Here is a 144179-nt window from a genome sequence, read left to right as displayed (position 1 = left end):
AGATGACAAACTTCTCCGTTCCTTCATGTGCCAAATACGCCACAATGGACTTCGGTATCTATTCTTTCCTATCTAATATGCTTTTAAGGAGGCTCTGAGACTAACAGATAGCATGAAGGAAGGGTGCACAAATCTGCTTAAGATTAAAAGTGCTTTGGTAATTGCAAAGTATGGCCTTTAGATGTGCTCTAATGTTTTCTCTGAAAGGCTCAAGAAGTAAACTTGCATGAGTTCATGTGGATCGATGGTAAATATGTTGCTCTGACTGACTCTCCCTAGTGTCTTCTTTCCATGTAGTAGTTTGATTTATGTGGTTTAGTTTTGTCATTTTGCTGGGTAAATCAATGGTTATCAAAGACAAACTGACAAAACACAAAAAGAATAGAATGGGAAAGCCGCAAAGTCATAATTCAGATATATTTATTTAAACTAATAAAGATCACTGTTTGGCAAACTGCTTTCCTCAGGATGAAACAGTTTGGCCCACAACCCATATTTTGAGAGCATCTGCCTGAAATCTGCATGAAGCTATCTGTAACAAAGACACTGTCTCCCAAGTAAATTCACAGCAATGAGCATATGAATGTATTACAGCCAACATGTTAGCAAATCTCAGCTTAATGAAACAGAATGCAATCATTTGCAAACAAACTGTGTTTACCGACAGCAGTTTTACAAACTGTTCCTGACTCCATGTAGTAATATCCTTTATTCAATCATGTATTCACAAAGCGGTGAACCTCGCCCCATCATTGCTCGTGAACGACTGAGCCTTTCAAGGATGACCCTTTCATACCCAATCATGATCAAGTCCCTTCCATTATCAGGGGAGTCGGGAACATCAACAAGGCTGACATCTTATCGTTACTTCCAGACACCCAGAAGCTGCTCACATCAGTGTGAAGGACAGTGAGGCCCTCTCAGGCCAACTAACCACGTCAATGCACAAATTAAACATTCCTTCATATCCATAAATTTCTCCCACAAAAATGGAAGTTTCCTGCAAAACTAGCTGTATCGGTCATTTTGAGCAAAGTCATATAATTTCTGGATTGAACATTTTGACAGTGAAAGTTTTATTGAGACAGAAACAATGCCAACAATCAATTTCAAAAATGGATCTTCAGTAGAAGAAATAAATAACAGTTTTCATGATGAATGACCAAAACCAAAACGCCCATGTGACTGACTAATAGCATCCCCTCGTGTTTCTGAAGATGATTTACCCAATTAATTGTGAAGGAATCCTGCTTGTGGAGTAGTCACTGTCAAGCATCCAAAAGTGTTTAAAGTCACTTCACATCTCCTTGGAGGCTGTTGTTCATTAAAATAATAGCTCAAAACTCAAACAGCCTATTTATCAGAGACCGCGGTGGATGGCAGTATGGACAAATTGAGGTGTAATTATAGCGTTGGGTTGCAAGAGACTTTTCATCATCACAGAAAGCCCTTCTCGCAAATTATTCAGGGAGGAGAGGTGGAGAGAGGTTTCACTTGCTGATGCCAGGAAAACAAGCGCTGAGCTTTTTCGGCATCAAAACTCTGTGGAGTGGGAGCCATTTGTAAACAGGGTCCCTGGAGACGGTCATATTTGGAAAGAGAGGGAGAGCAAGAATCACGGGGCAGAGTGATGAACATGCAAGCATCAGATAAGCATCCTGAATCACCACGCTGGAGACATCTTCCTTAGAGAAACCCTGCTGGCTTCTAATCACGCCTCAAACGCCGTCATAGTCGATCCAACTTCAGTTAAATTATCAAGAGGGTTGAAAATGACAAGAAATGTAAAATGGTTTTGAATGACCAATAAAAGTTGACAATAAATGCTCTTTGTTTGCAAGGTTTAACTATGATACAGGACTTTTCAGGCTGTCTTGTCTCTTGTCTCACACGTGGCTGTTTAAAGCTGCACTAAGTGATATCTTAATGTTGACAATGGATCAGATTAAAGCATGTAATGTTCACGGGGGTCACTTTTCGACATTCTGCAGTTCCTCTCAGTTCTACAGTGCATTATTTTAGCATTTTTCAACTCTTTGTTTTAGCTTTACGACCTGCAACTTTAACGTTTTGATTCAGTCTCACCACTCTCATCATTTCCAGCTTCAACACGCAGTTGTTTTTCAGTTCTCATAAACCCACTGTACACCTGCCCAGCACCAAATGGCAGACAGACAAGGTTAGCAACTAGCCAGTGAACATGGTGGCCCATTTAGCAGCTAAAGAGACAGATATTTCCATCAGAAGTGTTGTGCATGGTCGTGCTAAAACATGAACGTACTCATGCTTTTGGTCAGCGGTAAACTATCCGTTTGCTTCTCCTGAACATGAGTGTGACAGTGCAGGACAGGCTGACAAAGAGTAAGACAACAAGCTGCAAAACAGCATTTTGTAAAGAACTGGTTACTTTCGTTTCCCAATAAGTAGACAGACGTATCTTTCTGAATACACTGTAGGAGATCTTCAGCCCATTTGATGTAATGATATGTAATAATATGTCAGTGTTGTGTTTATATATTGTTCTCCAATTAAAAAAAAAAAAAATCCATTAAGGCTGCTTTAACTTGTACCCTGAAATACCAGGAAACACTAGTATCATGTAGTGATACCTAATGCAACACATAATACCAAATAAATCCTACTTTTATGAAGTTAATCATATTGTGTTTGTTGACGCTGTGTAAGCATTGATTTAACTCTGATTCTCTCTCTCTGCAGTAATAATTGGAGGAGGTAGTGTGTGTTGTTGTTGCATTAGATTGCATTATATTGAATGGTGTTTACAGTTTTTGTTTTGTAATTCTTACCTTGACCAGTATTTTTAATTATTTTCTACAAAGATGCGGTCTTGAATCCTGCATTGTTCTGCATGAAGAAACCTTGATTGTAAAACAGGAAATCAGCTCTATTTTTCACACTTAATGTATCCTCATTGCAATTTGGCTTTTCTGAAGCATAAAAAAAATAGGATACAGTAGAAACAGGGGCCTATATATTTTATGAGATCTCCATATTTAGGCTGAAGCTATTCCCTAAAGGGAAGGGAGATGTAGGTGAGGGAGAACATCTTAAGAACAGGACAACAAACTAGGAGTTAGTTAAGTGTGAGTGTTTATGCATGCCTGTGCATGTTGTACTCGCATGTTGTGTGGGTTTAGCTCTGTGTTCGCAGGCCTGTGTTGGGTGAGGGAATCTCAAGAACAAGAGCTTATGAAGTTTCAAAAAAAGAGATGAATACAAATAGAAACACTGGGTGGAGGAGTGGAGACAGGGGTTGTTAGATAGAGAGGGAGGAGCCTCTGCGTCCCTGAGGATTACAGAAGATACGGACCTGAATAACTCACAAAGACCCTATAGAGCTTTAATTATTGATTACCGATGAGCTTTCACTGCCAAAGCCAACATGTGCTCCATGAAGAATCAGCTGAGAGGATATTATAAAGCAATGGATCTGAAGCACAGTACCAAGAAATTCAAAGACCAAACCTGTTCCTGAGAACTTTTCTACAGAACCAGATCTGAAGAGACGCAGAACACTGAAGTCTTAAAGCCAACCTCCATGTAATCCACAAAAGGAAGCTGTGAAAAAGAGGCTGTAGATAGTACAGTATCACTGCTCGGGTCGGTTTGGCTGCAACAAGCGTTTTCCTCAGGGATGGATTACAGCTTGCTGCCACAGTAGAGTGGAGGGTGAACTGATATAGTGGTTGAATTCTAAAGCACTACTAGTTCTGGAGCAAAATATAGTGATATGGTCGACTGTATAAAACATGAACGAAGTCTCAGCCACGAGTTTCTGAGTTTTCTTCTGCCATTGTGAAGCTCGATGACAATGGATGTGGCTGTCGCCATCTTGGCAGTGCCTGACTGTGCTAAACTCCCAGCTATTCCAAAAATAGACAAAGAGGTGGAGCGTGGATGGAGCTGAGGCGGGGCAAATGAAGCCTGGTTGCTGATTACCGGCTAGTTGTCACTCAAAGCAGACGTGTCCATAATTCTGCATAATTTTAAGCCTTAATATAATTTAAACAAGTGAGTTACATCTCCTGTACTGTTCTTTGGGGGTCTATGGGAACTGACTCCCATTTGGAGCCAAACTCAAGAGGCCGTTTGAGGAACTGCAGCTTTTAGCACTTCTCCGTTGGCTTCAAGGATTTTCTGATGCTGGTTTCTGTTGAGACATTGGTGACTGTTTCTCAGTCCTGCCTCTCATTAGCCTACTGGTTCTGTCACACTGCATCGTGGTGGATGATTACTAACACTTAATTTCATTTGTCTAATTGCAAGCTAATTCTCACGCGCTGCAGATGGAGGCTGAAAGGCATCGCAGTGACCCCAAGGTAACTCAACCTCTCCATTTTATTCTGCGCACAAGTTTAACTCAGCCCCACTGACTTCATTTCACAGTTCATCTCCCTTCCAGCCACATCCACTCACACATGTGAACACATCACACACACGCACAGTCTCTCACACACACACACACACACACACACACACACACACACACACACACACACACACACACACACACACACACACACACACACACAAACATTCATATCGACATGGACTCATGCACACAGGCGAGTCCAGTTGCAGTTTAAGACATTTCCAGAGAATGTTTGAATCACAGACAATCAACCTACACAAATTAGGCTGCCACGCATGGAAGAGTAAAGCTTGATGCGTGCATTATTACATTAAACAGCTGTGAGTGTATTTTCCTTGCTGATATTTTCGTCTTAGACAAGGATTGTTCTGCATTTTTCTTTTTCAATTGAAATGAAACAGTAACCGCTGGACAAGTGATATTTCATCTGCTTCATTTCATGGTGTACAAGGGAAATTCATGACACAATGTCAAACGTAGATTCATTTGGCGTGGTGGTTCAAAATGAGTGAAATCTACAAATTGGGAAACCCATAATGCTCTGTAAATCCCATCCCATCTGCTAGAGAGCTCAGAGTAGCAGCCACTTGGACTCTGTCTCTGTGTCCTCATGATGCTGAGTGGCCTCACAACACAGTGCTCATGTTCAGCCTGACCTCAGCATGGCCAAATCAGACTAGATGGCACTTTACAGCATGGAGCCACTCAGAGCCTGGCCCGGGACATAAAAAACACTGAGTGGGAGTACAGGAACTGAGTGCACAGCTATAAGCAGCTTCCACAGTTATAGTGGTCAGTATTAATGTGTGCTAATGTCTCCTCATTGACATGCCTGACAATGTCTCTTATGTTATATTAAGACATTTAACATGAAAATTTCATTACTGTGAAAAAATCTAATAAGAAATTGATCAATAATTTATTAATTGTAGTAAGTAGTGTCATTACATTTGTGTATCTATGAAAATTGTGTGTAAAATGATGGATCTTGAATGTTTCCATTAGAGGCAGCGATGCAGCCTGCAGCCACATGGCGTCTGAAAGTTTGAATACTTCACTCAGTGTAAACGTCATACAGCTTCACTGAAGATCTGCAACAAGAACATACAGAACACACAGTGTATGTGACACACAATGTGAAGTAAGAGAATTCTTTTCCTCCTTAAAGCCATTTAAATGTACTCTGACAGGTTTCGGACTACTAGTTGTGCTATGGAGAAATATTTTTATGAGAGGGGCCCCATATTGTTTCTATTGTGTGGCACACAAGTAGCCCATGCATGGCAAGCACAACTTAGATTCTGTTGTTGGTTTGATGGCAAAAACAGATTGACATTTGGTGGTGGTAATGGACTAACAATGTACCGACAAGGTCTGTGAATAAGATTGTTTGCCCATAAACATGGATGTACACAATGCATAATTTAGAATATTTAAAAAAACAGCTTTACAAATGTTTTTTTTAGAAAGAAAGTAGACCCCAAGGACACATGCACACAATGTGTTTTTGTAATAAAAAAAAGAAATAAAATTGTTTGTTAATAAGAAAATTCCACAGGGCACCTTTAAAATAATAGTTTGACATCTTGGGAGTTGCACTTATTTGCTTTCCTTCTGGAGCGAGATGTGAAGATTGATACAACTCTCCCATCAGTACAACACAAAGAGCCAAAAGCTTGGAAACATGAGGGAAACAACCAGTGTGGCTCTGCCCAAAGGTCAAAATTATGCCTAAACACACACATCTAAAGCGCACCAATTAACATGATCTCTACATACAAAGAAAATTGATTTTATGGGGTCTTATGTGCCATAATTACATCTTGGTGAACACGAGTCTTGTTATCGCACTGAGGTTGCTAGGCAACCGATATACTGGGCAATGAATGAACTGATGATCATCTAAAGCCACAAATTGTTGTTTCTTCCTGTTTTGAACATTTGGGCTGAGTCAGGCTAGCTGTTTCCCCCTGCTTTCAGTCTTTATGCTAAGATAAGTTAATTACCTGCTGGCTCTAGATCCCTATTGAACGCACAGATATGAGAATAGTATTGATCACTCGTCTAATGCTCAGGAAGAAAAAGCAAATAAGCATATTTTCCAAATAATACAAACTGCTCCTGAAAGGGGATATAAAAGGCAGAAACTGTACGTTGAGGAATTAAGTCGACTCTTAACTGCATGTTCCCAGTGTTATGACTCAGCAAAGTTTCTGACAATGGAAAGGAAGGTCCTCCCGGTGATGACTAATCGCTGAAAGCACACTGAAGATTAAACAGGTGAAGTGATTATGCATCATAGGTACAGAGATCAGTACAAAGGCTCATACTGTCGACCTCTAAGTCTGTTCATGGTTTAAGGGTGGTGGGGCGAGCTTTAGAGGGAGTCATATGGTGCCTGCGGTGTGTGTCCTTCAGGCAGTTTGTGTGTGTGTGTGTATATATATATGTGTGTGTGACACCATCTGTGGCCTGGTCAACAGCCCAGTTCTTCTGCCAATGGCTCCCTTAGAGGAAGATAGTTTGGGGGCATGTTGAGACTCATTGTTGATCCCCCGCTCAACACACACACAAATACACAGACACACGCAGGCACACAGATCATATAAAGGTTTTTTAATGCATTCTGAAGTGCCGCATTCATGCACACATTATCAGCATGCATGCTTTTCAAATCAACGCGCAGAGAGTCTGCAAGCCGCTTCAGCGCCGTAAACTTTTGAAGGCATAGCTGTTTAAGAAGCTCCTGTGAGCATCTCATTGTTCTATTTAACGTTTACCTTCCATTTTTCTTCCACTCTTCTGCCCTCTCTCTGTTACATGCCACCAATTCCTGAAGCAAGACGGAAGTGTCAGAGTTTCGCCCAACTGTTCTCTGAGATCAAAGAGATGAATATGAGCTTTTAAAGGGGCTCAGTCCCTTCAATCCCATTTCAGTGATCCAGTTTTCCTGACAGCTTTGAGGCTGAGGAAGTGTTTTGCTGAGGAACAGGCACAGAAATCGCTCTAATGCTGTGTCGGCTCATAAATAGCAAAGAGCTATAAATGTATCTTTTTACTGTTGGGGGGGGCATTTACAGTTTTTCATTATGGATGTTAGAGAGAGCACAAATATCATAGTGTTATGATGTGGCTGAGGTTTTGAAAATGAGAGAAGTCCCTGCCTTGTGTGGAGTCTGCTACAGTATGGTAATGGCCATCTGTTGGTAGTGCAGCAGTGCAGTAAACTACCTCTGATAGTCCGACAAGATGAGACACGCACACACTAATGCGCACAAACCTAAAGCTTCACACACGCAAACCTAAACCTTCAAACACAGTCTACAAGGATGACCTCTCTGTAGTCGCAGCCATGCGAGTGTGTGTTTGTGTGGTTTCCATGGCTTGTCTATAACGCTTTGGGGTGAGTCAGACAGGGGACAGATGAGGATTGAGCTTCAGCAGGAGGATGAGGAGGCTTGTGAATTCACATTGTTGACACTGTAAACACCAGGTACTGCAAGTCAGGCCTGCACAGGACACCCTGTCTCTCTGAAATGATGTCAATACTTTTACCAATTTGCAACAACATGTATGTTTTGAATCAAACTTAATGCTGTTGCAGTTATGTCTTTAGTCACGCTCTACGGATGGAATTATCGTGTCTCGGTCAATTTGTTGGTTGGTTGCTCCACCGCTTTGGTGCTGGCTGACATATCTGAGCAGCTATAAAATGGCTTGCCATTAAATTTTGTACAGACGTGTGCTTCCAAAAAAGATCAGACCCACTGACTTTGGTGCTCTCCCGACTTTTAAGGGGGCACCAAAGGGCTGCTAACTCTGAACAGATCACGTGACCGACAATAATGTGACTTTAAACAGCCAATGAAAACACAATCATTAAAAAAAAAACAGGAATATACTGCGTTCTACTTAATATACATCAGTGAAATTACAGATTTTTCTTTTTCTTTTTTTTTTTGCCATTCTTCTCAAATGCTGCATATAAACGTAACTTTACATGATTTTAAATCACATTTACTTTATTTTGCGTCACCAATGTGTAGGGACCACTGCATTACAAACTGTTTCATCAGATGCCGCCTGTGATATTCATGGATGCAGTGTACAGTATGTACAGAGTACTACTCGTATATACAGTATGCGAGCATAAAAGGGAAAGGCAGGGATAGAAAGAAGGGCAAACTCCTGCGTCAGCTGATCCAAAACACTCGAGGTCAATTGGAAGCCTCTCACATCTCTATCTGTAGCCTCCGATGGGAGGGACGGGTGCTGGCTTTGTTCTGATTCACTTCTTCGGCTTTTGTACCGTGAAGTCCGTATAGACAGATTCCTATTATTACCCCTTTGATGGAGCGTGGCACTTGCCAGAATGCTGTGAAAGGTTTTGCCTCACAGTGTGATGTGACACGCATGTCGTGGGATGAGATGACAGAAAAGAAAAAAAAGAAAACGCTGTGCATGCAGGTACAAACAGGCACACAACTTGTATCCAGGCAACAAGTGCACACTCAGAGATACACACAAATATATCACAGATGAAAAAATATCAAGCTGGTTTGGGTTCAAATAAGTTCTCAGTTAAGATTACCTAACCCTAACCCATGTAAGGTAGAGGAGTAAACTACCATCATGGCTTCTGTTGAAGTTATGAAGCTAGGCTACTGTCTGTTTACTGGTTTGTATGTTGTCCTCTTATACATATAGAGATTAATACTAGCTGCATTTTTTTTCCTTTGGCCACTTGGGGTGTGAACAAATCAGTGACGTATCTTCACCTTTTGAGTTGATATGGCAAATGTGTTCGCAAAAAGTTGCTTTTTGCACATGCAGCAGTTACAGAGTACCTGTCCAATATTCACTGTCTTCTAGTTCTGTTTTTGGTCTCCACTAACTCCTGAGAGAAATATCCAGTGCCACTGACGTGAAGAGCTGGAAAGCCCTCACAGTTCCTGGCGTAGTGATGACTCTCTGTAGGTTCATCACTATCAGCGCCCCCTTTTACATTATTACATTATCATTTGATGGATTGTTATTATAAAAATCTTGATTAATGTTTTGCCAGTGCAGAGGTGCAGCACGAGGATCGAGGCATCTGTTTAAACTGACATCTGTATTTCTATTCGTACATATTTGAATGACTTTTGACTCACTGTGTCATTACAGACAGGGAGGAAAGCGTGTTGTAATTCTTACATACACAAAGAGAGGCCGAGGGGTTAAAGTTGTATTTTATAGTTGATATTATACAGTTGATATTACTAAGCATATCTGGAGCATTTTCAAACTTCACTTTCTGCACTTATGCAGTTTCTGAGGATGAGTGGCTCCTCTCATATTAAATGCCACCAGATGACTGCTTCCACAGGCTAAAAACCTCTCAGTGAACTTGTGTTGTTACAGTCTGTTCCCCATACAATACTGTTTGCCTCATTCACAAAGTGTCTATAACAACAACACGCTCAGTCAACTCCTCATGGCTCAATTGCTTCTAAGCACATTAAAACTGAACAAGAGTGAGAGAAACAAGAAATGCGGGGAAAAAGTAAAAAGACAAGTCCACCAGGGCAGCAGAAGAAATGGAAACAAGTGTGAGTCTAATTTCCCATGGTGCACTACTTCACTGTGCTGTGCTGGTTGTGGTGTTGACTGATGAAGCCAGACGCTGGCTTACCTGTGATGGCTTTTTCACCAAGGTACTGAACACACTGAGTCACATACACACATGCACACACACGCACGCACACACAAACAAACATACAGACAGACACACATGAGACCTGTCAACCCTCCTGTTTTTCCCAGGATTCTCTTGTACTTTTCCCTTCTCTCTTGCTGTCCAACAGTTTAAATATTTTCCAGTAAATCTGCTGTATTTTCGTGTTCCCTTGTCTGAATGTAAAGTGCAGGGCAGCAGAAAATTTCCTGTATTTTCAAATCCCATTTATGGCAGGTATGACACACATGCACACACACGCACGCAGGCGCACACACGCGCACACACACATACACCATCTTTCATTATCTGTCCACTGGATCCCAGTTACCTATTAACTATTACCCTTACTGAGCTCCTCTTCTACCAGGAGTGTATCATGATGGTCTTATTGGTAAATTTAGCCATTAAGCAACAAGAACATAAATGCCAAAGTCATCCATGTGTGTTTAGATTAGCCTCTGAATAATGTGAAAATGATTGCAGTTATATGGTATGCATATTTACCACTAAGCCACTGGACACAGAAATGTGTAATTACCAGCAGATTCAAAACATTAAAAAATGAACTCCACAGAACTGAATTGGTCACGTTTAGTTTTGATGAACAGTGATCGTAGCTGCATAGAGTTTATCATGAAATTTGTTATTTTTGTCATATATGAAATGAAAGTTTTCCAATCTTCCCCCCAAAATCCCCCCATATATAATAACACAGTAAGGTCCAATTAGTAAATCTACCGAACATGATGCTGAGGGGACAGCTACATCCATCACTGCTGACTGGTAACTAATAATCCTAGGCCTTGATGATCACCTCTTAAGATTTAAATACACATTGTTACAAACAGTTAAGCAGGAACACATGAATGATTTTAGGGTCTGTGTTCTCATCACTTTTGTAATTTGGCCAACACTCAGTTTTCACTGTGGACATTTTGACTTATCAAAGCAGGAAGAGCAGAGGTAGAATTAATAATGTTAGTCACCTACTATAACTACAGATTCTATGAGTATAGACATAGCGCTCTAAGAGCTGTTTCTGTTGGGTCTACTCATGCATGCATGTACATTTGTGAGGATTTTCTTTGCTGCCACTGTACACTGTACTGTCCATTTCCAATATATAACACCATCAGGACCTCAGCTCTGCTACCAAAAGCCACTATTTTCTTCTGCCAATGCAGTAGGAGCAGGGGGCCTAAGTCTTAGCGGGCTACGCCTGTACTCATAGAGTTAAGATATGTCTATTTCATATAGGCATCTCCATCTGCTATGAGCTGTCAAGATTGGGTTAAGGGCAAAGCTGATGGAGTCAATGGCCACTGTGACACCAAGGTCCACAAGCAGATAACATGAACCATTACACAACCCTGTAAACGCGAAGGGTAATAAGGCAGGGAGGCACCGGCTGTGCCATCCTACACACCATGTTAGCCCTGTGCGGAAAAAAGGGGCCAAGTAATATTACACTCTGTTCACTCAGTACTGCAGCTGCAGAAGGGTGGGACGTTGATTACGTACCATAATAGTCCCCATGCAGCCCACTCATCTGAGATGATGAGATTAGAGGCGCACTGTTTGGCATGTGTGTAAAAGCGCCAGATCTGACAACACATCATTTGCCGTCTAGCACATTCAAAACTGAAATAAAGGGACACATTGCACAGATAGAAATGCAGGATGAGGATAAGGCTCTTGTGGAGTGGGCCTGGATTTAACGTTGCTCTGCTCTTGTCCTCTCTGATATAGAGGCAGGATGGTGAGACCGACAGCACACATACTGAAGCTCACTCATTGTCTTAACTCATGTCAGGGCTGGGAGGAGCCCTGTTTGTGAATAAAACTCCTCATTACGTCTCGTGGCAGGACACGGGAGAACGCCTTCTTCCCCAGAAGCTCATGACATGATCATTTCTGAGACATGGAGAAATGTGGGGCGGGAGACTGGCAAACTGGAGCATGTACCCTCTTGAAATTAACCTTGACATTCGTGTATTCATGGGTAGCAGGCTTTGCCACGCTGAGCAGTGGTCTGTAAGTGGGTCTGCACACACGTCTGTGGACTGTCTGCTGGCATCACTTGCAGCCAGCTCATAACCTTCTTCGCCGTTTAGCCCCATGTGACATCCATATGATATCTAGCCTTAATCAACACTAACTCACCCTGAAGAGTGACAGGTGGGGTATAATTCTTAACTGAATACCCCTCGTCTGACCGCTTCCTTTCCAAGCATGTCAGAGAATCTACAGCGAAACTGAAACTGGCCCGTTTGTCCATTGTGGGCTACTGTAGAAACAAAATGATTCGTATTTTCAGGTGATTATACACTAATGAAAACATACATGAGTACTTTAATCTATTTATGCCAATAGAGCCCCTGAAACTAACTCACTGGTCCTTTAAAGGATTTTCCTTTTATGTATCTTCTGGTGTCTGCTTCTTACAAAACCAGACAGATGGTCATTCATCTCAGCAAAAGAAAAACATCAACTGAGATGATATTCGAAGTGCTCAGACAAACTGTATGAATCTGACAGCATATTTTGGAATAAGCAGTCAAAGGAAGACCTGAAATAAATTGAAGGTGTCCTTATAGCGAGCACAAGTCCTCTCATAGTAAATATTTCCTACTTCTCTCAGCTCTGACAAGTGCAATTATGCATACATAATGACTGGTGTTACGCAACTAAATGGGTTACTGGTACATTAATAATTTGTATTTGATACTCAGCCACCACCCTCTGAGTTTTCATTTTCGCCTTTGTTTCAGTCTCATCTCGCAACTTTTTGCAGACTGTTGTTTTTCCACATTGATGGATATGGCAGACTGACTGTGGCCAGTAAAAAAATGCTTTGAGCCTCATTTATCAGGAACCGGTTGTGAGTTGGATGTTTTGTTAAGGAGCTTATTTTCTTTTTTTTATTTGAATGATCAATCCCTTTAAAGAATACTTTGACATTTTGGGAAATGTGCTTACTTGCTTTCTTTCCAAGAGGTGGATGAGGAGATCAATACCACTTTTACTTTGTCACTGTTTTGCTTAGCATAAATACTGCAAACAGCAACAAAGTTCACCTTTAAAGCTCACTAATTAAAATGTTATCCATATTTTGTTTAAAGTGTAAAAATGAATTATTTCTTGGCCACGTGCACTGACTTTGTGGAGTCTTAACACTGAGACAAGACTCTCACTTGTCTTGTCATCAGGAGTTTGGAGAAGACAAGGGTGTTTACTGAGAACAGTGATTGGGATAACATCCTCCCCTTATTACTACAGAGGAGCATGACAAGGACAGTGTGTGCGTGTGTGTGTGTGTGTGTGTGTGTGTGTGTGTGTGTGTGTGTGTGTGTGTGTGTCATACATGTTCAGACATGCAAGACATGAAAATGACTGACAACTGCTGAAAACTTGATTGAAATATCTAAAATTAACCTTAATCAATGCAAAAAAATGGGACTCAATGTGCATTTTTGTCAAAAGACTGACACTGAAAAAGGTGTCAAAATTAGCATCAGTCGTAGTGCCGGAGTGGTGTCAATCCTCTCATCCTGATCTCTGCATTAAAGCAAATAAGTTCATAAGTTTCCCAAAACGCTGAACTATTCCTTCAAAGAGAACTTCAGAGCTGCTCCGCTTCCTTGTACTTTGTGGGTTATGTACACATGTAGACTGTTTTGCAGGTAGACACCAAACGTCTGCGTGTATTTGTGTGTGTATTTGTCTCTATTTGGCCACTAATGAGATGTCCAACTGCGGCAGCCATCTTTAAAAGGTGCTTCCTTTATCATGTAGATGTGAGGGAGACTAAAAATACATGTGTCAGCGAGACAGTTGAGGAAACTGCACACACACACACACACACACACACACACACACACACACACACACACACACACACACACACACACACACACACACACACACATTGCTTCAACTAGATTTTGATTGTGTGATGTGGGCAAACAGGAGCTGTCCCTCTCCCTTCGCAGTATGTAATTAGCAGTGCCATCTGTATGTATGAGACTCAGAGGTGAGGACAGCACAGGAGGAGCACGCCTTTCCATCCTCATTTACACTCAAATCATTACTACAGCCTATTCATCGCCTTTTTTCATGCTCTTTTCCCTGGAAAATGCTCTCCCAGATTAAGCCATCAACTCCAAACTGCTCTATTTCCTCTGCAGTGGTGGTGCCACCTCTATGTCCTCTTTGTGTGGGATTCAACCTCTCAAACGTCAATTCACAGCTGCCGTTGCTTCACTGTGCCACATTCTACGCTCCTCAGCCGCTCAGCCCCATCCATCACATTTTCATGCATCCGCTGATTTCACATCTTTCTCCATCTGAGTCCTGTTGTCTGTCATTCTGTCTCTCTCTATCTGTCTTTTGGTGTCTCTGTTACTCTCCGTCTGTGCCTCCCTCTCTTTGGGCTCCAGGCAGAAGTGTTGGACTCTCAGAGGAGAAGTACAGGTTTAAATGACGGGCTTGTTAACGGGGTCACTGATAATTCCGCTAATTAGCTGCCATATCACCTTGAGCTGTGGTCCCAGCAGCTACATGAGAGAGAGAGACAATGAGTGAGTGAGAGCAAGAGGAAGAACAGAAACAAACCCTCCGATTCTGGGAGCACCTAAAAATAAGCAAGCATCAGTCACCTCATCTAGCTTTTAAAAACAGGAGCAGACGTCTCATAAAAGTCAGGAAAGACGAATAAAACATTCAGCACTGGAAGTCATTATATCATTAACCATAATTTCAAGTTTAGCAAAATGTTAACTGTGTCTGTAATGAGAAAACTGCCAGCAATGTTTCCTTTTAAAGTTGTCCCTGAGAATGTAATGAATCAATTTAATCACCTGTTAAAAATAGCCCAAATAAGCGGATTGTAATTTGCTTTAAAAAGTCAAATTAGTGTTACTTTCAAAAACGTTCCACCCATATTTCACTTTCTGTAATAGATTTTAATGCTGCACCGAATACTAACACCCAATCCTGCACCAGGCTGCTAATAATATTGATATAGTTATTTGTGTGTGAGCGCTGACAATTAGCATGGGTCGCTAAAAAAACCAATGGAGCTTGTCTTTTGCCGGAGGGCAAAATCATCACGTAATTAACCTGTTAAAAATCAATACACAGCAGACTGTATGCAAAATGAGAGGCCATGTCCCTTATTAGCAGCAGATTTCAAAGTGGATCCTTTTGTTGTGCTATTGGCTGCTCGGGGAGTCACCAGACCTCCTATTGGTCCCAGCTACTTGTTAATGAGCCTCAGATGTCCACTTCACTCAGTGGGATTATCGTGGTGTTTAATATTGATATCAGCTGTACTAATTACCACCTATTAATTATGGAATAAATAATTGAAAGCAAAAACTATACTCCAGTTAGTGTAATTAAAGAAGACTAATTAATGCATTAATTGATTTTATGTTAATTTAATTTTCCATGAAATGAAAAGAATCTTGGGAGAATGACACAGAGTGGAGCACAGGCCCTTGGACAAGGTCGATATGATTTGGCACGATCAGAAATATTCCCTGGAATGGCAGAACAGTTCAACTCTGCACTAACGACGCAAGGCAAAGTTACAGAGTGTGGTTTGATTAAAGAGTGATGAAGAAGTTCATGTCAGCCACGGCTGATCTAAAGACACACTCATATGGATACTCAACAAGCATACTAGTTTTTTAGTTTTGACTTGTACTTTTTCCTAATTGGGGAGCATGCTAAAACCGGATGCAGGAACGAGTGGAATGGAGGCATATATCTGAGGGCTAGATGAGCCTTTGTTCTAAAGAGAGAGAGGGAGAGAGAGAGAGGGAGAGAGAGAAGGAAGATGAAAAACCATCTTCGTCTGGGATCTGGGTCAGAGCTCTGTGTTGCGGCGCTCAGTGTCTCTCTGTGCTGCTCACTGTACCGACTGTATCTTTCTCTGGGTAGGCTACGAGCTGGAATTACCTGGCAAAGCATCACATGGATCAAGTACCCACATACTCACAGTCTACTGTAACACACAAACAGCAATCAGTATTAAAATACTCTCTCACACACTGACACGCGCACACACTCGGCCGCGGTCATGAAATGCTGCGCTACGGAGCCGATGAGGCGAGAAGCCACATCAGGTTAGGAGATGGTGAGCAGGCCAGCTGAGGCAGACTGTTCCTGCTGTGAAAATCTACTCCCCCCCCCAACTTGCCTGATCTGTTTCCCCTAAAATACCACGAGAGAGATTGTCAGAGTCAGCAGCAACACTGATTTCTTCTCTCCCACAAGTTTCACCTCCCAACCAGACTCAGAATGAATGAGCTCTATTAGATTAGCAGCACGGTGAGCTAGCCAAACCCCTTCTCCGAACTGCGCCGTGGTTTCACATTACGGTGAAGCGTGTCTTCGTACGACTTTGCCTTTGCAGGTCACTGCCCCCGTATTTGCGGGCGCGGGACTAAAACGCACACACGCTTAATTCCCTGACATATGCTGGCACATAAACACATGCAAACACTCCAGACACATACACAAAAGCAGCCACTGCGGCATAATAGAAGCAACAGAGGCGTTTGATTGGCATTAGCCTGGCGACTGTAGATCTAATTTTCTCGGCTTGCTGGAGAGGAACAGCAATGGAGAATGCAGCAAATCAGCCTGTCAGTCAAAGTGGCAACCTGCCCCTGCTCGGGCGCAGTTAGTGAGCGTTCTCCGCTGCAGAGCTACAGCGGGAAAAACAGCAGCACAACAGGTACATCAGACGTGTTGTTCAAGCAGAAAGGATTAATCCCCAAGTCGTTATCGCTAATATATTGTTATAATTGAGCCAATCACACGCAGCAATTATAATGACTTCAGGAAGACAGCAATATTTGGTGAATAGGAACAAACAAGCAGGCGTTTATTCTTTCCATTTCAACACGCGGGTATTCAGTGTGTCTGGGCTTCACTCCTTTTTCTAAAATGTAATAAATAAACTACATTATTACCAGACGCGTTTGAAGATATGAAATTATACCGTTTCGAATAAAAGTTTGTGTGTTTTATGTTTTTTCCAGAGAAACAAAACAACATATAATATTAAATATATCTTGAAATAAAATGACATCTTCTCCCTCGTTGATGAACACACCAATGTGTTTCAACTGATGAGCTTAACTCAGGCAGATTGGAGCAGAGAAACTTTGCTCCTGCAGCAGATGAACGTGAAGAGAGCCTTCCAGTGTCGAGCTCCGCACATGCATCGCTCTGCACAGTGAAGCTCAAGCATCCATGCTATTAACCTGACTGTTGCTGTAAATAGCAACAATGTGTTTTTCTGGCTTTCCCTGTGGCAGGAGGTTATCATGGGGCTTTAAGTTCGAATGGATTGTGGGTTAAGATTGCCAATTGAATCGTAATCTAACAGAACCTTCAGGGGGTTAAACAAGGTGTATCTGATCAATTTAGCTGCTTATAGAGGAGGACTTAGCAAGGAAGAGGTGACGCTGTGGGGCCTGAAGCAGTCAGAATAAGATCTTGGTGTAAGGCGTCTGCTATATCTGTGCGTCGCTGGCGGGAAGGAGGTAGGTGTCATATACGCTGTTATCAGTTGGACTGCTCCTCGTATCTCTGATATCTTTGTTTTATCATGGGTATAAAAAAAATGGCCCGAGGGTAAGAATGGCCGTCTAACTGCCTTCTTCTTTTCCCCTCGTTCTCGTTTCCTTTCTCCGGGTTGTCACAGCGAAGAGACAAAAAAAAAAGAAAGCCACTCCACAGCGACAGCCCACACAGATTCTAATCTTTTCTCATTTTTCCGGTCCTGTTTAAAGAGCCTTTGTCACAGGTGACCACAGGTGAAGGACATCAGCTTCTCCGCTCCATCTCGCCTTGTTCTTTTTCTTCTTCTCTTTTATTAACCGATGAAAAGGTGAGGATGGGCTCTGCGGCGGCCTGGGTTGTAGGAGAAGACCCCGCGGTGGCTTTAAAAATCTCATTTAAAATCTAATTTTGTGTTGTCAGCTTTAGGAGGAGCCAAAATAACTCAAGACTTTATTCACAACAAAAGCAATACAAGGGCATCTCTTTAGGTCTGAATGGTGGGTGCTGAGCTGAGGCCCACAGGAAAGGCAGCGCATGGACGGAGGTGAGCAGGACCGATTGAAGGTGAATGAACATCCAGTGGGATTTGGACTGATGCAAATACTTCGCCTAAACAAGCCTCTCTCTCTCTCTCTCCTTTGTGTTTTACTGAAGCTTGTGGCTGAAAGTAGCATTTCCCTTTGCACGTGCAGACATCTCGTTGACTTCTGCTTTCATTAACCTCTCAGTGTGTTCCATTGGAGAGAGGGGGAATGTGCTACAATAATATCCCGGTGACGACACGTGGGTCAGGACCCCTCTGATCCTGAGAGGGGAGAATATCTCATTAAGAGAGGAAGCCTCTGGGACACTAAAGCAATTTGGCTTGCCCTCTGTTCTCAGGAACCAATTAAAACATTAGCCTAAACTATCACCGTGCTCACAGATGTTGATACGCAGCCATGACAGTTGTGTGCAAAACACTGAAAAGTTAGAGCTGCATCAGTGACTCCCAAGGCTGAAATAGTAATCAGAGAAGGTTACAAATAGGCTGCATGACGTAAATTAAAACTGAGAGAAAATGAGAAATGCGCTGTAGTTACACGACATATGTGACGTTTAAACGGCTTGTGTGTCCATGCACTGCGTGTATTCTTGTACCAGAGCCTCAAAGGTGGAAGCTTTTCACGTCCTTTTTATGAGCATGAATCCAGCGAATAGACCTCAATTCATACTCTAAAAGTTGCTCCCTCACTGCTTTCTCCTACTCCATTTTCCATCCCACAATTTGATTCCAGTCTATTAAACTGTGCTTCCAGGCCAGCTGCAAAAGTCTCAACAGCTTCATTCTGTGCTAATGAAGCGCAGCCTGTCCATAACCAAATCTCAGCCTATGAAATCTGGGGATAACGCTGGTCTGTGTGGAGACGGGTCGTCAATCTTCCCCCTCAATCTCTAACTCAATTCAGCAATTACATGCAAATAATCCACAGATTCCAATCGCTCTGACACATTACTTGGGGAGAAAGAAGAAAGTTCAAATGGGGACCATCCACAGATTAACATCTTCCAAATGATCAAAAAAAATCAAGCGGAACAACCGAATTGATAAAAGCATATTTTATCTGTCAGCCATTTCTTTTTCATTTCAGCTTGAATTTTTCTGGATTCCAAATATTTACTTTGTCCTCTTTCATTTTTCTCATTCGTGACATTAATTCTAATATTAACTGTGCTTTGTGGCCAAGAATTAGAAAAAAAATGTGCACAGAAAGTCTTTTGACATAATCTCTCCAGTCACGGCAAAGAAAGATCAGATGCTCCTCATTACCAGATGTCTCTAAAAGCCTGATCACTCATGAATCGTCCTCTCGGGGTGATTATGCATCGTTGCTGTGCCTTTCACAAGCTATAATCAGAGGTAAATGTGCATTTCCATTGAAAACAATGAGGGAATGCAGCGTCCTTGATTCAACTACTCAACCACATGAACGTTCTTTTCTTATGTCAAAACAATATTTACAACCGTTCAAAAAAAACGCTGACAGAGCGAAAACATTTAAGCATCACCTCTGACCACGGGTTCCCTCCCAGTTGCTGTGATTGACGGGAGATGAATGCAGATATGCTGAGTCCACAGGGCACGTCCCTGAACAATGTCACTGTGAGGTCATGTGATGACAGTCTAGAGTAGTGGGTCATCACCCCGTGACCCCTGAGCTGAATAAACAGAGGAGATTCAGAACGAAGTCCTGCAACTCGCTAGACTGAATGACAGACAGAGGCTGGAGCCGCTGGGTTGTCCCTACACTCATGACTGGCCATGAGAGCAGCAAAATAAGCACACTCCACTGTTACTGAACATTAAACACTTCATCAAACACACGAATGCAGCCAAAGGCTACAGAGTTGAGCTACTTCTCAGTTTTTATCAGCATAGTGCATTATTTGCAAATAGATGATGCCCCATTATCCATGCAGTTAAAGGCTGATCATCGCTCTGGAGGTCAGTGGTCCAATCACCCTCGACCTCATGGGAGAGTGTTAGTTGGACGCAGGCCAGTGCTTAGAGATGGGCTGGCATTTCACCCGTAGCACCTAACATCATTGCCAAAAGCATGCCGTAGTCCAAGGCCCTTAACAGCTACAGATCAGTGCTCCAGACACAGTGGTTTTTGGCTGACCCAGAGTACTGTGACCCCGCAGAGGAAGATATGGAGCCAGTCAATGCAAGTGTGTGTGTGTGTGTGTGTGGGGGGGGGGGGGGGGGGGGGGGGGGGATGCAGTTGTCTGTCTTAGAGGGGCTTGTGGTGATAAAAACAAAATTTGTCACTGCAAAAATGGATTTCTTTTTTCCATCTAAATTCCTTTTACATACAAAAATCTGTTGTGGAGCAAAGGGGAAAGCATTCAACATTTTATCACAGAACAAATACACTGAATGAGTTCTCTTGATACTGTAATATATTGTTTTACCACAAAATGTAAGCATATACAATAACTATTATTTCGGGGAGAAAAACAGTATTAAACAAGACTAAAACTCAGCCATGCTAGCAGCTAGCTAACAGTGGCGCATTGAGCTAAAATGCTAACATTAGCATGCTAACATGCTCATAACGACAATGTTTGCATGCTGATGTATAGAAAGTATCATGTTTACTATGTTAACCATTTCAGTTTAGCATGTTAGCATGCTAACATTTGCTAATGAGCTTACCATGAATATCTGTACCAAATGTCATCCAGTTGTTGTTTTATGGTTGTTTTATTTCAGTCCAGCAAGCCTCGCCAAAAATGAACACACATTTGCACACATTTAAAATGATCTCAGTTTGCTTTTTAGTAATTTTGATTGCCTGCTCAATGATTTCCATGCAGAGAGAATGGCTCTCAACATGAAAGACAACAGTAAAAACACAATTGATCTTAATCAGGGAATCTGTTGTGTAACGGATACAGGCACACGTGACAACACGCACATGCAGACTGAAAAAAACCCCACACAAACATACATATTCACAGACCCTGAGACACTCACACACACAAACACGCACGCACACACACACAATACGATCCCTCTTGGCAATCTATGACCCAAATCCTCTATGAACCCCTCCCTCTTGGCTCCTCCAATTCTGTTTTCTCTCAGTCTGTCTTTCTGGCAAGGGATTGGGACCTCATACATACACGTACGACTTCTTTTTTTTTCCCAGTCAGTTTCAATTTTACATGAACAGAGACACAAGCACACACGTCTCTCAACAAACAATGAACATTTTCTACACCTCTCCGAGGAGAAATCTCTATTGTTGCAACTGAGAGAGTGTCTGAGTTTCCACATGTAAGAAAGATCTATGTTTGAGCTGTGAAGAAAACACAGCACCATCCTTCCTTAAGGCCCTGACTGATCCTAATAGTATTAGATAAAGACTGTTCTTACCTGACCTCCAGTCAGTCAGTAATGTGATTCCTCTGAGTCAACGGCTACGTCCCCGTGCGAACAAAGAACAGGTGTCCAGGAGGGAGAGAGGCTGCTGGGGCTATAGAGGGTTAAATGCTGGCTCTGACCCCCACTGATCACCCTGCTGAGTCTATAATGCCACCCACAGACCGAGGGCACGGGGAGACACACATGGCTCCAGATTGAGAATATAAACTAGGTGAGACTTCTCTGGGTTGCAGGGAAAACGGAGGGAAAGGATTTCAAAGAGAGTCCTCTAAGAGTTGCCATATGCTCAATAAGCCCTTTAACGCCTGCACTCTTTACCATAAGCCGCCACTTAGATGATAGTCACAGAATGAACAGACACCTCTATCCGTCAATACCTTCCTCCTTTTGACCGCTTTGAGTGCCTGCACAGACTGTATTTCTAATGCATCCTTAAGCATTTGAAAGCAAAATCCATTGCTTATTTTTTCTATTTGAAATGAAAATGCTTGCTTACTCTGTTGAGTATGTACCAGTGGTAGAGGAAGCACTGTCAGTAAAACTACCATTAAAACAATGCAAAAATAATACACGTAAAACTCCTGTATTCAAAATCTCCCTCAAGTAAAAGCACAAAACTATTCTAAGCATACAGAACTATCAAAGGCAAAAGAAGCAGATCTGCAGAAAAGTGACTCCTCTGACTCTTATTTAGGACACTATTAGATTATTAATAGTGATACAGCTGCTGTCGCTGGTCGAGGTGGAGTTTGTTTTATCTAGCTTGTATACAGTTAGCTTCGGGGTTGGGCCCCCTCCAAAGGATAAAGCAGCGGGATGGTGAGATGTTAATGAGGGTAAAAAGAATAAAAATCAAAATTCTGCTGCAGGAATTCATATTCATTTTTTGGACTTTTCTCTCATTTTTGCTGAATTGTGGCACACTGGATAATTCAACCCATTATTTACATAAGACTTTCTGAGACGTTTAGAGTCCAATAAGTAAAGTACAGTACATATGCTCCATCACTGGTATGTATTGTACTATGTGTGCCTGCTCCAAACTCCACACAGCAAAAAGGTCACACAGGCATGTGACGGCCGGACCAGCAGCATGGCTCTAATCAGCCGCTCAGGCTCTCTGGAAATGACACCATTACATTGCAACTCTCTGATGAAGTAAGGAGTGTGGAGATAATACACTCTTGCACACTATTGCGGGGTTACTAATATCCACTCTGGACTGGCAGTGATGAATGAGATTCCTGGGATATGTGGAGGAGTATTGAGCGCGAGGTAAGAGAGTAAAGGATGCAGAGAATGGAAGAAGGCAGTTGGGTGATTAAGCAAAGGTTGCATGAATGGCCCCTCTGATAGTTGTTTCAAATGCGTATTGTTTCACTGGCGCTCTACAGTGTTTGAATGTGGGGTCTTATTATTCTCATGGCAGATATCCAGACACTCCAGGAGAGGGAGGGTATTCTTATGCAGACATTGTTTCACCAGGCAATCTTTTCATGCTTTGCTCTACTATTAAGTTTTCTTTGTGGTTTAAACAAAGCTGTTTTTTTTGTTTTGTTTTGTTTTTTTTTTATCCACTCAGTGGCAATCAATATTTTATCACTCATGTGATTTAAACTCATGAAAACCTGCACAGGCTAGACTACTGAGAGCGGAAACACCTTCGTTTTGTGTTATGATCAAGGCCACAAAGTAATATGGCACAACATAAACAGATCAATTATTTACACAACAATCCAGTGGTGGAGAGTAACTAAGCACATTTACTCTAATGTGGCATTCAAGTACAACATTGGACTTTATACTCCACTGCTTTTGTTTGACAGGTTATAGATATAAAAGTTTTATGTAGACATACAAGAAGCTTCTGCTCCACTGAAGAGACGAGAAATGGCAGCAAAAGAAAACTTCAGGTATGTGTAGAGACGGAAACGTTCCTCAAATTAATTAACAGAACAAACAGAAATGTTATATTGTTGTTTTTGCAGACATTTCTAAGCATTATCTCTGATACTTGAAGTACTTCCATTTGTTCCACTTGTAATGGAATATGTTTACATTGTTGTTTTGGCACGTTTACTTCAGTAAAGAATCTGAGGACGTCATGCACCACTGCCTCCAGCCCGGGTTTAAGCAGTTTAAGGAACTCATCGGTGATGAAGGCAGACAAGGCAGAGCAGGAGGGAAGAGGAGCAGGAAGAAGTGAGCAGACACCTCACTCACTGTGCATCCTCACTTAACATTACACCTTCAATACGTTGCAAGCATCACCTGCTATCCTCTACACGAAACACTCGTTATCACACACAAAGGGCTGCAACTGACTTTTTCCTATGAGTCATTCAGTCAATAACATGTCAAAATCAGAAGCTCCCAGTGACCATGGTGACATCTCCTGATTGTTTGTTTCCATTTACAATCATAAAAAATAGGGAAAGCCGCACAATTCACATTTTAGAAGTTTCAATCAGGGATTCTTTAACATTTTTGCTTGACGAATGACTTCTTCCCCATCAAAACTGTTTTCCTTTCAGCTGTACAATAAAACACCTTATTGTTCATTTCAAACAGTACACAGCAGGTTTTCATTGAGGCTCTGGGAGAAATAAATCAAAGTACCTTCCGAATACCTTCAGCGAGTGAGTAATACACAGTACAGTAGGACGGAAAATTAAAGGAATTTGTCTTTCAAGGCCCAAATGTCAGTGCATTACAAAGACGACAGAACATGGTGTGTGAAGTGCTGCATATTTCAGACTTGCGCCTGGCACACTTCTGACTGTTTAAAGTAATGCTCTTCTCAATTTGACCTCATGGCTATTCTAAGGATGCGAGAGCACCTTCTCAGATCTATAAATGGGTGTCTCATAATGAGTATGATGACACCAAGCAGAAATACTCCTCTGTTTCATCAGGGAACTCACACAATCTGATATATTCTATTCTTCTGTGGCAGATCCACTATAGGAATGCCCTTTGTTCAAAAGGACTGTTAAATCACCTTTGGAAAAACTCCAAATTGGCGTGGGAAAGTCAGCCTCTGGGCGGTCCATGGCAGAGAAATAGATTTCTAAAACCACGTTACTCTGAAATGTTGCATCTTTCAGATTTGGAGGATGTTGCATCATTCTTGGTTTCGCGGTTGAAGAGGCAGGTCCTGTGTGTGTACCTGAATGCCACCTGGCAATGCTCTATAGTTAAACCTGACCTGTAACCTCACTGGAGGGAGAAAGGCCAAGACCCCAATGAGGGAAAAGAAGCTGTATTTTGTTGTCTGATGCATGATGACAGTGTTGTGAGATGTATTCAGATGATACAACAATGTTAAAATTTCATGCAAAGGTCCTGCACTCAAAGTGCTGAGAAGTTGGTTTTCGATTAATCTGCTCATTATTCTCTTGATCGGTGAATTATTTGATGTGAAAAAGCCTCCCCTGTGATTTACAATTAATAACATTTAAAACAAATATATTCTAAAATGACAAAAAAGGCTCACTTTAAGAGATAGAGCGTTCACTGCAAAGCCCCCCCAGGGTCCTGTGCTAATTATGAAAAGAATAAGCAACAGTTATTGATGGACTTTGCTTTGGTGCATGAGCATCAGAGAGTGTTTTATTTTCAATACTTCAGCCTGTGCGTGGAGGGAGGTTACGATGATTAATATTGCCTCTGCATGAGCCTGAGTGATGGAGCTTGGGAAACAGAGAGACAAGGACAGGACATGAATGCTCCACTGCACGTCGGCCCTGGTTAACCCTGCAGCCACACAGGTTGTGACAGAGAGCGAATATAAATGGGCTAACCGGCCCTTCCAGTGCATTGTTGTGCAGGTTTTCCTCTTCTTCTGTCAGACACTGTATGTTGCACCAGAACTGATATGCACTTATATTGAAGGGGTTTTGATGGTTCATTTATAGAGTACACAAAGCAGCATCCACAGTTTTAAAGCACATAAAAAACTGAATGGCATTGAGAAAGTGAAGAGGAGGAGTTTTTTTTTTAGGATAAACAATGACACTGCAGGATCTGCTTTGGCTTCTTCCTCTGTAGACACAGCATCACCTTATTGCTGCCACCCACAGTTACACCACCACTTCAATAAATCACTGCACTGGTAATACTAATAATGAAAACATAGCCACATGCAGTGGGAAAGTCACTGAATACATCTGTGGATACAGGTATAAAGTTCAGTTTTGCAGTATTTTTATGGATTCAGGTGGAAAAAATAGTAATAATGATAGATTCACCTTTATCATCTGCAACATTAAAATGATACTTCATCAAGTATAATCTAGTAATTTAATATATATATTTCTTAAATGTGTCAAAAGGCATCAGAATGACTTTTGCTGTTGGTACTTTAAGCACATTTTGATGCTAAAATTCATGAATGACTACTGTCCACAGGCAGAAAATAGTGACATTGGACTAAACCTCTCCACCTGCCACCAATCTAAACAAACATATGTCCAGTAACCTTCTTCACTGAGCTTAAACTACTCCCATCGCAAGTGCAAATAAAGCACACGAAAGCATTCAGTCCCAGAAATCGGATGTTTTCATCAATAAATTACAAAACAAATGAACTGCAATTAATTATTTATTAATTATTAACTTTAGCTGCTGCTGGCACTCATTGCTACGCCACTCGACTATCTGCGAACAAAGTGTAAAACAAGCGCATGCTACATGAAAGCGAATCAAAGAGAATGTTAAACACTGCCGACAAGCACCACATTTTTTGCAGTATTTCTGCATTATTGATTTTTCTTAATGACTACTATTTACGTGATTTACACTGTGAACTAGTGTTCAATGGAACAATGGGGAATGCAATGTAAAAAAAATGCTAATCCTACACATTGTGGCTTGAAGTTTAATAAAGCTGAAGAGTGATTAACAAAGTTTTTGAATATCAGGGTGTCATTGTTTTCATTATAAAGTAGTTTAATAGTTATTATTTGGTGCTCTAACTGTGTTTGTGTATGTGTTTACCACATGCCTTACATGCATTTTTGGAACTACGTATTTCGTTTCAAACTGGATTGTGCTTTATACCTTTAAACCTGCAATAAGCTGTTTTTTTGGCCACTTGGGGGCAGCAGAAACAAGTTGTGGACACAGCACTGACATATCATCACCTTTTAAGCTGATATAGCAACTCTCTTTTAGCTCTGTTTTTGGTCTTCACCACCTCCTGAGGGATATATCTGACTCTTTAGCAGATAAATGCTTCACTATGTCCACTAGCTAGTCCCTAATTTTGTCTGTCTTTGGTGCTGGTTGTGTACAGTTTTCCTTGAAAAAGCTGCCTGCTGCAGCCAAAAATGACACTATGAGAGCAGTGAATGTGAACCAAAACAGTACGGTTGTGGGCAGGACAGCTAAACAATGAACTGTAAGAATAAGAGGCACAAAAGAAGTACTGCTTATTATAGTATGAAAGCGGTATGAAGCTCTGTAAAGCTGAGGAGATCTGCACATTTGGGTGATAAAACCCTGCAGGTTCATCTATGAGTGACCTTTTCTACATTGTCACATTGTCTTCGCATTGTCTTCACATTGTCAATTCATGTATTGTTCTCACAAATATACCGACTATACCCACTTTAACTTCCTAACAAAGACAGACTACCCAGAACTGTTGATGTCAACAACATGGAAATAGACACTGAGAGAAAGGACACAAGCTGGAATATCTTTCAGCAGACAATAAAGTGCATGCAGGTCTGCTCATATGTCACAAGTCATCTGCTCCTGCAGGCCTCCATCATCCAGTCCTTACGCGTCTTTCTTTCTCTCAACCTGTTCTTCCTAATGCATTCTCTTCTTCGTTCGACATTCCTCCCTCAGTGTCTCTCCATCTCTCGCATTGCAGTCGTTTGTTTCTGGCTGTCTTTGATCATGAGCTGAGGAGGACAGTAATCTACTGGAAGCCAAGTGTTTATATCTAGGACAGCTGAGAATTGGGTCACACGTGATTTCTGCTGCCCTAGGCCCGCATGGGCGCTACCTCAAACTTTCCCAATTGTCTCTCTCTACTGTGCCCAAGTTTGTCAACAATGATTCGGCAGAATGGATGCAAGTGTGCAGCCAAGTGTCAAGGTGAGACCATGATAAAAGACAGATGTCCTGCATAATACTCTGTACTTAAATGCTATTTAAATCAATAGATTGGCGGCAGGCCAACTTCAAAGGAGATTACAGTGATTTACAGAGTAACTCTACCTTGAAATTATGCTAAAATCCTCTCTCTTAGTATATTCAAAAGATGCAACAGAGGAGTGAGGGAGCTACAAAGTGTGTGACACTGGGGATCAGGGGAGACTCGCTGAGTGATCGCTGCTCAGTGTGGCATGGATAGCAATGTGCATGACCATGGGTCTGGTAGTCACAGCTACCATGACTACCACTGGAAAGACAGGGAGCTTTGAAAGCCACTTGAAGCACATTTATGGCCCTTTTAGTGAGTCACTGTGTGGGTACCTGTGATGTAGCTCAGCTGGTGGCTCTATTACAAGAGGGTCTCAGTAACGTGTATCTCTCAGAACATAGCCATAGCCGCAGTGTTTATCACAGCTAACATTAGTAGCTGTCAGCCCTAATAATCTTGTTAAGCTTTGAATACAGCACAGTTATCAGCGTGCCCATGTGTTGCATTTACTGCCACTGCAGAGGAATAAATCTCATTCATGTAAGATGTCATCTCTCCGTTGGCACTTGCCAACAATAATAGCAGCTATGTATGACAGGGACAAACAGGGGCCACGGTCGGCCATTGTTCTGTTATTTACACTCAGGCCTGCAGCTGCTACAACAGCCAAGGGTCATCGTACAATATGGACCCCAGAGTCTTGCCTCTTTATATCCAAGCACACACACAGATACTTATTTTTGAGCGGTTTTTATTGACAATGTTGTTGGAATCCCCTGACATCTCCAATAGCGCCACCATGAGGGTGACACTTGAGGGTGCTTTTCAGTGAAATGTCTCAACAGCTTTTGGATGGACTACTGTGAAATTTGCTTCAGATATCCCTGCCTCCTCAGGGTGAATTATAATATCTTATATCACCCCGTTATTTTTCATATAGCGACACCATCAGTGCAAATTTATTCCCTCCCATACTTCCGTTTACCTGCAAAACTAATTCCCATCAGCCTCAGCTGTACTTGGCATGTCATGTTAAATGTAAATGACGATGCTTGACATCTGCCTGTTACCAATGTCATTGTGAGTTACGTGAGCATGCTGATGTTAGCATGTAGCTCAAAGCACTGCTGAACCAAGTACGGCCTCACAAAGCTGCTCGCATGCTGTAGACTCTTTAACACACACTTCACAGTGTCAAACACCTTTTAAGTGGGCCAGTTTGATGTTGTACAGTTGCCTCACTCAGACTTGACAATTTGCCTTTTCAAAGTAACCAGAAAATACTCCAAAAAAAAAAAAAAAAAAAAAAAAAACGTATTGCTGAGTGTCATCAAAGACCACACTGAAGAGTTGCCATTACCTTGTTTTGTCATATTTATGTAATAAAACACTGCTTTGAAATTTGCCTGCAGACACAAAGCAGCAGGGTGCCGAGCTGGCGTCTTTGAAAAGGTAATACCGCTGCTGATCGGTAATGCGCACAGACACAGGGAGGCTCGGATGGAGTAAAATTTGGGAACCAAAGTTAAAATGTCACAATAAAATGTTTCTGTCTGTGCGGTGACACATTATGCTGCTCTTTGCTCACTCCATCAGACAGACAACCGACGCCGAGCAGCGCGATGACCAGGCCGACGGTATGGAGATGTCAGAGAGGACCGAGGCACGTGTGCTCCCGCAGATGTGCCGGTAATTATGGGGGAATGAATAGCGATGTTTTAAGAGGAAATCAGGGGCAATTACAGTGATTCAAAGGAATGGAGCCGGGCCCTGAACACACACCTTCTAATTACCAGGCAAGATCTCGGATCTCACAGCGGGCACGGCAGATTTGGCATGTTTGCATAATCAAACAAAGGCTTCTGTATGATGTTTATCTTTCAATATTTAAAGGTCTTGATTCTGCTCGTGCTTGATAGTGCATTTGCTCTGTGATGTGTTTGCTTCTGCTGCCGTTGTTGTCGCCGCTAATGACTTTGAAGGAGCTCGGTGATATATTTAGCTGCTAATCAGACAAAATTAATCTAAAGTCGTTTGGAAGTTTTGTTGCCTTCAAATAGCTCATGGGAATGCGTTAGATCGGAGTGTGTGTGAGTGGGTATCCACAAGAGGCCAAAACAGGGATATAATTTCATTTGATTGCCACACTCATCAAGCCCAAATGAAGATTAATGAACACATGATGGAGGATTGAAAATAATAATATTCCCGTTGTCTTTAGGCCTCTAATTTGTTTGAGAACATGCTGTCACGCTACAGAGAGCTTATTGGCATTTGCTAATGGACTGCTCATTGTAATGGAGATGAGGAGGGGGCCATCTGCATTCGCTAGTAAGGCCACAAGCTATGAAGAGTAAGAATAGAAAGCGGTGTGGCAATGCATGTGCTTTATATGTGTTGTCCGAGGCAACTGTGATGAAGAGAAACTTAAACATAAGAGTGTGTGTGAGCACGAATGAGTTAGTGCATGAGGATGGGGGTGGCCAATTCCCTAAATAACTTGTTCATTGATCGCAGCAAGTAGATGCAGTATTGATAGTGTTGTTCGCCCAAAGGACCCAGATCCACTAATAATTAATTGCGATAGAATAAGGAGGCAGGGCGTCTACACTGCATTGCAGCTCTACACAGAACGTTGGAGATACAGTATATAATATGTTCAACCCTAAACTGTGAATACATGTCGAGAGAGTAACGCTGCCTGGTTTGATCAGCAGAATGAGGAGCTGTTTTGAAGGTGTGTCTCGGCCATGTTGCAAAATGTTCTGACTGATTATGTCTGGAAAATGTTGTATAATATATGCCAGGAGCATTTAAAGCGTGATAAAGCTTTTCCATGACTATACTCCCTGGAAAAGAATGCTCCCGCTGGCAACAGGCAGAAAACAGGCAAAGCGGGAGACATACTGGCAGAATACAGTACAAAATGGACTTCACTGCATCAAAGCAGTGTGAGCTGTGTGCATTAGAGGGTGACACAGGAGTGGATTTTCACTCCTGTTCCATCCCAATCCCATGACAGAGTAAAAAGAAATTCCCATCCAATCCCAATCCTCCGCCAAAGCAGAGACTTTGATTTGATGTTCTCTCCATCACATAACGCCACTGAGGCCTGGTGTCCAAACCAACAATAAAGTCCATTTTTATAGACAGACTGTGCAGCCAGCGCACACCACCGATTATCAATTATAAATATAGAACAGCCTCAATCGAATTAACCGGAGAAGAGACAAATTCAGACAACTCAACACAAATGACGAACAATAAATAAAAGGCTATGGACACCGCGGCGGGTGCAACAAGCAGCATCAGGATGCAGAAATGAAATCATTTCAACAGCAGAATAAAACATCAGCCCAGCAGGTGACACAGGGATGCATGGACAATAAGAAGCCCTCAGCAGCTTCAGCCACAGACGCTTTTACACGTGTAGCACGCGCGCGCGCGCGCGCACACACACACACACACACACACACACACACACACACACACACACACACACTGCTGGTGTGGTTGTTGATGTCTCTGTAGCTGTGACCACTCACCTGTCCGAACGTCAGTTTCTGGGCCGTGTGCACCGCGAGGCCTCAACAAGCTGCTCTTGGTTCAACTTCTTTACTTGACCATCCTCAGTTCATATTATAACCAGTCCTCCCAGTGTCTGTCCCACTGTAACCAGTCCTCTCAGCCTCTCTGTCCCACCGCTGGAGAATGCACGTGAGTATTTTAGCATTTAGCCGAATCCAGCGTTCACCTGGCGGACCCAACATCTTGGGTGCGTTTGATTTGTGTCACTTAGCGTGCTTGCCGGGTAGTGCATTAAATGTGATTTATTAAAAGTTATGGGCGACCTTTATTAACTTGCTATGGTACAATAATGACTCGCAGAGCAACGAGCATGATGTTGTTTGAATGTTTTATGTTTATTCATATTACAACTGGATATTTATACATAAAACACGACCAGACTATTGTTATTGTCATTCCCATCCCGCCCGCCCGCCCCTGGTTACTTTTTTGCTCTCCTGTTCCGTCCCAGTCACGTGATCTGTCTGAGCCTCACGTGCGACACCCCAAGGTGAACGTCACTTTAATTTAAGTACATGACCATAGCTATTGACTGACAGAAAATTAATTTGGGAGCTATATTCATCATCATCATCATCATCATCATCATCATCATCATCATCATCATATTATATTCATCATTTAAGACATTTTTCATTGAAAAGCATTTCATGGTTCCAGCTGAACCAATGTGACAATTTGTTGTTTTTCCTTTTAATAAATCTAATAATTGACATTCATTTTTTATACGTTTCTAGTGTTGGTTAGACAAAACAAGCATTGTGCAGAAGTCACTTTGGGCTCTGAGTAACTGTGACAACATTTGTCACTATTTTCAGAATTTTTACAAACCCAACAATCAATTGAGAAAATATCAATAATATAATCCATAATGAAAATAATCATTACTTGTAGTCTTATGCAAACTAGTTAAAAATCAGCTCCACCTCAACCATCTCCATTAGTAAAATCCTGCTACATGAATGCACGACTAATAATAATCTTGTGATATAATATGTATAATAGTATAACAGTCATAGGGAAAGTTCCTTTACTTTTTACTTATACTTCCATACTTTTACTTAGGTTATATTTTCTGTGCAGGACTTGCACTTACTCAGTGTGGTATTAGTACTTTTAATTAAGTAAAGGATCTGAATACTTCTTCCACCATAACATAACATAACAAGAGTAAATTCTTTTAATTTAATGTTATATAAGCATCATTTGTAGGAGAAATGATTGTGTGTTGACTCACATCCAAACAATCATCTCTGGTACAAAAATAAGAAACACAACTTTAAAAAAAGTCCTACTGTACAGCTTCATCTTCATCTTCATCAGTCATATTCATAATATGAAAACACGGCTTCCATAGTCTCAAGCCTCCGGACGCGTTCCACAGCAGCTTGTACAGTGTACAGCTTGCTTGTTCTGCACCCACACAGAGTGATAGGTGATCTATACTGTAGATAGAGAGCACGCTGGAACAGAATATTCACTTCAGCATGACATCCCTGATATCACAACTTCTCTGTGCATGCACGTGCGTGCGTGTGTGTGTGTGTGTGTGTACAAAGACTGAGCACACAAAGACTGAATATACTAATCAGTCAATGCTGCTGGAGCAAGTGCCTCACAATACTCTATCTACAATGCATGTGTATTCATTAGATGGAAATCTCCAGCATTTACTAATGATGTCCCTCCTTAGACAAAGCACTTCCCTATTCAAGAGGGCTAATCTAACACCCTGAAGTCAGCCGCAGAGGTAAAGTTTTGTATGGCAGGCCACAATCATTGTCTCCTTCCTCTCATCTATTAAGAGCGAGTGACGTTCAGTGTTTGTAAGCGGAGCAACTCAATATCCCCATGCTTGTGCATATGAGTTATTAATAACAGTGCTCTCGATGCTCGAGCTCTCCGCTCTCGCCGGCTGACACTGCAATGTCTTATTCCAAGCAACGCTGTCCAAATTGAAAGCACGGAGATGCCTGAGGTTTATGAGTTCTGTCGCAGTCAGGGTTAGGAAATCACGTCCAACACGCAGCTCAGATGAAATGTGTGATTCGAAAGGAAGGAGACGACATCCCTGTTATTTCCTGAGTCATCAAGGATCCGCTCTAATACCCTCTGTCTGTCCTTCATCTCATCTCTCCTTTCACTTCTTCTCTCCTTTCACTCCCACTGTGGGTTTAAAAATTTAAGCCTAACCCAATTGCTTTTTTATTAACTTTTCAGCATAAAGTAAGTTGGGAACGTAGCGTGCAGAGCCTACAGTGTGTTGTGTGATGGAGCGGCGTACAGTACAGCGTCTAGCAGTTATTTTCATCCCATCCAAGCCAAAGGTTCGCACAGGTGGGCTTACTCATACGCACATTCGCATTTATGCACAAACAGCAAGAATTATGCTGCTACCTTAACCGTCGCTGGGGGATAATGTGTGGGTGGAACCTCTGGGCAATTTCTGATCCCTCACACCACCCGAGACAGAGAGAGAGAGAGGGTGAGAGAACGAAAAACAAGAGCGAGACAGTGAAAAGAGAGTTGTGTGTGTGTGGGTGCATGTGTGTAAGAGAGAAGAAGGTTATGGGAAAAAAAAATGTCAGCCACTCACAGCTTGCATGACCTTTGGAAATTCAGCTCTGTTATAATGTAGACTCACTGCCTATAGATGAGAATAACATTAATTAAACCTCCGTAGAAGTCTATTTTTGAGTTCAGGATTGTGGAGGAGATGGAGAGGAGGATCTTTGCGGAGACAGAGATCATGTCAGTGCAACAGGAGTAGCCATGAATTTACAACGGGAAAATTAGATGTGTGCGAAACAATGTTAAGACACAGAGCGGTGAGACAAAGGATATATTATTGTTAGGAGGGTTTGACATGGTGTTTGGTATCACAATGGTGGTTTAAAGTCTAAGAATGACTCTTTTTCATCTCTATTTGACATTTGTATTGATGTGATCTCCAGTTTTATTTGCCAGGGTGCTGATTCCTCAAACACTGACATTGCGTAGCACAACAAAAGGAGGGCTCCTCATCTCAGCTGCTGCAGTTCAATCAGCCAAATCACATGAAACACATTTATTATATGAATAAAAAGTGTGGGCCGGCCAGCACTCTGCAACAAAGCGCCGTACACTACAGAGAATACACTGTCCGTGCTGTGAATTCATGTTTTAAAAAATTCACCTAATGTGCAGCAGCAAGATGATACATGTCAACTTCAGCATACTGGAGCAGACAATCAGTGCCAGCAGTGATGAGCTGCAGATCAGAACATGGATTAGAGCTTAGATGTGCAATGCAAGCAGCTAGATGAAATTGAAAACTAGAGTACAGTGAAGCAACTGCCACAAAAACTCATTGCTTTGTGTTGAAAAACATACTTCTTGAATGCTGCTGAAGCATGTTGAAGCTGTTGAAGATTTGAAGGTGACTATCTATCCTCTGTGTGGCTGAAATCTTGGTGAAGTCCTCATGAGGCCAATATTACAGGGAAATCATTATGTGCGCAAGACAACAGTCATGTTTTCATTAATGAGGCCACGAATTACTCTGCCAGTGAGCCAACTGATAACCAGTGTTGTGCAACATACTTGAAAAACATTGTCAATTACTCATTACTTATTAGTTGTTGATTATTTCACAGAAGTAATTAGTTAAACGTCACATTATTTTCCATAACTCAGCCGAGCGCTCTCAAAGGTGACCTCCAAAGCTTCCATGCACACACATCTTCAGTATATTTAATATCAAAAGAAAGAGAGAACAAGACATTGTGGTTTAACAAGCAGTCTGCTAACTAACTACAGCGAGCTCCACTGACTGTCTTCAGACTGAAGCTGCAGTGTTAACACGCCCTCCAACTCTGAACAAAAGTTTGTCTGCTCTCAAGCTTCACTGAGAAAGTCCATGTCATTTTAATTATGTAGCCTCTGCTTTTAGAACTTTAATGGGTCTCTGCATGCATTCTGCATTGTTATATACCTCTATATCCTTTGTAATTGTGACATATGATAACACTAATTGAGTTTTCTTGCATAGTCCCCCTATTGTCACATATTGCTCCATTGTCTTAATCCCTGTGCAGTACTCCATGTGCATATCTTCACGTCTTGAACACTACCTCCCCTGGTTTGAGCCCAAAGTGGAAATTGCTACATGCCCTGATTTATATTTCATCTTTCAGGAACAAAACTGAGTCACAATTGAAAATGTGTGATGAGCCACCGTCAGTGAACCAACACACATTTCCTAACCATGAGCTACTGCTTCACACCATCACATTTAATGTTTCTGCAGACGTTTGTGCCTCAGCACTGGTGATGTGTGATCAACCTGAGGACAGAACAACAGCATACATCAAAGCTACTAGCTTTGTCAGTAACAAGATATTGATTTGGGTCTTTGCCCAATGGAATGATGATATGTCTCCGCTTATTTTGGCCACCTGACAAGATTTTTTTTTTTTTTCTACTCCAATCTTGCGCTCTCTCTTTAGTCCAATCCATGCTAGACATCCCGTCTGTCATCTCTCATCCATTTCAGAGTGACTCTTCCGGTGTGAAGGGGGACCCAAGAGAGTGGCAGGGGCAACTGAGACATGGCATGGAGATAAGGGTTGTAACGTTCAACAGACAGTGTCTGTCTCCAAACCCCTCGGCCAGATGGCCACTGTCTGCCAGGGAGATGGCCAGTCCCCCAGATTCACACGGGCGATATCATACACACATGAACACACATTGAAAAAATATGCCACAATAATATAATGCTACTGTATTAAATATGTTAACCAAAAAGAGGTGTACACATACTTTATTGTTTCAGTGTCCGCAGATTGGAGTTGCCATGTCTGCCAAAGGTAATGAAAGCTCTGAAAGGCATAAAAATGTTTAGGCCATATGTGTTTTCTGTGGCACATATGCGGTTTTGTTGTCCATCTCACCGTTGGCAAACACTGGCTGTAACATGGCAGCCATGGAGCACCAGGCCAGGAAACTGTGAAACTGAGTTGGTGTTTGATGATATTTGCCCAAGACCCCCTTCTTTTCCAGAGGGGAGATCTAACCTTCTTAAGCTCCCCAGATCCACACACAGATGGACTCATCTTTCCTCCACCTCCCTCTCTCTCACTATGCTCCCAGGCGGAGCCATTCATCCTGCCCCAGGGAACATATGTGCTGCTTCTAGGAGGAAGTGCAAAATCTCATACAAGGGCCAGCTTTGAGATCTAGCATATTTATTGTTTTTGCTGGACCGTCTGTTTTGATGGACAGGCTTGGATGCAATGCCTACTGGTCAGTCTGTTTCCCTGTTCCTCCTCTCCAGCCACATTTCTGTTTTCCGAGGCCCTTCAGTGTTATTCTCCACTTAACCGCCAGATACCTTCAGACTTTCTTTGCTTTCATCACCTTGCTGTCCCAGCCAAACACACAGCTGTTCTCACTTTGCTCATCTGCCCTGCAGTTGCCTGGACTTCCCCATCCACCTCCTCATCTGCACCTCATTTCATCATCAGCTATTCACCTTATATACTGATGTACTTCCTTCCAGATTGCTACTACCTTGCACCCACCATCCATGACATCTATGTAACATTGGTCTTCTGTGGTGCCACAGTTAAAGTACATGCACAATCTTACACCCCAAACTGAAGAATTAAGCTGCTTTCTAGACAATTTAACCAGAAAATGTATGACCTCCAACTAGAAAAAGTACAATGCAATGCCACTCAAGTTGGAGTTCCTACTTGTAAACTCATCCATCTATCCCGGCCTCTGGAAGAAGGAGTTGTCTGACATCACACAACAATGGCAGAAACCAAGGAAATGCACATTGTAAATATTAAACACAGAGAAAAGACTACGAACGGCTACGGTACTGTCTGAAAGCAGATGAGACAACGCTGTTCAGCTTTGGTGAACATTATTCAAGTTGTTGGCCATTTCAGTTCGCTGCTGGAAGCCAATTACCTCATGCAATATTCCTTTCACTTTTACAACAGCTGAGGATGATTGAATGCAATTTTCATCCAGGTAATGGGCTATTGAATGCACCCACCTCTGCCACTCTGTGACCAGCTTGTCTTTTAATTTTTTTAAAGAATAAAGAGTGGAATATGTAAGATTACTGTCAGGTATTTGCAAAGGTAATACAGTAAGACAGTGTCAATGACATTGTGCCTTGTTCTTTCTCTGGAAAATTTCCTAATGCAGCTAAAATAGATGGTCTTATGTCAAGAATTTCATAGCCCTCAATAAACTATGATGGGGTTTTTTTTGTCTTCACTCCAGCAGCAGCAGTAATATTATATTCAATCTGCAGTTTGTAAACCAACAGAGTAAGTGCTGATCATATTACCACGCTAATTCTATGGCCAATAATTATATTCAGTTAGTGAAAAATGCTGGCAGACGGCCAAAGAAATCAATGGATAACAGGATGTCAGTCAGTCAGTGTCCATCAATTGAGAGGAGAAAAATTAGACACTTCAGCATCACTGTTAAATGTCCCACATTTGTACATCAATACATTACATTTGTTCCATTAAAGTGAGCAGTTGTCATTATAATCCCAACACAACACAACAGTTACTTTAATCAACCATTTTAATTTTGATCATTCATGAGCAGGACATGTTTTGGACTCTCAGACCAGGTGACCCATCACGGTCATTCTGAACAGGGCACTCTGGCACCTGTGCCTGAGGTTCATGACAGTCTGCAAATTTGTTTCACTAAAAGTGAAAATGTTAAAAATGTGTCATTAATGAACTGCTGAGAGTTTTACATCAATAAGGAGATTTTTAGAACTCTGCAGTTGCCTTCTGTGAAAATGAGGCACAGCCCTCCCATCCAACCAATCCGGGGAAAGAATATCCTGAGAAATGAGTCAGAACAAAAACTGAACCTTAATTTCACTGATTTTTAATCTAACTGTAACTACGTGCTTCTGAGCTAAAGCCTCAAAGTGGCTTTTAAAGTTCTATTGTGGTATAGAAAAAGAATTGACTCAGCCAAGTCCTACACGGATAAATGTGAATTTCTGTTGCTTTTTATTGCAACAGCTATTCACTTGGTAATCACAGTGGAATTCATGTTTCTATAGAGCTTATGCAACAGCAATTGTACTGATCCTCACAAATATGACATTGAAAGCATTTTCAAACTCTGAAAAGCCACAGAAATGAGGACTCTTGACATTATTCTTTAAATCTCATAGGTAATGATGTTAACAAACAGAGTATTAACAGACTCTGACAGTTTTTTTTTTAATCAAGATAATTTCAGCCATCACAATGTACATTTTCCTTTGTGTCTGTGACAAATATGATGATATTTACAGTACCTCAACCATAGTTGATACATATTATAAGTGATCCCCAAGGAGGTTGACAAATGAGGCTCATTCAACAATTTGCAAACAAACTGTGTTTACCAACGGTGGTTTCACAGAGCATTTTAAAGCCCATGTTGTAATTTCCTTTATACAGTCATGTGTTCACAAAGTGTTGACCCTCTCTCCATCGTTGCTTGTGAACGACTGAGCCTTTCCAGAATGCCCCTTTCATACCCAATCATGATACTATCACCTGTTACCAATGAACCTGTTTACCTGTGGAACGATCCAAACAGGTGTTTTTGTAGCATTCCACTTCTTTCCCAGTCTTTAGCTGATCCTGACCCAAATTGTTTGAAACGTGTTGCTGCATCAAATTCAGAAGAAGCATAAATGTACAAAAATCAATTAAGTTGATGAGGTCAACATTGCTGTACTGCTTTCAGTTGAGTATATGTCAAAAAGGATTAGCGAGTTTCTGTTTGATTTATGACTCAGTGCCCAACACGCATATATACATACACATATGTATATGTACACACCCACACACATATATATATGTATGGTGTATGTGACAGCAGCAGGGAAGAAGGACCTGCAGTATCTTTCCTTCAAATATTATCCCCTTTCTCCCACCACCTCCACTGGGTCAAGGGTGTTTCCAGAATATTGCTAGCCTTCTTAACCAGTCTGTTAAGTCTCTTCCTGACAGCAGTCGAGATGCCACAGAAGATGGCAGGAACCACCATTGACAGTGTTTGCACCTGTCAAGCTCTACATATATACATCTATCTATCCACACACACACACACACACACACACACACACACACACACACACACACACACACACACACACACACGTATATATAACCTTAATGATATCTACGTATAGGTTTATTCTAGGTATATGGTGGTTTGACATATGTGACTAATGTTCTGAATCATGAGAGACATCTGCAGATTTACAAAGAAGATGGGGGGGGGGGGCTAAAACATTTTTCAAATGAGCGGAATGTAGAACAGCCCAGCATCTGACTTCAGATCACTGCTGCCACAATAAAAAATACCAGAAACCAAAGGTAATTAATTTGCTTTCATTGGCCTGCAGTGTTGCTGCGTGTCGGAGATGCTTGAAGGAAAACTTGATATTGTGTTTAGGTATTAGGTGCAGGATTGGTAGATTAGTAACAAGACAAACACTAAGTCTGAACCAGGGGCGGGCCTGGGGTGAGCACAGATCATACCAAGTCATCATGGTTCATGACTGAGTATGATACTAAGAGGGAGCATGGAAAATTACCACACAGCAAATTAACTCGGTAGAGTGTGATTAAAAATAATTTTGTGAAACTAATTTGCACTTACTGTAGCATTAAATTAAGGTTGCATTGGAACAGTTGGTTCAATTTTCAGAGGACCATCAGGACTTTTGAAAATTTAATGAGGATCTAAATTGCCTCTTTCTCTCCCATCCACATCATGTATTTGTGACAACCCAGTGCTGTGTCTGTATCTGTTAAAGACCAAAAAGCTGTACAGCAACACACACAAGCGCAGGTGGATCTGGTAGATAAATTTAGGAAATACTTCAGGTTCATAGCTGCTGGTTTCAGTGGCCCTAATTCCGTCTGAAACATCAGGTTTTCCTTCCAAATTTGGACGGCCCGTAGGACAGCGGACCAAATTATGTGGGGATCAAGATGAATGCATCTGATGGAATGAATGGAAAAAGAAGTCAGTAAAAATGCTACGATGTCACTCTGCTCATCAGTCTTGTGATGTCAAGAGGCAGAGGTCACAGGTCAGTCAAGGGTTAAACGGATGACCTTTAAACTCTTGACTCCAGTTACAACCACAGAGGGCAAGGATAATTTATATCCTAATATCAGTTTGTTTAGAAATTAAATGACTGCATCATCTATCCCACTCTGGAATTAAAGGGGACTGAAAATCAGATCAAATGTAATAGTCACCATGGATATGCATGCAAGAGGCCATGAAAAATGGCCCTTGGCAGTTTAATTCTCAGTCAAGTTTTTTGGGGATGAAATACTGTAAGTGACGTTCAGTTTTGGTGTTCAACCAGTGAGCCTGGCACTTATTGTGTATGCGTGCTACCTTTCCCACATGTGGCTGACACAGAGATTGGCCTACTTGAAAAGAGAAGAGCGGATCTTTATGAGTTCCTCATGATAAAGCAGGGAGACATTAGGGTGACGGGTGTTCTAACCCGTCCTCCTCATTGTCACTGTGTGGAAGAGAAATGTTTGAAGATGACAGCAGAGAGAGCAAGCAGAATATAATCATCCTTTACTGCCGCCTGGCCTCCATCCAGCGGAGCGGCTCTCTTCTTGTCCTCTGCAGACATCCGTGGTCTGTCTGACATGACAGAATAAGAGGCCATGACTGACTTTGATTTGTTGGAGGTGACATAGGTGCCCGTTTGCTAGCCCGGGTACTGCCTCAGTCCATAAATACAGAAGTGCAAAGAATTTACCCGTGATTATACCCCGTGGGTTTGGGCTTGATACAGCCTAGTTCAGACCTCTGAATCGTCACCCACGTCTCAGTTTTGTGTAGCTATTCAAATAGGACTGTCTGTCTGTAGCCAATTGATGTCTGTTTTCATTGGTTGAAAAATGCTTGACCAATCAGAGTTCAGCAGGGAGCAAAGAAAGGGGATGTCATCCACCTATATAGTATGGAAAATTCAAGATTGATGCAAAAATGGTGACAAACTTGAATGAATTAATGCACATGTACAAGCTGCTGTGAGTCGATACTAATAAAATTTAAAGCGTCAAACATTTCATCAATGTGAAAAAACTGCAAGATTTTTTTGATACATTTTGGGGGCAGAAAAAACAAAGCTGTGAACACTGTAATAATACATTAACACCTTAAAAGTTGATACTGCACACATATTTGGCTTTATGTTACATACTCTACATTGGGTAACACTGACATTCATACATGCATTCATTGTGAGCAAACCCGAGACACTTTAAATTCTGTAGAGCTGAGGGGAATCTGATGATAATCTGCTGGTCCATTACTACAGATGACTCCTTCCACATAAAAGTTGTCATTTGATCTGGTGTTAATACAAAAATATTGATTGTAGCAGACTTTAACCACGTCAACTGTTACCACCAACATAATTCTGGGTATTTGGTTTTTTACTTCCTTTTTTATGTTGAAATTTTACCTTATGTTTCACATTTTTCTTTACTTCCTGTATTTTTCCCCCATGTGATTGTCCAGTTTTTTTTATGCCACATTAGTTCTCCCTCCCCAGTGTATTTAGTGTATTTTCTCTGCTTTTAACCCATCCCAGCAAGCCCTTCCTCCGTGGCAGACCAGGAGTGGTGGGCTGCCAGCCGACAGTGGCACCCGGCGACCCAGTTCCTTTTGTCACCATTGGTCAGGTGGTGATCTTCTTGCATGTTTTTAGTGGGGTTTTTTAATGGAGGATACCCCAGGTGAACACGGGGAGAACATGCAAACTTCACACAGAAAGGCCCCTTTCCTCGAGCAACGGGCACCGAAGGCATGGTGGAGGACATGCCCCCCAGCGCCCTCAGCGCCCCAGGCAGGAATCGAACCTGGGACCTTCTTGCTGTGAGGTGACAGTGTTACAGCTTACCACTGTTCCACTGTGCCACCATTTTTAGGTGAATGATGTCAAAAAGTCCAAGGTGAGAGCAGAAAAATCCAGAATTTAAAAGACTGATCTCAGTTCAGTGCTTTGTCCTCTGTTAGTAATAGCTGAAAATCTTGCAGCAGGATCAGAAAGAGCTGATCCCAGTTCTGCGGTTGTGGGTAACCTTGTACCTACAGTGAGTGAGCCACAGGAGGGCATGTTTCTGCCTCAGGCTGGACACCTGTAGTTGAAAAGGCTGTCTTAAAGCGATGGATATGAAAGGCCTGAGCATCGATGAAAAAGTGTGTAAGTAACTGTGTCAGAGAGAGCAGACTGCAAGAGGGGAAGGTGAATTTTCAGCATTTTTTTTGTGGAGTTTGCATAGTTCACCTGATACCAGACAGGCAGCTCATGCTATACCATATTTTGTGAATGTTCAAGGACAAACTATTTCATTTTCTTTCTTTGATATGTCAGATTTTGAAAAATATATAACCTTCGTCTTGATAGTCTATGTTTATTGCACAACATTTCTGCATATTATGTCACTGATGTGACATAATGTGAATTGTGCACAAATGTGAGCACCCTTGTTTTTTTTTACCTGTTATGGCTTTCACTCATATCATCATGAAAGGTAACATTGTGATGTATTTAATGATGTTAAGTCTAATTTATTTAGTGTAGTGAAAGGAACTGGTCACAATTAAAAATTAGGCAGAGCAAAATCCTCTCAGATATACAGTACTTTTCTCTAGGGCTGGGAATGCGAAGGCCATGTAAAAACTGCGTTCATGTCAAGGACACTGAATGAGGCTGCTTCGGCAAAAATAGAGTCCAGTCAATTTTTGCTACAATAAAGTGCATCATAAATCATCCAGTAACACGAGTTAGCCAATTAAATATGTGCTTCCACCTTGTAATCATCAAGAAGTCGTAGGCTACTGTATAAAATGATTGCTGCCAGTTGTAAAATCTTGATAAGCCTTGAAATTCATCAGTATATCACTTGGACTCACAATGGACTTCCTAATCGCATTTTGTCTTATTGTACCTGCAGCAACTTGCCCACACTAATAAAGACTCTTGTTCTTCTTTCAATAAAACTGGTTAGCTATTGATCACTTTAAAGGTCACTCCTGATTTGTTCTTCTCAGGGGTTTGTGTATCTATCAAGTGTTATCAAAAAGGTGTTCCCCAAGGTTCAATCCTTGGACAATTTTTATTGTCTGTATCCATCAATAATCAACTGTTTGTTTTTGTAATTTGCATGCAGATGACACAATAAAATCACAATCACGACATTCTCGTCAATGTGACATCTAAGGAACACCTTGAGGGAATTTCATTACCTCTGACACAAAGGACATTTGGTCAGATACTGAATTGGTGAAAATAATCTTTAGTGTCCACTTTGAAACTATGGCGTGTGTGTGTGTGTGTGTGTGTGTGTGTGTGTGTGTGTGTGTGTGTGTGTGTGTGTGTGTGTGTGTGTGTGTGTGTGTGTGTGTGTGTGTGTGTTACCAGTTTTTTTGTTTTGTTTTGTTTTTTCATTCCTGCTCATGCACTGTTCATGCAGTGCATCTCAAGGGGCTTTGTCTGCATGCTCTTTTTAAGTCTGATACCAGCTCTGATTAGTGAGAATTAAAATTTCCAGCAAACAATATCTATGATAAATTGTTCATTATCAAAATATTACATTATGTTATATCAGATTATTATATTATAAAATTCTGACCAAATAATTCACTAACATGTTTTGTATCCTATGAATCTTTGAAAGAACATTAACTATTTATTGTAGTAGCATTTTAATGTCACCCCATAAGGAAAAGTAGCACAAACAATTATTTTGCAGTATATAGTGCCTTTAGCCAAAGTATTTTGCAGTTTTGCAGTTTGCCTCTTATTCACCCATTCACACACTAATGACAGCAAGCTACCATGGGCCTAACCATCAGGAGCAACTTTGGATTTGCAAATTTCAACATTTGGACTGAAGAGGAACTGGGGATTAAACCACTAACACTGCAATTAGTGGGTGATCCACTCTACCTGCTGAGCCCTATAAAGTAAACAAAACACATAACAGTGTTCTGCTGTTCTTTTCTCATCAGTTTGGTTTTGAAAGCTACCACCTTTTGTTTACTGCACCGGGGTCATCGTGGCCACAGGAAGTCCTGTGAGACACACTGTGGTCACTCCCCAGGCCTCAGAGCTACAGGCCTGGCTGATCTCAGCTTGTACTCCTTCTCTCCTCTGTGACTAAGTCTCTTCCACCCAAAGTTAATTTTTAATGACACACTTTGTTATGTGGGTCCATAGGGGGCCCTTAGTGGCTGTGCTTTAATAAAGAGAGTCTCACTGCTTGCTCCCTTCTGAGAAGACTTCATTAAAACTGGTGACAGGAAAAAAAAAAAAAGGTCTTTGAAGTCCCAGATTTGAGCCTATCTAAACTTTATATTTCTCTGTCCATCTGTCTGTCTGGTGTTTTATGAGTTTATTTTCATTTTTACATCAATGGTCGCAATAAACAAATAAGATATATTGAAGGACAGATGATGTGACCCTCCAAGGGCCACTTCATAACTGTAGTGGAGTGAGTTTGTGTGTGTTATGTGGGTCCATGGAGGGTTGGGATATAGAGACACGGTACACATACACCATCATTCTTCATCAATAATCCTTCATCGACATTTTATGAATATCCACTTCATCAGACCCACCATCTATATGTCTCAGTGACCAAATCAGTTCAAGCTAATCTGTGTAGAAAAGGTTTGATATGCTATGATAAAAATACAGGGTTTTTTCACTTGTCAAAATACCTTAATGCTTAATTAAGTAAATTCTTTATATGTTTATCAATATATAGTCCCTATTTTTAGGCAAAGGGTTTTTGACACTACCAATACGACTACAAGTCAGCAGGCAATGCTGCAGCTCCCTGCAGCTCTCAGCCACATTCAGCTCGTTGTTGTTTGCTTGTCAGTGTCATTTATTAAAATTTGGATGAAGCCTTAGATGGGTTTCACAAATCTCTGTAGTCTGGTCTAGGAGGCCAGTCTTAGTTTGGTCCAGCTAATTTTACATTTGTACAAAAATAGACTGATTAATTTTGTTACCAAGCCCCTCAGTGCCATTTCAGAATGTGTTTCCATGGTGACAATTAATAACACCTGACAAAGAAGAAAACATCGAGTTTTGAAGTTGAGCACTGATAAAGGGAAAGAGCTGCTATGCACTCCAGTAAACTGGAGTCTGCAAATGTTGGCAATCACCTCTGTTCAGCATATGAAAGCATGTGTGAATTTGGAAGTTGTTCGATCTCAACATACTATTCTGAAATTGGTTATGGCTCAGGTTTTAGTAAAACCACAGTACCAGCATATCACCATTAGTTTGCAAGTCAAGTGTGGTTTTGGATGATTTGCATGTGAAAAGACAACTAGCCATCTATTTAGATGGACTGGGCTGAAAATCAGATACTACAAAATATACTGGACATATTTCCTGGCAGAAAATAAAATAAAATAATAATAAAAAAATAAAAATAGGTTTACAACTGAGATGCCACCATGGCTTCTTTACTTCTGCCTGTAACCCATCTTAAGCTGCCAGAAAAATCCATCAGAACTGTTTACCGAACGGTTGAATGCCTTCAGAAACCTTCTAAACCCACAACTTTCTGACATCAGGTTAGATGGGCTGCATCTGACCATTTCTTTCTGAATGATCCGACATTTACATCCACTTTACACTGCGATTGGCTCGATGTGTGGAGGTGGTCAGACAGCATGTTGTTCAACCTTTAGCCTATAAGGAAAAGCCGGATTAAGTCTTGTTAATGCTATACAGATTTCCATTGTGTTGGTTGGCACTTAAATGATGCAACTCCACATTTACTACTTTTTATATTTAGATGTGAGATCTTTTAATTCCACCTTAGTGTCTATGATGATTGTCTCTAGAGAATCTAACCACTCTATGACTATAGTCGAGACTCTAAATAGCACATTACATGAACACTGAATGAACCCTCCAGGACCTGTAGGAAATCCATTGTGTGCTGCTATGGAAACAAGTGGCCTTCAATCTCGGTGAGGATTGGACAGAGGGGGCGAGGTGTCATCACTGTTTTAAATGAAGTGGATGGGCAAAGTGCCAAATGAAAGACAAACTGGCCTCAGCATCACAGCCACAGCCAACCAGTCTGACTGTGTTTATCTGCCAGCACAAAACCCTGTCTGACACCTTTTTCTTCCAAATCAGTGTAATCTACTGTTAAACTAGCGGTGCTGAATGTGGTTGGGTCATATAAACTGTAGATAAAATAAGATTCATCTCCAGTAGCTCACAATATTAGATACAGGTTGCAGTACCTGTTCTAATGATGTAGAGAGAACTTTGAAGTTGAGTGGAGCTGCTGGTAATTGTTCTCTATTGCTGTGAAGACTTGTACTTCTTTTCCCTGCCAAAATGAACACCTGGCTCTTGGCTTGTTGCCATAATAACCAAAAGGGGGGAAAAAAGACTGCAGCTGTGCTATAGTTGTATTTAGCCCCTAAATTAATAAATATCTTCTGAAGGCTACAACTGCATTTAATTGCTCAAATTGATTAGACAGTTTATCGGATATGTCTCCTTCCTCTTCTCCCATCTGTGAAAAGATATAATTTTCTTTTCCCACACTTCTCCATCGAGAAAATGATTACAGAACCGAGTGATGAGAAAACTCAATGAATGCTATTAGTAAGCTGAGGGAGATACTGCCATTATTTCAGGATCGGACAACTGAGTGGTCTGAGTGAACGACAGTACATGGAACCAGTTAATGTTGGTAAGAAGGTTGCATGTTGGAGCATACCTCATTATACCCTAGCCTTTGGTAGACTCTATAATCTCATGTAAATCTCGTGCATGGCTAACAAGGGAAGCACAGTGTAATTACAACAGAGTAAAAGCAACAGAGGATATTTTAGGTGGTGATTAGAGAACAATGCCATATTTCTACAATGGTTTGGAGAAACTGTACATACCATTTGAAGGAAAATAAAAAAAATACCAGCCTTAATTGAAAGCTGGGGAAGCACCTTCTGACACACACACTAAGTTCAACATTCAACATTTCTTAACATTACATTTGTGTGTTGTGCATATACACATCTGTACCTGCAAAGAGTTAGAAAAAAAATCATGCTTTTGGAATCTCTGAAACTGCCGTACTTCAGCGGGAAAATATCAAACAGGGAAATTCCAGCCAATGCAAGGAAAGACAGATTCTTCTTTAGTATCTTCTACGCTCCACAGCGGGAATTCCACAGGATGTAGATTCTTGGTGTACATCTTTCTGCCTGCTGGACGAACACATGCCTAAGAACAATTTCCAGTCCACTTTTGAGCCTCATTTTAAGAATCAAAGAATAAAACTGAAGAAAAAGGTAATTTCTCAGTGATTTTCCAGTCAGGAGCTTCTCAAAGGATGAAGTCTCACTTTCTAAGAATTTTTTAACAATAGCAAAAACATGGATGCATTTATGCAGTCATGCTAAATAATTTATTTCATAGATATTATGCATAAGGCTTTTTGATTTTTAATTATTGATCTGATAGAAGGTCGCCCTGCTGGTGCAGCTCATTGATTTATATAAGTGAGTTTTGTAGCAGATAAGATCAGTAGTGGGTAATGACTTAACAGGCGGACATCTGACTGATACTTGCAGTGGCAGTGTTCTTTGCGCTCTCCATTTGTTTCATGTGATTTTGCACTCCCTCCCCACAGGAGGGGAAGAGCTGATTGCAGTGTTCTCCCTGTCTTTTTCAATAAGCCCGGCACTGTCGACTCCCCTTCGACTCAAACTCACGTGTGGAGTGACTGTCAAACCGCCAAGGCCCATTCACTCCAGCACACACCACATCAAAACTCCCCGTGCTCTGTCTGCACCACAGCTCCTCCCCAGCTCACTCTCGGCTCACAGTCACGTTCTGCAGCTTTGAACTTGAATTCAGCTCACCTCCAGTCTCTACCCCACAGTCCCTTTCCACTCCCCTATCCCCACTCTCCTCCCAAGCTTATAACCTGCCCCCCTCCCCCTCCCTCCCTACAGCTCCACTCGGGGCTACATGATAACACACTTTGGAGGGAACCGCTTTCCCCCAGAGCAGCCCAAACTGTGAGCATATTCGCTCCATCATAACAGCACTGTAGCAAAACTGCTGTCACGCTGAGTTTGCCATGCTAATGTGGCTCTAGGCGCCACAACCCTTTCCTTAAACTGGTACTGTGATGGAGGTGTTTGGAGTGTTTCATGGGTGCTGGAGGGAAGGAGGGTTGTTTGGAGAGGTTAAATAGTACAATGCATGGCTTCTGGGGCATGGCTGTGAATGTATGGAGGACTGGGTGAAGCTATGAAGATAGTTCACATCAAGGGAGCAGTTGCTCTTATAGCTGAGAGCAGTTTAATTCCCAGCAAGGTAAACACTACTGGATGAATGGCAAAATGTGAGAACACTTGAGCTAACCCCTCCTACTCTGCCCCATCTACTCCATGAGAGGGGTGAGAGAAGAGGCTTCAAAGGGTTCAATTGACACCTAGCAATGCTTTGAACTATGCCCTTGGACTGTCATACGGAAAGACAGACAATCCCTTTAATCACCCACTTAAAAACATCATGTATAAAGACAGATGTACTCAGATAGTACCAATATGTACGCACGTACACATGCACACGTGCGTGCAACCCCCCTCCCCCCACACACACTCAAGGGGGTTTTCATTACTTGTGGGGACATTACATAGACTTACAATAATTTCCTGGAGACTTACATTTACCCTAACTATAACCACTATTTGCCTATTCCTAACCCTAAACATAACCCGTTACCCTATCCTCAGTCTTTACCTTAAAATGTAATGATTTAAATTGTGGGGACCTGTATTTTGTCCCCACATGTGACTGTGTAAACAGATTTTTGTCCGCACAATGTGAGTAATACATGGACACACACACACACACACACACACACACACACACACACACACACACACACACACACACACACACACACACACATACGCGCACATTAGGTTTTCATCACTCATTTCATGGAGACTTACCCTAACCATAACCACTACTTGCCTAACCCTTACCCTAACCCAAGACGTACATACACACACATGCACATCCTCTGCTGCTGCTACAGCGAGGGACTGATGGGAGTAACAAGGATCTTACCTTCCTCCAAATGAGCAATAACTTCCTACTGGCAACATGTTGCACTCGTCGGCAAAATCATTGCAACACCAAGGAGGGCTATCAGCCAATTACCATTACCACATTTTCCAGGTTACAGGCTCCCATTTATTGAAAGGCACATGTGGGACACATGAAACTGATTCCTCATGTGTCTATTTGCTTCACCTTTGATGTTTCATAAAACTCAGAGATGGCCCTGTATGTGTCTAATGGATGGTAGCAGCTGTGTTCAGTGAAGGTAACAAAATCTGCTTACCACCATCTCTCAGGCTTACTCATAAACATGTTATATCTCATTTGTTTAACTATGCCTATTTCTTGCAGTAACTTCCTGGAGTTTCTGCTGGTTGCCTTGCTACCTCGCAATGATGACAAGACCCCAGCAAGTCATGTAACCATGGCTAAGAAATGCACATAATATTTATTGTAATCAACAGTAAAACCACACATTTTTGCACTTTCTGTTTGCTCATTTTGTTTCCTGGAGTCTCAGACACCACTCTCAGAACAAATCCCATAATTTCATAAAATAATTGCCCATCTCGTCCTATTTATTTCTCATTCCTCTCTTTCTATGGCTGCTCACAAACCTTTTTACCCTACCATTGCAGTTCTCTGTGCCCTTGTGTAATCTCAAAACATTTAACCAATCAGTTAAACTTTCTGAAGCCACGCCCAAACCAATCGCATAGTTTGATTTCAGTCAGCAGAGACTGATCGAAAAAAGGGCTTAAAGCATAATTAAATCCATTTATTTGACAAGTGCAACCAGTTCTCATTTCCAGATGGTCAGATACCGACAACGTTGTCACGCTTCTCAGCATCTCTAACGGACAAACAAGCTACCATTTAGGGTTTTTATCAGACAACTGCCAGAAAGCCTCAGTTACATTTAAGTTTAGGTTAGCTTTAGGTACCAAAACTACTTGGTTAGGTTTAGGAAACAATCACGGTTCAGGTTGTAGGAATATGCCCCAACGCAGTCTACACGAGTGGTGGTGAAAGAACAACAGCTGAAGATCTGGATGGATGTGATGAGTTCGGTGGAGGGACCCACTGGAGAGCTGCTCCTGATCAAGACTGGTGTTGGGTCGCATTAATGTGACAGTGAAATGACAGCTGACGGCTGTAGAACAAGGAGCAGGTTTAAGGTTTGACAGCAACAAGATGACTGGCTCACAGAGAATACAGCAAAATCTGTTTGGCTAAAGTGAAAAGTCTGCGCCCTCAGTCAGCTAATTGATTTGGAAAGTGGGATAGGAAAAGAATAAAATCCAGATCATTCAAGTACGAAGATTTCTGAGTTTTTATTAATTTTCTACAAAACTTATATGTTAAAAACACATTCAGTGTACTTCAGTGGGCCACTTTGTTCCTCCTCCTCAGCAACTTCATAGGCCTCAACCTCCTCAAATCTTCAATTTCATCTGCTCACCCACATCAGCTCTTCTGCATCATCACTCAGCTACTGAAACTTTTGATCCAGACCTATTGTTTATGCCAATAGCCTTTTTCTGCAAATAACTAGATTTACATCCTTGGTTGATCTCCTCTTGCTGAACTGTAGATCTGTGTTCTTACATTTTGCACTCTGGGACCAAGTTCATTGTGTCCTTCTTCTATCTGTATGTTGACATGTTGAGATTCTTGCTTCTCACTGTTTGCGTGATGTACTGTACAAGTAAAACCAGAAGCAGGTCAGGAGTGAAATCAACCATCAGGTTGTTGGTGTGATGGAAAATAGATAATTGCTAATTCATGTTGCTGATGAATAAGTGATTGGCTGCAGTGCTGGGGGCCAGGCTTAAAGGCACGGGGCATATGGGGAATGAGGAGGGGCACAGATGCTCCTCGGGGCCAGAGGGCTGATAGGCAAACTTAAGAGGGACATAGAAAGGGGAGAGGAGACACTAGGGCAAGCATGAGAGAGGAAGATAAAATATGAGGCAAAGGCAGAGAGAAAAGAGAGACATGCTTACCCAACCTCAAAAGCCAATTCTGGTCCCACGGTGAAGAACTAACCCCCTAACTCAGCCCCCGAACCCAGCGTCTGAAGTGCCAGTTCACCGCAGGGGCCTGAAGAGACGCCGCGTTAAGTAGTCTGCCTCTGAGCACCAGGTCCTGTCCTACTCTGACCTCCAACAAAAGCAAACAGCTCAAAGAGAACAACTTCTGCACGCCTGCAAGTGACAAGACACACTGGCCTCATCGGAGTGAAATAGAGAGCCCACAAAAAAATACAGACACTGCAGATATTTATATTGAAAGTCCCATATACCCCTTTAAAATGCCTTAAAAAAATATCACTGTTCATAATCACACACATGCAGCAGGCATGCCCACACACTCACACATATGCACGCACACACAAATGTACACATTCTGCAGAGCAACCCCTGGAGCATTGAGAGGATCTCAGCTCCATCTACTGGTGGTGTTGTGAACAAGCCGCTCCAGTGTGGCTGAGGGGAAATAAACACCAACTCAGTTCCCTGAAATCATTTCTCCACCGTCTTTGCCAAGGCTCCCCTTCTTTTTTCACCTCCTTACAGCCAAGAAACTAATCTGACATGATTAGTTACAGTTTGCCAGTGCAGCAGTACGGTATCTTTTATCATCCATAAAGACCTCCTTTTAAACCAAAGGAGGCGGAAGGTATTTTCAGGTTAGATATGATCCAAAATTTGATATTAGTCATTTTTCATGGTGGTGCCTGTTCAGAAAAAACATGACTGAACAAAGTGAATTCTCCCAATATGAGTCATACTTTTTGTGTGAAAAGAGTAGTAAGCTTAGACCTGCAAGAACTAACTTTTTTTTGTGTGAGCATAGCATGACATATTGGCCATTGAGCTCTTAAGTTGAAATGGAAAACATGTTAAAAAGTCACATATTATACATCCAACAGTTATGGAGCAATATTATCATTCATTTGGGGTCATGTTTGTGTCCATCTAACAAATGTAAGTCCATTAATCACTCTTTTAGCTCTGTTTTTGGTCTCTACCAGTTCCTGTAAAAGTCTGCTAAATGCTCCACTATGTTCACCAGCTAGTCTCTAACTGAGTCTGTCTCCTGTTTGATGCTGAGCAGGTAGTGTACAGTGGGTTATTGGAGCTATTTTTCTGAAAACAGGTGGCTGCTGGGGCCAAAAATAATGTGCAGTGATTGAACCAAAACAGTAAATCTGAGGGGCCACAGAGCTAAACAATGAACTGAAGCTTGCTACAAAGCTCTGTAAAGCCCATATTCAGGTGATAATTATCTGCAGGTTCATCACTACGAGTGACCCCCTTTCAGATTGTCTAATTGTTTTCACAGTGTTATTTTACTTTGTTATTATAAACATTGCTATTATAACCTCTTTAAGTCCTGCTTTAAGTTTTGATTTCCTACATTTTAGAGGGTACTAAAGGGGCAAATGATTTGGGATTGCAGATTCCATATCCTGATCTTCAGTATAAGTCAAGCCTCAAAAACATTGGATTCTGCATTTCCCATCATGTTTCATTAGAGCCTCCCTGCCTGGTAAATAGAGAGCTAAAGTAAAACTCAGAACCTCTGGGTTCATTTCCACAAGTGAGACAATCTAATTCGAAATAGCCAATAATGCTAACAAAGATGAGGCCTACAGATGTATAAATATGGACGAAACCAAGCTACAGTCTTTTGTATGTTCACAAAGCACAAAGTTAACCTTTTTCAACTTTGTTAAAATCACTGGGTTTTCAGCTTTTCATAGTAAGTGGACGTCTTAGAACATACTTCATTTTTTCACACAGACAGGAGGCCAGCCCAGATGTGACATCATGACTTTGGCTCTCTGTACTCTTTTATACTTTATGGTCCCAGTTTGCAACCCAGGCTTTCTAATAAAAAATGTGCCATCTTGAAGGTAACCCTGATGACATCATCAAGGATTTTATTTTCAATGGCAAAATGGTACTCTCTGTGATAAGTAAATTGAATTTGATGTTAAAATTGGCATAGTGCCCCTTTAATATGAATAAACAGATCAGTCAGAAATAGAAATGGACATCACAGTGTATTCTCTTGGATCGAGTCAATCATCTCTGTGGTTAGGATAATTAGTGGCTTGATCCCACAACGCATTGATGATACCAGAGAACAGGTTATTAAAGTAGATCTTCAACTGGTATCTGAGGTTCTATGAAATAATTATTGGCTTGTAGGAGCTTAATGTTGTAAATGCACGTCAGACAAACTAGAGCTGCAGTCAATGGGGGAGGCTTTAAGCTAGTATCTCAATAATTTTGACAACACTATGTAGATGTAGCACCATTTCTAGTTAGATTCTGCTGGCAGTGTGCTTTTCCTATTCTTATCACTGCCGACAGCAGAACAGCAGAATAATATAATCTATTGTGTAGCTACTTGTTAAATGCCGCCCCCCCCAACAGCAAGAGCTTGTGGGCCATTTCCTTCGATTAAGTTTTTAGTTGATGTAGAAAAAATATTGCGTGACACTGAATATTTCAATGCAGTGGTTTCAGATAACATTCACGGAATATTTACACAGGTAAAGTGGGGACAAGATAGCTGTCTCTCTGAATCAGCATACAGCATTCTGCATATGTGTGCATGCGTTAAGGTTCTCCCATCATCCCACAATTACAGACAAATACATCAATTTGTTATCAATGGCAACAGCTGCTCAAGGACTGATTGTAAAATGGTAATACGCCGCAAGGACCTGCAGACAACAATGACAAGACAAATCTTCCTCGTAGGAGCATCTTTTTTAGAAACCACAGCGTGGTCCCTCACAGTCACTATCTCCACCTAGATCAGAAAATGTATTGCTGCTGTACAAAGAGTAAAGCAGCACACCGCTCCTCTTTATTCTACATGATGTACAGAGCGACAAAACAACACGCTCTAATAATGCTGTCCGTGCAAGACATGTGTTTTTTGTCGAGGAAGTTAGAACGATTGTGTGCATATGAGAGTCAGTCTTTTCCTGCTCTGATGAAGGGAACATAATGCACTGGTGGAGGAGAGATTTCCTTGATAACGTCGCACTCCAGCATCACACACAAACACACACACACACACACACACACAGTTACAGAGGGAGGAAGTGAGGGGCTAATAGCTTCTCTGAGGATGAGATCCAACCTAATTTGCACCATGCAAATTCCCTGTGGTGACTGCACCTACAAGACAACCATATTAATGTTCAGCATGCGTCTGTGATCTCGTGGAAAAATTAACGCTTTAATGCACGTTGCTCTCAGGAACAGAAAGAGGCTTCACTGTGTGTATAAAGAAAAAGAAATAAAAATGAAAAAGCAAAGGAGAGGGATGTGATTCAGTGTAACTAATCTCTTTGATATCCACACTGTGACGTTCAGTCCCAGGCAGCGAAACGCTCGTATTATTCTTTTCGTCTTTTATTTACTACCTGCGGGACATCCTCACTTACCCTCTTGCTGCTTTGCTCCGAGTCAAACACCGTCTCCCTCCCCCTCTCCCTCCCTCTGCTCCTCTCTTGCGTTCTCCTCATTCTTTCATTCCCCGTCTTATCATCCCCATGTGTGTTATCTCACTTAGCTCATGCATTCACAAGTGATGACTTATTTACATAAAGTATATAGTGCTGGATTCAGGGTGGGGTGAAGAGGTAGCCTTGAGAGCACTGGCTTGTAAGATTTTCATGATTATGATAACCAGTAATTATACATTGATGGAAGTAATGTCCTTTTGAGAAATGAACTATGAGGATATTTTTAGTTTATGACTAATAAATGGGTTGCTGCCACTACATTATGTCAGGAAAACTTGTTTAATATTTATTGCTCTTTCTATATTTTATTAAATCTTAAGGTTAGTGATTAAAAAATTGGAATGCTTTGTTTTCTGCACAAGCTAAAGGAGTCATAAGATGAAGGATTAAAATGTGTGTTGTAAAATCATTAGGTATTCATTAATTACGGATGTGTAATCTAAAAATGAATTGACAATGTAAACATTTTAACCAATTCACCCTTTTTTAAATCGGTTTCTTGTTTGGGGTGTGTTGCAGAGGCTCAGTTTGCTTTTTATTCAAATAAATCAGACTCTCACAGGTTAGTTTTGTAGCTCCCCTCATTTCAGGTATAGAGAAATATTCGATTGCATTTACCTGTCATAATCTTGTGCGGCTGAAAGTTTAATGTCATGCTGTTTTCGGCCCAGACTTTGAGGTAAAAGACGGCTTTCAACCTCAGTGCAAATCCAGCTTCTGGGGAAATAAATCATCTTGAACCACAACAGATTTACCACTGTGCACAACGCTATAGATGTGATAGATATAGATCTGAGACAAGGATATCTTCTGGCTATGTTCCTATTGACTAGAAAAAGTTGTCAAGTGAAAACATTCAGGGTTTTATATCATTTTGCACAGTGACAGCAGTGTGGATATTGCTGACTGGAATATTAAAGCTATTTTGTTTGCCTTGCAGTCCAGTTATCCACCAAGTGGTCAACAGTACGCAGGAACACACAGAAACGCAGGCACATGAACATTTCTTCAAATGAACTGGGAGAACTTTTGTTTACAGCTTATGGTCGTCTGCTTTTTTCAATAAATGAAAAGGATAGTTTGAATGTTTTACACCATCACGTTTTAGAAATAAGACTTTACTGAAGGTCAGAAAACAATGCCACCACAGTGTTTATTTAGTGACTGTTCTGGAGCATTTGATCACATCACATCATCTTAATGAGCAGATGTAGTCTGACCAAGTGTTGTGGAATTGTAGATATCCAAATTGGCATTTTTCTGAGCACCTTTCATCCCTGTTGGCTAAAAGCATCTGAGGTTCACTCTTGACCTTGGAAAGAGCAGCTGAGAAAACACCTGAGAGGTGTTTCATAAAGCTGGATTACCATTTTATTTCAGTAAATCAGAATTATTTTGGGAAAATTTGGTTTCATAAAGGAGCCTTGAATAGCCTGACGTACGTTACCATGGAAACTTATCTAGCCCCTTCTCACCAAGGTTAGTTTCAGGCTTAGCTTCACTGCAGGCTGAACCGGTCTTACAATCAATCTGCCAGACTGAAACAAAGTGTTTCTGCAAGGTTCCTCCCTGCAGGTTCCTCTTTATTGCTGCTAGTGTACAAAGCAAGTAGCAAACTTTCACTTTATTTCTTTGCATCTTTTCAGCACATATGATACAAAGAAATTCCAATTTTTCCACACTGGGACTTGAACCCTGAAGGATATGATCACAATCAGAACAAACTGAGCTGACACTGGAGTTCATCTATATTTGAGTCAAGCCCTGGCCTTACAGCTGATCTTCAGCACAACTTTTTGTCAAAAGTTCTATTTTGCTCTGTTCTGTTCATGTCTGCGACGATATTTCATTCTCAGTGTTATGCATTTCATACGAGCTTGTCTGTGGCCTTGAACTTTTCTGTTTTCTTCACTTTGAACTGATGTGATCAGTGCTAGATGCTTTGAGTCTGTGTCAAAGTCAGTTGCTGAGCCTGACTTGATAGACCAGTTCGGCTCATTCAGGACAGACTTTTCAGAATAAGCTGTGAAACAGTCCTCACAAGCTCCTATGGACAACGAAGGTTAATATTGAAGAGGAAATGTGATGCTGAAAGCATATTCTTTGTGATGACCCAGCTCTCCATTTATTTGTTAAAAATATCAATATAAACTAACACCAGTCCACCATTGACAAACGCAGTATGTCCAATCTATGCTGCTAGAATTCACTTCAGAGGACGTGAACAGAGGTCTGTAACAATGGAGTGAATCAGATGTGTGTAAATGTCAACTCTCTGCTGTTGACAAACAGTCGATAAAGGCAGACATTTGAGGCATTTGGTCTTGTCAAGTCCTAAGTTTAATTCAATAATATTCGCATTAAATTCATGAGCAATTGGTATCGATAGCTACTGACAGCCTGACAGTTGGCTTGCACAGAGTCTTCTGTAGATTTGTTGCTTCTGAGGCATATCAAGTTTTTTCCTTTTTGGTCAGCGTGTTTTCAGTACAATTTGTTAGTTTGTTGATTTGATAGTGTGCGTGTATCAGACTGCCTCAGTACAGTACATTTTGTCTACTTCTACACAATTTTCACAATAGAAAAAATACACAAATGCCTCTTTATTAATGTTTTACTGAGCAAATGAAGTGAACTGAACGAAGTCCATGGGATTGTTTGCAAAGTGATATTTGATTAAAATCCTACGATTTCTTAAATGTTAACATATGAAGATAGAAATAAAGTAATAGTTAAAGTGCTATAAATTGTAACGGAATAAGTGTTGCATGTAATAACAAAACTTCATTCTGCAAGCCTGAAATAATACTGTGGTGCAGGTCTCAGTGTTGAGAATAAGATTATAGTTGTCAGATTTGAACCAAATAATCAACAACATATTAGTCAATATAGCAGTACACAGAAGGCTCATCTCATTTTGGCAACAACACAGGTGTTTATTCATTTTTCAACTGTCCTGGCTCTCCTGTGCTGGGTCACATAACACCACTGCACCAGCAAGGTCCTATCTGACAGGTGCATTACCCAGAAATCCCCTCTCACCTTGTTTTGTGCCTTGGTGTCTCTTTGGTGATGTGCGTGTGGAGGCAAAAATATGTATGTGTCGCTAAGCTCCCAGCTGCGTGGGTGGCCTCCAGCCCTTTAACGCTGTCACTTCTGCAGCTAACAACAATCACTCCAGTCACTTACCATAATTAGAGATGTCATGTCACTCTGCCCACACTGCTGGATCTCTGCTGTCTGTTGCATCAATAAGCTGTTTCTATACATTCAGAGGTCTCACACAGGGGAACTTATATACTGTCCCATCAGGCGGAAAGAAGAGGATATGACAAAGAAGACAAATTTGGCATTAAAATGTTTCATCTCTTGTGAAGATTATGATGATAACAAATGTGCACAGGAGCCGATGACAGCATTGTCAATTATCCTCTGCTTTTCATTGTGTAGAAAAGCTTTGTTCCGGATACACTGATACCCAACATTTAAAATTACAATTTGGCACTTTGCTATCGCTCATATCAGTTCACACAATGCTTGTAAGTGTTACTGCTGTACTTGGATCAGTGTAGGACTTCGAGTGTGTGTTTGCATTCAGGGCTATAGCAACCACTCAGGGCATCAAGGTGACATCCTCCGTAATATCTGTGGTAGTAACTGAACAATGAAGTGAATAAACGGATGTTATACTTTGTGATTTCTGTTGGCTCGTCAACTTTCTTCTGGGGAAATGACTCTAATTACACTCAGTTTATTTTGTCATAGACATCAAGAGATTACCCCACCTAAGTCATGTTGCAGTCCTCTAGAAAAACACTGTCACACTCACAATGCGCTTTTTTTTTTTTTTAAGGATCAAAACTTAAAAATGGCAGAATCAGAGATCTACTGTCAACGGTTCAGTCAGTCAAGTGACATCTCTTGAGCTTCATTTATCTGCTCTCCCTGGAGCCACAAAATGCTGTATTCTACTTTTTTCACATATGTGGTTGTACTCCACAAGACAGACATTGATGTGTAAAATTGGTGGAGTTCCCCTTTAATCTCAAACAGAAGAGGAAAGGAGAAACCTTGCACCAGGCTTAGCGATCAGCTACTTAAAATATGCAGTCCCCGGGCAGATAAACCTCATCACCTCAGTGTTTCCTGGCTAAGGCCCTGCTTGTACTTGTTCATTGCATCGCCATGGCTTCACATTGGAAAGGAGTTGAACTCTGTCTAAGGTAACATAACTGACCCTTCGGTGTTTTGAAAAGCTGGCACATCCTTTGAAGATTCAATTGGACAACACGTCATCACGTAACCTCTCGCCTGTCATTTCTTCTCCAGCACACTTTGCAGTGTGCGACCTTGAAACTTCCATCAGGTGCAGCCTGACCCATGTGGTTAGACAGTTGGTGAGGTTGACAGTAACTGGGACCTTTGCCATAACAATGTCTTCTCTGAGAGACCTTCTGTCTTACCTCCACCACCCCAACACATCTACAGGAAGGCACTCACCTGTTAATCTCCTCTGTGGACATATTTTGCCACGTGACCACAAGCTGATGCTCACAGACAATAGTCTTCCATCAAATAGAAATGTTAACTGTATACTGTCTATTGACATTGTAGCATTTGACAGAAATTGCAGTATATCAATACAATGTGTGTTCCTATATTTTGTGTTTTGAATCTTTTTTTTTTATATTACCTTGAAAAACAAAAAACATGACAGAAAGCAACAGCAACAAATTAATATTTTCCTCGTGTTTATAATGCAGCACATCTCCAAGCAGGTCAAGCTCAGCCAGATGCTCATGAATACAGTTGTAACTTGGAGGCCTGCATGGGAAGTTATGTGTGGTGAAGTTTTGGAAAGCTCAAGGTCACTTCCTGTTTATTTGCACTTGGCCACATACTTGCTGTCAAGCCACTGACTACCTTGCTGACCCCCGTTGTAGCTGTGGCATATCAACAGGACAGTTACTGTATTTCATTTTACATTCATTTGAATCATCATTTTTGTTTTTCAGCCCTCATTAAAAGTGAGAGGGTTATAACTTATATACTTTATTCTCCTTGGACCGTCATCAGACAAGTATAGACAAGGTTACCACACAATTAGCCAGGCAATAAAAGTATTTACTGTCATATAACTAATCATTTAACCCTCAGAGATGACATAAGACAACCTCACGTAGCCACCTCGGCCCCTCAATAACTGAAATCTGGAAAGTCTGAACGCTGCTCAAGGCGGTAAAAGCAAAAGAACAAAAAAAAAAATGATGGAATGTTCTTCAGTGAGTAAAACAAAGGATGAAAATAGAGAGTCACTGGCCAGACCTTAGGTAAAGAAGACAAGGTGTACTTTTGCTTTTATTTCAGTCTTTGTGGAAGTGTAGTAATTAGCACTGAACTTTTCCAAAGCCATAATTAGTCTGTGTCTGTCCTCGCCCGCTTTATCCTCCCTGCCTTTCTCCATGCTCAGCATTATGTATAAACTCAGTAAAAAGAGGAGAATGGCAACCAAAAATAACACATCTTCTTGTGATCATTAAGATGGGGAAGTGGAGGAACAGCTGCTTACAACAAAATAAACACATTAACACCAATGCTCCGCAGTGTGCAATCACAGAGGCCCAAAGAGACAGCTGTCCGCCTTTAATTACAATGACGTTCATCTTCTCTTTCAGCATTCTCACAACTTTCTAGACATCTTTGTTTTTATTTAGATCTCTCTGCACCCTTTTATTCTTTCCTGTGCTGCGACAGCATGACTCAAACACAGACTGAATACTTTCATGCTAATAGCAAGGATTTTTCATAATACATACAGAAGTGGGAAGCTCAGTGTAGATCAGCTCAAGCTATTTGTTCAGAAATAACGTAAAGATTAAATGAATCGTTTGATATGTTGGGAAATATATTCAATATATTTCTTGCCAAGAGTCACATGAGAAGATTGATATCACTCTTAGGGCTGTCCATTACATCTGAAGCTGGAGCCAGCAACTAATTAGCTTAGCTCAGCATAAAGACTGGAAAGGGGGCAACAGCTAGCCTGGCCCTGTTCAAAGGTGACAAAATCCACCTCAATTGGCCTCAAAAAACTCACCAATTTGCATGTTTTATTTTGCTCATTTAATCGTGCAAAAATGAGATTTTGTGATCATCGCAGCATTGATCTTCTCACCAATTCCCCAAACTGTCAAAAAAATTAATTGAAACAGACTTGAAGAAGTCCAATATTTTTTTAGTTCAATATTTTCCAAATTTTGTTCTCCATCAGCAAAAGCACACCTCGCTATCTCTACAACAACCTGTTCCTCAAAAGATCCCATGAGGGTCATTTCCATCTTATCTTAAGACCTCTTCTTCATGTTCAAAGATGTTGGACTGAGATCCTTTTATGAGGATTTTCAGATAGCAAACCCCACTGTGCAGTTTAGCCGTTTTTAAAGAGTACTTTCTCTTTTACATACAGGTTGGCTGAAAAAGCAGATTTTAAAGTTTCACAAGTTTCCCCGGGGTCTCGAGAGAAGGATTGTGTTTTTTTGCAGAGCATATTGTTCCTAGTGAAAATTCAGCCAAACGATGAACAGAGAGAATGACAAATGAGGAAGAGGCCTGTGTTTTACAGGAATGATGCTTAATTACATACAAAGCTGCCATTTAGAGTCCATTGTCCTGCCTCAGTGTTGGCAGACCTCAGCACAATGTGTTGACTGCATCCTTCCTTTCTCTGTCTTGATTTGTTTTTCTTCCCCCATTTTGAGGGTTACACTGCATAACCATTCTGAACCCTTTATAATTTCCCCAGTAATCAGTCTGTTCTTTTTTCGTGGCAAAGCTTTAATCAAACATCTCATAGCCTCTACCAGCCAGAAATGTGTTATTCCGACAGAAGCACAAAAAAGCATGCAATTACTCCCAGAGGACCTGTCCCTCCCCTCCGCTACAGCTGCAGAAAAGAGGGCACTATTCCAAACACGTCCTCCTCCTTTCTCTTCTCTTTCCTTTCTTCTGTGTGTTGGAAAATAACATTACCCAGCCCAAACCATAATGACAGAAGATGCAAATATGTGTTTTGTAATGTAAACCATGTAGAAACGCTTAGTAGAACAATAGGTTATGGCTCTCCTCCTCTATGGAAACATCACCTTATGATAAGTAATGAGGGTTTATAATGTATTTGCAGATGCCATCTGAAAAAGGTTAACTTCTCAGATCATTTGTTAGGTATAGAGAACAGATGTAACTGAAGCAAAAGCATGTGCCTGTATTTTTGTGGTGGTGAAGGTAGAGCTGTGGCATGGACTGTGCGAACTGTGCAACTGCACAGGGCCTCGCACCACTAGGGGGCCTCGCGCCTGCGATCCTGCTTTTTTTTCCCTTTTTTTTTAAAACAATACATTAGTTAAATATGATTTTGTCTGTCTCTGTCAAGGTCAAATTAAAAACAGACAAATAAATAAAAAAACAGATCCAACAATTTAAACGGTTATTTCATTGTCGCTATGTCATTAGGCCTCACTGAAGCACATCTGAGCACGTCTGAATCTCAGGAGGTGATGGTGAGGGGGTGTGCATACATGCAAAACTAAAATGATTACCTCAATCTACCATTTTAAGACTACTGATTCAATGACACAGTTACACCTACAGCCACCTATAGTAACTATAACACAGCATGTAATAAGCGATTTTAGGGCAACTGCAAAAAGAGAAACTCACACGATGGTACTGAATCAGAATTTCCTTTAACATAAAACATGTCCTCATTGCCTACAACATCAAATACAATGTGCAAACACGGCGGAGCTTCCGACTGACCCAGACAGTGAAACAACAACGAAGATGGAAAGTTCCTTGCTTGCAAACAGTGGAAAATGTAAACTTCTTATGTGCACAAAAGCAAAAGCAGATCGAACAGAAGACAAACTTATATAGAGGGAGACGTTGCATTTATAGCTTATTGCTCTCAGTCCCTGTGAGGGAGCACTGAGCTGAGGCTTTGCCTGGTATTAGTTATTTTACTGGCACTATATGCTCTGTGTGAGCTGTTGTTGATTTGTGCATCTAAGCCTCAGTAAATCTTTTGACTTTTTGCAATCATGTGGCTGTACCTTAGGCAGATGATAGACGGATTATCTTTAGGTACCCAGTCAACAGTGAAAGTATTCTATTTTTGCAGTATGGACATCTTTTGGCAGAGAATATACAGAGACTACTCACAGAGAATACAGCTTTCCCTTTGCTATTAAAGAATACAGACAGATTTTTCCAAGCCACTATCTAAGAACATTGACATTACAGGAGAATTTGTGGTTATTTTGCTTGTTCATGTCATGATGAAGACAAAAAAAAAAAAAAGGCCTGCAGCATTGTATGTATGTGAGCCAGAGCCATATTCTAGTTTTATTTTAACAGTTTTTGTTGTTGCTGTAGTTATTTTGGTCAAAGGGTTAAAGTTTATCTGATATTTGTTTATTTAAGATATATTAGCTCGATTCCTTCAATGTCATTGGGGTAAAAGCCTGAAATGTAAAAGAGAAAGTTGTTTGTTTGTTTTTTTTAAAGGCATGCCAGAAAGAGAAGAAACTTCCTTAAGCCAAACAAACAGTGGGTTACTTATCACAAAATTAAGTTATGTTGTTATGAAATTGTCTATGGCCCAAGCCCCCACAGATCTACCATAAGTATTGCTTACGAGATGCTGTACAAGAGCAGGTCTCGTTTTGTGTTCTGCATGTGTTGCATGTATGCACGTTTTAAGCTTCTCCCACTGCGTATTTTAAACGTGCTGCCATTGAACGCACCCCTCGCGTGCTCTCTCAGCGGTAGATTTGGATTGGACAGAAGACTGGTTGAGGAAAATGGGGGACGACTTGGGTGACGAGTGGTGGACTCACGAGGGTAATTCAGGTATCTTACTTAACTCTATTATCTTTGATTTGTAGTGTTTCTGAGACTTGTGGTCCGGAGGGTTTGTGTATCCTGACACACAAACTCTTACCGGTAGTCGCTGACGCCAGGTCTTTTGGTTGTAGCTAACTGTAAGCTAACGTTAGCTAGCCAGCATTGGCCAGTGAGTTGCTTTAGCTACATTCGGTTAGCCGCTAACGTCAGTTGTCATAGTGTAGAACACAAATTACCACGAAGTTTCTCTATATCTTACCTCTGATTTGTACGACCAGGGAAAGTTAGCATTGTTAGCACGAGTTTTTAGGAGTAGAAGGCTTGTAAACACGTGTGTGTGTGTGAAGGAGAGAGTGTGTCTGTGAGTCATCAGAGAAAGTAGTTATGTTAGCTGTTACCCTGCACCTTCCCTTGAACCCTTCAATTTAGTTCTCTTATACACATAACTTTCTGCATTCATTCTGCTATGCCCATCCTCATTTATAACATTATGCATAAACAGCAAGTTCCCTGCGGCTATTCCTTGCATAGCTTCATGCACTCTGCATACCAATAGAGGGCAGTCATGTCCTTCAAGGATTATTGACCTGATTGCTTTGGACAGCGAAGTGTTGCTGTGTTGCCGAGCAGAATGAGATTAAAGTGTATTTTCAGGAGGTATTAAACTGAAACGTTTATATTTAGCTTATTCAGACTCTACGTGAGACATATTCCCTCTCTGTCCTCTTCTTTCTCTGTCTCTCACTTAGACACACAAACACATGCCCAAACCATGCACACAAATCTCAGTACTTGTTAATGCAGAAGGGTAAAGTGACACAAGTTCACACATTCTGGTTAATACAATATGTCTTGCAATCATTGCATTTGTCCTTAGTGGCCCCAACCACACTAAGTTATATGTATAATAATATTACAGCCTCTGTATATTTTGCTCTATTTACTTTCAGCCAAACTGCACTGTAGAATCTTTTACTATCCCTTACAAACTCTCAGTTTTAATGATAATTAGATATGGTAGTGTTTGTCCCATGGATGACAAAAATACCAACATTACCTGTTAAAACAAGCTGTTCAGTTTTACAGGTGAGCATTAGAATTAAATTGACACATTTCTGATGAGTGTCTGGCATCACTTTCTTTACATACAAGAGAACAACTCAACTGTAACACGTCCTTTAATATTGTGGAATCGTGCATTTTTGCTACAGATGTTTATTTTTTGACATGCACTGAGTCAGTTGTTTGCGTGACAAAAATGATTGATAGATGTGTATTTATTTTATTGTTTTTATTCAATTGGGCATTTAATAGTGCTTGTTCAGGGTTTTTTTTCCCCAATATCTTCCTGATACTCCATCAACATCTGCATTACAATCACAAATCTTTAATATATTTTGTATGTTTTTATTATGACATCTTTTTGGGCCGCAGTGCTAAATGTGTTCATTGCTACACAGGCCTCTTGGGCCTTTTCACCTGATGTTCACTCTTGATGATTTATTCTCTTTTTTGTGAATCAGTTGTTGCCCATAGCGTTATATTTTTGAAAGTGGAACATATGGTTTTTACCATCAGCCTGGTATAGATGCTTTAGCCACACTATGGTGTAATGAACTGTGATCACACACACTTCCACTATATTAATGTTTTGACACCCGTATTTGTTTAATTTGGCCCGTTTGAAAAAAAGAAAAAGAAAAAGTCAGATAACACCTCCATTCTGAGCTCCAGCTAGTTGTGTTGCACTGTTCACCATGCAGAGGAAATCTGAAAGAAAATGTATGCAACTCTTTGTTTTTCTTGGTTAGCTCCTTTAGCCCGACTGACATCCATTCCTGACTCGCATTGTATTGCAGACATGCTTGACAGAAAAGGCTGTGCAGCTGACTGAAAACTGACAAGACAGAAAAGGAGAGTTGAAGTCAGATAGGGCCTTGGACTGACATTGAAGTCTTAAGAAAGAGCAGGAGATTCATGAGTAGCATTGTGACTTTTATGCTGGTGTGGTGTGTGTGTGTGTTGCGTCTTGAGTGCTTAACACTGACACTCATGGCAAAGACTCTTGGTCGGCCTCTGTCACGCAACAGTCTGTACCCGTCATCAAATGCCTCATCTGATTTCCACCTTGCCAATCGGTGAGATCAGTGGGGTTAGGGGTTAATGTTTCTCCATATTTGTTGTCATATACCTGCTACATTGGCTCTCCACCAGAGGAAGTTATATGCTGTCCCCCAATACTGTCAGCTAGTATCCTGTTTATGTAGATGACTCAATTCATTACAACTTTGGCAAATGTAAGGACTTTATTAAAGCTATGTGTCTTAAGCCATTTCTTTCAGCCACACTTTACAGCCATATATATTGTTGTGTTGACCTTAAAAACAAATAAATCTGAATGCTGTGATTAAGTTTTTATGGTAATATAGTATCCATATTATTTAAAGAAACTGACTGACCTCAATGCAGTCAGTTTATTTATAGGACTCATTTAAAAACAACAAATGTTAACCATTTGTCACACCTCACAGTGACATGAGAGTATTTGATTATTATAACCAAATAAAAATGCAGGTATAATTTAGAGGATATACGTTAATGAATAAAAGCCTAAAATTAACAATTCTGGGTAATTATTTAAAATATGAAATTATTGATAACTTAGTTCTGTTGTTTAACTTTCAGAAGGCCCCCACATATTACAAAAGTCATCACTTTGCCTCATGGGTGTGTGTCATTGTGGAAGTTGGATACACTGAAATGATATCTTTCTCAAAAATAAATTCATTATACTGCTACACATTAGTGTGCTGAATTTCAGTGATGCAAACTCATATTACTGTTTCAAAAATGATGTGTTACACGTTTTGAGTTTCCATTATATTTGGCAACTAACCCTCTTACCTTTAAAATGCTGCATAGGTCTTCTTCCCCTGTATGACTTACAGAGCAGATTGAGCAATAGAAAGCTATTTTTTGTTTCAAACAAACACATATTTGTATGTGATTACTATTGAAGTGACACCGAGACCACTGACCAGTTGAGACTTCAGCATACGAAGAAAACAGGAAATTCATGAAGTAAGCAAATCAACCCAGCTGTTGACTGACTTTATGACTGCTGCAAGAAAGTTCGAATCATTTATCTAGTCACTGAAAACATTGGGTTTAGCTGGCAGGAGATAATGTGCTGAATTATTGGTCTGCTATGGGACTGATCAGGAATGCATTGCCAGTTTGCTCACATAGTGCCTTGAAAGGGGTTACCAGTTTTTATTTTGTATTTTTTTTTATAGTAAATGAGGAGAAGCTGAGGAAATGTGTAAACAGATTATGCAAAAGTTGAAGAGGGATTTAATTGTTTATCAGTTGTCAGTTTCAAATGTTTTAAGACTCTGATAATTACAATTTTAGATTTATAATTTGTACTCAAGGTAGCAGAGGCTTTTACCAGTCCATCCGCCAATCTGAACAGCCCCACAAGCGCTGGGTGTTCAGAAGTTTATTGTGTCAGAAAAACATGAGCTGAGTTTTCCAGCGAATATTTGAGGGAGGTTTCACACTTACAGAGTTGTGAGGAATTTTGCTGTGGTTAAGATAGTGGGTGACTCAACTTGAATCAAACTCAGTAAACACGTAAACATTTCCTAACCCCATACTTCTTAGTTTTCTCGCTTCGCTTCACTTTGTGGCAAAAAATTTGCTAATTAACAGATAAGAATCTGCCAGTATTCTTTACTTGCTTGATGTGTTATGCTGTCAGTGTGGGGTTGGCCTTGGTCTTTTTCTGATTTCAGCTGTTTTGCATTTAAATTGGCTAGCAGCCTTTTGGCTGTGTTGATGTCAAAGCCCTCTCAAAAGTATTCAAGGTGAGTCAATAAAAACAACACAACACTTTTAATGAACAACAAAACACATTAAAAAAAAAAAAAAAAAATTACATAAAGCACTCCACACATTTGGTTGCAATGATGTCTATCTTATATCTCATACAGTCACGAGACACACATATCATACATTCAATAAAGGGTTGTTAAAGTACGTCTAGACACAATAGGATTTGTAAAGGTTCTTCTAGGACAAATACCACAAAGCATTTATTTGATAATTGTTACAAAATCCAATAAACTGTCCCTCAGTAGAGGGAGTATTTTGTTTTAGTTGTCTAGTCCATTAGTGTGACTGAGAACATAATACTGAATGTTCAGAATATATATATATATTTATTTTCACCTAATCACAAAGGCCACTTACTGTAATATTTGAGGAATGTGAAGCTGATGAGGTTGCAGGGGATATAGTGATGCTACTTGTAATCTTGCCAACACCTTTGACATGACAGCCATTTGCGAGCACTTGAGTCCTTTGCTCATGTCGGAGATAGTATGGTCCAACAGGCTGTGGGACACTATGGGTCACACCATTCAGAGACTGGACATATGGGCTCCCCAGAAGGATATGGATCTTGTTATCCTCTCTGGTGATGATACTGGGACTTGTGTCAGTGTTGTTGGACTTCTGATGTTGCCAGCTGTTCTGCTGCTCGGGAGTCTTGCAGAAGATGGCCTGATTGGAAACCTCTTTTGGCTCTGGAGAACAGGTCCTGACTGTTACGATCTGAATGGGGGAGTTGCTGTGATCAGGTGTCACAGAGCGTGATGAATTTGGACTTAACACCCGAGAGGTGGGTGTTCCGTTAAGCACGGAGACAGTACGGTCAGGGCTTGAAGGGGGGGTTTTAGTATTAACTGCGGAGTTCTGGATAATGGTAATTCTCTGCTTAGGTGAGGCTCCACTTGAGGGAATGACAGCAGTGCTGGTGTAGGATGTAGCTGTGTCTCCAGTGGGGCTGCTAATCTCGAGTGTGGCAGTGTTGAGTATATGGTGTGGCGTAACTTTGATGTGCAAGGGCTGCCCTGGTGTGTGTGTTAGCATCATCACCTCTCCATTAACCTTTTGGTGCATATCTATGCCATTGGCTGAATGGCTGTTGTATTGGCATACGTTATTATTGGCACTGTTCAAGCTGTTAAGGTTGTTGACAAGAGAGCTTCTTCTGTTTATGACTTGTGCATTGTGGTTTTCTTCTTCATCCTCATATTCTCCATCTAGTTTCTGGCTGTAGTCAGGAGACAGGTTACCCTTCTCCTCAGTTTGAACCTCTTTGGTGGTCTGATAAAGGTCTGAAAAGTGTTGTCTCCTTGCACCAGGTGTAAAATTATTGATTTGTCTACACCTGTCCAGCTCACTACTCAGTTCCGTCATCTCTCTGGCCAGCTCTCTGTTCCTGGCTTCCTGCTGGGTCAGTTTTCTCTGCAGCATGGAGTGATCAGTCTGAACTCTGCAGATGGACTCCTCAGTTCCGATCAGCTTCTGGAGTTTCTCCTTCAGAGTATCTACCTCTCTGCCTAATAGTCTGGACTTAACCTGCTCCTTCTGAAGACGGCAAAGGAGAACGTGTTCCTGGTTGACCTCATGCTTCTCTGCCTGATCATACCTTGAAAGCTCCCTCTTTGCCACCTCCAGCTCCTCTGTTAGAGCCTGGGACCGCTTCTCTTCATCCTTAAACCTCTTTTCCAGGGACTCATAGTCCTCTTCTATCTTCATCAGTTCTCCCTCCAACATCTCCTTGTCTTGTAGAGTCTTTCGCAGCCTGTCTAGCTCCTTGGTCAATTCTTTGACTTTGTTGTCCTCTGTTTGGCAGTGATGGTTAGGGTTGTTTGCGAAAGAACTGTGAGTGTACTTGTCTTCTTTTTCTTTCCTGTTTTCCAAGACCTGTAACCTGTTCTTCATTGTGCTTATTTTACTCTGTAGCTCTCTGTTCCTCTCCACCTCTGTTTGTAGTCTATCTTGGAGCTCATCTTTTTCCTTTGCCATGCTCTTAATCCTTTCCTCTAAATCTGCCTTAGACTTCAGTGTCTGCTGCCTCTCGTCTCTCAGTCTTTCTGTCACTGTTGCCAAATTGCTTTGCTCATTACTTATGCTGTCCTTCCTTTTGAGTTTTTCCTCAGCCTGTCGGAGCCTCTCGGCCATGGTCTTCCTGTCCTCCATCAAAGCTACAGTCAGTGATCTAAGCTTGGTCAGGTCCTGTCTAATCAGCGCTTCACTCTTTTCCAGCTTGCCTTCAGTGGCCTCATGCTCTCTCACCCTAGCTTTCAGAGTGTCAAGCTCACCAGACAGCATTTTGCTAATCTCTCGCTCTCGATCCAAGCTGCTCTTTAGAATACTACAGTCCTCTTTGCTCTTACCTAATGCCTCCTCTATCCTGTCCAATTCACTAATTCTGCCATTAAGTTTGTCCACCTCAACTCTCAAGCTACGGCAGTGGCTGGTCTCCCGCCCTATTCTGCGGTCCAGGTCTCGACACTGGTCCCACATGCGTAGCAGCTCCTCGTCCTTTCCCTCCATTTCCACAACCCTTCTCCTCAGTACCTCCACCTCTGACAGCAGACTCGGGGCTGTCATGGTGTTCTGGCTTTGGATGACAATGGAATCTTGTTTGTGGTGCTCAACCTTTTTTGCACTTCGGTAAGCAGCACTGACCTCCTGCTTGATGTGGTCAGTGATAGCGGTCAGTTCTTTGACACGACGTGTCTCTTCCTGCAGCTGCTCGCCCAGATGCTGCTGCTCCTTTACAACCAGCAGTGCAAAAGCCTTCAGCTTGGTGAGCTCATCCTTTAGAGTTGATACTTCTCTTTCACTTTTCTTCTCCTTTATTTCCTGGTATTCTCTCTCCTTTACAATCAGGAGCTTGAGTCTGTAGAAAAAAACACATGATACTAATGTCAAACAGGATGTTGTGGATTGATTTCATTGTGTAACTGTCTCTTATTTCAGCCTCCAAGGCCACTTTTTTATGTTTATACTTAACCTCTTGGCCACAGCTCTTAAACATCAATAATAGTTGTGTATTCCCAGCATAAACATTTTTCATTTTCACAAGAATTTGAATCACAATTTCCTCCTTACTCAAACCTAAACAGAAGCTAGGAACATTTTTTTTTCTCTTTTGTACATCTGTTTCTGTGTGTATATGTGTCTAATTTGTGTGTGAGTGCCTACCTGTAAACCTTAAAACATGTAGATATGCCCATGTATTCCATGTTGTTGTACACTTCTCTCCGGGCAACATACGTTCTGTAGGATGTTTTGACTATCATGGCAGATGGTCCCTTGGCAGGGAGTGTTTGTTAATTAAGAAGTTCCTCTACCCTTGAGTACCCTCAGAACTGCACCCAATCACCCTCCTTCTGTGCACATAGAATGCTACTCCGTTTCCAGCTACAAGAGGGAGGAATTCCCCCTGGTTCCATAAGTAATTACAGACGGACTGCGTTTACCAAGTGCTGTCACTCCTCACATTTCCCCAAATGTGTACCAGCAATGTACAAATGCATTTAATGCTCATCGTACAGTATGTCATGTGTCATTGCAAGTAGGCACGCTTCAAAGTGATCTCTCATTAGTTGATTTTTACTATGTAGAATCAATAGTTCAGAATGCTGACAGTTAGGTCTACTTGCATTTATGTTCAAAGTCGACATATCATGTTTGTCATTTCACAACATATTGATGCATGCTTTCTAATGTGTTCATGTTGAAAATATTCTCAATGTTTTCATTTTCTCTATTTTCGTATTTTATAAGTAGAATGTGGAGATTTGCTATTGATTTGTGGATAAGATCTTTAGGACACTTGATGTTAAATGTTATATATATTTTCCAAATGGAAATCATGGCTGGTCTGGGAATTGAACATTGTAAATCATATATTGCTGAAATACAGAAATTAAGAGACTACACTACATAGCCTCAGAATTATTGTTAAAAAGCAAAAAGTTGGTAAGTGATAACGTAAAAAATTAAATGCCATACATTTCAGTTTAAAAGTTTCTGAGTGAAACTTAATTTACTGTCTTGTCTCAATGTACTGCTTAGACACTCGTTTAAGTTCACACTTTTGCCGTTTGATATCAACTTGGCATTGTAAGGCATTCTCTCTGTTAAACCTATGCTGAACTGGCCTGTGCTTACTTTGCCCATAACCTCGTCTTGCAGTTAAAAAAAAAAAGAAGTTTTTAAGTGAGCACGTTTCTAAATGCACTTTATATCTGTCTGCTGTTCACAAGTCTTTTCACTGTTCCTACCTGTACTGTGTTGTTGGCCTCTGTCCTTTAAAATCCTCAGAGAATAAATTGTCAGTACTCTTTCACCTCTGCCTTTCCCGGAGATCCCAGTGATGTGGACATTCCATCCGGAAAACCAAACATTATGAGAAGTGCTCTGCACACTGACTCTCACTCACGCTCAGTGGCGCCCATTACATCATCAGCAAGTCCTTATATGGGACTGTACAGGCCCTACTGCTGTGTGTGTGTGTGTGTGTGTGTGTGTGTGTGTGTGTGTGTGTGTGTGTGTGTGTGTGTGTGTGTGTGTGTGTGTGTGTGTGTGTGTGTGTGTGTGTGTGTGTGTGTGTGTGTGTGTGTGTGAGTGAGACAGACAGACACTGTGTGTGTGTGTGTGTGTGTGTGTTGTTACTGGAGTTCAGCCCATTCCAGATGAGGTAATTGTGTAGCCATGCCAAAGAGGCTAATGGGAAGGACAGAGTGTGTGTGTGTGTGTGTGTGTGTGTGTGTGTGTGTGTGTGTGTGTGTGTGTGTGTGTGTGTGTGTGTGTGTGTGTGTGTGTGTGTGTGTGTGTGTGTGTGTGTGTGTGCAAAGAAAACTTAAGCTTCAATCACAATTCGAACTAGAAAGGCTGATACTCTCAGTTTGCAGGATTATCCTCAGCAAACATGTTACCCATGCAGTGTAACTGCTGGGCCTAACTTGGCATGTCCTAGGAACTGTATCTCATCTAGAAGCATTCATACTGTATAATGTTCTGTGTGTGTGCGCGTGTATGTATGTGCCCATGTGTTTTAAGAGGGGAGACATGCTTTGTGCGTTGTAGCTGCTTTGCCTAGGGCCTGATAACCTGACTGTGAGATGACATCATCAGTTCATTGGCCCTCAATTACATCCATATGCCTCTCTTGCGCTCTCTCTCTGCCCCCTAGGCTGCTTCTCTATCTTTTTCTGTCATTTTGTTCCTCACCTTACCTTCTTGCTTTTAGGTCCCCGTTGCCTTTTTTTTTCTTTTGCCATCATCAGTTTCTTCTGTATCCCTGTGTTTTTCTTATGGTATTACTCAAGTCAAATCTATGTGCTCAGTGGAGCAGGGAGGGATGACAGATTATACTCTCATTATTCTCACGGCTAGTCTCGTCTGTCACAACAAGAATGACAAAAATCATAATGGAAAAATAAATTATATTTTGCCTGGCTCAATGATAGTACTATTCCAGATGAGAAAACAAACATGCAGGTCTTACGTGTATGATGCATGTTCCCTTCCAGGAACACTTACTAGCACTATGCCTCCCAGCTTTCACTGGGGAAATATACCTCTGGTGGTATTTCTTTCTGTCATGCAAATCCATCTAGTCCCCAATTAAAGGAGAACTGTTTCCTCTGTGTCATATTGTCATCACACAAGAATTTACAGCCTAAAAGACGCACTTAAAGGTACAGTGTCTAAGATATGGCTAGAATTTAGTTTAAAATGAACCGACATTATCAACAGAATGTTAAAAAGTAAGAGTTCTGATACTATGCCAGAGACATCTGTGTATTGTGTTGCAGAGATGAAGTTAGTATGCTAACCAGCTGGCCTTGGCCCGTCCTGTCGTATAGTACCACTTTGTACCTCAAGTTGATTTTTCGATAGTATAGCTTCAGCTGAGAGATGTATGCGAGTTTGATCTTAGCTTTTTTAGCCTAATAAACAAAATAACTGTAATATTTTCCTTCTTGATTAATGTCAAGAAAGGATTCTCACACCCATTTTCCTTATTAAACAGAAGAATACAACCGTGCACATTCTGAATTCAGTTTTCTCTGTTTTATTGATGATCTTAATTGCCAAGGTAACTCGTTATAAATATGCTTCGTTCGAATGCGACAGAAAAAAAATAAGCAAAACTTTGATTCTCCGAGATTAATGTGGAAAATAATTTGGTTCCACACGCTGCTGATGCCCAACCTTTCTGTCTCTCCTCTCCTGCTTTATGGCTTTCCTGCACCCCTCTTCTGCATCTTCAGCATCGCTGTAGAGTTCTGCTTGGAGCTGCTGTAAATCACCATTGCACTATTTTCCCTGTCATCAGACTGGCCTCCTTAGGTCTCAGAGGCTGTGTCCCGTCCTGATTTGGCCGTGTTTACTGGGAGGCTGCCGAGCCTGGTTCCCTTGCCTGCGGTTTAAACGTCAGCAATCCCCTGGTGCACCAAGCTCTCGGTCAAATAATAATGCCACTAGCTGCATGGCTAACTGAGCTAACAAGCAAATGACAGGTAGTAGCTACAGCCAAGGGTAGTTATAGCTTTGAGTATAGTGAGCAGCAGTTAGCAGTTATTCTAGTGATATGCACCCCCTATTTGAGTAACTTTTCACAGGTGGCCAATTCTTACCTTTAAACCTTTCTCAAGCAGTTTAACACCAAGCATGAAAACCATGCATATTGTTCATATCATTACAGAAATCAAAAACTTGTGCAACAGTACAGTATGTTTGTGCAGCAAAGAGACAGACTATATTAGTTGCTGTGGATGTCTTATGCTAAACTCTTTACATACAGCCCGAGGAGGAGGAAGAAGCGCACTGTTTAGAAATGGGCAAGCAATGTTTCCATGCTCATTGAAAGTTTCTGTCAGCTCCAGATTCAGCAACTCTGTACTGACACATTTTATAGGAGGAGAATAGTTTCTAAGCATTTTAAACATATCAATACTCTTATTTCTTGATCAGGTGTCACTTTGACACCTTTGATTTCATAAAAGGACTTTATATATCAGGTTGGTGTGCCAATAGTGGAGTCAAAAATAGAGAGTAGGTCTGCAGTGTACCGCAAACTGTGGTGTTGTCCTTACACGTAAATTCGTCCCTTAAAGGACTATACGGCCTTGATATATAGTTACTCGCTACAACAGTTATGTAACTCAGTGATGTAATGTGTGTATTCTGTGCCTAGTTGGCATTCTCTTAAATCCCTTAATTGATCAATTACAATGGGGACTGCCTGTTTCAAAGTCAGAGATCACTGTGGTTGATATAAAATTTCATCTTGACTTGTTTTTGGTTTCTAGTGGTGATTACCTGATGTTGAATGCACTTAGCTGTTATTTACGGTAAGCAGTCTTGGGCAAGTTACTGTCAAAATGTAATAGACTAGATACTGCCATTTTAAAGTAATAAGATAATTTACTATAGTACTGTCTGTGTGGAGAAATACATTATTGATTATACTACTTTTGTGTTACTTGCACCAAATTGATGCAGAGGTACAACTAGTATTGTATATTATGGTTATGTTATGTTTTTTTAATAATAATGCTATAGACTATAGCCTCAGCATAAAGCGGTCTCTATGGCAATGCTAGCTTCCCGTATGATTGGCTTTTGCAGGGATTTTGCTAACAAGCTTTACCAGTTTTTCGTACTCGTGTGTCTCACAGCAGATACGCTCTCATTTTAATCTACGCAGCTGTCTGCGCTGGATCCTTGCAGGCTCATATTTCAACAGTGGCCCTCAGGTGGAAAAGTGACCTGTAGTGTTTATTTATGCTTCAATTTTCTGGACAGTATGCACCTAAATATTAGGTTGATGTCCAACATAAAGGCACTGAGTAAACTATACATTTTTGCAACCTAGGTGGTGCAGAGTGCTACTCCCTGGACACACACACACACACACACACACACACACACACACACACACACACACACACACACACACACACACACACACACACACACACACACACACCTGTACCTTTTCCTTTTTAGCTGAAAGCTGGAGCTATAGCAATCGCCCACATTTCCCACCATGCTCTGTTGGACTGAGTAGTTTATATTGCTTTACTGTAAATTTTTCAGGTTAGCTTGTTCACTAACTTGCTCATAGCTGAAAGCTGTAGTGCTCCGCTAGACAGTATAAAGTCAAGCTGAGACTAATAAGACCATTCTGACTCCCACATACATCTATCTGCATTTACACACAGTTGGCCCTGATGTTTTACAGTGATCTGATGAAGCTTGTGTATCATTAGGTGTTCCTGCACCCACCAGACTCCTCACAGTATGAGAAACCATGAAAGAAGAAGCTATTGCTGGGCAGGTGTTTTGCTTCAGCCAATCACGTGGTCTGTGTATCCACAGGACGACGTGACCACTGTGACCTGTGAGCTCCATTAGCAGCTGACAAACCTCAATATGAAACCCTTTATGCCCAGTGTAAGACTTGATCTGGACAGTTATGTTTTTGCTATTTTGTGCGTTTACAATCCTGTTTCCAAAAAACTCAGGGCACTGTGTGAAACATAAAATAGGATGTGATTATTTGCTCATGCTTTTTTGATATATACTATATTTACTGTTGGGTACGTAGTGAGCAAGTAACACAAGACATTTCTCATTTTCGCAAACTTTATAACAGTGTTGATACTTTGGTAACTGAGCAATTTTTCAAGTACATAGTATTTGATTTAGAAGTGGTTACTGATGTAATATTCACAGTAGCAGCTAAACTTAATTACAGTCTTCAAATGAATAAAGAAATTAACTGAAGGGCCAGATGGAGTTAGATTTCAGATTAATTTTGCAGGTGAACCACATTTTGCTTTTGCAAATGGCTTTTTAACTATGGAAGATGATTTTATTTGTGCTGTAAGTGAATGGAAACTGTTTAAATCCTTTCCAAACCTTTCTGCCACAGTTTATCAGCAGTGGCACTGTACTCTTAATGGATATTCTACAAAATGCTATAGAACAATATACAAATTATTATAGGAAATAATCCAAGAAAATCTGTGATGCAGGTAATTTGAGTCAATAATAGTGATTTCACATTCTTAGTGAACACTCCACTAACTGTGTTATATTGAGAGAGACTATTTGTTTTAGGTTACAAAACATTAGGAAATTGATCTTTCCAGTCTTAACCCCAATCAACCCAAAATGATTATTGGCTGTGGGTGTCGGTAGTTAGCTGCAGATCGCATGAGGGTGTGGTCAATAAATCAGCCCTCGTAGTTATTCTGCTTTGAAAAACTTTTGTCAGATAAGGTCTCAGTGAGATGAGACATTTCTCTGGTTGAAGAATGTGAGAGAGAAATCCGCCTCATTCCTTGTATTTCCTATCCACAGACCAACTCCCAAACCAGAGTTCATAAGGTCCCGTTGGCATTGCATTGCCTGCCCTCAATTACAAGCATGATCCGATCCCTCAAAGGCATTTCCAAGAAAACCCTCAAACATTGCCAAAATGTAATATGCTCCATATACGAGAGGAGCACTCTGTTGTCATTGCTCCTATTTTCATTCAGGGGTGTAATTTAGAGATATTGATTTATTTCTTTTTTTCTTTATAGGTTCTGCCTTTGACAAATCCTCAAGTTGTACTTAGCACTGCTGTATGGGGTCATAGAAAAGGCATATTGGAAATGCAAAAAGAAAGCAGCTGTTCAGACACTCTGTCCCAGCATTCTTCTCTTCATTTATCAGCATGTTTAATAAAATTGAAGGAATGACTAAACTGACCTCATATGCTTGGTTATAACTAATAAATGGGCCCAACAGCTTGCAATCAGAACAGCGGTTCTGCTCTGAAGTGATGCACTGCCACTGCCAGACTCCTATGGTAATTTATGCACATCTTCTTCTGACACATTATTGGCTGAGCCAGCAGATGGTGGATTTGAGTGTGAGGGATGGACAGAACAGCTGTGGGTTTCCACAACGGCACAGCCAAGTTTACTTTATCCTTTTCTACAAGTCTACAAAACGTTTCCTCCACTACGATTAACCAGAGAGGGGTTTTTTGTTTGTTTCTTTCATTGACTGCTTGTTAGCCATGCTAGCAACGTACTTGTAGGCAAAGCAATGTGACTGCAATATCTCAGCAGTTATTTGATGGATTTGTATGAATTTTTGTGCCACCATTCATGGTCCCTGGACGAGAAATAGCTTTCATGATAGCTTGACTATTTCTCTAGCACCACCAGCAGGCTGATGTCTGTACCACTGTTGGATCAGTTGCCATAAACTTTTCTGCATTCATTCATGGTCCACAGAAGATAAATTGTCATGATGATGATGGTCCCCTGACTTTTCCCCTAGCCCTCCATGAGGCTGATCTTGTGGTCTTGAGTGAAGTTTTAATTTGTCCAATACTTGGTTTATGACTACATACTTATAAGACTAATGACATTCTATTGGTCTCAGGTGTACCTTGTGCTTAGTGCTATTTAACAAATATCCACATGCTAAGACATGAAACTGAGATGACGAACATAGTAAACGTTATATGTACTTTGGATTAGCATGTCAGTACGTTAAGTTTAGCATTTAACCCAAAGCACTGCTATGCCTAAGAATAGCCTCACAGAGCTGCTGGCATGGCCGTGGACTCTTAATCTTTTTAAACAATTTTTGTGAATGATCTGCATTCCTTTCCTATATCTGTAGCACTTGATGTATTGATGAGAAGGCCGCATGTGAGAGTGAAATCATGATGGAGTTTAAAAGTGTAGAATGGAGCCTGTGAAAAGTTTGTGATTCAGAGCTAGATGAGAGTATGGTTGTCTTTTGTGTGTTCAACATGTGTGTGTGGTTAATGCTGAGATGCTGCCAGCTCAGCGACAGACCATAGGAAACACACGCACAGACTTCGAGCATGTTCTGATAGCTGAGGTTGGAACAACCAGATTGCTGCATTGTGATGTGCAGATGTAATCATCCTTTGACACGCAACAGGGATCATACTATGGCATAAAGTGATTATATGCCGTGACTGGAATTTACCGTATAGTTCACAGTGAAACAGGTCATCTGTTCTGCACATTGCACCTTGTGGAGTTACTTTCTCAGGAAAATGAAAAAGAGAGTGGGGTGGTGATTTTAAGCCAGGCTGAGTGGTTCTCTTGGCTCAAAGCATATGCTTTGAAAAGAAACGAGGAGGGAGATTGAAAGATAGTTGAGGAGGATTTGGAGTAGGAGTGGAAATTCTTTCAGTTAAATATTTAGGCTACTACAGAGCAAGATGTAAGAAGGACAGAATGGAGAGAGAGATGAAAGGGACAGGCGTATCGCCATGTGCCCTGTGTTGTTTACCCTGTGGATATATGCAAGCGTTGACAGCTCAGACCTATTTGTGCACATCTCAAAGAAGCTGAAGTGTAGCTGGAAAAACAAAGAAGAGGACAAATTTAAGTGTGCACAGACAAAAGAGCATTGCCGTGTGGATTGATTGTGAATGTGCAGTAAGGAGCAGGCCACTTATTGGGTTTTAAGGAATAAGAGTAGAGCTTCAACTATTATTTTCAGTATTGAATAATCTGTCGGTTAATTAAGCCCAAGGCTAGGCCCAAGACAAAGAAAAGCAGCAAATGTTCAAAGTTGAGAAGTCAAGGCTAGGTAATGTTTAGCTTTTTTGCAGTAAAAATGACTAAAATAATTAATCCATTAACAAAATAGTAGTAGAGTAATGTCCCGATGATATACTAATCATCTAATTGTTTCAGCCCTAGATAAGAGGTCACCAAGGGAAAGATGAGAAAAGGATAAAAGTTGAGTAACGTGAAGTGACGTTGGTCTGAGACAACAAACACCTGTTGACAGCCCAGACAGCACAACGGCACAATTTCATCATGCTGTCGGCCCGCACTTCAGTTTATGTGAGAAGTGTTATTTTTTATGTCTTCATTTTTTTTGAAGACTCATGTTCTGAAAAGGAATTCATAAAGAAGGGAAGGCACAGAGAGGAAAATCCTCAATGTTCAAGCAGTCAGAAATGTTTGAGCCACACAGGGTTCACACTGCACCACAGACATGCTGTCTACTCATGTATTAATCATCATTAGGCCAAGATGAACCACAAAGCCTTTATGTGTGCATGTTTAAGGTTTCCACATTGTATTTGAATAGACAGAATTCTAGTAAACTTAATCACTCCACTGGCATGACTATTTTTGGTCTTTAATTGCGTGTGTGCCTGTGGTGGATCAGTAAAGCGTTTTCATTTTGGCACACAGATGCAGACAAGTAGTCTCCTCCCAAGGCTGCAAGCCCAGTGCAGGGCCAGTCTCTACACAGCTAGATTACAGAGTGGACTCGGATGGTACATGAGCCGAGACAACCAGGAACTTCAACACAACTGCCCTGTTGTGGGCCTCAAATTGCATAGGAGAACCAGTGACCACTGTCATGTTAGACCTAGCTATACCCATAGGCCACATCTAAATATGCTCTCTATTTGGGAAGGGAATCTTTCTACCCACTAGCAAACCCTCAGCACATTTACTTGGTTTAAGAGAAGGATTCATCCTGTTCTGCGTGGTACTGTTGAATTGGGCAGTAGGGTGCCAATTTAGACCGTACATGTAATTGCATGCGACTGCATGTTTATGTGTTTACAAGGGAGAGTGAACAGAGCCAGGCTGGCCGCAAGGTCTAACCAAGTCCAGGATGTAATGGACTGTGTCTGAGTGGAGTAACTCTAAGTACAGTCTTGAGGTCACATACGCTGGGGTGGTAGAAATGCAGCAGCCAAGAGCGCCTTTGCTCTTTCACTCAGCCATGAAGAGCATTACAGGCCAACATGGACTAAAAGAATCTAAGCCTGCACAAGTGCACATCACAGAGCTCAGATCTGGCTTGTTCTGGTGTGCCGAAATACTTTAATCCCTTTGCCTCTTCTACAGTAGCTGTAAATCCTCATCTATTTACATCAGGAGGGATTCTGAAAGGCATAGCTATTTCTACAAGTCTAGCTTCAACAAAGGCTACCATTTCAGTGGTAACTCTAAAATATCAATGTTTTCTTTTGTCAGACATTTATCTGAACCTCTAGGGTTTGGTGCACCAACCTCTTTCGGTCCTGCTCCAGCAGAGTGGTAAGGCAGTTGCTCTTATGGATAAAAGCCCTGTGGCTCTTTTCTTGCTCCTCTAGTCTGTGTAGGGTGCCACTGTGAGACCGGGACACCTCCAGGAGCTGCTCCAGCATCTGTTCAGATGAGTGTTTCTGGGTCTCCACCATGTGGTTCAGCTGAGGGAAAAAGGGAAAACAACACAGGGGGCTGTGAAGAGGAAGATGACAGTGTACCTTGACATGTGGAAGGTTCTCCCAGTGTGAGGGAGTGCTTACATAGTATGTAAATTTGGCAAGTGAAGCTTTTGTTACTGCACAAGCCCAATGTTAGAATAATTGCAATTATCCCACCCAAATTACAATATGAAGCATTTTCCCATTTAACCCCAGGAGTATGTAGCCATTTTTATTCTTATTGTTTTTATTGTTATTCTTTAGATTTAAGACTTTTGCTGCACAGTAATGGAATTTTATTGGAGCAATTTACTGGTTACTTAGGATAACCTACAGACGAAATTTAAAAAAACAAAAAACCATTGCTTCAGATTTATAGTCACTGCACGAGAATAGATCCAGCACATGCATAATAAATTAAAAACAATAACAAATTTGTGCAATAACACAGCTGCATTAATGCGCTTATGTCAGACAGTAATACATTCACCTCGTTAACTTTGATTATCCGCTCCATATGGTGTCTAGTTTCTTACTATTGGCTCTTGGTACCTCAGCAATTGGTTTTTTGTACACATCCTCCAGGTGGTACTGCTGGGCCTGGAGGGAGTCTCTCTGCAGGGCATGCAGCACCTTCTCCGGTCCACTGAAACCATATTGGGCCCCCAGTTGAGCTGAATCTGTCTTCTCCGATTTCAACACAACAATTACCTCATCTCTGGCCTAGTGGGACAAACATTGCAGGGGAACGCTGGGTTTAACTTCAGTGTCTTATGAGTTATGAGCTGTAGTTACAGTCACAGTGCAATTGTGACTTTAATTTTGTGACTTTTGAGTTCAGCTACAGGATGAATGCAGCATGCAAACAAATAATCTTACCTGTAACTCTCCCTCCATAATACTTAGCAGAAACAACAAGTCATCACGGGACAAGTCTTCTCTTGTACATCGTCCCCCCCACCTTTCTCTCTTGTCTCTTGGAGTAGTGATTCTTGGGGGCTGGATGGGGTGGAAGGGAGTCTTTGAGTTGTGTTTCCTTAGATCATCTTGATTCCAAGAAAGCACTATGCCGCTTTTACCAAGGGGGTGCATGGCTTTAAGTCCACCTAGGAGGAACTGGAGAATGAGAAATGATTGGCAGCTGAACATGGGCGTAAAGAGAAGTATGAGCTTCTAACAAAGAGATGAAAACGTAACTACATTAAAAATTTCTGCCAGTTCCCTCCAAGCTGATTTAAGAGAGTCAGCTGTGGATTGCACAGTACAATCACTGTTGCGGGCATGGCCTCATGGCTACATAGTCAGGCTGTACAGTGTGACATATATGCATGTGTTACAAAAACATCACTCTGTGCCATGAATGAAATGACCTGAGTCCCCATGCAATACAGCTTTGCAGTGCGTGTGCGTAAGACAGAGCTGCTTGTTTGTGTGTGAGGTGAATTGATGAATTGGTGAATTGCTGTTCTACTTGGTTGCAGTGTAGCATGTGATTTAAAGTCAAGTCTCAGCTGCATTAGAGTCCATATATCCAACACCAATTCCCACAATTCCAAGGGAATGCTGTGGGAAAGTGTCACTACATAGCCATATCCCTGCTGTTTATAACGGGATCATCTTCAAGAGAAAGAATGCCATTTGGTGGTACTTCCAGCTGTTAAAAAGTCTGAAAGTCTGAAAAATACTAAGTAGAGAGTCAGTAAGAATAGAATAAACTCCTGTGAACAATGGGTCTTAATCAGCATATATTTGAAAATGAGCACGGTTTCACAGATTCCCACTCAAAGCTGGAGGCTGGTAGAGGTTGGCCGCCCACTTCTGATTAGAGGGCATTAACATTATTTTTTATATGGATTTCATGATGTAAATAAGTCTGAATCCGTTGACTCCATGGCAGCATTGGCCCTTCAGAGTTCAGTAAGGTTTTAAACTGTGGATGGCGTGTTGAGCCATTTCCAACTCATGAAATGCAGATTTTTATGAACTTGGCAACACCAGCATTGATGTGTTTCATCACAGTACAGTCATATAATTTAGTTTGTAGCTCAGGAAACACCTTTACATGTGCACCTTTAAACAAGGTCAAACATTGTGTCTCAGCAGCACAAGTGGTTATTGTGTGATTTAAATTAGTGACCGATTTATGTCGATTATATAAGCCTTTGTGGGCTAATCCAAAGTCAGAAGGCCTCTTGTCATAACAGTTAGTGTTACTGAAATGGATCAGCCTGCGCCTGGCATTACTTTGTGTGAGGCTTATGTCATCTCATAGTCTTACTCTTAGCACATTCACAGCAATCACTGTCAGTATGGCAGACAAAAGGACTAAAGGTTGCCAGAAAGTAGGACCTTGATTACTAACCACAAGAGAGTGAGATGTGTATGTGGGTGTAATGTGTGTTATTGAGGAAAATCACATCAAGTGTTGGCTAGCCAGATTTCTATGACTTGGTGTTCTCATCTCATTTAGAGACCAAAAGCAAGAAGGTTCATATTAGTGAAAGATGATGTAATCTCCCTGCTCTTCAGCTCTGCTGCTTCAGTCCAAGCTCTCACAGTGGCTGGGAACGCCTATTCCCTAGTTGGTGGTCAAGTTTCTTTAGATAAGTTACTAAAGGCCCTTGTTTTTCACATCTTGTGGAAACTGCAGAAAGCAATTTGGTGAAATATTAAGAAATGTCTAAATGTCTGTATTTAAGAAAGAATGACATCCCTTTATTAGTCACACACACACAAAGTTACAGAGGGGGGAAACTGCACACGCCATGCATTTGTGAAATTCATTTCTCCGCATTTAACCCATCTCGTCAAGTCCTTCCTCCACGGCAGACCAGGAGCATTTTAAGGACTCCTCAGACCTTTTTACTGGTGCTATTAGTAACCCTGTTACTGAACAGGAAAGTCAGACTCTCTCTCTCTCTCACTCTCTCTCTCTCTCTCTCTCTCTCTCTCTCTCTCTCTCTTCTCCATTTTTCTTACTCGTTCTTTCTCTTACACAAGCACACACACATGCAGACAGGCGGAGCATCTGCTTGTCGTCACCAAGGCCTGAGAGCAACCTTGAGTCTCTCTAAACAAGATGAACAATTGTACATGAGGGACAAACATTGAGCAAGAAAAACACCAAACAGAAAGCCCTTTAGCTGGTTTTAACGCCTTCAGATATTGAATCCTTGTGAAAGGGTTAGCTTACTTAACAGATGGAGTCTGTATAGAAGTATTAGCTATTGGCCTCTTTGTGAAAGAGTGACTGATCTCAACCCCCCTCCCTTCCTTTTGATACCCTCTCTGTATCAATCAGGAAAACAGATGAAGCTGTCGTAGCTGTTCCCGAATTCCTTTGCTCCACTTGTTAACAGCAACGGGAAGGGACGATTGAAGCTCTGAAAACAATTGCTGCAGAGTTTTCATTGGGTCACTTTTAATCAAGAGTTATTGTGCTCAGGAATCTGGCCAACTAATATGGATAGATAGATAGATAGATAGATAGATAGATAGATAGATAGATAGATAGATAGATAGATAGATAGATAGATAGATAGATTAGTGCTGTCAGTCAATTAAAATATTTAATCGTGATTAATCTCATGAATGTCATAGTTAACTCGCGATTAATCACAAATTAATCGCACATTTTAATCTATTTTAAATGCCCCTTGAATTTATCATGGCTTAAACTTTCCTTTCTTAAGTTTCCTCATGCATAACATAACATAATAGCATCCATATGCCTCTGTCAAAAGCCATCCATTGTCGCCTTGGCCGAATTCGCATTAGCCGTGTGTTTGGCCATCAAGTGGTATTTCAGACTGGATGTGCTACAGTGATAATTCAGTTAACATCGACAATACACACAGATAACTTTGATCTTGTCAGTCGACCTATCGGGCAACTTTTTGAAACTAGACTTTCCATTCAGAATCTTGTTCGCATCCATTTCGGTGTTTCGCACTTGATATCCACACAAACTGGTAGCCTACTTTTTTACAGCTAGCAAGCAGGCAAGACCAAACACGTGCATGGGGCGTGCCTATTGTTTTGTTTCCGGTTTACAACCGGATCCTGTATGTAACGTAAATATATGTGTGTGTGTGTGTGTGTGTGTGTGTGTGTGTGTGTGTGTGTGTGTGTGTGTGTGTGTGTGTGTGTGTGTGTGTGTGTGTGTGTGTGTGTGTGTGTGTGTGTGTTCACAAAACCTCACAACATACAGGACCATTTTCTTTGTCCAGAGGCCCAGATTCAAAGAAAGAAAATGGTCAAGGTTTTGGACTGAAGAGATCATCAGTCCGCTTACATAGGTTTAGCTCAGGGTATGCCAAGATGACGAAATGCGATGAAGTTGTGGTGGCCTTGGGCCTGTTTTCCTTAGGCATGAGTGTATGTACTGTATATATTTTTCTGTCTCCGCTCATCATATGGTGCTTGGCTTCACTACTCCCATTACTGAGTAGTGAAGGCAAGACACATCCCTCTGTATCGCTGCCCTTCAATTGGTGATGGAGTCTGAACATGACATGAGTCAGACTGGTCTTTCTTTTGTGTGGTCACAGCGTCTAGACCAGCACATGCATACTGATTTCTAAACACACTTGCACACGATGCCAGACATGTGAAAATACCTCTGAACTTAAGTCCTGGCTCAGAGCCAGAGTCTGCCTTAATAATGGTTGCCAGGGTTGCCCCACAGAGGACTGTCCGCTGGCAGGCAGGTTGGCAGTCGTACATGTGGCTTGGCCGCCTTTGTTTATTTATCTGAACACAATCCAGGGGCAGCATGCCTGCATCCCTCCTGCCTGCCCTTGTCTGCTGAAAAGGGCACCGGCTGCCCTCACGATAAACCATTACCTCTACCAAAAAATAATCTCATCCACTGGATTCCCTCCCAATCAAAACCAGTGTTGTCATTAAAGTAAAGTGAGGTGAAATATGGTCGTGGCTTGTCAAACCAGCTCTGTAGACTCTGTAAACTCTGAAGTACATTTTTCAGATAAATACAGTCTGTAAATTATTTTTTCATTTAATCTCAGGCTTTTGTTTTAGAGTAATTATTTAATTGTCTTTTAAAGGTGCAAAACGTAAGAATCTTCATTTAAAACCGTCCAAAATTAGATACAAATAAACAACAGAATTTAAAGAAATTTTGACATTACGTCAGATGTCTGCATATGCATCGTAATGCAGAGATATATACTGCAGTTAGCATGCTAACCAGCTAATCCTGTCCCATCCTGCCTTGTTATACCTCTTTCTACCTCAAGAGACAGTTGTCTGACAGTATAGCCTCCCCCTCCATAGTTACATCTGGGAGATGTGTGCCAGCAACACATTTGCTCCGTTTCATAAGCGCTTTTATCGACTAAACAAAAATACAATGGCACACTTTCTGAATTCAGGTGTCTCTTTTTTACTGGACTAAACCTCTTAATTGCCAAGTTACCTCATCATAAAACACACTTCCGTCAAACTCAACAGAAACAAAATGAAGCTCACCAAAACCTTCCCCCCTTTTCACAGGGTCCCTATGAAGTCCATTTGATTTTTTCCAGATTATGTAAAAAATTTTTCCAAAGTCAGTATTTTCCAATTACATTTTTCTGAACTTCGTCTTTTACAACAGCGTTTAAACTCATGTGTTGGATGATTTCAGCAAACCTCCATATGCAGCTCAGACACAGACCTTGACGGAGGCTACTCATACATCCGGCCAACACCTGTTCTTATTTACAGTGCTAGACCAGAAATGGACATAGCTTTTTCAATTTTCCATTGGAATAGACCTGATTTTTTGGAAATTGCAGCCACATTTTGCCAATTTCTGCAGTATTCCACGTTTTACAGTTGATTCATTTGTTATTAGCAAATTCATAGAAATCATAGGGCCCCATGATCACCTCCCTTACTTGCTTTGTTACTTTAAGAGGAAGAGGATATGATATGATATCCAAACACACCCCACCTACTACAATATTGCTCTTCTAGCTAGAGAGAGGTAAATGAACAATTGATGCAAGGACACTGGATTAGAACTTGGAAAATATATTTTTCATTTCAATTCAAGTCAGTTTTATTTCTGTAGCCCAATATCACAAATCATAAATTTACCTCAAGGAACTTTACAGTCTGCACATCATACAGCATCCTCTTTTCTTAAGCCTTTGATTCAGATGAGGAAAAAGTTCCCCTGCAAAAAACTTTAACGGGGAAATAAATCGAAGAAACCTCAGGGAGAGCTGCAGAGGAGGGATCTCTCTCACGAGACGGGCTGACATGCAATAGATGTCTTGTGTACAGAACAGACCGACATAGCACAGTTACAATATGCAAACTTGGGATGACAAAATTATAGACACTTTGTAAACACTGAAACAATCGGATTCGGGAAATAGTCAAGCAATTTCACTGTCTTAAAGCTGCATTACTCTACTCAACATACTGAGCAGTATGGTGGAAGGAAAAGGAGAGGGAAAGATGAGCACAGTATTTCCCCTGAGTGTCCCCCCCCCAACCCCCTTCACAAGCAAACAACCTGGGCTGTGGCCTCCAGGTAATTTAAGTTTGAGACCCCTGCTCTAGCTATTCATTCTCCATGAGCAGTTCATATCCACTTTATATCCACCTGCCATGGGAGGCTGATTCACTCTCTGCCCCAGAGTCCTTTATTCGTCTCCAGTTTCCAGGGTCAAGTTGGCACAGCATTCTCTAATATGCATTTTGTATGGCTGATGTATGTTTTGGCACGAGACCAGTACTGCAGGCAAGATTGGTACCAGTGTTGTAACAGAGAAAATGATTCAGTTCACAAGCCAGCCAGACACCGTGGGAGATGCTGAGCAGCATATAAATTTATTTTGTCACCAGAAATGCTGCTGATGTACTTTATGAGTGTGGTTAGGCTGCACTTATTGCTAAATGCTTCATATACTGATGACTTTAGCATAAAGAGAGCATTAGATGACAATCAACCACCTTCACTGTAGCTGTTATAATAACTCTCTCTAATGACATTCGCTGCACTGTTCTAAATGTTAGACTATTGAATTTTCATGACCAGGTAATTTACCATAGTATAGAACATATTTATCATCTTGACTAAGTATGGAATCTTGTCTTAGCGGAGGTATCAGTATCAGTACTGGGAGAGAAAAATGGCTTCTGCATACCTGATTCTTATGATAACCCCATTTAGTTTTACTATGATTCTTTCTTTCTTGTGGATGTGCTCGAAAGATTTTATACCACCCGCCTATCTTTGACTATTACTTATTTTTTACAGGAAAGTTGAACTGACAATTTTGTCATGTCCATGCGTATTAAGTTATGTCAGCAGAGAAGGATTTAGAAACTACAGAACGCTTTTGGAAACATTTCATCTTTTTTGCAACAGTGCATTTGTTAACTGTAGCAACTATGATTTATGCAGTTATTTTCTGCCTTAAATATCCTTTCCTTTCATTATTTGGGTGTGTTTTGTTTAATGTGCCTGACAGAAGGTGTTATATTTGAGTATGACTCCCATTCCCCTTTTATTGCCATTGATAAGTTTTAAGTGCCAGATGTGGCCGTTTTCCTGCCGTCTGTGCTGCTTAAAGCGTTCAAGGCTTTCAAGACTACTGAATGTTGGGTTTAGGGTTGATGATAAACATGAAGTACAAACATTGTCTTATGATTAGATTCATTCGAAAACCTCGTTTGTGATCTGAACATTTGGTTCAACTTGATCTGACACTAGATGTACCATCTTAATAAATGTTTTTTTAATCTTCTTTCCAAATCAATCTGTTTCGTTACTTGCTTTGTGTGGCTTAATTCTCGTCGGTGGTCTTTCCTACATTGTTGTAACTAAGGTCTATAAAACAAACGGTAACCATAATTATGGAAACAAAAACACCGACCCTTTTGCGGTCGGTGATGTAATGAGATACGCTCTACATTGTTGTGTTATGATGTAAGGTTTGTCCAGTTGAAGTTACTTTCGTTGAGCAAAGCTTTCTTGACAGAACTGCTTTTTGAATACCAATGTGAAATTTGCTTTTACTGTGCTTTCGTGTGCACTGATATTTGTGCTTTTGGACAAGCATACTCTTACTACATAAATACATTTAACCTCTATCTTCACTCTGATACTGGATGCTGGATTCCACATGTATTGCATCAGAGGCTTGTGCTGGTGATAGATAGAGAGCGAAACACGGGAGCAGTGTTACATATATCATTCATGTATTACTTGCTGCTTGGGAATTTAGGAAAGAGAGCAAGAGAGGAATGGATGCAAAGATCAGGATTAGGCGTGTAAGTAAAAAAAAAAAGCCAGAGGGAGGCTGTAGAGCTGTAACTTTAATAGGAAGAGTACTTTAGATGTTATTTAAGCTAAAGTTTGGCAGCCTAAATAAGTTAGCAGTGTCCACATTACATAAGTTGCAATGTGCTGTCAAGGCAATGTAGGAAATGGTTTCCTCATTTGGTTCTTGCAAAAGCTTAAAAGCTTTGAGGTCTTTACATTACCTCATGTCTCTGATTAGCATCTCCTGTGCAACATCATTAGGAGCTCCTGTCACATGCTGCCAACCAGGATTGGCTTGACTGACAACACCTGAATGTCAGTGTCCCTATACATGTTAGAGGACTTTCCACGTTAAGACTCTGAATGATGAAAAGAACAGGCTGGAAACTGAAGTCTGTCACTGAGAAAGGTCAATTTAGCTGAACCCTTTCTATGATTTAGCCCCTCATCTCAGACTTAATTCCTGAGAGGCAGACACAAGACCTTTGGTTTAACTGTAAGCGAGGGAGGAGGATGAGCTGCGACATGACACACACCTACACATATCCAGAGACATTAGATAGATATGCAGAAATTCAAGGTCTTTCCTACTTTGTAATCATGTGGAACAGTTGCTGGGGGAATTAAATTGGAGACGTTCTGCACTGTCCTTGGAACATTAAACTCAGTTTTAAGGTGAACTTCAGGTCACTTAGATCTACCTGGCTCAAATCAAACCTACATACTGTTGAACACCTGTTTCCCATAAAGGTGATTACTGTGTAAGTGTTCTTGGCCAAGATAAAACATACTACATAATGTAGAGAGCCTTAGGTGTGCATTGTTTTAGAGCAAGAAAAGCATTTGATTTACTGATCCAGATTTACTGAGTTAATAAGGTGTGAGTCTGTGTGTGTATGTGTGAGGGTGTAGTATACCACGCCTGTCACAAGAGATTTACAGGATGGAAAATGTGGAAGATATGGTTGCAAAAATTGGTGATCAGTGTTGGCCCAACTTTGCATCCAAAACTCCCCCTGCTGGTGCTAAAGCAACCCTGCACTTTATCATGTCTAAGCTGATGAGCCAAAACAGCTACACCTACCAACCCTCATTTGGCAAGTTTGTAATTCTGTGTTTTGTTTTGTTTTTTTATCTTTATTACAGCTTCACTTAGTAAGTGTAAAAAATGCACTTTTAACAAAACCCTCAGTTGTCATCACAGCAACCAGCATGGCAACAAGTAACTGAATACAAAGTCTAAATATGAGGGCATAGGACTGAATGGGTTGAACAGCAAAGTGTTGGAAGCCAATGGATTTGTAACCAGACTGGTATTCAATTCTGCACTAAAGCCTGCTTGTTAATTTTTTGGGTGTAGCCTAAAGTCCCCATTGATTTAACAATAACACATGCTCAAATTGTGGCTTTAGAGAGGAAGCTGCTGGCCTCCAAAACCAATAACTGCTACTCGCACGGACTCACCCACACCACTCCCAAGATCAGGCAAGAGTACATGTCTTGAGATGAGTTATTGATTGTTTAAACAAGCGCTGAATTGATTTCACAGAGAGCATCATATTGCTTTTATAGACGCACACAACAGAAATATCACGTAGTATCTTTCGGGGTACGGGTGTCCTTCCTGTATATGATGGGATGTGTTTGCACTGCAGGGGGATTAAAGGTAGAATTGATTTGTCTTATACCTCTGTACAGACCAAAGTGTTATCTTTAATCAGACTAATAGACTGAACTGTGATGGTAATTAAGAGCTTTTCTCACGGCATGGCCAACACAGTTTTAAGCAATTATGTAGGCACAGTGCCAGTTTACAGAAGTGTGCACATCACCCCTAAAAACTAATAACCGAAACTGAGTGCTATTTGTCTGAAACTGTAACAGTCAACCGTTTCCTGGAACCAGTCGATTGATCCCCATTACATCCAGTCAGCGCCATTGACCATCCACTAAAACCAGTAACCTCTATTGATCACCCATTAAAGATGATCAGGCAGCCCCATTTCCCTGCATCTCAGCCCTCTCCCTAGCCACTGACTTTCATTGATCTATGGTTATCTGAGTTGTAAGCTCATTGCCCTGTGTGTGTCTGAAAGCATACTCTGTTCCTCATGCTGACTCCACCATCTGGAGTGACTGGTATGGGGGACACTGGGGGGTGGCGCTGAGCGGACCCTGAAGACATTGACCTCCTCACAGGTCAACGTCTGCTCTCTTCAGGCAGCATTTTAAACTTATTGACACAAGGGTTCAGTGCACATTGTCCAGCATTTTGCAGCTGAATCAGGTGCTTCTCAGTTTGAAACCATCTAACTTTAGAGTTAGCTTGTTTTCCACATGACAGTTTTATTTATCTGGAATGAGTTGAATTAGCCCCTCGTCTTTGTCACAACCTCCATTCATTCACTATCCTTCTATTCTTGGTTAATGTATTCATTCATCGGTTCCTTTCTTTACTTCTTGGGAGTAAAATTTGCTAGAGTCCCTGATTGTCATTTATATAGCAGTTTAAACGGAGTCTATTGATTTTTACTTTGCCTGAGGTATTGCATTTGGCATTGATCTGTGAATGCAGAATTATGCAGGAAGTAGTACGAAGTACTGAAGAAAGATTATCTTGTCCTTTCATTTAGCTACTACAATACCTGTGCAATCCAGTGCTATTGTACAATTTAAAGAGGGGTGACAAAGAAGAACCCTGCATAAGTGAGTGTAGAAACATAGTAAATGCTCATGATTGTAAGTCATTCACCAGGTCACCAGATCTTAACCCAGTAAACACCAGGGAGAGTTTAGACCAAATAATGCTTTTCACTACTGTCATCATATTAAATGAGGGAATATATTTTGGAAAATGGTGTTTATCCCTCCAATAAAGTTCTAAGACTTGTATAATCTATAGCAAGGAGCACTGCAGCTGTTCTTGTGCCGTGCAACGACCCAATACTGAGACATTTTTATTTTGTTTTTCCCTTTAATTTGTCAGATTTGTCAGTGCGGATCCACATTAGAGCCACAATTACTTTGTCTCAATTCAAGCCCTTATTATTGATAGGTAGGTACCTCGTCCTCAGCACAGTTTGCTTGCCATTAGAGGTGCACTTTGTGCGTGATCACTCGGTGATATGCGCCACTCACCATGGATTTTCCAGAGCCTTTAATAAATCAGCTACTAATTACAGACAGATTGCATGTACAGATTGGGTGACTTAAGATAAATCAGGCCCCGGGGCCTCAGTAAATACAGAGCTTCCCAAGTAAATGTTGTTTCAACAGCATTTACAAAGGTGGGGGGAACCACAACTAATTTTCAGTCTTGTAGACAATTATAGGTACATCAGTCACCAGCATTATTAGGTTTGTGCATGATGGGACCATTTACTGTTTAAATGGCCGGTTCACCCAAATCAGCCAAAAAGTATTTTTCACCTAGACTAAATAATAGGAAAACCTTTCAGTGTAACTAAACTGAGTACTATGGCCTTCATGAAGAGGGATATATTTCATGGCGTTAGCTGTTCTAGCTACTTATATGATAAACTTGCAACTGAGAGTATCTTTCTTTGTACTTCAGTAATCTAACCCTTTACTAGGAATCTGTTTGTAGTGTCCTCTCCACAGTCACTTCAGAAGGAAATGTTATTGCAGTGTGTCTCACGAGGGGAAACCATTATCCCTCTCGACACCATACAACCCCTGTGATCTTACGTCGTTGACACATATCCCAACACCAATATGTGTGTTGTGCCCTTTGTACTGAGTGAGTAGAAGCACCCTGGAGTTGATGAATTATCCAGATAGCCCATTCCCTGCATAACACCAAATCAAATACACGCTGAATCAGCAACTCATCACATCTAGAGTGTTGCTGAATGGCTCCTGAGCCAGTGTGTTAGGCTTGTCCTTGTGCCATTGGTGAGATTAGAAATGTGTTTTAGGTTTAACACCAGTGTCAAGTCAGCAGATCCTCCTCATCTGAGGGTTTCCTTAACTTCTGAACTCACAGCCTTATTGTATTGTAGATTATTTCACAGCTCATTGATTGCAAAACAGCAATGTCAGGTTATTGCCTTTTTTGTTGCCATCTCAAGTACATAGATTGTTACAGTAGACGGTGCAAATCGCATTAGAAAGATGAACAAATTACAAGGTTTGTTCTCACAAGCTCTGCATTTTACCTTGCTGCTTTTAAGGAAATGAAGCCAAATTATACTGCCAGTTCATGTAAAATATTTATGAATTAGATGCAATTATCTCATGCTCAAAGCTGCATCCATGATGATCTTTCTATCTTTAGGACAGATACTGTAGATGAGTACCATGTTATTACAAAGCACCCTTCCTCTTTGGTGGACACAAACTAACTAAAACCAGAAAAAAAACACTTGCCTGCTGCTGGACCACTCACTGGTCTTTGCTGTCTTCCTCACCTCTGTATTTAGTCTTCCTTCTTGCTCTTGTCCTCTCTTCCCTGGTCTTTGGCACCTGTGTATCTTCACTTTCCTTCCAACAGTCCAACATGAGAGTGAGAGAGTGGAAAATGGTAGCTTTGACCCATCAATAGTGGGGGTGGTCTTTCAGCAGACAGACTGTATGCCTGGACAGAAGACTGTAACAAATGACGATGAAGATCTTAGAGAGAGGAAGTAGTAGAAGGGGTGTGGTTATGGAATTAGAACAAGAAAAAGACCTAATATCCCTCATGCATCCATCCATCCATTGCATTGTTGTTGTTGTTGTTTTCTTTTTTGTGGTCCTTTCCTTCAATGACCCCAAGCAAGAGATAGAGAAAAAATAACAAACAGTGACAGATGAATGTGATGATACATTGAAAGATTGGGTGATTACAGTAAAATAGGAAATTAGAGGACAAGACAGAAAACGTGGTGTCAGGTGGTGTCTCTGCCTGTAGCAGCAACCCACTGTGCTAGGTCGGAAACATTTGTTTTTATTTTTTTAATTGTTAAGTGCTTCAGTATAATACACGCATGGAAATCATACCACATGCATATGAGCAGAATGTGGAGAACCGACTTATTCCCACTCAGGAATGTTAATGCGTGGCTGCCTCCTCTGCTAGCCTTGTACCACATCCTTTAAACAGCCTAAATTAGCTTAGCTACTTTTGCAATCTTATGTATTCAGAGTGGTTGTTTTAAGGTAAAAACAAATAAAAACAAACTTTGGATAGCCTTATAGTAGTATTAGTGTTAATACTGAATTTTAACTTCCAGCAATGGTGGCTTTGCAGACATTTACCATTGCAGCCAATGGTTGTCCATATTTTACATCCTGAGTGGTTTACTGACACTTCGCAGACCAGGTGGAATATTGTTACGTCATGAAATGTGTGTAACAGCATATATTAGATGTAGAGGTATGAATTCACCCTTAGCTGCATATTTCTTAAGGAGAAGCATCCTTTTTCATCTTTATGCTTTAGGCATTGAGAGCGTTTATCTTCCAAGAAGAGGCGGTAATTTAGATAATCTGCTCCTAGTTTTAATATAGGTCAATTTCTTTGTAGCCCTCATGCTTAGATTGTTCTCTTTAAGATGGGTTATTAAGACAAATGAACATTTTTGGACATCATAGTCTTTATGGTGTGTCTGTTGGTGTAAAAACTATGTGGGACATCATCACTGGCAGAATCTCCTGATATCTCTGACTTAAAATTACAACTTTGAGGTTTTTCCAACTTGGTTCTTTAAATTTTGTTAAAGCTTAAAAAGACAATTTAACACTAAGTGTTTTGAGGTAGAAGTCTGTTGTTGCATTGCTCTTTATGGGTTGAGACCGTTGTATAACAATTAGTGGACGGAGCTACTGTGACATCTAAATGGCACCATAATGGACAAAATGAACACCATGCTGTATTGAAGAAGACTTGAAACAAGTGTTGCAGACCATAAACTCATTAGGAAACTGTTTACTGAAGTAACAAATCAAGTAAGAAGTAGGGTCATTTTCTCATAAGCTTACACGCAGTCAGACTTCTTTTTGCAACCAGCAGATTTCCACATTGGCTTCACTTTCAGATCCGGAAGCTCCTCTGGCCACACTCCCAATGAGTGAGGTCATGGCAGTTGTTTTCCATTGGTGGTTAATGATATAACCTGGTTTGTTGCTACTGGTTTTGGCAAGAAGCACAACATGCTTCAAATGTCAACCTATACAGCGACACACATGCAGATTTCTCTGAAATCTGATCAATGTTAGGTAGTCAAACACCACAGCAGCACACATACTTGTGACAAATCTGATCCTTGTCCACTTAATAAAGACTAGAGGCGTTGCTGCCTGTCTGTTGTTTGATATCGAAGCTCCATAGGGAGAACTACAAAGCAGAAGTGTTGGTGTTTGAAAAGTGCACATTCAGGAAGGACACTGCAGTGAAACCCACAGATTTATTGCCAAGTTCACTCCAGCATCTGTTTTTAAAGCTAGTATTGAACAAGCATGCATATATACGCCAGAGGGTCTGAGCATGACCTCATAGCATGACATGAGAGGTATGCACCGAGAAGTGGTAGCAACAGAGAGGCTAAATATAACCAGCTGCGTGCATTGAGGTCTGCTGCATTGTTGTTATCTCATGGAAAGTTTGTGTATTTCTACTTTTCACTTGTGACTGAAATGTGCTGCCTGCAGTCTCACACCTGATGAGCAACCTAGACAGAGAAATAATGTGCAAACGCCAAGCCTCTGGTGCAGCGGCCAGACTATGGAAACAGATTCTAACTCCATATGCTTGTATCCGTGGGGAGTATGTCTGTTTCTAAGATGGCATGGTGGTTAGACACATCCTGATTTAGGCGACGTGAAATGTGTTCTCAGCTCTGTGTTGCCTCTTAATAGTTTCTTTTTCTTGCACTATTCCCATTTGCAAGTTAACCCAAGAAACCAGAACTGTAATGAGGAAATCTCTCCCTCTTTTGTCTCCAGATCCATCTGAGGAAGAGGAGGAGGCGCAAAAGAAGCAGCCAACAGAAAAACCAAGCACACAGAAAAAACCAGAGAAGAGGAAGAGGTTAACAGAGAAAACAGTTCAGGCCAAGAAGAAGAAGAAAAAGAGTGAACAGGTATTTAATGTTATGGCCTTCAGAGAGTTTTTACAGTACAACATTAGAAAGCTGTTTTCTTCCAACACACTCTGTGGAAATTGCTAGGATATTATTCCATCAGATTGGATAGATATCAAGAAATGCATCAAATTAACAACAAAATCTGCCTGTAAGTTTGGTGTCAAATATACCAGTGTAATGTACTGGCAATACTTTTGATAAACAATTCACTGTTGCTAATCTAAGTCATTTTCAAGCAGACATGTCAGACATTCTCTGGTGTCATTGTTGCCATTGTGAGGATTTGCTGTTTTTTCCTCTTTTAAATAATTTGTAAATAGAATATCTTTGACTTTCAGACAGTTGGTGTGATAAAACAAGGCAGTTGTAGATTGTATGTAGATCTATTGATGTGATCATATGAGGTTTAATACAGTGCATATTGCACAGATTTGATCTACTTTATTCTGATAGAATGGCTCTACTGTTTTGCCCCCGAGGATTATTCAGAATTCATTTCTCCAGTCCATAACTTAAAATACATTCAAAACACTTGTAAATACATATACATGCACTTTACCTGAGCTGTGTGTTCTGCTTGTATCATTCTCACAGAAAGAGTGTATTATTCCCCAGAAGAAAGAGGCTGAGGATGAGAAGCCAACTAAACTCAAAAAGAAGAGAAAGGTGAGTGTGGTGACACCTGCTGTTGCAAAGAGGGATAAGTCTCTGTTTTTTTTGTCTGTCAATATTAATTCTACATCCTACACTCCGTCTATGTTTTGTTTCCCAGAAGAAGAAGACGATTACAGATGTCTTGTCCTCTTCTGAGCCAAAACCAGGCTGTCCGGCAGACTTGCAGAACCTGGTCACACAGTATTTTTCAGACAAGCGCTCTGTGATCGAGCAGGAGGAGCTGAAACTGCTGGGTGAGTCAGGGCAAGTTCCCTTTAACTCGGAAGTCAGGTCAATGTCTGCTGACCCGTTGATTCACTGAGGTCACCTCTGCCCTCCCGCATCTTCCAGACTCCTGCTTCCTGTCCAGTAATGACTTGACGCACACCCTCTCCTCATATCTGAAACAGGGTGAGTGGTGTTCCAAACTAAAATCCTCTATCCGCTGTTTTCTTTTGAGCACACCTTTATTTCCTCTTGTCCTAGTGTGTCCCAAGTGGGCCAAGCTTCAAAAGCAGCATACAGAAAACAGCTCGGTGGTCCTGCTCATCGTCTGTAGCTCTGCTCTCCGAACCATTGAGCTCATCAAGTGAGTGACGCACCAGCGGTCTTTGGTGAATTTCCAACGTTACAGTGTTTCAGATATATTTCATGAGTGCTGTTTCTTTTGTGTTGTCCCCAGGCAGCTGACAGCCTTCAAGGGTGGAGCTAAAGCAATAAAACTGTTTGCAAAACATATCAAGGTACCTGAGATGACAGTTAGGATTTCCACCATGAAGCACATGGATTGTGCTGCAATGACTAGCTTTCTCTGTCTCTTGTCTGTACAGATTGAGGAGCAGGTGAAGCAGCTGCAGAAGGGCGTCACCCACATAGGAGTGGGCACACCTGGCAGGATCAATGCTCTTATTGAGAAAGGTCAGCGTGGATATGAAGGTCCTCCTGTTTAACTTCAAAGCATTTTAGGTGTAGTCATTGTATGAAAACTCTTCTTTTTGTTCAGAGGGTTTGAACTTGCGGCCGTTGAGACACCTGGTGCTGGACTGGAACTGGAGGGACCAGAAGCTCCGAAGGATGGTGGACATTCCTGAGGTGAACTACTGCCCCCTGCTGGGCTGAAAAGATAGTGAAATCATTTCAATGAGGGAGGAGCAGTAGATGTAACTAAAGAATTTGTAATGATTATTTAACTTTTTTGTCCAAATATCAGACAGATTGTTAATCAAAGTGGAGTATTTTTGCTGTATGCGCCTTAAAATCTTTTTTTTTTCCAACAACTCTACCTATGTTATACATCACGCAGTGTGTTACGTGTCTATTTCAGATCAAACTGGATTTTATGAAGCTGCTGGAGAGTGGTGTCCTGAAAGCTTGCAAAGAAGACAAAGTCAAAATTGGCCTTTTTTAACTGTGCATTGTAAAGTGTGCTGTGTGTTGATAATCCACACGACGCCTCAATGTTTAAAGCTCCACACTGATGTTCCTCACAACACGCTGACGGGGCCTCATCCTGTTTGTTTTCCCTTTGTGTCAGTGTGAAATCTGTGCTGCGCTTTTACTATTTTCAGAGGCCTCGTCAAATGCATGGCGCTGTTTGTTCGCTCTTGACGTCCAGTGTGATGTCCCAGTGTGATGGATTGAATAAACGGACTCCAAATGAAACCAGCATCCTTCTGTTTGTTTAGTCTGACCTTGGGAAGTCCCTCCCACTGAGAATGTGAGGTCATGAGTTTACTTGCCCACCAGGAAGTCCCATTTATCATAACATCCTTTTGATAAAGCATTTTAAAGCAGCATGAAGGGGACACAGAACGAGCAGATCAGCTCCCACAGCAAATTCACATCAAGATATAAAATAGCCTTCTGTGTCATTTTGATGTGAACTCACAGAAACCTGTGGTTGTCTCGTAGGAAGGACAAAAAAGAAAAGGAAAAAAAGGAAGTAACAGAAAACAGAAAGAGGGTAGTTAGGTAAAAGATTGTGGTTAATAAGTAACAGGCCACAACGGTCTCCCCCACCCTGCAAAGCCTGCTGGGAAAATCTCTTGGCAAGTAGACGTGTGTGTGTGTGTGTGTGTGTGTGTGTGTGTGTGTGTGTGTGTGTGTGTGTGTGTGTGTGTGTGTGTGTGTGTGTGTGTGTGTGTGTGTGTGTGTGTGTGTGCGCGCACAGAGAGATAACGCTGAAATAAAGAACAGGAAGAGACGATAGAGCAGCACCTCTCTCTGACACTTCTTGCCTCTGAAGCTGTCCAAGTTCCTCTTCCCTCCCTAACTGAAGGTACCTCTAATGGGCAAAGAGAAGGCCAAGTCTGGGCCCTTGGCTCGGAGGCCAGACAACTCCGCTTTCAAACAGCAGAGACTGCCTGCCTGGTCTCCCATGCTAACGGCTAACACTGTGCTGCCGTTCTTCTACTTGCTGGCTTTGATCTGCATGCTGCTGGGAGTGTGGCTGCTCATCACAGTGCAGGGCACACAGGAAATAAAGGTGAGTGTGTTTCAGGAAATTACTTCGTTATTTAGTAATTTTTTGTTTTGTTTTTGATCTGTGGAAATATTGTAGTAAAATGCAGAGTGTATGTGTAGAGAGACAGGAAGAGACCGAATGCCCTTGTGTGCAATAAAAAAAGGGAGTGACAAACAGCAGAAAGATCCAAGGTTAGGTTTTTGAGTCTGGTAAACAGGAACAGTTTTTTCACAATTTATTGTGCTCTTTAATAAACTCTCTCCTGTCTTCTCAGATGGACTACACAAGTGCTGGAACATGTGACAGATGCTTTAATAAGCGTAAAGATGTGAGCAAGGCAGCTCAAACCTGCAACTGCACAGTGGTGTTGTCTATTACCGAAGCATTCAAGGTAACAATCACCAGTTTCACAGCAGTATGACCGTTTAGCAGAGATTGAAATGGTACACGCATGCTTGACAGCTCAGAAAAAGCTTGTAATTGGCCGTTGAGTCAAGATTGTTTTGTCAGACTGCTTTATTCCAAAACTGTCACACACAACATCCAACAAGCCCCATATCCAGTACTTTAGGTTCTTGGCCATTCTGTAAGTAAGCTTAAAGTCAGTCAAAGTAAGAATTTAGCCCAGTTCGTCTCAGCATTTCTGCTTGTACACCGACTGCATGTTGATGACTTGCACCCTGCTGCTGTTCCAGGGAGATGTCTTTTTCTACTATGGCCTCCAGAACTTCCATCAGAACCTCCGCAGATACATGGACTCCAGAGATGACGCACAGACGCTTGGCAGGAAGAAAAACTTAAAGGTAGCTCCACAATCCTTTGTTATTACTTTATCACAATCACGTTGCTAGGAGACTTTATTTACACATTTTTGTCCCCAGAGAGCAACTTAGAAACTGAAATGGTAAACTGCTCTGTTCACCTTTTTGTTACAGTGGTGGATGAAGGTATTAGGTCTTTTGCTTAAGTTAAAGTAGCAATACTATGATGTAAAAATGCTCTTTAACAAGTAAATCCTGCATTCAAAATCTTACTCAAGTAAGAATGTGCAAGTAACAGCAAAGTATATTTAAAATATCAAAAGTAAAAGTAGTATCTTGCTGCGTTTCTCCATGAACGTTGCGTCCTGAGCAGAGCCCCAGCTCATACTGCCAGCCGTTTACACACAACCAAGAAGGAGTCCCCATCGCCCCCTGTGGTGCTGTGGCCAACAGTATATTCAATGGTAAGAACCACTCACATCACACGTCCTCAGTCACCACGTCCGCCCTCCACCTTCCTCTTAACTTGCATCTGTTCTCCCAGACTCCTTCACTCTGACCTATCACAACTCCAGCGGTCCTTCAATTCCGGTCCCTCTGCTACGGGGGGGCATCACCTGGTACACGGACAAAAATGTCAAGTTCCGCAACCCAAAGATGGAGAACTTGACACTGGCTCAAGTGTTTGAAGGTAATCTCGATGAAACACGGAATCGGCATTTCATTTTTTTAGTTAGTACTCCAGTATTGCAGATATCATTCCTCTGTCTGGATTTGTGATGACCACATAGGCACAGCGCCGCCTCCGTACTGGCAGAAGCCTGTGTATGACCTAGATCCCTTTGACCCGTCCAACAACGGCTTCATCAACGATGACCTGATCGTGTGGATGAGAGAGGCAGCCTTCCCCAACTTCAAGAAGCTGTATGGGGTTTTATATCGAGCTAGCGAGCCCTTCATTGACGGTCTGCCAGCTGGGAAATATAGTATTGAGATATCCTACAGTATCCTTTCACTGCTGTGTCTCTCATGGGGACCTCGGCGTGGGTTAAAGTAGGTTGCATGTGTCCCATTGTGTGCATGTGTTTCCTTCATCTTATCTGCAACGGACAGGGACTATTTTAAGACTACAGGCTGACTGTTTTCCATTGAGCTTCTCTTCATGATCACCTAATTTTAGCCTTGACCCCTGCTTTTCCAGACTTCCCTGTGCAGTACTTCCAAGGCAAAAAGGAGATCATTCTGACCACACTTACCTGGTTCGGAGGTCAGAACCATTTCCTGCCCATCGCCTACCTGGTAACCAGCGGCCTGATCCTACTGATAGCCGTCATCCTCACGGTGGTCTGGTGGAAGTTTGGGAAGGATGGGAAAAACATGGAGGAATGAAGGGTAAGAGGTGCACTGGGATGGTGAGAGAGAAGCAGCTGAAACGTGATAATTGTTGAGCTGCTCAGGCGCCGTTTCAAAGAGACGTCTAAATGACAAGAATATTGATGTCAGTGAATGAAACTAAGGAGAAGGGATCAAAAATAATTTTCATTTGGTGCAATATCACAGCAGCATGTGTTGGAAAACCAAAGAAGAATTCGGTTTGACATCTGTAAAATTACTTTCAGCAAAATGACTCACGTGTTCAGGTTTTCATTGTGATGATGATGCTCTGATGGACCCGCTGAAAGCTGGGGGCGTTGGCACATGTTTCATGCTTTCTTTACATGTTGATTTGACTTGATGAGCTTTTGTATTTTTTAATACACACCATTTTGTTGGTGCACTGTTAATATTTATTAATATAATTGCAATATACTTAATCATTAGATTATTTCAGAAATAATTTTTAAAAATCCAGTCTCTGTGGTTTTAAGGCTACATTAACGTCTCTACCCTGTCTGTACTGCTTTCAACTACATGCTAACACAATGCTAACATCCTGATACTCAGCAGGTAAAATGTTCACCACCTTAGTTTAGCGCCTTAGCATGCTAACATTTGCTAATTAGCACCCTGATGTGGATATGAGTGGTTTGCAGGCATGTGGTGGCAAACTGAAATTTGGACAAAGGCACTTAGGCAATCACCAAAATGATTTCAGTTCATCCTGAGGGGAACATCTATCTGTACAAAGATCTGAATCCTTCCAACTGAGATATTTCAGTCTGGACCAAAGTGTTGAACTGACTGACTAACAGATAATATTATCATCCCTTGCTAGCTGCCTGGCTAAAAATCAATCTGATTTATGAGCAAGGAAAAGATGCTTAATTCTCAAACTTGAATTACCTGTACTTGAAGTGGAACTATGAAATCTGCAAATGTCAGTCAGCTGCACACATGTGTAGGAACAGTGATCATTTGTGCTGTCTCACATCATATTTTGTAGTTTTGATGACAGTTGAAGATTGTAATAAAAGACTTTCTTTTAAAACTCTTTATTTCTCTATATACAATCAGTGAGAGCCACATGAACACAATCCCTCTGTGACCAGGGAGCACCAAAACTCTGCGTAGGTCGCCTTGGTTATCGAGCATAATCAAAGCATGATTGGTGGCACACCTGTGCGAAAATACACCATCCCCCAGGTGAGGTTGCTGTTCTGTAATGTTATAAAGCAGCTTGTTCCATTTTTCTCCATCTGCACTCTTGTCACAGAGCGTTTGGTCAGATTAGTACCACAGGTGGACAGGAGAGGAATGCAGTCTACTGGTGCTACAGACAATGACTGAACACATCCTACTACAAGTATAAGCTGCATCAAACCGGTCCAACGAGGAAAAAAAACAAACAAAAAAACACGACTAAAATGTCGAAACAGCTTACAACACAGACAGATGTTGATGCACAAAGATAGATCCGAGGAAGTCACACTTGAATACATTAGGACAGATCAAACTCCCATTTCAGCACGAGACAATCACCACGATGCACAAATAAAATCAAAAAGTTCAGGACAAACATACAAGAAACTCTATGAAATGATCAGCTGTAACAGATTCACCCATCTACCTCTTTTTTCTGTACCTTTTTGCTAGACATCAACTAACTAGGACTTTAAAAACTGCTTTTTCCCTACGTTAAGACTGTTTTAATGTTTATGTAATGTCATTTGGCTGAACTTGCACTGTTGGCACAATCGTGAGAGTTGGTTCTGTTGTGAATTAACATTGCATGAACACAGAGAAAGGCAACATTTGGTCTGACAAAAAGTATTTTCTCTTTGGGGAGTTCACTGGATGGATCCACTGATCGGCCGCAACAGTGCAACCACCAATTCTTTCATGTGTACTCAGTGAGGGTAGTGGTGGGCTTTTTTTTTTTTTTTAAGTCAGAGTTTCTCCTTATCAGCAGGATGTGAAATAAAAATAAATATCAGTAAATCATCTGAGAGTTTTAACAGGTTTGCAGTAATGGAATTACTAGAACTATACACAATTTCAAGTCATGCTTTTAAACAAAGTAAGACAAAACGTACCAGTTTCTCTAGACGGAAGGGATTCTTTGACCTTGGAGGTGGGGTACTTAATGCAACATGCAATTAATTCAGTAAGAGAACCCTTAGATCTTCAGAATGGAAACCATCAGGGAGGTTTCAGCTGAACCTGGTTCACTATGTAACAGAATAATAATGAAATAATGGAAATCACAGTTTCACAGAATGAAAGAACTACTAAGGATCACAGAACAGGGACAAAGTCTTTATCAAATAGTAGTCAGCTTTCTCCTTTTCATCCATCCATCTCCGCCTCTCACACCTGGCACGAACACATTCATCGTTGTGGTTTCAGTGATAGGACTGTAATGGCACTACACACGCTGATTGTGGCCATGCAGAAACATTTAGGCAATACAGACATCTCCAGATGAATCTAAGGCTAAGGTAGTGTTCATTCAAGACTCGAGCCCCGGCTCTCAGGCTCGCACGTTCACACCTCCTCCGTTAACACCCGCTCCATCTTCGTCCGTTGGGTTGGCAGTGAGGGGCAGGTTAAGGCCATGTGCATACAGACTCATTCAGCTCTGTCCTGCTGGCTTCTGAGTGTTACTCTGAGGTACCTGATAGGTCAGATCCTCAGTGGGCGTGACCTGTCCAGTGGTGTTCTTGGGCGTATCATACGCCGACCTCCCTGAATGGCTACTGTCCGTCCGTGTGAGCAGGGAGGTCGGCCCAGCACCCATGAAACTGCACACTGTGGAGCCCTGGTTCAAAGAGGAGCCCCCTGATGGGTGGCAACCCATGTCAACCACAATGGGTGTGGCGTATTCAGACCCCGAAGCTGGCAGGGGTTCTGCATAGGCGTGGTACACATCTGGTGAGATGGGAGCATCGTACAGGTCAGGATCTGAGTACCCTGGGTCGGGCCCCTCATCTGGTTTAAAGGTTGACCGGGCGCCTAGTGTTGTCACACCACTCACCAGGGGCTGAGCATATTCTGCAAAGACAGCATGTCATGGGTTATTAATAACCAATATTACAGTTCATAGGTCTGTCTGCAACAGGGATGAGACATTACAAAAAAGAAATACTTGATTGGCAGCTTGTATACAACTGTTGGTACTTATATTGTCCTATTAAAAAGAAGAATTGCAGCAATAAAGGAGGAGAAGAAGACCACAAGCTAGTGTAAAGAAAAGGCAGATTTCACCAATGGAAGCATCAAGATTCAAACACATTGCCTGCAGTAAGCGTACTCGCTCACTTCGACAGTATTTACCGGCAGGTTCAGCATGTAGTCTAGGCACAGCCCCTCTCCCAGTTAGCCGGCCCACCTCACTGCTGCTGTACCGAACTGAATCCTCCGTCTCTACCATCTTGGAGGGCAACAGCTGCTTCATGCTTTTCCACCAGTCTGCAGCAGAAGCACAAGGAGATGCACAGTCAGTTCCACCAGCAAACTCTCAGGACAATGGATACACACATATACGCTGAAGAGAGACGACATACCTGTGCGATCCCAGTGAGGGAGGTCATATGTTCCTTCAGAGCTCTTTTTCCTGTGAGGAGAAATAAGTACAGTTATGGAGGGCTAAACTAAAGTTTTCAAAGGATTTTTTTTTGGCGTGATAATGAGAATACATGCGTACTTATTCCTCCAGTGCCACGCACAAACCACAATCACGATGAGGGCAGTCAGAACCATGACCAACACAGGCACCAGAACTGCTGCCAGCGCCACATCTAAGAGCAAAAACACGACAATAAACACCAGGTGATAAACGTCTCGCTTGAGGATCAAATAACTTTTGTGTTTAAATCAAAAATCTGACGCACCTTTGCCGGTGTGAGGAGGCATCGTCGTGTTTCGGATGTCTGGGGTGTGTGTGCTTTGGCCGAGGTGAGGTGGGCGTTTTGTACCAGCAGGAGGGGGAGAAAGGCGAGTGGGGGGTAACATCCTCGGCCTCGCCTCTGTCCTCGGCTCTGTCCTCCTCCTCGCTGTAAAATTAATAAAAGGGGAAAATTTAGAACTTAGCTGGAACACAGAATTCTCTTTTTATTCGTTTATCTACAAACCAGCCACCTCCACTCACCTGCAGGGATTTGGCAGCCAAGCAGCTCCAACTTGAGTGCGATTCTCTGGTGCCATAGGGTCGGATTTATCCTCACAAAGCGGGCTTCAATTGGAGGAATGAAGTTATTCCTCACCTCATACAGGTAGTTGATGTTGCCTTGAAAAACCTGCGACGAAATGAGAACAAACTCTCATTTGTGCCAAAGATTGAAAATCCAACTCGAGCTCAGTAGTAGTAGCTTGGAAGGGAAAAAAGTTAAGCACAGCAATTCTTGTGTCAGACTGTGAACAAATGCATTAGAAGCCATAAGCTGATTATTTTCCAACTTGGCAAGCTAATAACTGCGCTCCCCCACACAATAAGAGCCTGAGAATCCCAGCAGAGAGCAGCTCGTAGACAGCAGTTCCAGTCTAACAACCAGCCACTTAATCCATATCCATTCATTATTAATGCCCAAGTGCCCTGACTTGTCTACCACAGCACTTAACTCAAACCACTGACTGCCCTCACTTCCTGCCATAAACATCTCTTAGTCAATACCAGTTGCTATGGAAACAGTCCAAGTATATGTCCCTGCAGCCTTCTAAAGTGACATTTTTGTCCATTTGCACTAATTTGAAGGAAAAGAAACATGGAGGCCAGTGATGTAATTGTTGAGCAAGCAGGGTTTATTGATTTAGTGCTTTCATTACCTTGTCTTGAGTAGAATTTGCTTCCCTGTAGATGTACCACTGCTGGCCATCGTTACTGTACAGGACCCGGTACGCTGAAACATAGTACTGGTACTCTCTCAGGGTAGAGCCGGTGGTGGTGATACCTAGATGAACAGACAACGGAAACAAGAGGATGATGTACAGCTGGCTCTGATTAAAGTTTTAACATCACAAAGAGTCTCCAGCCATGCTTGTGGCCCCTTTGAGGCCACACTTAAACACAGCCCTTAATGTCAGCATGCTAACATCCTCGTAATGCTAACCTGCTCATGCAGGTGTAACGTTTATCCTGTGTGTACATGAATGTATGCCGCTGTGTACCTGTGACCCTCTTCTCCCTCTTGAGATCGACCTGCAGCCACTGCTGCTGGTCACTCTGCGAAGGTGCCCAGGGCGGCCCCGCCTTTTTAAGCCGCGCCCCTGATGGTGCCCACACACTCTGCTGGCCAATGATGTTGTTCCACTCCCACACAGAGGAAGCAGAGAGCTGAGTGTCCGCCACAACACCAGACTCTAAACCCAGCGTTCCATAGCAGCCTGTGAGAGACCGTCACCATCATTAATAACAATATCAAAATTTAATGTATACCTTTCTGTACACATTTGATTATAATTCCTTTAGCTGCAATAGAAAATTCAAGGAAGGCAATAATCAAGTCTGAGCAGTGAGCATGTGTGAACAGCAGGTAATTCACTCCAGATTTTGTGCCGCAGACCAATAAAAATTACAGATATGGCAAGATTTACACCAATTAAAATTACAGATGCTGACAATAATAATTACATTTACAGGACTGCAAACTGTTACGGCTTCTGATGCCACAGAAACTCACCGTTGGTCTTGAAGGTGAAGAGACTGTTTGACAAAGTTCCTCTGAGGAGAGAAGAGGACAATTAGATGATCAAGACATAAATCAGTACATTAAAAGAACACATATACCCAAAGCAGATGAAATATGGAGCGAGGTATGTTTGGGTGCTGTTGTGCCTGAAGCTCTTACCCAGTGGAAGTGACATTGTTGGCCAGTGTGGCCTCGTAGTGAGGAATGCCTTTGCTGCTGACCACCGAGATCCTCCCTCCCACAGCGTTGGACACCACACCTGCGTGGACGGCTGCCACACACAGCGGAGAGGACTGCAGGATGAGAGGACACAAAGGTGAGACGAAGAGACACTTTCTATTTCCATTACAGCAAACCCAACTTCCACCACATCTGATAAACTGTGGGCAAATTAGGCTGATAAGTGATTAAAACACATTTTTTGTCACTCTGCTGCTCTTTGTGTGGCTGGGTGATGTCTGATTGGAAGTTAGAGAGAAGATGCACAGAGACAGAAAGGGAGCTCGCCAAAAAAAAAAGCAGGATAGTCATCATCCAGGAAGTCACAGTTTAGACTTCCCTGGTTGTTTGTCTACATCAGTTTGTGCTTTGAAACAATTAGCAGGGAAAGTTAACAGGAGTGTGTCTTTATGTTAGCCCAAACACTTCTTATCTCACCTTTTTTTTTAACATACTAGTGAGGAGGATGGCTGCATAACTTTGCTTTAACATCAACATTACAAGAATTTCCCATCCCAAGTCCTAATATTGACACCAGTGCTTGTACAAGCTGTAGCAGTCTGAGGGCTTGTGGGTGGATGTTGTAAGTCAGAACCGCCTGATGGTCAAACTGGATTTTATACAGTTTATGCATTAATGTGATTAAATACAGAACTTTGATTTGTATTTAATGAGCTGGATTTGCCAAAACATACATTGTTGTCTGTTGTTTAGAGCTTCATCAATAAATCATGTGGGCCTACATATCAGCAGACATGAGCCTACTGCACTTATATTGGTATCTGTGTACATGTTATATGTATTCGTCACACAGTTTGGCCACCAGAGAGCACTGACAGTGTGAAACGTTAAAAAAAACAAATCTAAGGGATTCATATCAGATTGTTCTTTATCTGATGTGTTTTTTAAAAAGCGGCCAGTAGGCAGTGGTGCTTAATTAATCTGTATGACTGATTATCGTACAGTTGCACCGTTGCAAACTAGGACTGTCTGCAGGTAAGTCAGCAGGAGCAGGCAGCGCTGTCTGACACTGATCACAGCGAAGCGGTCTTAACCTTCAGACTGTGGCAGCGAAAGGCTGATGAGTCAGCATGATGTCACTTCTCTGTAGAGAGGATACTCAGAGGCACTAATGGCAATGATTCACTGCCGGCGGCATTCCTGTCCAAACCTGTTGCCACATCACTGAGAAACGGACAAAACCAGATTACACTCTGGTCACAGGCTCCTTCCCATGAACAGCTGCTGGAGTGAGGTGGAATTTTATTACTGGAAAAGACCCACTCTGGAATTCACAGCTGACAAGATTGTGGGAAAGCTTTGGTGACCCACAGAGTGACAAGCACATGAACACGTGTTCACGCACACACATGTACGGCAGTCAAATGTTGCCACAAGCAATCAACACTTGCCCTGTGACTCTTAAACTTCCCAAAAGCACACTCACCACATCCTAAAGAGCGCCATCCCAAACCGCTAACACAAACACAAAGCAGCGCTCCAAACCGCTGCACCCTGCCTCCAACAGAGGAAACCACACTAACACACATGAAATCACACACAGGCACACACACACAGACGGATATATGAGAAGTGGGATGTGGAAATATGGAAATCGGCACACGGAGCACAGTAAGAAACAGATTTCAAAAAGAGAAAATGAGCTGCAGGGTCTGGTCTGGGTGGGGCAACTGATCCCTGTGTGACACACTGAAGAATCCACATTACAGCTGAGTGACACACACACACACACACACACACACACACACACACACACACACACACACACACACACACACACACACACACACACACACACACACACACACACACACACACACACACACACACACACACACACACACACACACACACACACACACACACACACACCCCTAAAGCATAAGCATGAATGAATCACTTGCACATACAAAAAGAAACCCTAGGTATGCACACACAGAGGTTTTCTCCAAATCCTGCACTGACTCACGCTCAAGGTTTTTGTCTCCAGAACACACACTCGACACACAGCTCTGCTCAGCACCCTCTCACAGCTGGACTGGATTAAAGGGTTATTATTTTCGGCCAAAGTATTATCTCACCTCCCTTTCACCCGCTGACCCTGCCCCTCCTCTGTTCCTGTGGGGCACCTCCCTCCCTAAAGCACACCCCAACACTCCTCCCAGTCCTCGCATCAGCCAGCAACACCCCTCCCTCCCCGCCTCAACAAACCCGGAGCGCCGAGCATGAGGTCATCAGCAAGAGACTCGGCGCCCATGACCTCACGCACGGCGGGGGTGCTGTGAGGTCATCAGTTCAGGACTTGCATACCATGGAGCAGGGGCCCGTTTACACAAGGAAGACAAAGAGGATCTCGCTGAATCAAACGGAAAGATGTGCAGACAAGCAAGAGGCTGTGAAAACATGACTAAGCAAAAGCCGACGGTCTGGTGGTTCCTGTGGGGTAACACTGAGGATGGTGACCAAGCGGTGGGACACCGGTGGAGCCCGTGACTCACCTGAAAATGTGATGTGAGGACAGCAACGAAGAAAACACATGCTGCAAGTATGTACATATACTGTCTGCACTCACCTCTCTGTATCCATTAGGTATAGTCCCAGAAATCTCCTCTGTAGATGTCAAGCAGCCTGCTGGACAGTATTTACTAAGAAGAGAGATAGACACGCACGCACACGCACACGCACACGCACACGCACACGCACACACAATGAATATCAGACAGCTCCATCACTGCACACATGTCCACACAAAGCAAACGTTATTTACCTGAACTCTGCCTCAGGGAAATCAGTTCCTTTGTCCAGGCAGGTGATTAGATCTGCAAAAGGAAGACAAACAGTGTCAAAACCGGTTTCTCTGCGTGCTCCTGCTCAGCCGTCACCCGCCGCCTCTTTCTCTTTCTGTTTCTCTCTGCCCAGACGACAACCACCAACCCTTTCCAGCAAATTCATCTGTTTAATTATCCAGTATTTTAAGTGTTTAAAGCGATGAAGAGCAGTCTTCAAAATTGTCCTGCAGGAGGACTTTACACCTGGCTTGATTCAAAGTAATCCTCCCAATTACAGCTGCAACAAACACTTATTTTCATTACGGATTAATCTGATAACTGAAAAAATACCCAGCTCAAGGTGACATCATGTGCAAAAACAGGCGATTTAAAACAGAGAAAAGCAGCAGATTCTTCCATTTGAGAGGCTGAAACTAGAGGATGTTTGGCCTTTTTCACCATTTTTGCTTGAAAGATGTTTTAAATGGTTCACTGAATATCAAAAAAAATGGTGATTATTTTTCCATCATTGGATAATCAACTAATCCTTTCAGCTCCAATTATTTTATAGAGCTGAAATGATTAGTTGCAGTTGTCTCTCCATCTGTTAAATGTAGCATCTGAATGAAATGTGGGGTGAGTTAAGCCCTAAATTGCTTTGAATTAGAAGTGAAATGATCAGTCAGTTAATGTCTTCAGGTTTTGGACTGACAAAACAAGACATTTGAAGACGTCACCCTGAGCTTTCAGAGTGCGTGGTGGGCATTTTTCACCGTTTCTGACATGTGATACATTAAACAATTATTCAATTCACCAAAGAGATTCGTGACAGACAGGCCGATTAAAAGTGCTGACTCATGTTCTGTCAACTGACTGATGGATTTCAGCTCAACTATGAAAACATCAAAGTCATACAGCACAAAAGTGTGTGTGTGTGTGTGTGTGTGTGTGTGTGTGTCAGGTTTCCTAATGACAGGAATGTTTCAGCGATGACGCACACCACATATGTCCAACAGGATGCTGTGGGCTGCTGGGAAGTCTATGTAAACCCGGTGGGGGCGGTCAGTCTCGCCGAGTCTTGACCACATTATCAAAAAGCTCCTTTATCTGGTGAACCGACGTGAGTCAAACTGACAAATACCCCCAACAGCGGCAAGTTGCCATGGTGACCGATTTACTTAGCTGTGCAAACTGTCCTCCCACGCTCATCTGCACGATCAGTTACACGACAGGAAAACACGCATCAGTTCTGCTGAAGCGTGGGGGGGGGGGCTTGTTTGCCTTCCACTGTGACCTCTCAGACAGAGCTATTACTCTGCTGCACACACGCCTTCCTCTTGTTGTGGCTTCAATAATCTGCTTATCTGAAGTCACTGAAAATGTTCCACATGCAAAGCAAAACCTTCCGACACGTTCTAATGAAAGAAGAAGAATGCACTGATTTCAGACAGCAGAGCGTCCTTCATTGGACCGCTGCATGCAACAGCAACAATATTCTCGGATCAGCTGATTTATGTCTGCACCATCACTAATCAAGCTGTCATGCACAAAGGCTTTCTGGATTCCCTTCGTGCAAAGGTCACCTGAGGTCATTTGTGTAAAGACGCGAGGACGCTGACACGTTGCAGACGTCTGGCTGACACACAGAAAACGTACAGTATCAAAACCTTTAGGAAATTACGTGTACTGTGGCTGTAGAGGGGTCAGGGCAATCTGTGCAAATGATGCTCGTAGTGCTAAAACTATTAGTTGATTAACTGACTATTTATTAGTAGATCAAGAGAAAATGAATTAGCAATAACTTTGGTAACAGAATATCAATTTCAGTGATTTATCAATAAAAGAAATACCAAAATTTACTCGTTCCAGGGCTTTTCTCTGGTCCAAATCTTTGTCATTTTAATATCTTTGGCTTTTGTACAAATCAACAAATCTGAAGACGTCACCTTGGGCTCTGGGATATTGTGATTTTCACTAATTATTCCTATTATTTCAACTGACTGATTAATCCAAAAAAAGAATCAGTAGATCAATCGATTGTTTAAATAACGAGTTGCAGATTTCCTGCATGCAAAAGTCTTCCTGATCGCGGAGCTGTTGGCTCCCTGAAAGATGATCTAAGACGCGATGCAGCTTGTGAATAAACAAACTTTCTCATCATCATGTGTTTTGATTCAGGTCTGTTCTCTCTCTCTGTATCAGTAATGCTTGGACCGCAAACACAGCAGGAAACATTTATTTACAATTACAGCCAGCCAAGCAACACTTTTTCTCAGGAATTTTTCAGTCTATACAGTTCAAACTCTTAAACAATGAATGTGAATATTTACTGAATTATGTGGATGATGAATGGGTGTTTAAGTCATTCAAGATTTGGATTTCTAGAAGTGATATCCTAAATAGAATATACAATATTGCCAATGTAAATTGTGTACCATCATTGGTAAACTCAGCTTTTTTCTTTCTTTTTTCAAAGAATCCCTTCCTAAACATTGCATCACACAGAAACCTCGTAACAGCAGCCTGTGCTCCATTCCCTTGTCAACAGGTGGACGTAAACACGAGCTTGAAAGTGAAGTTGTGAGGCGGCGTCGTCTGAACGACACAGTCAAACGAGTGACTGGAAGCACAAACTGAAATTTACTCTGTGTTGGCTGTGTGTGAGAAACCTGTTAAAGTCTGTGGAGGAAATTCTTGACATCTACTGATTATTTTAATGTACAAACCGTTGCTAGCATGGTGTGACAAATTGCTAATAATCTATAAAGAAATGGCTTTTTGTCATCTGGAAGTTTCTGTTTGAGAGCAAATTCCGCTGCTTGTTTTCGAATATTTGACGGAGCACACGGACTGACGGGGCTTTAAACTGGGACTCTTGTTTACTTCCTGTTAAATCTCAGTTCACGTGGATGAAAAGTGAAGATGATAGTGAGAGAGTGCCAGTCAGATTATCACTGCGGTTGTCCTGTGGACGTGGTTGCACCACAAGAGGAATTTTTTTTTAGACTGATCTGAAATGAGAGGAATCGCATAAAGAACAGAAAATTGGCTCGTTCACTGTTAGTTTATTAATCTGGCTTTATTTTCTGTATGTATAAGAGATGACAGGTTAAGATAATAAATGTTTTAGAAGGCGAGACAGTACTTTTGATCTCTCTTGCTGCACGCTTCACCTTCTGCTGCTGCAGCCTTTATGTTCGTCTCACAGCATTTAATTCAGACTTGTGATACGGGATCGTTACAAGGTCCGATACTGTGAGATTTTCATCATGACCTCTTAAAAGTGACCCGTGCAATGATTCAGACACGGGTCTAATATGTTACCATCAGATTAACGTCTACCAACGCACTTCTTCAGTCATATGATATCCCATCAGAGAAGTGTCTCACAGGCAGGAAGACTTATAATAAAACCACAAAATATTATTGCTTTCCATTTCTCTCAGTTACTCTCACTTCCTCTTGCTCCTGTTCTTTCCAAATGCCGTCTCTGACTCTTCTCCCTGCATGAAGGTCAGTCCTCACTCTCCTCCGTCCCTCTCTGTTATCTTTAAGCAGCCACACTCCATTGAAAAAAGTCCCAATTCACATTTCGCACGGACTTGAAGGGCCGTAAAACTGCAATGTGACAAAACCCAGAGTCAGACACACTGACTGCTGAGTACGGAAATGTTTTTGTACATCTACAGTCTACACACATCTGCTGGTGCCCGTCTGTGCTCAGCACTGTCAGTTCTCACATTGAAAGGGGAAAAAACAATAATTTGAGATGACGACCGATGCCCACGAGCATGACAGCCGTGCACACTGCAGCTGGAATTCCAGATATGTGACTGATCGGAATATAACATTCACAGCAGAGCAGCTCCTTATCTCCTCTGTGTGCTTAACTACGCTCTCAACGCTGAGCAAACACCACACTGGAAATGGCATGTGGTGTACGCTCATATGGCCTCCAGCAAAACTGCAGATAGAGTTCAACTCAAGACATCTTAAGCGGTTACTCTCCTGTTTTGTGAACTGCAGACTCTGTTTGCTTACTGGATAATGGAAAATGTACACAATCTTCTTTGATGCAATAATATACACTGGCCCTTGCAAGCACAGCAACACTGTACAAAACATATTAGCAGAACAGACAATGCAATAACGTTTTAGAAAACACATCATGTTGTGTTTGCTGAAATGTGGTTTAGAGACCCTGAGGGGGCCCAAAACTTAATCCAAAATGAACCAGTGGAAAACCTGCTTAAACCCAACGTTCATGTTCAAAAAGATACCTCATCCAAAGAGGGACCTGAGGACAGTCAGACCCAATCCAAATTTATCCAAGAAGAATTAGAGCCCGTCCATAATGTAATCAGCCTGAACAGACCCAGACAGAGCGAGCGCACAGCTTACATTCTGCATCTCAGCTCAAAAAAACAAAAAAACATTGAAGCCACGGCTAACAGCAGTGCAGCTTTAAGGGTGGAAATGTTGGACAGTCAATCAATGCACCGCTTTTTGTTCAGACTGCTGCTGACTGTGGTGATGATTAACTTCTCCGGCAGCAGCACAGGCAGGATGAAAATATGACCTTGTCCAAGACTTCTGTTTTACGGCCAAATACCTGCAAAACTAATGACACTTCAGCCTCGGTGGCACTGAAGAATATGTTAACATACCCACCCTGTACCCACGTACAGCTGACTGCAAGGACCAGAGTCCACTTACGTATTAGACACACTGACACACAGCCCAGACACCCACAGCAATGGCAACAGGACCTCACCCTGATTGGACTGGATATAATTCAGAGGTTGGGTCTCAGTTACTAGGACCCAAGTGGACTCATGAAGATCTCTAATATCTATACATTTCCTGAATTGCTGTGTTTCATGAAATGCTGCTTAACTTAACCTGATTCGCCAGATGTGTTGCGACACAGAACCATCTGAGAAGTCATCCATCAAAAAAACGGACACAACATCTGTCGATCACCAGCTCACTTTAACCAATCAGATCACTGAACCATGCGATGAGCAGGATTCTTGGCTGAGCCATAAAAGCCTTCAAGCTGTTCTTTGCTCTTCTTTCAACAAAGAAATATTCTCCAGTTCTGATATAACTGATGCTTTAGCTGCATGAATGCTAACCTGTTTAAGACCGCTATTGTCACATCATCACATGATCTTGAGAATCCAGCTGTCTCACAAGGTGAGCTCCAACTGGTTTGATCATGAGTTTCATGGAACATTGCACCTCAGGACACTGTAACACCACCTTACATATCAGACACTGAAGCACGTTCATGTTACTAAATAAGTGCACATGGCAAAGAGACAATTGTCAAAGCACTTTCATGTTTCAACTTGAAAGAAAGCATCTTAGCACAGGACGAAACACAGTCTCGGGAATTTCAACAAATCATTTAGAGTATGAAGCTTCTGAAAAAACAAAAACTGCTGTTACAGACAAGACTGTGACTGAATACAAAGCTGACGTACAGCAGTGACACACAACACATTACCTGACCTGCGTACAAGCCTTCCCAGTACAATCTAATTAGCTCAGGTCAAAACTATGGAGGTGATGCAGAATGAAACAGCTGTGAGAAGTCTCACATTAGACTTTGACACACACACACACACACACACACACACACACACACACACACACACGTGCGCGCAGAGTCTCCAAAGCAACTCTTACGCCACGGGCCAAAACAGTAACGTAACCAAGCTCGACACTGAGATGACTTCAACATACATCATTCCAGTCTGCCCCCTCCCCGAAGCCCCCAGGCTGACGATGAACAGATGAGACACAGACAGGTGTGTGTGAGGCGAGAGCGTGTTACCTGCGTGTTCAGTGGTGGAGTAGGACAGGTAGAATCCACGTCCACTGTGATGGGTCCCACTCATGAACTGGACAGTGACCTGGTTGCCAGTGGACTCGATCAGCTCGGTGACCTTCAGACCCAAACCGCAGTACTTCACTGTTAAACAGCACAGGCAGCCACGGGACGAGACGCGGGGGGTACAGGACAAAGAGGTTCTGTTAGCTCTGTTTAGTTTAACGCGTAGAACAACACACACACACTACATTAGATATTAGTGCTCAAACAATCATGGTTGGTGTAACCACAAAACTGACAAGAGATTTTCAAAGCCCAATTTTTAGGGAGACAAACATCTCACAGTTGACAGATTACTGTGTCAGTCTTATTACTAAGTAATATTACTAATACTCGTACCAGCCAAAATATGAAAGCATGATGGAAAGCCAGTAGGGACATTCAGGTCTAGACTTATTTATTATTATATCACATTTCTTCAGTACTTCCCAGCAGTGTATAACAATAATTCCTTATCATATAATCAATGAAATCAACACAAGCTGTACCCAGACAAGTGCCAGAAAATGTACAGATGGATGAATAAAGCAAAGAAAAATGATCAATTCTTTTAAGTTTTTACTAAAAATCAACACCCACTATTAATGCTTTCCATTTACTGTACCCAGCAGTAGTTAGAGTGTTTGCTCCAGGTCTGACTAAAGCTCCACGAAAAGGATCGAACCTCCTGCAATCCACTGTCATGACAAACGTTACTGCCAAGGCAGGCAAAAGAAAAAATGTGAGACTTTCGTTAATTAAATTGGAAGATTTTTTAATCCCTCGTCAGACCTCTTCTTGCGGAAACCAAATTCAGTATGCATTTAAGAGCTGCAGATATCCCGGAGTGTGCTTCTTAAGCCTCAAGCGTTTCAGAGAAGTCATTGTGGGTCATATTCTATTTGTTCAAATCACCTCAAGCAGACTCAGAGTGGAGTGAGATTTCACGCCTTTTCCTCGACTGGTAAAAAGGATCTTTTTAACGGCGCCATAAAAATCAAGACATGAGCCATTAAATTCCTGGTCCACGGTTGGTTCTGTTAAACCATACATCTGTGGGTCCAATTTTTATCTCAATCTTCATCGCCGACGACTTGTGTTAGAAGTGTGCCGGTGGCACTCTGGCATGAGACCAACAGTGACTGTGAGCTTATCATGTGGCCGATGTCATTCACAGCATTTACATGAACTGGAGTAACCTGGTATTGTTTATGGCACAGCAGAGGATGGGTGAAAGCAAAGGTTCTTTTTCCAAAATACTTTCATTTTTTGCCGAAAAAAAAAAATCCTAGGTGTCTGAAAATTCTACCAGCAACAGAAAAAATCAATTACGTAACCTCAAAAACTGAAGACATAATAACACTGAGACTTCTTCTCTTCAGGCGGCACAGTCATATATCTTTAATAAAGCTTAAAATATTCCAGCCTTGGTTCACAGACATGGTTGGCCTCACTGAGATGTCTGGATACTGAGCTGTATGCAGTGTGGAATTCATAGTAAACAGGTGACTGCAGCACATGTTTATTCATTCTCCAATTTCCCAACATAACCAGGTTTCTTCTGCGCATGTAAACACAGAGAGTGAAGAATCTACAGAATGCATGAGATAAGCTGAGATTCAGAGGGGTCAAACTGGGTTTTTCTCCCACAAATCAGCTCAAGCTCTGTGTAGCATCAGCTCGTCACGCTCACCAATCTCACTCCTCTGGGGTCCGATGCCGTTGTAGAGGCGGAGGTAGTTGACCTGGCAGTCGCTGTCTTCTATGTCCAGCTCGGCAAAGCGAAAGTGGATCCTGCCCCCGCGGGGAACGCTGATCTCCCACTCGCACACCGTGTTGTTGGGGTACGTCCCCGGGTAACCCAGAGAGGACAGAGTCCCGCTGCTGGGGCCAAGCACACTGGGACCACAGCCATCACCTGCAGGACAACACAAACAGAGTTCAGTTTTTCTTTTAAAGTTTCCTGTATTTCTACAATTGAAGGGGCTCCATCCAGACTACCACCTGTTTGGAGAGCTCTGCCTATAAGCACACATACTTGTTATAGTACATCCAGAATTGTCACATTAGTGATGCCAGTTTCGGTGTAATAAATCCAAGCGTTTCCTTGTTTTCGTTCACACGGCTTTGTTTGTTTACATTTCTTTCTGCAGGTTAGTACAAGCGTGTGCTGCATACACGCTTCAACTAACTTTTCCATCTGTTAAACGTACCATGTAAGCGATATCTATGGCGACTGTAGATGAGGCGATAAGCGATTTAGCCCAACATCATAAGGTTGGTGGTTCAGGTCCTGTCCACATTTTGCTGCATCTTTAATCTATTTTGATAACAGATTACAGTCATTTATGAAATAAAAATGCCAAATATTTCTTAGTTGCAGCTCATCAAATGTTTGGAAATTCAGCCTTACTTTGTCAAGTGATAGTAAACTGAATATATTAGAGTAACGGGACTGTTGGTCAAACGACACAAGATATTTGAAGATATCTGGATGTTTTATAGACCCATTAATCGTGAATATAACAGGCAGATGAATTGATGATATAAATAATAATTAGCTGCAGCCCTGCTTTGAATAACAGCATGTGCCAAATGAATGTAATGAGGTTCAGGAGAGAAGCTGGCTTTGGGTTTTATAGACAATCAAAACTTTTGGCTGTTCTGACCAAAACATAAAATCTCAGCAGCAGATTGTGATTTTGTTTGCCTTTTTGGCAGTTCAAAACCACATCCTTAAAATTTAAGACAACTTAATGAATCTTGAAATCAATTTGAGCTCGGGCTTGTTTAAGTGGAGAGGCATGTTTGTGCGTCCTCTGAGCTGTCAGCGAGCAGAGGCGTTGTGTGTGTTGATGCTGTGGACTCATGGCTCTGAGATAACACTCAGCAGTCACGCTTCTGGGTGCTAAGTGGATGTTCTGGGGTTACGTAAGAGCCTCTCAGTGGACACTATCCAGATGAGCAGGACAAAAACAAAGCCGCTTCCCTCACTCTGACTCACAAATACTGAACAACTGCATGGCATTCACAGAGTTCAGCTTGCCCTCCTGAGGTTTCCCCTCATGCTCAAAAACAAGCCAGAACATCGACTTAATTCAATCAAAAATCAACCTCACTGTTTCACCGTCTGCAGACTGGGATGATTGAAACGATCACACCACATCCCACGAGATAATGAATGTGGAAAACTCAGTTATAGTCCATGTGAAATTTACAATTATGACAAACTGTGTCCACGTGTTTACACTCATGCCCCCACTGTCACCCCACCCCCAATCTCCACCACCTGAGTCTGGCTGTAGGCTCTAAAAAACTACTAAATATTCGCGTTTGACGACAATATGGTGTGAAGTAAACCGACAACCATCAGAACACATTGATCTTCGCGTGACTGTAGTGGTGAGTTCACGGTTAATTCGAAATTGGGCACCTGGAACTAGAAAAAAGGCCACAAGCTCCCAACTGTGCTGTTGTCCCGGACAGAGAACTTAAACCAGACTCCGTTCACAAATCTAGCGATTTAAAGGGAGACAGTTTATCAAGAAACGTAAGTAAGTCAACACAGCGTGACTTCAAACTTTTAGCAAATCCTTTAGAGGCACACGTATATTCTGCGCGGAACGGGTCCACTAAGCGGCAGTTGTTCCTCGACAATCTCAGTTTTTTTTTTTTAGAACCGGTCTACCCGGTTTAACTACACCCGTCTTTCGCCAAACACACCAGGGCGGGCGGCGGCAGGCGGCGTAAACCAAGCGGAACTCCACGTACACACGGCCATGTAAGGTAGCTTTAAGTGTGGCGGACAATAACAATGTGCTTTCAGCTCAACTCCGAACATCCAAACACCCGTGTTCACACTTTAAACCAGCATGGCCGCACGTCGCTGAGGTTCCACTCGGCTCCTCCAGTTGTCACCGCAGCTGTGTGGCACCAACCTTTCTGCGCTCGACATCCTTCCGTGGTGAGAATAATGAGAATCGACAGGACGAGAACCCCGGCCCCTGTCGGTCCCCTGCCCACCATTACCGCTCTGCCCATAGCAGCCTGCAGTCTGAATGCATACTGCTCGCTTCTGGACCGGCTGCACCGCTTCAACCTGTACCGAGGGGGAAACACAAGCACTGATCTTCAGCTCCTCGAGAGCGAGTCCGCGTGTGGTTTCCTCGCGAGGATGTCTTTTGCTTGCCGTTGAACAATCCAGTGATTTGCGACACTCTCACTATGGAGGTAAGTGTTCCACACACACATCCAGGCTGTGGAGCCACTTCCTCCACCGAGGCTCCTCCTCCTGGTCTGGAACTGGGATACCCGAGTCCCCCAAGTGGTCTGATCCGGACCCGACGACACCCCCTTCAGAGTCACTCTGTGATGTTGCAGTCTTATAATTAAAACCAGTCAAAACTCAACTGCAACGACTGTAAACATACTAACGGTTTAGACAAGAGAGACCATTGTGAGAGTATACTTGTTGCCTCTTTCAACAGACAGTAGATATAACATATGGAAACAAGAATTATTTTAATATACTGGTCGTAGGGTTGTAATATTGTAGGAACATACATGATGTAGAATAAAGGCATAGAAGGCCTTCTAGAATAAAAGGGCTGCTTCAAACTAAAATGGTCTCATGTTTGAATCCATTTCTTTTTGCTCATTTGTGAATAATCATTTTCTTACTGTTGAGACAATATAACAATAATATAACATTTTTTTTTTTACTCATAACTTTTTCTCTAAATATATATTTTCTAAATTTTACTTCCTTATACACTCAATAGAGAGACCATTGCAATTTAGACTGCAATCAGACTTAGATAGATTCCCATTTAAGATGCTAGAATCAGGGAATTTTGCCTTTCTTGAATGAAAAAATACACAAACCCGTGATTTGACTATCAGAATAGTTGGTGATCTATTTAATAGCTTACAGCTGATCGATCAATCATTGCAGCTCTACATTAAACACTTCCTGTGAATACCAAATCATTTACTCACAATGGGAAATACTCCATTACAAGTAAAGGTCCTGCATGGAGTACTTACGCTTTAAAAATGAGATTGTGAGCATTGACTTTTTCAGGAGACGTTTTGACATGTCACGGTAAAAAAAGTATCACTAATGAAATTTATGATGGCTGGATTCCATTTAGCTGCATCCTGGTGTCGTTCATGCTGCCTCACTGTCACACTGCTCTGGTTTACTGGGACACTTTAGGAGAACGGAGCCATTGATGTTACTACGTACGCAGACATGTCTCTGCAAACATGGCCTGCTGTTTTGAGTTATTATGCAGTATTTTAATGTAATTAAATGGAATATTTTATTTTGTAAGTGGTCCAAGTGGTTTTAGTGTTTAAGATAGACAAGAAATAATATTATAGAATTATAATATTTTAAATGTTATTAAATAAAAAGTAAATGTATAAATGAAGTTAAAATATGTCATGTAAGCATGAAATTATTCAATCATTGTTTCAAAACTCAGTTCATTATTATGAAATGTTATTTAATCCTATTTATTATTACAATAACTGTCTTGCTGTTCTTTAATTTTTATTTCAAAATGTCCTTATTCCAAAGTCTGTTTTCACTCTATAACTTTGTTTTTCTCAGTTTTATTTTGTTATGTCATCACAAAGACAAACAGAGCAGACTCAGTTGTGTGACTGACTGGCATCCTACTGTAAATGTGTTGCTGGGTAGATTAAACTCATTTACTTCACACATTCACCATTTCCACACACACATTTCCTACCTGCAGCATGATCACCCCTTCACACAGCTCACACTGTGTTCTCTCTTTCATTCTCTTTTCATACTGTATATGTCTGTGCTCATAATGTATAAAATGAAATACAATAAGACCTTTTTATTCTGTCTTTCATTTCATTTATAAAGACAATGCACATTCATCAGTATTTCTGTAAATGTTCCACTGTTTGCTCACCAGCACATTTTCCAACTGCAGACTTTTGGCAAGATGCTTTAAAACCAACAGCATATATATACAAATATATGATAGGCCTACATTGTATAGTATAACTATATAGTGCGCTATGGTTATTTTATTGTGTGCAGGTGTAATGAGCACAACTTTTCCTTTGGGATCAGTAAAATCTGATTTTATCTTATCTGAGTACTTTGAGTCTTATAAAAGCCACCTGTAGAAGTATAATGCTCATTGCTCCTTTCCATCTGTGGAGAATGACAGCAGTAAAAGCAACCTAACCATTGTGTTGTTGGTCACTCACTGAGACTTATGTAACCTAGAGGCTCCTGTGTGTTTCTGGAATGCAGTTATTTCATAAAGCACAAAGATCTGTGTGAGCTAATTGAACCTTTACCCACCCACCCTTTATTATTCCATTTATGTGTTGTCCTTTCAGCTGTGAACCCAATCTGGCACATGAGAATCTGCGTATTGGGATATTAAAAGGTCACCCAATCCAGAGTTATTTCAACACGACTGTACAGAAAGAAGTTGACCGTGTCTGGTTAATGACTGGGTGGCACACATCATACGCCCAGGCTTTAGCTGGACATGTCAGAATAGCCAAACAGCATTAATGGGAAGAAATATTCACTTATTGTTGCTCTCCAGTACACCCTCACTTGGCAGCAAGCTTTGATGTGATGCAACTGTCAGAGTAACCAATAGTAACACATAGCAACAAACACAGTTTTTAGCCTTTAGCCTGTGCGTAATGTGTCAGATGATTCAGAGATTTTCATTCTGGATGGACGGGCCAGTGTGTGTGTGTGTGTGTGTGTGTGTGTGTGTGTGTGTGTGTGTGTGTGTGTGTGTGTGTGTGTGTGTGTGCGCATGTGTGTGAGTGTGAGTGAGAGAGAGAGAGAGAGAGAGAAAGAGACTGTGTTTCTACATCTCCTGTGTGCAGACTGCAGGCAGACGTCCACGAGGGTGTAAGAAAGTGTAATGTTTGGAGAAGCAGCCGGATCGTCACTCATGCTGAAATTGTCCACATTCTCTCACCATACACACAGCCTCCACCTCCGTGTTTCTTTTTTGCATTCACTATCTGTATTTTTATGACACATCTGCACAAGAGGAACTCCAGTATACTCACAGCGGCAGGCTTGCTTATCAAGATGTCTTGCAAATTCACTTGAAAGTCAAATACAGATAACGCACCATTCTGCAGGTTTGAAAATATTTTAGATAGGTTTTATATGTTGTATGGACTATGTATGCCAAAAAAGTGGACACTTTATTAGGTACGCCTATGCTGTCTAAATTGCAATAGATAGAAATTTGTACATCTATTTATGTGAGGTCGTACTTAAAGGTGATGCTGCATTAGACAACATTATATTGAGAGGTGTTTCTAATTTTTTGTCCTCCCTAGATGCATACATTAGAGGTCAGAGTATTTGAAATACCTCTGAATATAGTGTAGTAACATATCATTGAATCAGCAGGCCTATGGCAGTGTTAAGACGTAAGGGCAGTTGTATTGAACTGCATTATGTGGCACAGGTATACCGACTGAAGTGACTACTGAATGTATCTATTCCTTCTGTTTGGCAAAAAGTCTCTGACAGACAGAGAAATCCACAGTATGTAGTCCTATATAGACATGACTTGTGTTTGGGGTCAGGTAGACTACAGGGAGCTCCAACTTCCCTTTGAACCTCTTATGAACAAACTGTTCTAAAAGTTTAATAACAGAAATCCTCGTGGACTGGCACCAGCCCCTGGATGAAAATCCATTGTATTGAACCCTGTTTTACAACTGAGGCCACAAACAGAAGTGATATGCTGTTTTCATGCCATCATGCCATGCCATCAGTCCAAAATCATGTTTATTTATTTATTTGTTTTCTCACAAAACTAGGAAAAGTATGAGGTATCAAGCTGATGAAACAAGCTTAAGTATTTTTTTGAGCTGTTGAAGCAGAATATTATGGTTAAAACTGTCAGAGAGGTGTTGATTCAGCTTTACATCTGATAATGTATATGTGGTGTTAGTTTATGGTGCTTATTCATTTAGTAGTTTAGTTAAGATAGTAGAGCTATCTTAACGAAACTACTTCCAGTTACGTATCATTATTAATGCCCAGGGTTTTCTTGTGTCGTGGGGCAACACATGGGATTTCTGAGGTGGTTCACTTTATGATACTGGTTAAAAAGCCATTAAACATCAATGTTTTTAACTGGTTGTCATTATAAACATTGCGATAAACCGCCACACTGAGGAGCTCTGCTGGAACACTTCATATTTTGTGAGAAATGTTGTCCAGTCCACTGCTAAAGACAGCTGAAAGTAGACTGTACCACTCAGTGGTCACAAAGTATTCTAACAAGTTGGAAACAGCTGGCTGTTTTTTATGTTCACCTTCTATGTGGCAGGAGGATCTGTGCTGTAATACCCATCAGATATGAAACTATCACTCCCTCAGTGTGTCACACCACCTATTTTATATGCCTTTAGTCACCTTTGGCATATACAAACCACACTGTACCTGCAGCTCATTATTGATAAATGTACTTGTTTTAATGCAAGCCAAAGCATCACTTGATACGATACGTTTGAATTATTGTGTGTGGGTTTTTGATAGTGATGGAAAGTTGAGTGTCAGAGATCTTATCTTTCATCTCCACTCTAAGATGATTTGATAGGGGCTTGGCACAGCCTTTTGTGAGAGCTTAGTCATCACATGCCTGGATCATGTCTGTACCCGCTGATTACAAGTCTGAGCAATAATCAACTCAGGAAACAATACAGGAAACAATAGGCTCAACCAAGCTTCACTGCACTATGAACTATCATGTATAGGGAGAGCCATGAGTATACTGCCAAAGGGAAACTGCAGCTACTTCACGTATCACAAATCACAAAAACAAATGAGGTAGGTGAGAAACAAGTACAATTAAAAGGCCAGAATGCCAAAAAATAACTGCAGTAGACAATGAAATTAAAAAATCTAAAATAGAATCGAGGATACAGACTAAAGGTACGACTGTGACATTAACTGTACTGAGTTCCTGGTACTGAATAAACACTGTGCAATGATAGTAACACACTGTAATTTAATATGCATTTAGTGCAAGTCAAGCAGATATTGCTGAAAGCTGTACAGTAAGGTGCATAATTGCCCAGACCACAGAGGAGTCCCCTGCCCTAACAGACTGCAGCAAAGAATATTACGTTTGTCACAACAGACTATAGAAAAAAAAACTGGTACAACATTTTGCTGCAAACATTAAAGGATCTAAGCTTCCTGAAGAAATACTGTCTGCTCTCTCTCCCTTCCTGTGGATGGCCTCGGTGTTGCACAACTAAATCCCATGCATGTGAAAACACAGGGCGAGTTTAACAAATGTGTTAGTTGTGTAAATTCTCTGAACTAATAGGGGGAATCGTTACTTGTGCTGCATGCCACCAGCAGAGAAGCAAATTATGCATGAGACAGTTGGAGCCTTAAGCAGCTCCTTCAGCAGCACACTGCTGCATCCACTTCACATCACTCCAGTGATAATAGCTTGGGTTGAAAATGCTTGGAGCCTCTTGGTAAGCCTGTTATCTGTTGTATGGCTCAGTATCCAGATGACAGTCACTACTAAAAACAGCTAGAAATGAAAGACTAGCTAGGTGCAGGATATGAAATAAGATCATAAAAACACCAGACCTGTGCACTCCTGACCTCTTGTGGCTGAAATGAGTTTGACATTGTATCACATGCAATGGTGCAACATGGGAAAATTATCTGTCGTTGTAAATATATTTAGTCAAACCAACTGGCAAACCAGTTGGAAAGGAATATTGCCAGTTGACCCTCCTAAAGACATTTCTTCTTTTCAGGAAGTCAAAGTTGTAGTTAGTACTGTTGGAATACTTCACATCACTTTTGTGTGTCAGGCTTTTTTTTTTTTCAAGATACATTTTTATTTTGCAGATGTTTTAAATAAACTCTTCAAAATAAAAGTATACGGAAATGAGAGATTATCTACTCAACGTCTCCATGTAAATAGCAGACCTTTGTCAGAGAGCTGTGGAAGAATTTCTTTCATTCTCTTGCAGCTCTGTTAGTCCTTGGCGCTGTACATCATATTACTGACTGATCAGATATTTGCTAAAATCACAAGCAGCAGATCTACACAAAGCCTGCATGTGGACTTTTTTGAGGACATCTCTGTGGAAGTAAATAACTGCTGCTCTTTGACTGTGCAGAAGAGCAAGTAAAAGCAGTTCGATCAAATGTTTCAAGGATCAGTGATCTTCAGTTCTGTCTTATACACAGAAATGGACATATCACTGCAGCCTTAGAAGGACGTAAGCCAAAGACCATATGGAACAAGGTTATTAAAGATATTGATCTGTCATTGAGGGAAATTAATGGATTTTCCTGCAAGCATTTGAAGTCTCAGCATGTGGCTGTTCTTGACCGGTCAGCTTGAAGGGCTCAGTGGATGTGACTGGTATTCAAACACACTCAGTTGTAAAGGGAGGATTGGACTTTGAAGAATTCAGCCAAGGTCCTGAGACTGACCACAGGGTCAAAAATTTCCATGGCGACTCCAACCTGCAGGTACTCTGGACGTTCATAATGAATCCAAATAAGTACCCTCAAGATCTGGATGTACACTATTTGAGAAAATCAATGACCAGGAAAACATTAAATTAATGTGTAGTAATTTTTGCAGCAAGTCTTTTTACACAGCACCATCTGTTATGTTCCTGTCAGTAAAATTTGTGCACTAAATAATGTGTCCACTGGGAGGCAGTATAGTGCACAGACAAATTCAAATCAGTCACCTGTAAATTATTCTCAGCCTGCTGCACTGATTACAAAGAAAAGCCTCCAGATTTCTCACCAGAAATGTGTTCCCAGATATGTGCAAAGCAATATTTGGATGTCGGTGAGATTCCAGGATTTAGGGGAGGACCAGAAGCCAGTTGTTTCATTCTGATCTGCAGCCAAAGCTTCTGTCTGGTAATGTCATACTAAATGTTTGACATCAGTGGCCCGCAGTAACCAAAGTGAGGACCGACTTGAAGACTAAAACCAACCGGCAAACAAAGGTGTGTGTGTGTATGTGTCTTATACATCTCACATCTCTTGTTCCAGTCTTGATCCATATTTTTTGTCCAGAAAAGTTAGACATTAAGTGATTTTCCTTGAGCTCTTCTGTGTCAGGAGACTGTATCTTTGAATGACTCCTGGGTGATATAGTATAGCAGCATTGCACATGTCGTGTCCCCCCCCCCCCCCCCCGTGTGTTTCCATGCATGCACCTTTTGTTTGTGTGTGTATGTGTGTTATGTCATTCCCTATCCATCAACACAGAAGGACGTTTAGGCAGAGGAACAGTGTTTAAGTGTCTAAGGTCTGCATTTGTCTGTGGTTGTAGTGAAGTGGAAGCAAACATGGTTTTCTAGCTGCCAGTTTGTTCCATATGTTTTGTTCCATTAAATAAACATGTGAGACTTAATGACTCAGTCTCTGTATCCTGCCCACAGCCTTATGGGAGATCATGGATGGTGGTCCACCACTGTAACCATTAACCACTGTCTGTTCACACCATAGCACCCTCCAGTGGGACAGTCGACATGTGTACATACATCAACTTCTTCCTACATACCACCTCACACAAATAGACATTTTACGGACATACCAACAGTAGTAATCAGACCCGGAGAACAGATGGATGTCTTTTAACTTTGAGGATTTGCTGTAGTTTTCAGTGGGAACTTTGGGAACAAGCTCTTTTAATCTCAAGACTAAATAATCAGCAGCAGACCCCACAAGTCAAGGGTGACTGTAAATGATGGGTGTCATTTTGCCTCAACTAGGACCCCATCTTCACTGGGAATACACACTAATAAACAACTGAACAAGGAGCTCATTCAGCATTATGTGCACAAAAAAACACACGCAAAGAAGACATTATAGAGTGATAAATGATGCACTATAGAGAGTGACAGGAGTATATGTAAATATGCTAAAAGCTTAAATATTGCAGGTTTAGTGGTCTCCTGCTTCACTGTTTCCATTGAAGGAATAGTTTTGGGAAACATGCTGATTTGCTTTCTTGCTGAGAGTTGAATGAAAAGATCGATCAATGTTCAATCATATGAAGCTGGGGCTAGAGGCTGATTAGCTTAGCTTAGGATAAAGACTGGAAAGAGAAACAACTGCGACTGTGGCCCTACAAATGGGCCAATTTCAGCACTGTGTTTTGTTACCGTAGAATGAGCCCTTCATCTCTACAGAGGGAACGGGTCCTCTTCCATCCACCATATTGGACTGGCATTTTTCTACAGTAGCCCAGAAGAGACAAACTAAACACTGGCTCCAGAGACGGCCTATCTGATGTTTATATATTCACATGCAGGGTTTAACTTGTATTTATTTTTTTAAATTTATTTTGTGATAGAGTGTACGATCACTGAATGTGTCAATCAGCTGTCAAACAAGAAACAATGAGGAGGTGGTGGACAATGATGTGTGTGAAGTTTATAGAGGATGGTCCACACAGTTTGTGGAGCAGATGTTAAACTAGAGGAAAAGCATTTGTTAACTTATTTAAATGAGATCTAAATGAATTAATTATTTGTTCAGAGAAGAAATGCCATAGGTTAACTCTGGATTCCCCCCTTGCTTAGTTTACAGTCATGCAAGCAGTGGTTCTGGTTTAGATCCAGGACAGGAGTTGAGTTTAAAGCTTCTAAAACTGGGGCAGATTTTTTAAGGTGTTGTTTTTCTACCTCTCTGAGTGTTCTGCAATATCTAGTCTTGATTCAAGGCCCAGAGCTTTTCTTGTGGCTGAGATACTTGGACCTGAGCTGGCCTAGCTCTGTCTGACTGCCCAGGATCCAGTCTTCGTTTTCTGGACACATTCCTTGTCCAGGTGTTGTGTATTTTCTTTTTCATTCAGCATGAACACCCTATATAAATATTTCCAGGCCAAATTCATTCATTTTTCAAACACTCAATAAAAGGTTTCATCTCCCTGGCACCCAGCCCAAGACTCCATTCTTTTTAAGATCTTCTCTGCCCATTTAACCAGATTCAGAAAAAGAATGAAATGCTTCAGCTAAGGGAAAAAATGGTCGTATTATTTGTTCTGGTACCTGTTTTTAATGGGGGAAGAGAGGCATATTTTATAGGCATTTCATCTTCCAAGACAAAGTAAATAAACTGCAATATCAATACTTTTTCTGAGGTTCAAAGGTTAACTTGTAGGAGGTCTGTCTGGTCACACTCAACTCCCTTGTACTGTATATGGAACATGTTTGCATGTGAGTGTGTGTGTGGTCTAATGTTTACGTATGTGTTTCAAAGAAGCTCCTCTGCACATTATTTACAATGCAGGTTTTATAGTATGGTCTCCCACATACCAACTAGCAGGTGAAAAATACATTAATGACGGATAAAGGATGACAAAGTGGAGCAAATTTTGAATATAGTCACCTGCTGCTCCTGGTATAGTGGTATATTTTATATCCAGTATTGCCCCACATTTCTCTCCAATACACCTCTTTACGTCATTGTCTCTGTTATTTGATATACATTTTTCATTTATTTAGGAATACCGTCAAAGTGTCCTGAAAAGGAAATACATACAGCAATGTGTACTATGTTTCACTTTATTTCTTGATTGATTTGTATTTATTTGGGCATTGTTAAAATCTCCAAAAAGCAAATGCTCACATAATCCAATACACATAAAAGCAAACTTTCCTACTCATTCTTACCTATTCTTCACATCTTTCCAGGCACTTTGAAATTTCTTTGGTGGTATTTTGAGGTGACCACCGCTGAGACTTCTGCCACCAGCCCTGACTATTAGAGCTAAATGACATTTGGTTTGTTGAGTTCAAGTAACAACTCATTATATACTCAAGAGACACATGCTGTTTCTGAATCAATTGCAGTAATCCATAGTCTTCACAATGATGGATGTGTCCTTGTACATGGAGTATTTCTAAATGAGTACATACCATCTGTAGAAATGCACCACCGCTTTATCTCTCCCAGTACCAACAGCTATGAATAAACCTGTTTGCAGAAGCACTGAATCATATTCTGACAATGACAAGGAAAATGCTGTAATGTGAATTGGTCAGGTCTGGCAAATACCTAGATTGGTGCGTCCCTTACTTGGTTTTCTCTAAGCTAAAAAAGTCTGTAGAAAATAAATGAGGCCTCATGTTGTCCAGCTTCATCTTTGATGTTTTTCTGTGGTGAATACAGCATAGGCATCATGATTCTGTCGCCTGTGTTTTACTTATGGTTCATCTGTTGTTACTTCAGAGATATTTTGGTTTTGGTGGTGAGGATTCACTCTAACAGAGAAGAGGGCGGTTACAACCGTTTACAGAACAGCAAGGGTTTTTGGCACAGACACAGTTGGGTTTGGTTTGGTTTTCCTCAAACCTCTTTTGTTAAAAGTTTTGTTTTTGGTTTTTTATATATATAATACCCAACATCTGACAAAGGTTTTAATAAATCGCAAACTGATTTCTTCTCCCGTCTGTCTTGACATGCACTTAAAATAACACTTAATAATGCATGGGATGTTTAGAGAGGAAATATGAGCAGGACTGTCCATTATTCTGATAGCCCATTATTCCAAAGTAGTCCAAAATATGTCCCATTGGACAGAAATGGGACCCATCTGTTGAACAGCCCATTACCCTGAAAAGCCCATTGTTCCGGACATACACATTCTCTGTATGGAGATTTTGCCCTTCATCTCTGTTTAGGGTTAAGGTATGTCGTTTGATGTAAGGCCAGAATGATAACTTTTGTTTGATGTTTGTTTTGTGCCTGACTTCTGTGTTGGCAGCCACAGTGTTTCAGCACTACTGATTCTTATTTCTTTTTTCTCCGTTATGTACTGCAGCTGCAAGCAGAATATGCCCCAAAACGTCAAAGTAAGTGCTTACATCTCCAACTGTTTTGAGTCCATCAGATTGCATATTCCCATAGGAAACTGGGAAGGGTGCCTGGCACATAGGTGTGCAGCGTTATAGAGGTCGACGAGCTGGTGCCGACGAAGAGAGCACACCATACACCACTCCTAGCCATCTGCATGTCAAACAGGTGCTCTGCTTTTACAGACAAGTATGAAGTTGCTAAGGAACTCTGCTTAATTCTTCTGTGAAACCTGGATGCATGACAACATTATCAACACTACTGTGGATTTACCTGGACACCACTGTGGCATGTGGGATATCAAAGGAAGGAGGTATCTGTTTTCACATCACTAACAACTGGTGCAAGGATGCAGAAAAAACATACCGACAATGCTGCCTCCCACGCAAAACCATCGTAAGGTACGATAACCACAAGCACCACAAAGAACGAGGATTCAGGGATGGTGACATCGGTACTTTCAGGCTGCTTAAACAGAACCTCAAGAACGCAACCAAATCTGCCAAGGAGGAATGCAAAGCCAGGCTGGAGCACGATTCAAGGCTTTGCAGCCATCTGGAACACACTCAGGATGGAAGAAGAGCTACTTCTACTACTGCTACTACAACTACTCTGCTAAAGCTGGTGTTAACACTAAGGCTGCTACTGCTGCTGCTGCTACTGCTATTACGCCTACTAGTGCTACTGCAACCCCTACTACTATTAGTGCTACTAGTACTATTACTACTGCAGCTTCTACTCCTGGGGCTACTACTAGTGCTCCTGGCACTACTATTTCAACTGCAATTGCTGCTATTACAGCCATTACTGCTATTGTTACCACTGCTACTACAGATAAATATTGCTTCATTTTTTTTGCATAAAACGTAACCAATAAATGGCACAAACAAACTAATTGAAAACTGTTTTGCATCACAGTTTCAAAAATACATTTTGGAGCTGCATTTCTTTCAAGCATATTATACCTGACATGCTTGGCTGACGTGCCAGAGTCATGGTTTGACATTTAATGATGGTGGGCAGTGTGTGTAGGGTGAAATAACACAGGGTAGTGCAGTGGTGGACTGCCTAATATATGGGCCATCTGGGACTGTGGACTGTATGTTAACTGTTCTCCCCTGCCACCGGGAGTGCCAACATTTACAGTCATTATACAGATTATTTCAGTGTGCTTTAAGTCACAAGGCAGACGTTAAATAGTGCTTCTGTGTTAGCACAGCAGTTGACAGAAACCTGAGATGATGGGTGGGTTAATTTCAGAGAATAAACGACATGAAGTGAAGTGGAGTAGACTGTTTATTTACTTATTAAGTGCAGTTTGGTTGTATTGTCAGCATGTGGCACACTTTCTATGCATGTGCGTTGGCAGAGTAAAAAATTATTTCTGTTTTGGGGGACAGAACTTGCTTTAATCTTATTTTACTTGGATCTATCACTCATATTAAGTCATTTGTCATCATGTTTTTAGTATGGCTTAATAGTATTGACACATGTACTATTGTCCATTAATTCCATTAATTTGTTACTTACAGGATGCTACTGCTCTTTTGAGTACCGACTTAAATGCTAAATGCTCATTTTTTTCTTTCAGTGACCACACAGTCTTACCAAAATTAAATGGCTTCTGTCCTAAATTTGCTACTGAGTACCACATAGGAGGCATGGAGGCAAAGTGCTGAAGCCAGAAGCGTCCTGTCCCCACATGCTGTATCCCAGTATCAGATCTGTTTGTTCCAAGTCAACATTGAGTCCTATGAGCATTCCATACATACTGACACCTCACTGCAGAATACCCTCCACACAATGTCCTTCAGCAAGCACCTGTGTTTATGGCTCAATACCTTACCCTTTCACCTAATGGAGAAAACAGCTTTATTATTTATTTGGTTAAAAAAATAGAGGAGAGGCAGCATCATAAGAAAAACTTACAACCAAACTTAGAGCATATGTGAGTGTGTGCTACAGCATGTTTACAGGATCTTAACATGCATGTGGAGATGTATACCATTTGTGTGCAGCTACATTTTAAACATCTGTTTTATGGCAAGTCAAAATGGCCTTTTAACCTCTGACCTCTCACCACCAAAATTCTGCAATGAAGTCATCCCAGGATTCATATCAAGCTATGGCTAAAACCAGTGACGATGATAATGGTAATCTTTGAAAATACAGAGAGAGACGCCATAGTGAATAACTGTAAACAGACTTTGCGGGTTGATAAATCTGCATGAATCATGTGGCTTAAACATCCATTGAGGCTTCTGCTCCTCTGACAAGACGAAACATTACAGCAGATGAAAACACCGGGTCCGTGTGGAGAATTTATATCATATACACATGCCGTATTTCCATCATGTTTTCCATCATTTGAGGTTTGACTGGAACTCATTTAAATACAGAAGAACAGGCCTGAAACATCTGTTTACTTTTCTGTCCATGCATGAACGTGTGCTAAAACAACTTATGCCTCTGTCACTCACTTGTTTCTCCCATGCTTACCAGTAAATCAAATGTGACATGCATCCACAGACTGTCTGTCTTTCCCTGAAATGTCTCACAGTATATCACTCATATGAGTCTGTCTGTTTGCCAAGATGAGCGTGCAAGTGCACAAGATCTGACGCCGTAGTACCACAGTGTGATAAGGGAGTCTGTGGGGTTCTTTACATATGTGTGACTGTAGGGTGTTTTGGATTATCCAGCAGGTGTGACTTTACATTCCCATACGATTTTCCTCCACTAACAAAATCTGTTCACTGGAGTGACAGTGCCAGGAACACATTATAGGGACAGTTCATCATTTTGGGACATATTCTTATTTACTTTTATCAATCAAAATCAATTTCATATCCGCAAATTAATTACATACATGAATGGCATTCATGTCATGTTGGATGGAAAGTAGTGATGACAAATTATCACGACATCCTCCTCTCTGCGCATTCATGAAGTACATTTCCTCTCCAGTAAGCAGTCAACAGAGAGACACTAATTAGACTGCAAGTCATCACCTCTGCAGCTCACTGCTGCAGACAGATTGAAGTGAAGATAAATCCACTTTTTAATCTAGAGTTTAAAAAACAAAGTCTGAGCTCTCCTGCAGATGGTAAATGGCTCTGAATCAGACTACAATCTGGTGTGACTCTGCTGTTTATTCCTCCAGAAGCTCCAGTCTGCCCCCGGCTTTCTCCTCCAAAGCTGCCCAGCTCTCAGCAGCTGTCTGCCGGTGTCTGTCCCTCTGAGCCTCCCACACAACACTGCATAAATCTGCATTCGAATGTTCATTTATTTGAAAATCAACATTATGAATAAAGCTTCAAACTATTCAGTGCAGCCCTATAATCCAGGCTAACCACGAAACAAGTGTATTTTCCAAAATAGGCACTCCTACAGATGACAGTCACCACACGTGACTCAGACAAAGGCATATTCATTTGAGAAACATCTGACAAATTTGATTCACTCTGTTTATTTTTGGTGTCCTGTAAAAGATTTAATTTGGATAAACTGCTGTTTTATATGGGCCCATGAGAGAGAGAGACTTTTGAATCCAGCTCGACCCACCAGGCCACCTCATACCTTGTAAACGGTGTACTCGTCTCTCTCAGTTGAGTGATGTCATGGTTGGACAGCCCCGGGTGAGAGACTGGAATGTTACAGCCTGTTGATTGAGGCAAAGGATTGTGGGCCGGGTGTTGTGTATGTGTGTTTTTTAACATGTGGAATGAAGAGACTACGGAGGAGAGACTGTGCACGTGTTTGTGAATGTGTATACCTATGTGCCTGTTTGGGGGCTTTGCTGCAACACTGCTGTGTGAAGACTTGTCTCAGTACAGGCCAGCTGTGAGCGGGGTAGTGTGTGGACTGTCATACATTCACAGCAAACTCACAAAGCTAAATAAGACCACTACTCACTTTGAGACACAGACACATGTCCAATGGGATGAATATATGATTGCAGCCAGAGGGTTTGTGTTGCCTGTACCATTCGCCAAATTCGGTGGAAACCGTGGTGTTTAGAGTCATAATGGCTGGTCGTGGTGGTTGAGCTCAAACCATGGGAGCCTCCAGTGAGGGACACATCAGACATTTAGTTCAACTTTGGGACAGAATTAGACAAAATATGTGATCAAGTAGTTTGTTTGTCCATAACCCAAATTCTGTAGTAGATACAAGTGTACATGACTGCTGATTTTGAGATAAAATAAAGGTTATGGGATTTTGACCTCACTGGAATGCCTCAGTTCTTAAACCCCACAGTGTGTATTTGTTTCATGAGGTGGAGGTCTGTGGGAGAGGGAGGTGGTGGTACAAGTCTCGGGAGCCCCGCTGTGTGAGCAACCAAGTTGTTTTCTTAAAAAACTGAATAACAAACCTCTGGCCTTGTTGGTGTTGAGAGGAGCATTTTTGAAGGGACACAGGGGAACTCTTAAAGCCAGTGATTTATTGCCAGACCCACGGTAAGATGCAAGAAATGAAGTACCCACCCTGAGTGTAGCAGGTGTGGGCTGAAGGCTGTGACAGTATGGTCATCATAACCTATGATGACGGGTTCAGGACTGTACTAACTTTGAGAAAACTGCAGATCTATCCGTTAGTAAGCCAGCGACACATAAATGTGTGTTTCACTGCCTGAATATGCTATTTTGTGCATATTTTAGATATCAAATAGTAAAGAAAGAACAGCCATTACTTTTCGGGAAATACCCTATCAGTGAATATGATGATGGTTAGTATAAACTGCTATGCTGTTTGGCCTTTTGGTGTTATTGACAATAACAAAATTATCCAGGGGAAAAAAATCTCTATCTTATCAAGTAATCTTTATTTATTTGATAAGGTGCTGTCAGGTTATTTTAGCTCATTTATTAAAAAAATCAGGCATTGCTATCATGGAAAAAGGCTGCTAAAGCAAATTGTGGCATGAATGATCTTCATTCCTGCAAATTCTTGAAACTGGTTTATTAGGGGAAATTATCTCATATCACGATTATATTTTCTATATTCTATATTTTTTAGGACTCAATAATGGATATCAAGACTAGAGTCCACAGGTATGCTAATGGATCTGTGAGACTGTACTGAGCTAAATGCTAATGCCATTGTGCTAATGTTTTAGCACTAAACACAAAGTGCAGCTGAGGCTGATGGGAACAAATTTAATTTTGATCTGCTGTTGGTAGAAGTAAAGGATTACCGAAGTAATAGTTTTTCAGTTTTCTGGGCACCACAAATGTCTGAACCAAATTTCATGCCAATCCACCTGACAGTTGTTGAGAAATTTCAGTCCAGACCAAAGTGGTGGACAGACCAAACAATGTCGCCATCCATAAAGCCATGTTAGCTAGCATGCTAGCATGGCTGAAAATGACTTGAAGAGTGAGATTTATTCCGTGGCAGCATCCATGCCAACACGATATGTGTAGTATATACTTTAATCACTCCTGACGCTGTTTAGAGTTTCTTGGTTTACGGCCCTCCATTGTTCATGTCAGGTGTTAGTTCAGTGTGACCTCTGGGGTCACAGAAGAAAGGTCAAGGTTCAGTGTCCTGGGCACTGGGGCAAAAGTTCAAAATAGTAAAAGTTTAAAAAGAAAGAAGCTGATCACACACATGTTGAAAAGCATTGTATGCATACCCATGATTTACTTGCTGTCTGCTGAAAGAATCCCCCAGCAGCTGGATGCACATGGGTGACATCATGAAGAGGTAAATATTAACTTAGTGTGGGATCAGAATCCGGCAAGAGGCACGTAAATATTTTCAGACTATATTCAGATAATTATGCAGCATGGGGATACTCTTTTTAAAAAAGAACGCATTGGTTCCATTGCTGACAATGTCGGAGGCATAAAATAATTTTCATGTTTTGGTAACACTGATTGTTTAAAAGATCACTCGTATTTTTGGGTGCTTGCCGGCAGGTCTAAATTCCACAGCTCTCTGTCCATACGGTCGAGGTGACATGGACACTTTCAGATGTTTACTCCTGTTTGCACTGCAAATTCCAAGATTGCCTCATGGTGAAGAGAGAAGGAGTAAGGAATGTGAAAGCCTTACAAACTCAGATGCCATAAACTCATCTAAATATGAGACTGAACTATGGGATAGCAACTCTTAAACTGTTAAAAACAGATTCCTAACAGTGAGTTACTGTGGCGATGGGCTGGTCGTCTCTGCTTTATGACTGTAAAATGTAAACTCACAGCTGTGCTTCTACAGTTGCCATGCTGAACTGAAGCAGAGACAGTGGGTTGCTGGGACCCTGTAAGCCTTTGGCCACCGTGTGCATGCATTCACAACATAGAAGCTCGCACAGTTTGAAGAACGGAGTCACAGAAAATGTTCTGGAGACAAAGAGCGACAGACAGACGGTGATAAATGGCAGACTGGACACAGATTTCTAAGTCTAATAAGAACACTTCAGCACATGTCCACACACTGACATGCACTCTGTGTCTTCTGTCTGAATGCCATCTACTTGTTTTGACTATTGAGAAGCAGCATTTATAGTACAAGCAAATGAGTGTTTTTGTACAGCCTCTAAGTGGTGTTCCATGAGAAAGCTGAGGCAGAAACACAAATACCTAGTGTAACTCTCATCAGGGGCTCTGGACAATGTCATGCATAATACGCATCATAAACTTTCTCAGGGCACAGGCGAGGCGTGCCAGCTGGTGGGAAAACAAAGACATTCTATAGTGTATAGTGCTTGCAATGCTGTGTTTGGGTAAGTGTGCACAAAGTATGCATGTGATCGGCTGTGTTGGCGTGTGTGTGTGTGTGTATGTGTGTGTGGTTGTTCATGCTTGTTCATATTTAGGAACCATGTTGTTATTTCATTCTCATATACCAGGGAAGAGCATCATGTGTCTGCTTGCTTCACTCAGGATTCACTCATGCTTCAAATCCCCATGCAGTGGCTACCGCAACTATACAGATATACAAGTATTCAAGTGTTTTGAAGCTGTTTAATTCCTTATACTTAAATTTATGGTTTATACATGGTAATTTTTTTCGTGGTACTACATAATGTACAAAATCTGTACAGTTTGATATCAAAACCTGCCAGCCAGTATTTCCACGTGTGAGAAGAAATAGCAAAACAGTATAATCTATATCTAGTGCAACAAGCTGTACACACACCACTGATACAGTTGTGTACGTGTATCACTGGATAGAGTTGATATGGCAAACGTGTTAGCAAAAAGTTGTTTATTTAAACATCCAGCAGACACAGAGCAACAATAGCTTGGAAAATTGGAAATCCAAGATTGGACCCACTTTCCTTTTAGCTGTGTTTTGGTCTCCACCAGCTCATGAGGGAAATAGGGAATATGGCTCTTTAGCTGCTAAATACTTCTCGATGTTGACAGTATAGTCAGTACTGTCATTCAGTCAGTATAGTTTTCTGCTTTTAATGTAAAATTATTGACTTTTACAGCTTTCAGTTAACTACTAGACTGTACGCTATGGACCTAATTTGGCACAAAAACAAATTGAATGCTGAGGTGAAATGACTCAAAGTGGAGGGTTTTACAGTATGGAAATTACAGGACTGAATCAGTGCCCAGGGTCCACTTTCACATGCAGCAGTGTACACTAGAACAGGTGCAAGCCGGATGGTGAGAAGCAGTCGTGAGGCCCATTGAGGCTTCATTAATGGAACAGGAAGAGAATTGAAGCAGGAGGGCAAACACACACAACTCATTACCCCCTGGCTATCGTGTACCTTTCACACCGCAACTCAAAGTGTGTGCCTGTGTGTGTGTGTGTGTGTGTGTGTGTGTGTGTGTGTGTGTGTGTGTGTGTGTGTGTGTGTGTGTTGCATTTATTGCATTTATATGAGTTTTGCGTTTAAGTGGGCAGGTGGGGAACAATTACAAGCTGTGCCCCTCAGAAATGAAAATGCACTGTATCTTAAGGTTTTGGGTTGCATTATATGTCCAAACGTGACAGTGAAGCTAACAGAAAGGTGGATCAAAACAGGTCACCTTATTAATGAAAGATGCTGTCATTAGAGCTTTTTTCCACACACATATGAGGCAATACAACAAAATGATTAATGTTTTCAACTGTTACGTATACTCAAAAATACAAAACTCTTCAGAACATCATCACAAAAGACTGACAGTCCTCGTTCATCAAGTCACATTGAGGGCAGAAAGCTGACTAAGCTGACACTTGGCTGTTGGCAATGCAACAGGACATCCACCCTTTTACACTACTGTGTCACTTTGGAACCGCACACACCCACTGTCTCTCATACACTGACATATTAAGCCACCCTCAACCTGGAAACACTGCTGGCCTCTGTTCTGCATCTAGAGTTACAAGGTGAAACAAGGTGCAAAACGATTGACGCAATAAAAGAGAAAACACATAGTCATAGCTGACTTACAGTGCAAAGGCTGTATGTACACGTACATACTGTATGATAGTTGAGGCTGGATACGTCAGAGTTACTAAGCTGTTGCAGACAGGTGTAAAAACTGCCCTGGAAAGTGTCTGCAGTCACAGACCAACAAAGAACCTCTTAGAAAAAGAGTATTTTTAGTCTGTGGCTGTGACTGAATGGTTCCTCTAAGTGCTAATCGCACAGCTTTTCACCACATTTATTGCTGCCTAAATGTTTCACACTGTTGCTATCATAGGTGTAAATGCAAAGATGTCGTTTTTCCTTCTGCTTGTAGGTGAATGCATACGTTAAACTTACAGTGATGGAAGATGATCCTCATATGAATAAAGCAAAAAGCCTGAAAAATCAAACCGTTTTTTGTTTCAGTGTACTATACACAGAGATGGAAGAAGCTCTAGGAAATAGAATATACTATTTCTAGCTACAGTCCCATGTTTTACCTCACTAACAGAAATATCAGAAGTTTGCTCACTAATCAAAACTAACACTAGTGTTCAAAGTAAATGCATTATACTGTTGGATGTGTCTGACTGCATTATATTATCATGTTTCTTTAGTTTATTAACTGTTTGAATGCTAAATCTGAGGTTTAATTAAAGCACAAGTTCTATTTGTTTTGCTCATTTTTTGAATATTCAATCTTATTTTATAAATTACTTCGGAATTACAGCTGTCAGATTAAAAATTATTTAAAAGTCAGAAATACTGAAGTATCATTAAGTGTCATCACCTGAAAGGTAAACATATTTCGTCTCTTCTCATCTCTGAGCATACAAATATTTTTCTAATTGTGCAGTTACTGCAAGTACTGTAATGTCTGTTTTGCACAATATTTCCAAACTACCAAATATTATTTGGTGGTCTGTAAATGTTTAATTATGATGTTCAATGTGTGCATGCATGCGTGCATGTGTACTTGTTCTTGCTACACAGTGAGGACCTGAGGTTTTTAACCACAGAGTAAGGACATTTTTGGAAAGTGAGGACATCTTGGCCTGTCCCCACAACTTCAATGGACGGTTTGAAGATTAAGACTTGATTTTAAGGATTAGGGTCAGGGTTAGGCATTTAGTTGTGAACATTGAGGTTAGGGGAAAGGGCTAAGGAATGCAGTATGTCAATGAGGGTCCTCTCAAGGAGGAAGTACAAGGTTGCGTGCATGTGTGCGTGCACCTTTGGCTGTTTCACAGTTTTTTCCCAGGTGTGTGCCAGGACAGGTGATCTTAAACAACCAGCTCCAGTGTGTCTGGGCACATACACAAGAAGAATGAATTAGTCTATTCTTAAATGCGCACAGTGGCCTGCGAATCACAACATTAATGAGGGAAACATTCCTGTTTATCATTGTCATCCACTGTGGGTGCTCAGCAGGGGGATGTGAGCATGTTTTGCCACTATAAATGATGGCATGACTTTTTGGGAGGTTGTATTTACTCTCAGTCAAGTCACCATCCCTCCATCCCTCCCTTCCTCTCCCACCCACCCAAGTGGCTCCACCCTCCAGTAGATATAAGCTGTGTCCACAAGGTGTGCATCTGTTATGAGCACATATCCCAGGGTTCCCTCTGTGCAGTTGTCTGTCTCTCAGCTATTCTGTCTGTTAGTCTGACAGCAGTGATTATTTCCCCATAAACGGCCACTCGTAAAGGTAAGCACTGTCCTATTCTCACTATTTCCTGAGTTTCATACAGTGTGCGTTTGATTTGAATCTCTATGAGGGTGATTTATATGTGACTTCATTTATGCAAGTATTTTCTTAAATGTCTGCATGAGAGTTGTTGAGTTGTGTATTCTGAGTTCAGTTCCCACCGTTGTTACACTATATGCTATGCTTCCAACGTATCTTCTAATGAGTAAATCCGAAGTTTGCTTTCATTGTAATTGTAACATGGCAGCAATGCATTGTGAAAATATTGAAAAGGATGAATAGGTCATTACAGAGGGACCCACTGCAACATTCAAAATATTTTTTTCCACACTCTTTTGAGTTGGAATTGTTCATTTTCACATAACACGTCCAACTTCAGCTTTGATTAAAGCTTTAGAAGAAGATCTCATTGAAATATATCACATTAAATTTGTCTCAGTGACACAAATTAAATGTGAGAGCTATTATGATCTGCAGGTTGCTCTGAAAGGCCTCATAAATATGGCCATTAAAGTAATGGAGTTCCATAATTTCTGCAGATCATCATCCTGAAGAGAAGTAGGCAGAACATCTTTTAACTAGAGTGGTGTTTCCTCCCAGCCCCTCCAGGGCTCCACACAGCTGAAGTATGTGCTGTACATCCATCTGTGAGAGGATGCATACATTCAGATGTTTTGTGCGTGTGTGTGTGTGTGTGTGTGTGTGTGTGTGTGCACGCGCAAAAAAATGAAGCCAAACTGTCAGATGTGTGTGATGGGGGCAAGAGCAGCAGTTTGGTGAGAAGAGACTGCAGAGCAAACACTGTCTCTCTCTCACTCTCTGAGCAGATCTGTCTCTCTGGCCTGACTTACTTTTTAATGCTCTTTCTCTGACATTGCTCATCAACTTGGTGCCTTGTCAGTCACAGTCACTGTTAAATGATTCACTTGCTGTAAGGATGAAATATTCATGTCTTGGATATATTCAGAATTCCTCCTCCTGATCACATATTCAGAGGAAAGGTGCAAACTGAGGATCTGAGGGTTCATATGTTGAGCCTGAGCGATGACAAATTTATGTTTTCACCTTAGGCCTGTTAATATGACACTGCAGCTGAGATGAGATTTGATACCACAACACCACAGGTCTTTTTTTGGACAGCGTGGATTTTCAGCCATCCAAACAATAAATTACAAATCAAATTCTAGTATGACTACAAGTGAAAACAATGTAAGGAAAGATATTTTGATCAATTTTGATGAGTATGTGTCATGAGCACAGACTGACTAACATTATATTGTGTGCAAATACAAGCTTTAAAAGTTTAAAAGTCTTATAAATATAAATCATATTAAAGTTTCTGAAGGTCATCAGCATTTCTCACCTTCTTTTTTAAGCACTGATTCATCCTTTGTTATTGTTTCACATAAAGTTTCTTTATTTCTCTCCTTCGTCCTTTCTATATTGATCGCATCATAATATAAAATCAGTGAATGACCCCTGCAGTGACCTCACAGTGTGAATAAGCTAGAGAACACCTTCAAATATAGCTGGTTCTGTGCAGAAGATGTAACCTTTCAAATAGTGTGTGTTTGTATTTGTGTGTGTATACTGTGCAAACAGCGCTGTACCCTCCTGTACGCATTATTCAGCAAACTTCAGGAATGCATAGGACAAAAGGACCCAGTGAAAACCAAGAATAATGGTAGAGGGAAAGAAGTAAACACTTTTGTCATTAAGCTGCACAGCTGTGGCAGTGTGTGTCTGAGTGTGTGTGAAGGAGCTGTATTCCTCTGGTTTGTGTACAAGGTCTGTTTGAACGAGCACGTTTGCAGCACGACTTGAAGAGGTGTTAATTTTATGAGGTGTGCTTTGTGATAAAAGCTGCGTTTAGGGAGCCGAGGAGCTGCAAATGTTTTTCCCTTTCACCGAGAAACCGCAATGTCAGGGCACTTACCAAGATTGCAAGAGTGCAAAAGTATTGCTGGCTTAAGGCTAAATTTGTAAATGGTTTGTGGTGCAGGGAGGAAGGCAGAGTGGTTTGGAAACATGTTCAGTGGGATTTAAACACTAACTTTTGGTCAGACTGCTGTTAGTTGCAGAGAGACAAATTGAAAGACATCATTTGGACAAATGAGTGAATAGTTTGGGTGCTTAATGTTTTTATAGTGCTTCCTTTCTAAACACACATAAATGTAAAGCACAAGTAAAGTAAATACATATGCACGTGTGCTCATGTTCATGCTCATTATTGTTCAATCTTAAATCTTTGCAGAGACAGTGATTAATACAATTTGACCTCTCACATCCTATCACTGGCAGACTTTTCTGCTGTGCCTTTCGCTGCCCTGTTAGCAAGAGGGTGTAGAGAGACACACAGTATCACCCTCTGACCTCCACCACAGTCTGCAAGGTCACTGAGTGGCTTCAGGTCACTGAACTGGGATGTTTCCAAAGGAAGAAAAGAGCCAGCAAGGGTAAACAGATAGAAATGAGGTGGAGGGTGAAGATGGTGCAGAACAGACATTGCTCTGTTCACAGAGAGACACAGGAAGAAAGGGAGACGGTGAGAGGAGAGCTGCCTGTATCTGACAGAATACAGAGAATAGACAGATGTGTCTGGAGACACATGGTTAGTAAACACAAAAAAGAAAAAGATAAGAAAATTTGGAGTTTGAAAATGACACTTTTTCTCTTTTTTGCAATAAGCTTTTAAAATACACTCCACCCTCAGGTTTTAGCGTCCCTGATGTAAACCTTCCTCCGAGCATCTAGTGGTCCATCAGAAGTACCAGTGAAGCTGAGGAGCATTTTGACTTACTGTAGTTTTGATATCTTATTCTTTCTTCACACGTTTGTTCAGGGGGTTGCACAGC

At 41.4% G+C, this 144179-nt stretch overlaps 4 protein-coding genes across 6 annotated transcripts; 2 read left to right on the top strand and 2 right to left on the bottom strand.

The window, feature by feature from the left end:
* The first annotated feature begins 63957 nt into the window (after nt 1-63957).
* cmss1 (cms1 ribosomal small subunit homolog) lies at nt 63958-99119 on the top strand. 2 transcript variants are annotated; one of them, XM_070976469.1, is made up of 10 exons: nt 63958-64026; nt 96384-96520; nt 97118-97189; nt 97296-97431; nt 97529-97588; nt 97664-97766; nt 97860-97920; nt 98008-98095; nt 98181-98269; nt 98502-99119. In XM_070976469.1, the coding sequence occupies exons 1-10, from the start codon at nt 63978-63980 to the stop codon at nt 98583-98585; spliced, it is 879 nt and encodes a 292-aa protein (XP_070832570.1). In that variant the 5' UTR covers nt 63958-63977; the 3' UTR covers nt 98586-99119. The 2 variants fall into 2 exon arrangements, with proteins under 2 accessions (XP_070832570.1, XP_070832571.1); XM_070976470.1 differs by lacking the exon at nt 63958-64026 and adding an exon at nt 70582-70684 and having other exon boundaries at nt 98502-98831.
* LOC139340565 (filamin A-interacting protein 1-like) lies at nt 67895-70575 on the bottom strand. The gene has a single exon (XM_070976468.1). The coding sequence runs from the start codon at nt 70483-70485 to the stop codon at nt 68254-68256; it is 2232 nt and encodes a 743-aa protein (XP_070832569.1). The 5' UTR covers nt 70486-70575; the 3' UTR covers nt 67895-68253.
* Nucleotides 99120-99360: 241 nt separating the features above from the next.
* Nucleotides 99361-102067, top strand: tmem30c (transmembrane protein 30C). The gene is made up of 7 exons (XM_070975958.1): nt 99361-99662; nt 99916-100032; nt 100337-100444; nt 100776-100866; nt 100947-101093; nt 101194-101406; nt 101604-102067. The coding sequence occupies exons 1-7, from the start codon at nt 99465-99467 to the stop codon at nt 101789-101791; spliced, it is 1062 nt and encodes a 353-aa protein (XP_070832059.1). The 5' UTR covers nt 99361-99464; the 3' UTR covers nt 101792-102067.
* A 759-nt stretch (nt 102068-102826) lies between these two features.
* On the bottom strand, nt 102827-120627 carry dcbld2 (discoidin, CUB and LCCL domain containing 2). Of its 2 annotated transcripts, none has more exons than XM_070976358.1 (15): nt 120291-120627; nt 118046-118270; nt 116317-116454; nt 110474-110525; nt 110279-110351; nt 107626-107759; nt 107458-107498; nt 106946-107161; nt 106604-106728; nt 105930-106077; nt 105673-105834; nt 105486-105579; nt 105346-105395; nt 105116-105250; nt 102827-104833 (listed from the first exon to the last, which is right to left on the bottom strand). In XM_070976358.1, exons 1-15 carry the CDS (start codon nt 120391-120393, stop codon nt 104415-104417), a joined length of 2115 nt encoding a protein of 704 aa, XP_070832459.1. In that variant the 5' UTR covers nt 120394-120627; the 3' UTR covers nt 102827-104414. The 2 variants fall into 2 exon arrangements, with proteins under 2 accessions (XP_070832459.1, XP_070832458.1); XM_070976357.1 differs by having other exon boundaries at nt 105673-105812; nt 105920-106077; nt 120291-120537.
* Nucleotides 120628-144179: the final 23552 nt, after the last annotated feature.

This window comes from Chaetodon trifascialis, chromosome 12, assembly GCF_039877785.1.
Source record: "Chaetodon trifascialis isolate fChaTrf1 chromosome 12, fChaTrf1.hap1, whole genome shotgun sequence".
Lineage (NCBI taxonomy): Eukaryota > Metazoa > Chordata > Actinopteri > Chaetodontiformes > Chaetodontidae > Chaetodon > Chaetodon trifascialis.
Note: the sequence above shows the minus strand (reverse complement) of the source record. Positions and strands in the feature narration are given on the sequence as shown.

Bases quoted from the DNA above. Each gene is read 5' to 3' on its own strand.
- cmss1 (XM_070976469.1), top strand. From the start codon at position 63,978: ATGGGGGACGACTTGGGTGACGAGTGGTGGACTCACGAGGGTAATTCA. The intron at 97,190-97,295 runs GTGAGTGTGGTG...TTTGTTTCCCAG, and splicing joins AACTCAAAAAGAAGAGAAAG to AAGAAGAAGACGATTACAGA. The intron at 97,921-98,007 runs GTACCTGAGATG...TTGTCTGTACAG, and splicing joins TGTTTGCAAAACATATCAAG to ATTGAGGAGCAGGTGAAGCA.
- LOC139340565 (XM_070976468.1), bottom strand. From the start codon at position 70,485: ATGACAGCCCCGAGTCTGCTGTCAGAGGTGGAGGTACTGAGGAGAAGG.
- tmem30c (XM_070975958.1), top strand. From the start codon at position 99,465: ATGGGCAAAGAGAAGGCCAAGTCTGGGCCCTTGGCTCGGAGGCCAGAC. The intron at 100,033-100,336 runs GTAACAATCACC...CTGCTGTTCCAG, and splicing joins CTATTACCGAAGCATTCAAG to GGAGATGTCTTTTTCTACTA. The intron at 101,094-101,193 runs GTAATCTCGATG...ATGACCACATAG, and splicing joins ACTGGCTCAAGTGTTTGAAG to GCACAGCGCCGCCTCCGTAC.
- dcbld2 (XM_070976358.1), bottom strand. From the start codon at position 120,393: ATGGGCAGAGCGGTAATGGTGGGCAGGGGACCGACAGGGGCCGGGGTT. The intron at 105,835-105,929 runs GTGAGTGGAGGT...TTAATTTTACAG, and splicing joins TGGCTGCCAAATCCCTGCAG to CGAGGAGGAGGACAGAGCCG. The intron at 105,580-105,672 runs GTGCGTCAGATT...TTTTGCTCTTAG, and splicing joins GCCTCCTCACACCGGCAAAG to ATGTGGCGCTGGCAGCAGTT.